Source organism: Tamandua tetradactyla, chromosome 6 (assembly GCF_023851605.1).
Source record: "Tamandua tetradactyla isolate mTamTet1 chromosome 6, mTamTet1.pri, whole genome shotgun sequence".
In the NCBI taxonomy this organism is placed as follows: Eukaryota; Metazoa; Chordata; class Mammalia; order Pilosa; family Myrmecophagidae; genus Tamandua; species Tamandua tetradactyla.
In genome coordinates this window covers 23,340,688-23,482,048 of record NC_135332.1, presented here as the reverse complement: position 1 = coordinate 23,482,048, position 141,361 = coordinate 23,340,688, and the positions used below count along the sequence as shown (strand labels likewise).

The 141,361-nt window shown below is 47.4% G+C and overlaps 5 protein-coding genes and 1 pseudogene across 24 annotated transcripts; 3 read left to right on the top strand and 3 right to left on the bottom strand.

The window, feature by feature from the left end:
* Positions 1 to 4,051: 4,051 nt before the first annotated feature.
* Positions 4,052 to 4,811, top strand: LOC143686590 (mortality factor 4-like protein 1 pseudogene; annotated as a pseudogene).
* A 38,488-nt stretch (positions 4,812 to 43,299) lies between these two features.
* Positions 43,300 to 50,895, top strand: NAGS (N-acetylglutamate synthase). The gene is made up of 7 exons (XM_077164224.1): positions 43,300 to 43,882; positions 44,398 to 44,672; positions 44,781 to 44,994; positions 45,298 to 45,478; positions 45,940 to 46,111; positions 46,197 to 46,379; positions 47,050 to 50,895. The coding sequence occupies exons 1-7, from the start codon at positions 43,457 to 43,459 to the stop codon at positions 47,201 to 47,203; spliced, it is 1,605 nt and encodes a 534-aa protein (XP_077020339.1). The 5' UTR covers positions 43,300 to 43,456; the 3' UTR covers positions 47,204 to 50,895.
* Positions 48,582 to 52,228, bottom strand: TMEM101 (transmembrane protein 101). 3 transcript variants are annotated; one of them, XM_077164226.1, is made up of 4 exons: positions 52,120 to 52,228; positions 51,520 to 51,700; positions 50,393 to 50,539; positions 48,582 to 49,617 (listed from the first exon to the last, which is right to left on the bottom strand). In XM_077164226.1, the coding sequence occupies exons 1-4, from the start codon at positions 52,143 to 52,145 to the stop codon at positions 49,309 to 49,311; spliced, it is 663 nt and encodes a 220-aa protein (XP_077020341.1). In that variant the 5' UTR covers positions 52,146 to 52,228; the 3' UTR covers positions 48,582 to 49,308. The 3 variants fall into 3 exon arrangements, with proteins under 3 accessions (XP_077020341.1, XP_077020340.1, XP_077020342.1); XM_077164225.1 differs by having other exon boundaries at positions 52,009 to 52,222; XM_077164227.1 differs by lacking the exon at positions 52,120 to 52,228 and adding an exon at positions 51,858 to 51,987.
* A 6,045-nt stretch (positions 52,229 to 58,273) lies between these two features.
* LSM12 (LSM12 homolog) lies at positions 58,274 to 81,666 on the bottom strand. Of its 3 annotated transcripts, none has more exons than XM_077164221.1 (5): positions 81,473 to 81,666; positions 79,480 to 79,613; positions 62,435 to 62,544; positions 60,742 to 60,868; positions 58,274 to 59,926 (listed from the first exon to the last, which is right to left on the bottom strand). In XM_077164221.1, the coding sequence occupies exons 1-5, from the start codon at positions 81,594 to 81,596 to the stop codon at positions 59,834 to 59,836; spliced, it is 588 nt and encodes a 195-aa protein (XP_077020336.1). In that variant the 5' UTR covers positions 81,597 to 81,666; the 3' UTR covers positions 58,274 to 59,833. The 3 variants fall into 3 exon arrangements, with proteins under 3 accessions (XP_077020336.1, XP_077020337.1, XP_077020338.1); XM_077164222.1 differs by having other exon boundaries at positions 60,754 to 60,868; XM_077164223.1 differs by lacking the exon at positions 79,480 to 79,613 and having other exon boundaries at positions 81,513 to 81,666.
* Positions 81,667 to 84,146: 2,480 nt separating this feature from the next.
* On the top strand, positions 84,147 to 89,332 carry G6PC3 (glucose-6-phosphatase catalytic subunit 3). Its single transcript, XM_077164220.1, has 6 exons — positions 84,147 to 84,526; positions 86,456 to 86,562; positions 87,657 to 87,747; positions 87,945 to 88,063; positions 88,266 to 88,407; positions 88,647 to 89,332. The coding sequence occupies exons 1-6, from the start codon at positions 84,309 to 84,311 to the stop codon at positions 89,008 to 89,010; spliced, it is 1,041 nt and encodes a 346-aa protein (XP_077020335.1). The 5' UTR covers positions 84,147 to 84,308; the 3' UTR covers positions 89,011 to 89,332.
* Positions 89,333 to 91,295: 1,963 nt separating this feature from the next.
* HDAC5 (histone deacetylase 5) lies at positions 91,296 to 125,760 on the bottom strand. 16 transcript variants are annotated; one of them, XM_077164206.1, is made up of 29 exons: positions 125,590 to 125,760; positions 119,859 to 120,072; positions 119,111 to 119,172; positions 112,929 to 113,003; positions 112,005 to 112,137; positions 102,276 to 102,535; positions 102,031 to 102,175; positions 101,819 to 101,951; positions 101,416 to 101,546; positions 101,105 to 101,251; positions 100,904 to 101,016; positions 100,429 to 100,560; positions 100,034 to 100,256; positions 98,904 to 99,115; positions 98,346 to 98,627; positions 97,429 to 97,594; positions 96,473 to 96,606; positions 95,974 to 96,094; positions 95,480 to 95,529; positions 95,254 to 95,361; positions 94,791 to 94,846; positions 94,560 to 94,647; positions 93,484 to 93,603; positions 93,145 to 93,242; positions 92,852 to 92,970; positions 92,181 to 92,314; positions 91,801 to 91,885; positions 91,507 to 91,672; positions 91,296 to 91,417 (listed from the first exon to the last, which is right to left on the bottom strand). In XM_077164206.1, the coding sequence occupies exons 2-29, from the start codon at positions 119,878 to 119,880 to the stop codon at positions 91,378 to 91,380; spliced, it is 3,555 nt and encodes a 1,184-aa protein (XP_077020321.1). In that variant the 5' UTR covers positions 119,881 to 120,072; positions 125,590 to 125,760; the 3' UTR covers positions 91,296 to 91,377. The 16 variants fall into 16 exon arrangements, with proteins under 16 accessions (XP_077020321.1, XP_077020322.1, XP_077020323.1 ...); XM_077164207.1 differs by lacking the exon at positions 112,005 to 112,137 and adding an exon at positions 103,927 to 104,020; XM_077164208.1 differs by lacking the exon at positions 119,111 to 119,172 and having other exon boundaries at positions 112,003 to 112,137.
* Positions 125,761 to 141,361: the final 15,601 nt, after the last annotated feature.

The following is a 141,361-nucleotide window of genomic DNA, read 5'->3' as shown; positions in this document are numbered from 1 at the left end:
CCCTGTGACACAGACTGCCATTTGTCCTCCAAGAAACATTCTCCTCTTCTTCTGTTATAATAGAGTTTAGCTGAGCATGTGAATTCCCAGCTAAAACATGCCTTTCCCAGTCTCTCCGGCAGCTTCGTGAGTCCTTGTGACTAACTTTGGTTCAATTATAAGAATGGCCGCTATTAAACAAACAGGAAACTACAAGTGTTTGGAAAGGATATGGAGAAATAGGAACAATTATTCCCTGCTGGTGGAAATGTAAAATGGTACAGCTGCTGTGGAAGACAGTTTGGCAGTTCCTCAAAAAGCTTAGCATGGAGATGCCCTAGGTATTGGCAATCCTGCTACTCAGTATATACCCAGAAACGCTGAAAACAGGGATGCAAACAGACATTTGCCCACCAATGTTCATAGCAGTACTATTCACAATTGCCAAAAGTTGGAAACAACCCAAGTGTCCCTCATCTGATGAATGCATAAACAAAATGTGACATATATATGCAATGGCATGTTGTTCAGCAGTAAGAAGGAATGAAGTCCTGAAGCATGTAACAACGTGGAAAAATCTTGAGGACATTATGTTGAGTGAAATAAATCAAACACAAAAGGACAAATATTGTTATGATCTCACTAATATAAATTAATTATTGTATGTAACTTCATAGACAGAGAATCTAGCATATAGGTTACCAGAAGCTAGAATGAGGCTAGAGGGCTAGAGAATGGGAAGCAGTTGCTTAAGATGTGCAGAATTTTTAACTAGGCTGAACTTAAATATTTGCAAATGGATAGTGGTGATGGTAGCATATCGTGAGTATAATTAGCAGTGCTGAACTGTATGTGAATGTGGTTGATGGGGGAAGTTTAGAGTCATATATTTCATCAGAAGAAAAGCCAAAGGTTAAAACATGGAACTGTGTAACAGTGAATCTTGTGATGGACGATGACTGTGATTAACAATACAAATATTAAAAAATTTCTTCCACGAGTTAGAACAAAAGTACATCACTATTATGAGAAGTTAATAATAGAGGGGTATATGGGGGAAAACTCACCTACTGCAAACTATGGACTATAGTTAACAGTAGGATTTTAATATTCTTTCATAAACAGTAACAAACATACCACACGGTTCTAGTTTGCTAGCTGCCAGAATGCAACATACCAGAAACGGAATGGCTTTTATAAAGGGGAATTTAATGAGTTGCTAGTTTGCAGTTCAAAGGCTGAGAAAATGTTATAACATTTTCAGTTATAACAAGTTATAACAGTTATAACAAGTCTATAGAAATGTCCAATCAAAGGCATCCTGGGAAAGATACCTTGGTTCAAGAAGGCCGATGAAGTTCAGGGTTTCTCCCTTAAGTGGAAGGGCGCATGGTGAGCACAGTCACAGTTTCTCTCTCACCTGGAAAGGCACATGGTGAACATGGTCAGGGTTCCTCTTTCATCTGGAAGGACACATGGCGAACACAGTGTCATCTGCTAACTTCTTCTCCCCTGGCTTCTGGTTTCATGAAGCTCCCCGGGAGGCGTTTTCCTTCTTCATCTCCAAAGGTCGCTGGCTCATGGACTCTCTGCTTTGTGGGGCTGCAGCATTCTCTGCTCTCTCTGAATCTCTTATTCCCCTTTTATAGGACTCCAATAAACCAATCAAGACCCACCCAAATGGGTGGAGACATGACGTCATCTAATCCAGTTTAACAACCACTCTTGACTAAATCACATCATCCAGGGAGATGATCTGATTACAGTTTCAAACATACAGTATTGAATAGGGATTATTCTACCTTTATGAAAAGGGATTTTGATTAAAACATGGCTTTTCTAGGGGGCATATATCCTTTCAAACCAGCACACAAACCAATACTAGGTTTCAATGATAGAGGCGGACAAGGGATGTTATGTGGTCTCTCTCTCTCTCTTTTGAGTAGTGAAATTGTTCTAAAATTGATTGTGGTGAAGAATATACAACTATGTGATGATACTGTGATTGTATATTTTGTGTGGATTGTATGGTGTGTGAATATATCTCAATAAAATTGCATTTTAAAAAATCACTGCAGAAAACGTGGGGAAAAAGAGAAATAGAAATCATTACCCTCTCCTCTACATGGAACATGACATCCAGGGCTGTGAGTCTCCCTGGCAACATGAGACATGACTCTCAGGGATGAGCCTGGCCCTGGCACCATCGGATGGACAACACCATCCTGACCAAAAGAAGGAAAAGAAATGTAACAAAATAAGGCATCAGCAGCTAAGAGAGTTCAAATAGAGTTGAAAAGCTTAAACTGGAGGCTACTCTTATGCAAGCTTCAGCAAGATATTGCTAATTGCTAAGGTTTGCCAAACCCTAACTAACATCATTCCTGTTAATCCCAAAGAACACCCAGGGCTCTATCTGAGATCCTACAAAATTGCACACACTGTTTACTTTTCAGAAACCTAAAACTTTCAATTGGATGCTAGGCCACGTAAGTCCTAAAACCCAGAGGTACCAGTCTCTTAAAGAGCATGAACCAGTTCCCTCCCCTATCCCATATTGTTGGCACCCCTTTTCAACATGAAAAAAGTTAGAATGGGCATAATGCAAATATTCCTAAAGATTAGGAAAAGGATCAAAGGGGAAGGAAGTATTATAACAGAGAGGTTAGGATTTAACAAATGAGTATGACTACTAAATCATTATATTGACATTTCTTTTTAGTCTCAAGTGTCCTGGAGCAGCTAGAAGGAAAAACCTGAAACTGTGGAATTGTAACCCATTCCAAACTTTGAAATCTGTTTTATAACTAATTGTTAAAATGTACTTTGAAATGTATTGTTTTTTTGTATATATGTTATATTTCACAATAAAAAATGTTTAAAAAAAAGAAATAGAAGGTGAAATGAATACATTTTTAGACAAAAAAGAAATGAAGAAAATGAGGTAAAAATCAGTGGAGAGGTGACAAATATGAAAACAGGCAAAGGAGAGCCAACATATAGATAATAGGAGTTCTTGAAGAAGAAAACAAAACAAGGGAAGATAACAAATAATAAGGACTATAATTCAAGGACATTTTCCTAAAATAAAAAGATATAAATAAGTAAACATTGAAAATAAAGACATACACTAAAAAAAATTACTGGACCTAAAAGTAAAGGAGTAAAAGATCCCTTGGGCATTTAGTGAATCAAAAACATGACTTATAAAGGAAATAAAGTTAGATTATCATAAAATTTTCAACTACAATGCTTAATACTAGAAGAAAATGGAATAATATATCTGAGAGGCTCAAGAAAAGAAATTTTTTTTGTTGGGTGAACAAAGATTTTTATACCCAGCAAAACAGATTTTCAAGTATAAAGAACATAGACAAAGTATTATCGACATGCAAGAATTTAGAGACTATTATACTCACGAGCTCTTTTTGAGAAAACTATATTAGAGAACAAACTTCAGACAACCAAAAATGACTCGAAAGGCATTGGGATAAGGAAGACATAGACATAAGGGCTGGTGGAGAGCATTAAATATAGGTTTGTAGAACTAATACTAAAGGAGGATTAAAAGGAAGGAAGAATAGCAAGTAATGACTATATACTGTAACAGTATAGATAGACAGTACAGCCAGAAAAAAAATGGGGAGCAGGAAATAAGGCTATATGCAAATTTTTTTAACTGTTCTCAATAATCGTAACTGTTCAGAGGAGTGTTAGTATTGTTATTCTGTGACTACTGTGCAAATAATGTAAAAGAAAGTAAATGAGCAATTATGGGATATTCTAATTCTAGCATCCCCTGTGTTTCTGTGAACCAGAACTTACAGCATGGAAGAAAGGAGGTACAGATATAGAAGAGGTTAAATAAAAACTCTGTTTAGTCCAGGGTGGCGGGAGAAGGAGGAGGTGACTGATCACTTATAAATGGCAGCAAAGGAGAAAACAAAAGTCTAAATTCCAGGAGGGTGAGTGAGTGCTGTGCTTTATGAAGCAAAGTGTATAAAGGTTGCCATAAAGGACAAACAAATGAAGTAGTTTCTACATTACAGTAGATGGAATAAAACTGGGATGAATGAGTTCCAGGAAGCAGAGGACTCAAATACGTGGACACCAGTTTGCAGAAACAGAACTTCAAAAAAACGATCGGGAACAAAATGCAGCAGGGAAGATGAGAAGGGCTGCCCCAGGAGAGAAGACATCTGGTCTACCGTAGAAAAATGTTGGCGTGAAAACAAGAAAGAACAGCAAACACCTGGAAATGGAGATGGTGGCAGTACCAGTGAGACACCTCAGCCTCCTCAGAAGAAAAGGGCCTGAGTAGATCCTATAACTGAAAACGAGAAAACATTCATGAACAGAGTTGATGATTCCTGCAGAACTATAAACAGATTATACTTACAGGTCCATGACTGGGCCAATCATCAGGCAAAAACAGCCCTTTTATCTTCCTGCCAAGAAGAATGTGGATTACGTTACAGAGGATTATGGAAATTACAAGACATCTCAAGGAAACACAGATAATAAGGAATGTGCTGTAAATGAAGTTGTGGCCGGGATAAAAGAACACTTCACCGCAATGTTGGGCACTCAACTACTCTCCACATTTGAGAGACCACAGTAATGCTGAAATCCAGGCAGCTCACCCTGATGCACCCCTGTCCCAGGTGTGTGGAGCGCCACACCTACTGAGATGATTTGTGCAAATTGGAGCACCGTTGGCCTATGCACCTCTGGATAGGAAGAGCCTTGCTTTATTACTGAACTATCTTCATGATTTCCTAAAGTATCTGGCAGAGAATTCCATGACTTTGCTCAGGGCCGGTAGTTACTAAGCGGCTCCTCCCACGCACCATCGGAAAGCCGCGGGAGACTTCTGATACTTCTGTTCAAATCTCTGTTGACGCATTTTGTTCCTAATCCTCTTGCACAAATGAGGTACTTTGAAAATGTTAGCGTATAACAGAACTGATGTGTGTTTTTCTGTTTAATTTTAAACAGAGAAAATAAAAAAGTAGTAATGCTCCTTTTTTCCTTTTTTCTTTTTTTTTCATTTCAAAATTGCTGCCAGTGTATTCAGTGATGGATAACAGAGAGACATGCTGTAGAGTGTTTATCGTCTAATTGACAAAGCTGTGTTTGCATGCTGGTGGTTTTATCCCTTTAACTCTATGCACTTTTATAATTTGTGTTAATGCTATATAACAAAATGCTCTCATTACTGCCGAAGGTTCAATTCGGTGTATATAACTGAACACACTCATGCATTTGTGCTCTTTTCTTTCTTTTTTATGGCGCTTAAAGTAAAGAGCTCATCCTTTGCAAGTCATTCATTCATCCTTTGCAAGTCAAGATCTGTTGTTCCTTACAGATTTTCTCTTTGCTCACATTGTTGAAGAATGGTGGCTTGTCACATGCTTTTTGTAATTGTGTCTAATGCACATCTTAACATGAGAAATACAATGCATTGCATAGCTACAGTTTTCTGGAAAAGTCGATCTTTTAGGAATTGTTTTTCAGATCTTCAATAATTTTTTTCTTTCAATTTCAAAAAAACAAAAGCAAAAAACCTGTAGTCCTGAATTTTACTTTTGGCCTAGAAACAATGACAAACCCAATAGTAATGAGTATCTGTAGCACTCAGATGATGATCTTGAACTAGCATTTTCCACTAAAAGAAACTAGGACTTCTAGGAGAAGTGGTAGAGTTCAGGTCTGGGACTGGAAACAGATTAAGGTGAGACTGGAACATGTCACCTCAGCCAAAGAAGGCTAAAATCACTAGGTCATGCCAAAAGGACTAAGGAACCAACCCAAATAAGCTCCCACTGAACAAAGATGGGGAAATGTGAGCATTAATAAGGATAAGAATTGTAATGGCTGGAAAACTATTAAATAATTTAATGCTATGAATTCATAATGATTTTTTGTTATTTTGAAGATTAAGTAAATAACGAAGAAAAGCATTTCTCTTAATTATCCTCATTTCATTAGTAAATGAAAATGAAAAGATAGAATATCACCAACATTTGCAATCCTGCACTGTATTAATGGATCTATTCTTTAAGCAACAACACCTGCTATCATCAAAAAAAGTAGATAAGCAGATGTGGTGAGCCTCTTGATGAGGGACACACCACATCTGTGGTCTTGCTAAGGGATCTGACCTGAGTCAGCTCATGACACTGGATCCAGCTGTTGATTTGCAAGAAAAAGAGGAGAAAGAAACATGCTGAACCGCATCAGGAGTACGCAATAATCAAAATCCACTCTGGGAAACTTGGCAGGTCAAACAACACGTTTCTGCCACAGATAAATTGTAAAGAGAAGGATAAAGGATTAAAGGAAAGCTTTCTTCAGATTAAAAAAAAAAAACTTAAAAAAATGTATCAACTTTTTAAAAATAGGTAATACTAAACTACGGTTTATTATTGATACTAAACTACAGTTTCATATCAACTAAAGTCGATAGGGGACAAAACCATAAAGAGAGAACAAGGAGGTTATTTCTGTAAAAGATAGTAGTCACTTTTAGAGAGAGGAGGGGGCTGTGATGGGGAGTGGGATTCCATGGAGGGGATTTGAGGGGCTGAATTTACATTTGTATTCTTTGGTTTTCCATATCAATGTTGGTTTTTTTTTTAAACAACAACAAAAAAAGCATCCATCAAAAAGAAAACCAGAAAGTAATCCTTTCCTGACTTCCTCTTTTCTGCCTCTTTGACAGCAGTGCTCCCCAAGATCAGGTCTGTGGCATTCTTTTCTTTTCACTTGTCTTTTTCTTCCTGGGGCTATCATCCAACGCCAAGGCTTTAACTACCTCCTATACCAATGACTCCAAAATCTCTGTCATTTGTCCCTCTGCTGGGTTCCTGTCACTGGACATGTCCGTTTGTATGTCCCTCAGTCAACTTAAATTCAGTGTCTCCTAAATAGCAAAAAGGGTGGGTCAAGATTTCTCAGCTGCTTACACTGTGCCAGGCACTATTCCAGGTACTTTTCATGTACTAACTCAGTCTTCACAATAAGCATATAAGGTTCCATCATTAGAGCCATTTTATGGAAGATGAAACTGAGGTGGAAGGGAGGTAAAGTCAGTAGCTAAACTTGTCGAAACTTGTCGTCATAACCCCCAAATCTCCAGGGATCTCCAGCTCCATGAACAGCATCTCCATGTCTTCTGGTGCTTGAGTTGGAAATCTTGGCTTCACTCCACAATGACCTGGGTCACCTTTGGAAATTTGAAGAAAGAGTATTGCAGATCTGAGGATAGGGACTGGGTCTATGAATTTGTATGTATCCACAAGGGAATCCCTCATAAAAGGTTTAACTTTATTATGTGTTTTTTCCCTGGAATATGAGGAAGTTACATTAAATGTACAGTTTAGGAGGCATCCCTCCTTAATGTTTATATAATATTTTTATTAATAGATAGTTATAAATAGGATAAACCATATATAGTATTTTGTGGCTTGCTTTTTTCATTCAACAATATACCCTCCATTCTCTTGTGCTTGACACCCAGGCAATTCCATGATGGTAGTAATGGTGACAGTAACATCAGTGTTTGCAGGAGCTCACACTTGAAACTCCGAAGGAAGGGAATCTTCCTCTCTGATCAAAAGAGCTCTAGTCCAAAGAGGATGGTGCCTTTTCCTCTCTCCCGGTCCTCCCATAACTTGGCCCTGGACATGGGCACAGTGGCAGGTAGTGTGCAGCAGAGCAGGGTAATCAAAACCCCAGCTTTCTCGCTGGAGAATAAAAGTGGAAAGTCCCAGATAATCAGAAAGTACCAGGGAGAATATAGAAACATAGAAAATATAAACCCCGTTAAGTTGTTTATGAACTACTGGACTTACCCCTGAGCTACACTGGGGGATCTTATCCTAAATAATGTACCAAAGACTTTGAGAACTGAAATAAGGGATAGACCCACACTGACCACTGTGTATGACACATGAAGGACAGATATGAACATCACTGCAGTCTTTGAAAGCAGAACTGATGTTGCAACTATAACCCAAGGACTTGTGGCCTGAACCCAAGTAGATCAATTGCCTGCTAAAATAAAAATACATGGGAATTTATGCATAACTATGCGACAATACTATGAGCCAGTAACTGTGTACTTCAGATGGTTTGTATAGTGTATGAATATATTTCTCACTAAAATTGCATGAAAAAATAAAAATATAAACACCTTCTGTAGGATTTCAACAATATCCAGACTCTTATAATATCTTCAAATATCCAGGATACAATCTAAAATGTTTTGGCGTGCTAAAACTGAGGAAAATCCTCAACTCTCATGGAAAAAGACAATCAACGGATGCCAATGTTGAGATGACCTAGATGTTAGATTTATCTGACAAATACTGTAAAGCAATAATTTAAAACACTCCAAGAAGTAAGGTCAAACATTCTTGAAATGAATAAAAAGATAGAAAGTCTCAGCAATTAAACAGAAGGTATTTTTACAAGAACCAAATGGAAATCTTGCAACTAAAAAATAAAATAGCCAAAATTAAAAATTCACTGGATGGGCCCAACAGCAGAATGTAGATACCAGAGGAAAGAACTACTGAACTTGAAGATGAATCAATAGAAATTATCCAATCTAAAGAACAGAGAAAAAAATATTGAAAAAATAAATAAACAAAGCCTCAGTGACTGGAGGGACAATACCAAAAGGTCAAATATGCATAATATCAAAGCTTCAGAAGGAAAGGAGAAAATGTAATACAGAAAAAAAAAGTAAGAAATAATGGTTGAAAATATGAGAGGATCATATGACAAACTGTAGGATCTATCCTGTAACCACTTTTTGAAGAGTGCTTTGAAAACGATTGCTTTTATTTCTTTGCTTTGTATATGTGTTATACTATACAATAAAAAAAATTTTAAAAAAGGAAGAATGGCTGAAAACTTCCCAAGTTTGGCAAAAGACATAAATCTACATATTTATGAACTTCAGCAAACCCAAAATCAGACAAATTCAAAGAAATCCATGTCCAGACACATCATAATCAAACTGCTGACAGCTAAGGACAGAAAATCATGAACATGATGAAGGGTAAAAAAAAAAAAAAATCATGAATGCAGTAAAAAACAAACAAACAGAACCTCCAAGGTTCTACTTAAAGAGAAACAACAATACAGGTGACTACAGATTTCTCACAAGAAACTATGAATCCAGAAAAATGCGGAATAAAATTTTTTAAGTGTCAAAAGAAAATGTCAACCCAGAATTTTATATCCAGTGAAAATATCATTCAAGAATGAAGGTGAATGTGAAAACCTTGTGTCTGATGCTCCTTTTATCTACCTTGTCAACAGATGAGTAGAACATATGGAATAAAAATAAATAATAGGGGGAACAAATGTTAAAATATATTTAGTTTGAAATGCTAGTGATCAATGAAAGGGAGGGGTAAGGGGTATGGTATGTATGAATTTGGTTTTTGTTTTTGTTTTATTTCTTTTTCTGAATAGATGCAAATGTTCCATGAAATGATCATGATGATGAATATGCAACTATGTGATGATATTGTGAATTATTGATTATATATGTAGAACGGAATGATCAAAATAGGAATGTTTGCATTTGTTATGTGTTTTTTGGTATTTAAAAAAATTAAATTTAAATTTAAAAAAAGAATGAAGGTAAAGTAAAGAAATTATTAGTGAAGAAAAACTAAAGGAATTTGTTGCCAAGAGACTTGCTTTAAAAGAATTGCTTAAGGAAGCTCTTAGGCAGAGAAGAAATATACCAGAAGGAACATAAAATATCAGGAGTGAAGGAAGAGCAAAAGAAATGTATCTGGGTATATATAATAGACTACCCTTAATCTCTTGAGTTCTTTAAAATATGTTTGACAGTTGCAAATAGAGTTATAATATTGTCCGATGGGATTTTCAATTAGTGTACATGTGATACATAAGACAACTACAACATAAAGAGAAGAAAGTAGAGGAACCTGTAAGATAGCAAGGTTTCTACATTCCATTTGAAGTGACAAAATATTTATTCTAAGTGAAGTATGGAAAGTCAAGAATAAGTATGTATATTCAGTACCTAGCACAACGATTTACATAATAAAATAAATGTTTAAAAGGTATATTTAAAAACTCAATAGAAACATTAAAATGGAATATTGAAAAGTAATCAAACGAACCCAAAAAAGGTAGGAAATTAAAAGTAGGGGAATGAAAAACAGAGGGAAGAAACAGAAAACAATAATAAAATGCTAGCCCTAAATCAAAATATCAATAATTATATTAACTATAAATGGTCTAAAAGCACTAATTAAAAGAAAAAGATTGTCTGAAGAAAGTCTCTGAATAATAATCAGAACAGATTTTTTAAAGACTCAAATATATGTTGTCTATAAAACATCCATATCACATATACAGATATAGGTAAGTTAGAAGTAAAAGGATAGAAGGAAATATACCCGTAAAACTCATCAAAAGAAAGCAAGAACCATCTTTATTGCTATAATATGTTAAGCATTATATCCTAGTAGAAGCTAGTTTAATTGTTTCAGGGGTAAAGTATTCTTTGAGTTTCCATTTGAATGTTTTTGGACGAAACATATGAAAAACATCTGATGTCTGAAGAAACAGAGAGAGGAAGAAAAGAAGAGAAGGAAGAAGAATGAATGGGAGGAAGGGAGGGAGGGAGGAGGAAGGAAGGGAGGAAGGCAGGCAGGCAGGCTTTATTAATATCAAAGTAGACTTCAGGGCAGGCCACTGTGGCTCAGCAGGCAGAGTTCTCACCTGCCATGCTGGAGACCCAGGTTCAATTCCCAGCACCTGCTAATGCAAAAAAAAAAAAAAAAAAAAAAAGAAGTAGACTTCAGAGCAAAGAAACTTACCAGAGATAAAGAAGAACATTATATAATAATGAAAGAGTCAATTCATCAAGATATAACAACCCTAAACATGTATGCTTGTAAAAACAAAGCTTCCAAATACATGAATTTAAAAAACAGATAGAACTGAAGGCAAAAGTAGACAAACCACAATTCTATTTGGATACTTTGACACTCCTCTCTCAGTAGGATTTCAAAAATATCCAGACTCTTTATAATATTTTTAAATATCCAGGAGTAGAACTAGCATACAGAAAATCAGCAAGGACAGAAGAGCTGACCACAGCCATCAACCAACTAGATCTAATTGATAATTATAGAACACACCATCTAGCAATAGCAAATGCAATTCTTTTCAAGCATATAAAGAACATTCACCAGTATTAGATGATCTCCTGGTCATAACAAAAAATTTAACAAATTTTAAATTACTAAAACCATACACAGTATGTTTTATGACCATAATGGACTTAAACTAGAAATCAATATGAGATTTGGATTTTGATTTCAGTTAAACTAAAACAAGTTCTTTGAATACCTTCAAACATTGAACACTAAACAAAATACTTCTAAATAATCCATGGGTCAAAGAGAAAGTCTCATGAAAAATTGGAAAGTAATTTGAACTAAACTAAAATGAAAATATATCAAAATTTATGGGATATATCTAAAGAACCACTTAGAAGGAAATGTATAGCATTAAATAAATGGTCTAAAAGCACCAATTAAAGGACAGATTAGATTTAAAAATGGGTATTTAAATGTGTGTATTAGAAAAAAATAAAGGTCTCAAAATAATAATCAAAGCTTCCACCTTGATAAACCAAAAAAAGCACAAAATAAACCCAAAGCAAACAGAAAGAAGGGCATAAAGATAAGAAGAGAAACCTGTGAAACTGAAAATAGGGAAACAATGGAGAAAAATCAATTAAACTAAAGCTAGTTCTTTGGAAAATATTAATAAAATTGATACATCTTTAGCAAGACTGACAGAGAAAAACAGAGAGAAGACACAGATTACTAATACCAGGAATGAAAGAGGGGTTATCTCAAAAGACCCCACAAACATTAAATAGGGTAATAAAGAAATGCACAAACAACTCTATTCACAAAAATTCAACTGAGATCAAATGGACCAAATCCTCAAAAAAAACAAGGTGAAAAGGATAATTTGAATAGTCCTATAGCTAAACATTAAATTTGTAGTTCAAAGCTATAAAAAAGAGACTTCTCTAGGCTGGAATAAAGTTTAGGAGAGTGGCCGGTCAGGCAGAGCATGCTGTGATTTTGGAAGGTTATTCTCCTGGGGTACGGATCATGAGTTTTCTCGGCAGCAGAAAAGGCTCCTGGACTAATATGGGAGCAGAAGTTATTAACATCGAGTTCACCAGATCTGAAAGTACCAGAAAGAGCTGAGACTAATGTTTTACAGCTGCTTCAGATGAGATTGGCTCAAGATATTAATTGGCCTAAGCATACAAATGGGGCTCATCAGTGGATTTAGCTGCAGGGAATTTAGAAGGATAGTGGCAGAGAAAATTAATAAAGAAGATAAAAGAAAAGGTTCTTTAAATACACGCCCTTTGATCAAATGTAAAAAGAAAGTCCAGGGTGGGCCACAGTGGCTCAGCAGGCAGAGTTCTCATCTGCAGTGCTGGAGACACGGGTTCAATTCCCGGTGCACATCCATGAAAAAAAAAAAAATCCAGACAATATGCCTTAGATAGTTCATACTGTAAATTTTTACTCTGCTGGGTTTATCTACTTAATGACACATTTATTGAGCACTTTCTATACTATTGTTACTGATGTTACAGCAATAAAACGATAGACACTCCTGCACTCATGGAGCTTACAATGTAATGATGAAGGCATACAATGACTAAGAAATTTTGAGTGTGATTAATGCTATAAATGTGGTGACAGGGAGTGCTAAGATAAGATACAATGGAAGCAGTTCTGGAATCAGGTTCAGGGGAGACTTCCCTGACAAAATGATGTTGAAGCAAATCTGAAAAATGAATAGATGTTAACTGGCAAAGCATGGAGGACAGAGTGAGTAGCCAGTGCAGAGAACCAGAGGTGAAAGAGTTCGAAGTTTTCTGGAAAGAATAAGAAATCCAAATTGGCTGTGGCATCGTCTGGAGAAAGTGTATTGTTCTCTGAGGCTAGAGAGGAGGATGGCCAGGTCTCGGAAGGTCTGATAAACCCTGATAAGAAGTTAGCATTTTAATTTAAGGGCAGTGGCAAGCCTGTTAAGGTTCTTAAACAAAAGGATCACATGGTCAGATTTACGTTTTTAAAAATCTCTCTTACTGAAGTATAGATAATGAGAATTCAGGCAACTAAGATTTGAAGAGGGAAGAACGCATAGTTGACTCAATCTTCTATTCCAAAAATGACACGTAAAGACAGACAGGATGGGGAGTTTGGTGAAGAAAATAAAAGGACAGATTCAAGAGGTTTTCAAAGTTAGAATTAATAGGGCTTGCTGATTTAGTGAATATTGGAGATGAGAGAGAGGGGAGGAGACAGAATGTTTCCCAAGATGTCGGTTGAGCAACTGGGTAAATGGTGATGCCATTTGTGACTGGAAACCCTGAAAGGAGGACAGATTTGAGGAAGAGAGGATTGGTTGTTTTAAATTTGTTAAGTAGGGGGCGCTTGTCAGTTATCTAAGTAGGGAGGCGGTTGGATATGTGTATCTAGAGCTCAAGAAATTAGTGCCTGGTCTGAGAGTCCCTAGCGTTTAGAGGATAACAAAAGCCATGGGAATGGATATTAGGTAGGGATGGAATAGAGAGTGAGAAGAGACTGCAGATGAAATTCTGAGGAAAGCCAATGCTGGTAGCTGGACGAATGAGGGAAACTCAACAAAGGACACTGGGAAGGAATCACTCAAGAGGTAGGAGGACAACCAGGAGACTGTGGTGTTTTAGAAGCCTACTAGACTAGTAGAGGGAGGGGATGGTTGGCAATGATTAAGAGACGAAATTTCTGTCCAGATGAATAACAAGGCAACAGAAAGCAAAAGAGGATTGATTTATTTACACAGAAGAAGCCAGATATGTAATTGGAAATGTTCCAGGAGAAGAGCAGAACAAAATAACAGGCATTAGTTTCTTTTAGTTGAGCAGATTTTATTTACATGGCAATAGAAACAAATACATTAAAAAGTTGTGTAACTTCAATAAAGCTTTTATTTCCAAAAGTAGAAATCCTCGAAGAGAGAGAGATCTCCAGGCCCAGATGATTTCAATGGTGAATTATACCGAACATTTAAAGAAGAAATAACAACAATTTGCACAATCTCTTCCAGAAAATAGAACAAGAGGGAATACTTCCCAGTTCATTTTCTGAGACCAACATTACCCTGATACCAAAATCAGACAAAGATATTACAAGAAAAGACAGCTAAAGACCAATATTTCTGATGAACATCAGTGCAAAAAACATCAACAAAATATTAGCAAATCCAATGCAGCAATATATAAAAATAACATACTACACCAAGTGGGGCTTATCCTGGCAATGCAATAGTGATTCAATATTGAAAAATCAATTGCTGTATTCACCATATTAACAATCTAAAGTAGAAAAATCAAATGATCATATCAATAGATGAAGAAAAAGAATTTGCCAAAATTCAACATTCATTCATGCTTTTTTTTCGTGGGCAGGCACCAGGAATCGAACCCGGGTCTCTGGCATGGCAGGCAAGAACTCTGCCTGCTGAGCCACTGTGGCCCACCCCATTCATGATTTTAAAATAAAAGAACAACTAGCAAACTAGGACTAGTTTCCTCACACTGATAAACAGCATCTACAAGAAACGTAGAGCTACCATCACATTTCATAGTAAAAGATTGACTGCTTCTGCTTAATACCAGGAGCAAGGCAAGGGCATCTACTCTCACCTCTCCTATTCAACCTCATCCTGGAAGACCTAGCCAGTGCAATAAGACAAGAAAAAGTAATAAAATGCACACAATTTGGAAAGGAAGACATGAAACTGCCCCATTTGCAGATGACATGATTGACCACACAGACAATTCTGAGAAGTCTACAAAAAACACTCTTAAAACTGAGAAATTAGTTGAGTAAATTTGCTGGATACAAGGTCAACACACAAATATCAATTGAATTTCTATATACTAGCAATGAACCATTGGAAACTGAATATTTTTTAAAATATCATTTATAATAAATCCAAATAATGAAGTGCTAAAGTATAGATCTCCAACAAAACATGTACAGGATCATTATGCTGAAAACTATAAAACACTGATAACAGAAATAAATATATATATGTATTAGTTATTTATTAACTTTAATATTAAAAATATTATCTCTAAATTGCTTAAAACAATGCCTGGCACATGGTAAGCTTTTGAAAAGTGTTTGTTAGCTAAAAATAAATAACTCCCTGGACTGCAAGCCCAGGCCTATAAGAAAGCACCATGATGGCTATTTGGAGACCTTGACAGGGCCTGACATTCCTAGGGTCTGTGCTGGGTCACAGTTCTAAGTGATGTCCCCACATGCTTCTGTGCAAGCAAAAAGGAAGCAACCTCAAGATACGTGATCATCCTGCATGAACTAAGCCCTGAGCGCAGGGTGGGTAGAAAGGGGCTGGAGGTGGGGACGGACCCTTCCAGGGCGTAGCTGCATGCACCTACGGAGGGAGGCGATGCATCGTAGTTCAGAGCCCAACTACAAGAGTCAGACAAAGCCAAGTTCAAATCTCCCCCGGAGGCTCACTCTCCTCCGTGACCTGAACAAGTTATTTCACCTTTGAGCCTCGGTTTTGCTGGCTGTGAAAAGTAGGTCATAAAAGCACCCGTAAAGAGTTGTTGTGAAAATTTAATGACAAAATGCATGTGTGACACTTTAGCACCTGTGGCCAACACACGCCCACAAAATGTTATGTGTCATTAAGGATTGTTTGCTATGAAAAGCTGGGCAGGATGCCCCTGAAATGGGAACATGGGTTATCTTTTCTTTGGGGATTTTCATCCCCAACATTTCATTGTGAAAAATGTCAAAGTTTCAATAACTTGAAAAGATTGTTCAGTGAGTGTTGATGAGATTTTTTGATGCTTTTTCTTTCTTTTTGCTTATCTATAGTTTACGTATTTTTCTACGGCAGACATATATTACTTGGGTAATAAAAAATAAATACATGGCGGGGGGTGGGGGGAAAACTACAGAGGAAGGGAAAAGTATTAAGCAGAGCAAGCCCAAGGTCAGAGCCCAGTGGTTCAACCCCACAGCCTCCGTGGACAGCCTTGGCCCAGCTACCAACCTCTTTTGAGTCAGCCCCTCATCTAATTAGAATTCTTCCAACCATGAAGCTCTCACGTCATCCTGTGCCCACAAAATGTCAGGAGAGATTTTTGCCCAGCAGCTGGTTGAAGGCCAGACACAAGGAGCCTGCAGCACCACTGTTAATTCTATCAACAGAGAAAATCAGATCAACCCAGAGGAATGTTTTAGTCTCTTTTGATCATGGCTTCCCTTTCTACATACTTACAAACCCAGGAATAGTGGAAAGAACATGGATTCTAGAGGCTGGCTATCCCATGTTTAAATCCCATTTGCATTTCTTAGCTGTGTGACATTAGGAAAGTTACCTCACCTCTCTGAACCTCAGTCACTTCACTGTAAAAAGAGAATGCCATCCTTTTCACAGCCTCCTATTGACAAGTAAAATAATGGATTACCTGTCTGTGCATCTTCTTCCCCCACCAAACCATGGTTTCCTCAAGGCCAAGGCCTGGGGCTCCTATCTTTGTACCCCAATGCCTGGCACAGAGCCTGGCATGGAGCACCTAACAGATGTCAGCCCAGCCCTCCAAACCTTGCCAAGCCCTTCTCTGCCTCTCTTCATCTCTACGGCTGGCCTTTCCCAAACTCTCCTACAACTCTCCTCTCCTTTTCTCTCTGCACACACACACACACACACGCATTCTCCTTCATCTTTTTGTCCCCACACACACACCTGTCAGCCTTCCCCAGCCCTGGTGACAGGTCCTGTGCCCCATTCCCCACCCCATGTGCCCAGTGTCCACAAGCCTCTGTGCAGACTGCTCAGAGGCCCTGAGAGGAGAGCTACGGGGGGTGCTGGTGGGGTGGGGAGTGTTTTGAAGTGGTGTCAACTCATTTGCTCAGTCACTCGTTAGCAGCTTCATTAGTTCCGCAGGCCCCGTGAAAAGCCATTAGTTGTGACTCAGTCTATGCCATCCATCAGGGCGGGGGGTTGGAGGGTGACAGCAAGGACAGGAGAAAACAAGAAATAACGCAACGCCAGCCCTCCTGCCGCCTCCCAGGGAGCACAAGGCCCCACCCAGCTAGAGGGAAACTAGGGCTGCAGGGGCTTCTCCTCAGTATCCCCTTGTACCCTCACATCTTGCAGGACCCAGGGACCGGTGCCCCCCAGCCCAGGGACGCTGGCCTGAAGCCTGTCCCAGCGTCCACCCAACTCTCACCACTGGTGCCTCCACCCTGCCCATTCCTTGGCACAAAGTATTTGTAGCTCTCTCTGCTTCCCTCCACCTTCGCCCCTCTGTCCACTTTCTCCTGCCTCCCCTCACCCCGCTCTGCTCTGTCTCCCCCAACCAGAGCTGGGATTCTTGAAACTGCAGCCCAGACTCACTGCTATTGCTGCCACTGCCCCAGGAATCTTTCTGTTTAAAGTCTCTCCTCCAGAGTTGGGACTATTCTGGGAAATCTCTTGAAACTGCCATCCCAGAGTCTGGGGCCTCCTGGAAACCACCACTAGCTGAGATGAGGATTTTCTCTACAAGTCCTTCAGTGGGCTTTGGAGGTCTCTGAACCCCTTGACATTGCAGGGCAAAGCTTGTGTGAAAATACAGCTTTCTGGGGAAGAGGGTCTACGACTCCCATCAACACTCAAAGCTCCCAACACCCTCTCCCCTAGATCCCCTCACCTGCTAGTGGGGCCCAGCGGCATGGGGAAGTTCCCCCTCACCACCCAATTTGGGTCTGGGACTTGGAGGGAAAAGCCACAAACCGCTCCAGTACTTTGCAGTTTGTATATCACAACCATTATTTTATTTAATCCTCACAACACCAGTAAAGGTGAGCCGGACTTGTTCTTTGTAGAGGTCACCCCACCCCACCCCCTGGATGCTTCGGGGGCCCTTCCCTGTGCTCCTCCCAGCACCAGCCTCAACACCATGCATCAGAAGGGCCGAGGTGTTTGTCCCATCTGCCCCCCACTCCATCCCTGGCCTATGGCTGCCTCATGGGTTGGGCCTTTGGCTTATTCCCCAGCTCCAGCACAGCACCCGGCCAGGGAAAGGGCTCGGTAAGTGTGTACTGGATAAAGACTTAAAAGTCCTCATTTCACAGAAAGGAAATGAAATGCAGAGAGCTAAAGTGACTTCTCTTGCCTGATAAATGTCGCCTGATCTTTACCTGCTGGGCTAGGGCTGGGCCTCTGGGCACAGGGCTGGCTCCCTGACTCTGGACAGATGGGATGCAGTTAGGGGTGCTATCTGCCTCCTCCTGGTCATCCCCAATATCTGTTCTTCTTTCTTTCCTTATTTGATAAGCTCTGACTTAGCTGGATACCTGGTTGTCCAGAATAGAGACTCATACTTCCCCCTCCCTTGCAGTCAGTTATGTTTAGGTGACTAAATTCTGGTCAATGAATTACAAGTGGAAGTGGTGTTTATAATTTCTGGGAAGTGTCCATAAAGGTAAGGAGTATGCTCTTCTTCTGCTCCTTGTTCCTTCCTGCTTGCTGGAGTGAAGGCCTAATGGCTGGAGCTCAAGCAGCCATCTTGGACCAGGAAGCAAAGGATACACCCTAGGGATACCAGAGCAAAGCCCTGGGCTGCCAACCTCCGGACTTTTTACATGAGAGAATAAAACCTTACGTGTTTATGACAGTTCTCCTCAAAGTGGGGGTCTCTGACCAACAGCATTGGTGTCACCTGGGCACCTGTTAGAAGCATACTTTCTTGGGCCCTACCCTAGATCTATTAAACGAGAATTTCTGGGGGTGGGACCCAGCAAGCTGTGTCTTAATGAGCCTTCCAGATGACTCTGGTGCATGCTCCAGTTTGAGAACCATTGGTTTAAGGCATTGTAAATTTGAGTTCGCCTTCACTCATAGCTGAAGCTTATCCCAACTGATAAAGCATCAAAGGGGAGACAGTGCTTCCAGGCAGGGCTGCACCAGCCTCCAGCATACTTGTGAGCATTTTTTAAGGGCTCCTTCCTCTAACCAAATAATTTGATACTAGAAAATAATGGCACAACTTGAGCAACCAGAAGCAAGACAACCTGGGAAATGGGAACACGGGCAGCTAAAGGAGGCTCAGAAATAAAAGAGGAGGAGGGGAGGGACAATCAGGCAGGGGGAGTTTAATTAGTGGAATCCAGCTTACATTCATCCAAATGGTAGCTCCACAAATGTTCAAAACATTATCAACTTTTGACAATGGTTGAAGAAAGCACCATGCAGGGAGGTGCACAGATTGTAAATGTTCAGCTTGATGAATTTTCTCAAACCAAACACATCGTTGTAGCCAGCACACAGCCTGGGAAAACTTGAGGAAAACCATTTAACCTCACTCCTAACATGTCCATGGAATCACACAGTGTGTATTTTTTTGTGTGTCCAGGTTCTTTCACTCAATGTTATGTTTGTGGAATTCATCCATATTGTGGGTAGTTATAGTTTGTTCATTCTTATCTCTGTAAAATATTCCATTGTGTGACTATATTGCAATTTGCTTACCCATTCTACTGTTGATGGGCATTTGGATAGTTTCAAGTTTGGGGCTATTCTGGATACTGCAGCTACGAACATCCTTGGAGGTGTCTTCTGGTGAGCATGTATCCACACTTCTGTTGAGTGTATATCTAAGTGTGGGATTGCTGCGTCATAGGGCAAACATATGTTAAGCTTTAGGAGATATGTAGGGCGGGCCATGGTGGCTCAGTGGCACAGTTCTCACCTGCCAGGCAGAAGACCCAAGTTCAATTCCCAGTGCCTGCCCATGCAAAAGGAAAAAGAAAAGAAAAATAAGCCTTAGGAGATAGGGCCAAACCCCAAGTGATTGTATCAATTCACACTCCCATGAGGTCTAGGAGAGTTCTGGTCCTTCCATATCCTGGCTGACACTTGGTCAGCCTTTTTCATTTAGCCATTCTGATGGGTATGAAATGGGTCTCCTTGTGGTTTTAATTTGTATTTTCCTGGTGACTCATCAAGTTGAGCATCTTTTCATAAGTTTATTGACCATTTGAATTCCTCTTTTGTGAATTGCCTTTTCAAGCCTTTTGCCCATTTTGCTTTGAATTATGTACCTTTTTCTTATTGATTTGTAGAAGTTCTTTGTATATTTCGGATCTGAGTCCTTTACTAATGTTTTCTTCCACAATGTGTTTGTCTTTCCACCCTCTTAATGGTATAGTCAATATAGCCCAATGTGTCCATTTCCATTAACATTTTCAATCAGTAGACCCGCATGTGTGCAAGCCCACACACTCTCACAGCCTTCCCACACTCGCACACACTCATGTACACGCCAACAACCCCACAGGCTCGTTCGCACATACAGCTCACACGCGCACACCACGCACCGACTTCCTCATACCTCCCCCCCACCCCGCACTGTGCCAGCGTGGCGGGTGACCGCCACTGTCGCCCCCTCCACCCACCGCAAGCCTCTCCCACCCCGTCCCGGGTGGGGTCAGGCCCTCGGTCCAGCGCCGTGCCGTGGAGACGCATCTCCGGTGCCAGCCCGGGACTGAATGTCTTGAGGCGAGCAGGCGTGTGTTTGCGCAGCTAAGTGGCGTGGGCGTCTGTGTACAGAGCGGCCCCGGAGCGGCCCGGCCGCCCTTATCTCGCGCAAACACCGCGCCCGGAACCGCCGAAACCTCCCGCTGCGTGGTCGCCTCCCCGGCCTCCATTAGCGCGCCAGCGACCGGAACCCTAACCCCAGCCTCGCTCATCCGCCCATCACTGATAAGCGCTGGAGCGAGAAGGAGACAGCCACTCCCCAGTACATCCCCCAGCCCCCACCTCGTGTCATCCTTCGGATCCAGGGAAATGATGGGCCACTGTTAGGGGGGGTCCCCAGCCCCGGGGAACCTGGGAGCCTTCCCAGACCCCTCCCCGGCTGCTCCCCACCCTTTCTGTAGCCCTCTCCCGTCCTCTCCCCATGGCCCAAGCGTGTGGTCATCAGCCCTGGCTGACCCGTGTACACCCTTTTGTCCCAGTCTCCTTCCCCTGGTCACCGTTGCCACACCCAGGGACCCAGCTCTTGGCCTGAATTCATTCCTAGTGGGTGCAAGCCAGAGGTTTGTCAAGAATTCCTGATCACTATTCTGCTATTATCACTACTGCTGCTGCTCTTCATCTTAACAGGAACAATAACAATTATATTGAACTTGACTGAGGCCTAACTGGGTAAGAAGCATAACTATTGTCTGATTCTGTCTTGCCAACAACTGAGTGAGGAAGGCAATATCATCCCCATTTTACAGACATGTAAACCGCTCACTTAGGCTGAAACTGGTAGGACATGCAGCACGTAAGTGACAGGGTGGGGATTTGAACCAGCTGAACCTAGAGCCAGCACCTGCCTTCTCCTCCTAAGAGACCACACTGCTAGTCTGGCCTCCTCATTTTAGAAGGAGAGACTGAGTCACAGAGCCTGGGAGGCAGAGCCCAGGCAGTCCACTGCGCAGATGGTTCTGTGCCTTCTTGTATCTGGTTGTCAGGCACAGAGTCAGCTCAGAGGTTACTTAAAATGACTTGTCTAAACCAGGGCCCAGCGGCCTCATTAAATCTTCATTTTGCTCTTAATTAAGTCCATCTGGTTGCATGAGATGTGAAACTGGGGGTGATTTTGCTTGTTTCTCTTCCAAGCTTTTAGAAAACTAGTTATATGACTTTTATAATAAAAAAGAAGAGGCCCTTCTAAATATACAACAGACAAAAGGAACATAAAGGAAATTTTTAAATAAATTTGACTAATGAAAATTTAATCTCCATATAATTTAAAGAATTAAAAGGCAAGCTTCAAAGTTAAGGAAACATATTCACAATATATAATGACCAAAGAAATATTCAGATCTCGAATATATATATGGAGAGTACCTACAAATAAATAAGAAAATGACAGATCCCCGATTTTTAAAAAATGAGGAAGGACGATACACAAATGATTAATAAATGTAAAAATATTTATTCACTCTCTCTGATAATCAAAGAAATGCAAAATAAAACAAAGCTGCATTTTTTTTCAATTATAAGATTTTGGACAAATATTGTTTTAAATGACAGTGCTCAGTGGTTGGTCCCTTAAGTGCACCCCAGGTAAGCCTATAACCAGCTGGAGGCTGGTTTAGGGTAACATGTTTGTGGTTTTTTTTTTTTTGGCACAGACAGGCTCCGGGAACCGAACCCCGGTCTCTGTCATGGCAGGTGAGAATTCTGCCACTGAGCCGCCGTTTCACCGCCCACATGTATACCCTTTAATGCAGTGTTTCCAGCTTTTTAAGTGTAGCCAGTGAATACATCCAGAGATATGTACAAGGATGTTCCTCATGGCAGTTATTTACAATAGCACACACAACAAAGTAAAACAACACAAATTCCCAAAATGTTCAATAGCAGGTAAATTACAGTAGAAGTTATAATATTTTAATGGAGCCATTTAAAATCATACTTTAGAAAATATGTTAAATGGCATGGAAATATTTATGACATGGTTACTCAGGGTGGGGAAAGCGAGTGTAATCAATAGCACATATAGAGTAATCCCAATTTTGTAAAAAATATGTATCTATACATAGAAACCAATACTGTAAGTATATTCTATTTATGAAAATGTTAAGAACAGTTATCTCTTGGGATGGGGGATTTTTTCTTTATATTTTTCTGTAGTTTTCATACCGTTTACAATGAACATTACTTTTACAATCAAAAAAATTTTAATTGAAAAAAGAATAAAAACAAGCCAAAGCAACTGCAACCAAAAAACGCATAACCCACGATGCGTGCCTCTATACCACCTCACCGAAATGGTATTCTTTTAAGCAAATTCACAGAGACAGAAAGTAGATTCGAGATTACCTGGGACTGGGGGGAGGGGCAATGGGAAATTCTTGCTTAATGGGTACAGAGTTTCATATGAAGTGATGAAAAAGTTTGATAATAGATGTAGGCGATGATAGCATAACATTGTGAAAGCAATTAGTGCCACTGAGTTGTACACCTAAAAATGGTTAAAATGGCCAATTTCATGTTATATGTATGTTCCCACAGCACAATTAAAACCTGAAAAAGAACAACAAAAAAGTAGAATCCACAAAGCATTTGTTTCTGCTGTCTTATCGGCAAGAGAATCCAAGCCAAGAGGACCTAAGGAAGGACCGGCACCCAGGAGGGACTGTGACGCAGGCGAGGTAGGCAGAAGCCAGGCCTGATGCCTGGGAGAGAGGGCAGGAGCCGAGACCCAGCTCTCCCTGGGCAGGGCGGCTATCCCTGTCCCATAGAGAGAAGTATGTGCGGGACCTTCCCCGCCCCAGACACGTTTGTACATCCAGGAGGGATGGCGCTAGGGGGTGTCCGAGGAGGAGGCCACGTGCCCCGTCATTCCCCACGGCTCACGTCAGGAAATGATCACAGGAAGGGAACAGGTAGAAGGCTGAGGCCTGGGCTAGAATCCCAGAGCTATAACCCACTGACTCCTAACAAGCCACTTTGACTGTGTGAGCCTCAGTTTCCTATAAAATAATAAGATCCTTGCAGGGTCATTGTGAGGTCCACAGATAAGAGAGGGAAAATCACAGAGGAGGGAACCATTAGGCCACACCCGAGGCTGCTATGGCTTCTCCAGGACTCAAACCCATGGGCCACTGTCCTGCGAGCTGCAGGGTCCTGGCCTCCAGCCCATTTGTCAGCTCACTGGTGATTCCCATGCCCATCTACCATGAACTTTTTTTGAATGTTTGTTGAATGCTGGGCACATTGCTAAGTACTTGACATTTAATTCCTGTAATACTCCTATGAGGCTGGTATTAGCTCCATTTTACTGAGAAGGAAACTGAGGCTCAGAGAGGTTAAGCAACCTGCCCAAGGTCCCACAATAAATAAATGATAAAACCAGGATCCAAGCTCAGGTCAGTCTGGCCCCAGCCCAAGAGCTTCTCTCTGCCTCAGGATGCCTCACGAAGCCAGATGCCAGAACATTCTTTGGGTCCCTTTGGCCACCCCTCCTCTGTGGTCAGCGTGGACATGGGGCGCCGTGGCCCTGCGCTGTCTCTATTATGGATATTTCTGGCCGGGCACAGCCCTCCGCTCCCCTCCTTTTCGCCCTTATTAACTGCACTGAGAGTCCCCCGAGTAACAGGGCCTCCCTTCCTCCCCCACCCCCCTGCCCGCCCTTGTTCTTTGGCTTAATTACTTCTTCTCCTGGTTGTAATGAATGTCTCTGGGCCCCTGAGACAGGAAACTTCATCAGGAGCAGCCGCCTCCATGAGTCCCGCCCTGCCTCCCCCAGGCCTGTCCCTTCCCACCCAGATCATCTGGCTAGGGGCCCCTGTGCTCGGGGCCGCACACCCTGGGACCAGACCTTGATGGGGACTGCTCCAGTTTGGGCGGCCCAGATCCTTAGGGCCCCATGAAGGCACCTGCACTGGAGTCCCTTTGGCTTCCCACACGCCTGCAGCCCTGCAGGACCAGCACAAGAGGCCCTTTCTTCTCTTTGTTCCCTCAACCAGTATTCAGTGAGCACCTCCTCTGTGTCAGTCCCTGCTCCAGGCACTGGAAATAAAACAGGGAGCAAGACTGACACAGCGTGTGCCTTCTAGAAGCTTATAGTCTAGCAGGAAACACAACCCTAAAGAAGCAAACAAACATAAATTTATTCACAAGGAAGAGAAAAATGGAAGCTGAAATAGTGATAAAGCAGGATCAGCAGGAAGAGATGACACTTCCCCCGCCCCGCCCCCCTGGACCCCAGTCGTCCCAGCCCATCTCTGTCCTGGAAGTCCTTACAGCTGTCTGCACCATATGCGTTATACTTCAAGGCTGACCGGGTCTCAGTAAACTATCCTCTCCATCACCTGGGATCGCGCACACACCTACCCCACCCCTCACCTAAAACAACCACAAGGAGGAGAGAGGGTGAACCCTGAGAGCCCCCCCGGCCCCCCAGAGGGACCACATGAAGGGGGGGGACACAGGGTCCCCTGCAGCTGCCCAACCTCCCATTTCTGCCTCTTCGCCCTTCCACCAGGTTCTCCTATCCCCCGCCACCCCTAGGAAAAAATTTCCAGGTATATTAAAGAACTAAATGTAAAAATAAATTGAATCATAGAAAAACAGGAAGAAAAAGAACTACCAGACCTCTTGAGGGAAGAGATCTTTATGAGCCTAAAAGCAGCAGGAGAAATCACAAAGGGAAAGGTCAACAGCCATGTCCACTTAAGCGTCAAACGTGTATATGTCATAAAAGTGGAGCAGGCATTACAAACCAGACCGCCCCTCCTTGCCAGGCTACCTCCCAATTAGTCCGAGGTTCAGCTCCCCGGGGAACCCTCCCTGACCACCGCTGTGCCTCCCCTTGCCTTCTCTGGGTTGCCTGTCACCCCTGAGTGCTCCGCGGCAGCCTGGCTGCATCAGCCTCTGCAGAGATGAAAGCACAGATGAAACTGGGTTGTGACTGTCCTCCCCCACGGGTCATGGACTCCTTGAGGTCTTATTGTCTTTATAATCTCCACGCCCAGCACGCAGATACTTAGCACAGAGGACAGCTCAAGATCTATTTTTTTAAATGAAGGGGACAACAAACTAAGAAAAATCCAGATGGCAGATATGACAAAGAGTTAATATCATTTATATGTAAAGTGAATATACATATCTCTAAGTAAAACACGGGGTTCCCCAAAAGATATCAGACAATTCCAAAAAAAGGAAAAGCAACTAGAAAACCATCAAAGGAACAAATAGTCGGTATCATTGGTAATCAATGCTCCTACCTGGTGGAATTTTAAAATTAAAAAATAATAAAATAAAATTCACTTCTGATAAGAATGCAAAGAAACAGACATGCCCCTGCCCTCAGGATTTGTAAGAGTATATGATGGTACAACTCTTTGAAAAGCAACTTTCTAAACATAAGAGCATTAAAAATATTCATGTACTTTCCCCAGAAATTCAGCATCTGTGCACTTTCTGAAATAAACTTTATTCAGAAATGTATGCACAAAAGTGTGTGGCACAGTTTATTTATGGTGGTAAAAAAACAGAGTAGAAACATCACAGTGTCTAATAACAACCTAAGTGATACTAAATTACAAAACATTCCTACAGTGTCACATTATGTGGCCAACAAAAAGATGATCATAAAGTTTATGGGATGGGAAACTACTTAGGATCTAATGTTAAGTAGAAAAGGCAGGATGTCAATGTGACCTGCAGTAAGACCTCATCTGGGTAAAAGAATATTGAATAAAAATGGATGGTGCCTGCCCATAAAAAAAAAAAAAAAAAAAAAGGATGGGCAGGCAAATACCCCTAAAGAGTGGGAGAAAGATCAAAGGTGATGGTGGAATTATACAGAGAAGGTAGGAATTAACACACAAATACGATTGCTGAATTATTAAATTGATATTTCGTTTAGTCTCAAGTATCTTAGAGCAGCTAGAAGTAAGAATCTAAAATTGTGGAATTGTAACCTGTGGCAAACTCTGAAATCTGTTCTACAACTAATTGTTGTACTGTGCTTTGAAATTTACTGCTTTTTTGTATATATGTTATTTTCCACAAAAAAGAGAAAAAAAGTCTATCGTGATGATAAAAATATATATATTTATTCCTTCTGGCCTCCTATGCTCAGGAGAAGCTAGAAGTAAAAATCTGAGATGATGGTATGGTAGCCCATGAAAAACTCGGGGATCTGTCCTGTAACTACGTGTTGAAGAGTGCTTTGAAAACTATTGCTTTTTTTTTTTCTTTGCTTTGTATATATGTTATATTATACAATAAAAAGGGTTTTTAAAAAATGGATGGGCAGAGTGGTGGAAGTTATTTCTGGCTGATGGGCCTGTGGGTAATTCTTTTTTTTCTTTCATTTGCTTTCCTAAGCTTCCTCTCCCCACCCTGTGTCTCTCCTCAAACTAATAGTCCATATTCCTTCTTTTGAATATTTATCTTTATGAAATCATTGAACAATATGAGGAGAAGCTTTATGCATAAAGGTGTGAATTATAGAATTGTTTATGATCATACAAAATTAGATGCATATCAAGCATTTATAATAGGAAATTGAGCAAATAAAGGAGGGAATTTTACCCTTGATGAAATCTTAGTCACTAAAAAGCACAGTTAGGAAGTAACATGAAAGAATTATGAAAACTTATGACATCCTGATAAGCAAAACATCAGGAAAACTGATTATAGGTATACAATAAAACAACCATGTAAAAAAAATAGACTTGGGTGCATGAGCGATTCAATGGTAGAAAGCTTGCCTGCCAGGTAGGAGACCAACTTTTGATTCCTGGCTTATGCCCGCCTGCCCGTGGAAAAAAAGCACACTAAATGCAAGCAATGACACATTTGTAGACCAGAGAGGATTTGTTTATCCAATTTCAACATTTTCAGTAATCTTTCTAAGTTATTTCTACAATGGAAAAAAAAACCCCAACATTTTCTGAAAAAAATAAAAGTATACTGTAATTTTAAGGACCAGTCCCTTCTCTCCATTCCCACTGCCGCTCCCCTGATCTCTCTGCTTTAAATTTCTCCCCCTGCAATCCATTCCTTATCTCCCAATTTATCTTCTTAGAGCCCGGCAGAGATCGGGTCACTAAGCTACAACAATCCTATAAGGTACAGACCAAAGCGAGCTTGCTCTCTACGGAGAAGAAACGGAGGGTCCCCACAGCGGGAGTAAAAGTCTTGGTCAAGGTCAACCCGAGGCCAGTAAATGAGGCTGGAATTGCTGGGACTCGCGTATTCTGACCCTAGGGCAAAGCGCGGTTTGCGCCCTTTCCGTGCGCGCGCCCAGCACCCTGCTGTGAGCGCTCCAGCAGCGCGCCGGGACCACGGCTCCCTCCTCCGCGGCTCGGAGCCGGAGGGGAGAGCTCCCCAAATAAAACCTTCCACTCCTCTCAACTCTTTTGCCCCTGACGCCCCCTTAGGCTCCTCCCACATCCTCCACCCCGAGCTGGCTTTTCGCGGAAGAGGGGTCTCGGCATCAGAGGGCCCTGCCTGGGGGCGGGGGGGTGCTGGGGTGAGCCCAGGTGGGTGGTCCAGAGCTATGGGACAGCGTGAGCTGGAGGTGGGAGGTGGTCAGAGCCCAGGGTGAGGGAGGTCAGGCTCGGCCCGAGGGGACTTGTCCGGGGACTCGGCCCCCAAACTCTCGGTCCCGGGCGGTTCCCGCTACGTGGATCCCGGGCGCCGCCCGCCGCCCGACGCGACCAGCGGGGAATCGCCCGGACCTGGTACCGCCGTGGCCCAGCCGGCATTGCCCTCTAGCGTCCATAACTGTAATTACAACCTGACCGCGCCAAGCGGCGTCCTCATCTTCTATTCACCGAGGACAGGAGGGGTAGTTTGGGGTGTAGACTTGCACCCTGAGTCCCCTGAGTCCAGGAGCCCGAGTAGTCAGCTTGAAGACAGTTTCCCGAGTCCCGAAACCCCATAATACCCTCCACACACGTAAACCTCATCTTGGGAAATACACATATTAGGTTGAACCATATGAAATTTCCCTACAAAAACAGCAACTTTGTATGGTTTAATCTAATACATATGCACACACAGACCTCATATGGCTTCATCTCCAACGCATCAACCCAAGGAACATACAACATTCCACGCACACACCTCTCTAATGGCAGACGCCCCTAAATCCACCTCACCTGCACACACGCCAGCACCCTCACACTCGCGGCAACTCCCCGGGGCAACACGGAGATGGGCGCCCTTCAGCAAGATTTCAGTCATGGACACAGAAGTGCCACCTGTCACTGCACCTTAACCGTGAGTCCTGCACACCCCAACCCACACACAGCCAAAAGCTCCCCGGCACCACCCCATGAGGATCTCACTCCCCCAGCAGCCCTGCCTGTCCCAGCTTCTTCACGGTTCCCTCTCCACCCACTCCTCCCCTCAAACTCTCTGTCAGCCCATACTGAAAGCCCCCTCTGTCCATTTCAGACTTTAAGTGCACATGCCAATACCCAGAGGACCTCGTTAAAATGCAGATCGTAATCTAGTAGGCCTAGTATAGCAAACATTCTGCATTTCTAACCAGCTCCCAGCTGGTACCACGGACCTCACTTTGAGCAACCAGACTCTGCTTCCTTCTCCAGCCACCATTTCTCCAGGACTTCCATGCTCAGAGCCTTATCTCTGACCCTTCCCTACCTGGTTTCTCCTCCCTCCCTTCCCACCATCCCACCAAACTGAAGACGTCACAGTCACGTCTTTGGCCTGCTGCTCTCTTCTTGAAACATGCCCCTCATGACTTTTGGGTAACTCCTGGTGGGCCCCCTACCTCTCAGCGCCACCGCCCCAACCTCTCTATTAAGGAGCCCCTTTTTCTACAGTCCCTCCTTGGCAGCTCATGCCCACATTCAGGGGCTTCACCCATTGCCTCTCTAAGATCTCTCTCCTGAGCTCCAGGCTCCTTCTTCACTTGTCTGCTAGGAAGCTCCACTTGAACCGCCAAAGCCCCTTAACCTCCACTGGTCTAAACTTGCCTCCTGGGAGCTCAGTGATAACGGAAACACCTTCTCCATGGCTTTATGGTGAGGATTAAATAAATCAATACAGGCCACATGCTTAGAACGGTGCCAGGGAAGAGTTTGGTATTGTTATCTTCAAGGAGACAGTAGCCTTTCCTTTTCCAGGTGCGCCCCTCCCCGCCACCGCCGACGCGGCCCGGGGCCCTCGGATGCAGCTCAGCGGCCCCTCAGCCCCCGCCCTATGGCCGAGCGCAGGCCGCCCGCCCTGGGCTGTTCCTTGAGCACCTGACGGTCGTGGTCTTCTTGCCGCATTTGGCATTTCCTGTGTTACAGCTGGAAGCAAATGTCACTCTTATGTGGTTGGGCAGTCGTCCTAGCATCATCTTGAGCCTTGCTGGAAACTAACTGGGTATTCTCAGGAAATCTATGTTGATCCAGAGAGAGAGATTCATGAGAGATTGGGAATAAAAAGAGGTGAAGAAATTGCCTCCTCAAGGCAGAGCCCCATGTAAAGTCAAATATCCTCTCAGGAGGCATTGGGAGCCTGGGCCGGGGCGGGCCCACTTTTTGATTTTCAAATGGATCCGGCTCAGCCAGGCAAAGTCCTCATCTGGAATAGGTCCAGGTAATATTCATTTCATCCCTCCCACCCCCCATGGAACTAGATGGTGTGCTGGTTTGAAAGGAAGTATGTCCCCTAAAAAAAGCCAAGTTTTAATATAAATCCCATTTCATAAAGGTAGAATAATCCCTATTCAATACTGTATGTTTGAAACTGTAATCAGATCATGTCCCTGGATGATGTGATTTGGTCAAGAGTAGTTGTTAAACTGGATTAGGGGACGACATGTCTCCACCCATTTGGGTGGGTCTTGATTGGTTTATTGGAGTCCTATAAAAGGGGAATAAGTGCTTCAGAGAGAGCAGAGAATGCTGCAGCACCACAAAGCAGGGAGTCCACCAGCCAGCGACCTTTGGAGATGAAGAAGGAAAACGCCTCCCAGCGAGTTTCATGAAACCAGAACCCCAGAGAGAAAACTAGCAGATGACGACGCCATGTTTGCCATGTGCCCTTCCAGCTGAGAGAGAAGCCCTGACTGTGTTCGCCATGAGTCTTCTCATTTGAGAGAGAGACCCTGAACTTCATCGGCCTTCTTGAACCAAGGTATCTTTCCCTGGATGCCTTTGATTGGACATTTCCATAGACTTGTTTTAATTGGGACATTTTCTCAGCCTTGGAACTGTAAACTAGCAACTCATTAAATTCCCCCTTTTAAAAGCCATTCCGTTTCTGGTAATGCATTCCGGCAGCTAGCAGACTAGAACAGAGGGATCACAAACCCTTCAGCTCTCGTCTACAGCGTGTCCGAACTCTACAGGTGAACTTTGTAAGCAGACCTTCAGTTTTCCATGTGTGTCTCAGCACAGAATTTCTCGCTTTCAGCTGGATCCTAGGGAATAGGACCTTAAATATTTGGGGTATAGTATACTTATATCACCTGCTGACCCTTCCAGTCTTGGAGGAGTTGTGAGGAGTTACGAAAGCATACAGAGAGAATATGACAGTTGAATTGCATGTTGCAAAGCTGTAAAGCTATATAAAGCTATAAAATTTTAAATATTGTTCTCAACATTTGTTTACATGAAGGTATATCCATTCAATAAAAAAACATTTTGCTATTAAAGTCATCAGTTTTTATGAAGACTATTAAGGGCAAAGAAAAGCAACTCAAGTCAATTTTATTCTGTGAAAAAAGCAGGATGTGAAGTTGTATAAACATAAAATCCTATTTTATGCGTGCTAGTTTGAAAGTATTACGTATCCCGGAAAAGCCATGTTTTAATCCTGATCCAATCTTGTGGGAGCAGCTCTTTCTTTTAATCCTAATTCAATACCGTAGGCTGGAAATTTTTGATTAGATCATCTCCACGAAGATGTGACACGCCCAATTGTGGTTGTGACTTTTGATTAAGTGGAGATGCGAATCCACCCATCCCAGGTGGGTCTTGATTAGTTTACTGGAATCTTTTAAAAGAGGAAACATTTTGGAGAGAAATTCCAGAGCTGACAGAAACTTCAGAGCAGAGCTGACACAGATGTCGACGCTTAGAAAACAGAGACACAGATGTTTGGAGATGCCTGGAGCCCAGCAGACATTGCCAGATGTTAACCAAACCAGAACCTGGAGAGAGCCAAGGGAAGCCAAGAGACTAAAGCCAGACCTGGAGAAGCAAAGTGAGAAACCCCCATAGGAACAGAGGCTGAAAGCAATGGAGGCCAGAAATAAGCGACTAGCAGATGCTGGCCACTTGACTACCCAGCTGACAGAGGTGTCCCTGACCCATCGGCCTTCCTTGAATTAAGGTATCTTTTTCTGGAAGCCTTAGTTTGGACATATTTACAGGCTTAGAACTATAAACTTGTAACTTATTAAACTCCCCCTTTTAAAAAGTCATTCCAGTTCTGGTATATCACATTCCTGCAGCATTTAAGAAACTAAAATAATATGTTTATATTTTTGTGTGCTTAGGAAAAAGAAACAGGAAATAAACACACTAGAATATTGCCAGAGAGGTGTCTCTATATGGTAGGATTACAGGGTTTTTATTTTCTTCTCTATACATTTCTGTATTTTGCAACTGCTCTATAATAAGCATAATTAGTTTTTAGGCCAGGAAAAGACTGTTAAAATTATATGAAGAACACGTTCCTACATAACAACTTCCACAAAATTGCAAATTAAATAGGCTGCAGTCCATATGTTTTCATCCTGATTGTTTTACTAGGAAAAAAATGTTGCAAATCAAATACCTTTCAAATAGCTCGTATTTAAAGCATCTTGTCACCCCACACCTGCTATTGATTTCACTAGAATTTTTTTTTTGTAAGGGAAAAAATATCTGTTTTAGGTATTTAAAATACATATTTAAAACATGATCAGTATGCTTTGGGGGTGGGGGGGACAGTGCATGGTGCAGGAACAGTATACTTTTTGAAAGGAAATTTTAAAAACTTGTTTAAACTAGAAAATCTTTCTAACTTGAATGTACATTGTGTTTTGGTTATATATTACCAGACAGCTATGTCACCTCCAAATTGCTTTTATTTAGAGGATTATTGTGATTGTTTATTTTTCTAGAATCTTAATATGTTTTAATGTTGGACGTGTTCCAGAAATTCTGATGAAAAGGACAGCAAAATGAAAGTATTGGTAATTATTAACATAATACTATTATATTATATTATATTATATTATGTTATTATATTATAACATAATATAATAACATTATATTATTAACATAAATATAATATATGTGAACATAATACTTTTATATATAACCGATGAATTCACATAGAAAATATATATGTAATGTATGCAAATATTTGAATGTTGTTTTCATGTATATGTACATGGACAAATATGCTTTTAATAATAAAAGTATAATTTCTCATTAAAAAAAGATAGTAGCCTTTCCCACCTAGTCCCAACCCTCAGAAATTTTTTCACCCATGAACATGTTATAAACTGAGGAAAGACCCTTCCTGTCAAAGGATTATTAAAAAAGTCTTTCTCCCCACACTGGCTGCCTCCGTTTTGTTTGTTTGTTTTTTAAAGTTTTTTTAAATTGTGAAATATAACATATATACAAAAAAGCAATAAATTTCCGAGTAAATTTTAACAAGTACTTATAGAACAGATTTTAAAGTTTGGTATGGGTTACAGTTCCACGATTTTTCATTTTTTCTTCTAGCTGCTCCAAGACACTGGAGACCAACAGAAATATCAATATAATGATCCAGCAGTCATACTCATTTGTTAAACCCCATCTTCTCTGTATAACTCCACCATCACCTTTGATCTTTCTCTCACTCATTAGGGATATTTGGCTATGCCCATTCTAACTTTTTCATGTTGGAAGCAGCTGTCGATAACATGGGATAGGGGGATGGAACTAGTTGATGTTCTGGAGAGGCTGGCCCCTCTGCATTTCAGGACTTATCTGGCCCAGGGACCCATCTGGAGGTTGTAAGTTTCTGGCAAGTTGCCCTAGTGCATGGAATCTTTGCAGAATCTTATATAATGCCTTAGGTGTTCTTTAGGATTGACAGGAATGCTCTCTCTGTTTTTGTTATATTTTCTAATCATCACAGACAGAAGTCCTCTTCCAGATGCTAACCTTTGCAACCTCTCTCTTAGGTGGCAGATAATCTCTTGGTTATAACAAGCCCCCAGGGCAGCAGCCATTGTAAAGGCCAGAGAAGGGGAGGGAGAGAGTAAGGAGCCCCCTACTGGAAGTTGAACGGAAGAGGGCTCCATCTTTGGGCTTCTACTATTTATAGATTAGTTAGTATTTCACATGTTTATGCCTTGGAGGAAAACTATGCCTGGAAGAAGGAAAGTAGCATTCACTGAGTGTTTACATGTCAGGCTGGGCACTCCCACGTATATGGGAACTCACTGAATCTTTTTTACTTTTTTTTTTTTTTAATATTCAATCATGTATAAAAGTCGAGAGATAGTCCAATGAGCCCCACATAGTCATCACCAGTTTCAACAAGTGTCAACCCTTAATGGCTGGCCGGTTTTCATTCATCAGTTCTCCCACCTATTATGAAGCAAATTCAAAGCATCTTATCATGTATTACATATATTTGTTTGTATAATATTTTTAAGGTTTGTTTGAATCCAAATCCAAATTAGGATTAAAAGAAAATTTTAAAATATCTATATTTTAAACAATTTTTAAAAATCTATATGTTCACCCTTCCCTCTACCCTGTCCCTTGCCATTTATTTGTGGGAGAAAGCAAGTTCATTTTATAGAGTTTCTCACGGTCTGGATTTTGTCAACTGCATGTCCACGGGGGACTTTTAATCTTTGCTACAGTGCAATGAGATTTATTCTGTTGCCCCCATTTTACAGGTAACAAACTGAAGCTCAGAGAAGTTAAATAACTTGCCTGAGCTTCTTCAGTCCAGGAAGTGGCAGAGCGAGATAGTGAATCCAGAACTCTGACTTCTGGTCAGGAAAAATGGAACTGCACACTCAGAGCACCCTGTTCAGTGCCTGGCACATGGGACATGCTCACAGATTTGCTTGTGGTTGACTAAGAAGGCCCATGTGCACACAGCATCCACATGCAGTGCCCAGACAGTTCCCTCTGGGCTCTGCCTCCTCACAGATGGGGAGGGCGGCCTTGGGGCTGAACAGGGCTGTCCCAGGGCCAACCCCAGGAACAGGGTTCCACAGAGCCCATAAGCCACAGAGCCAGACCACTCTCTCTGCCTGTTCTACTTCTCTCTGTGCTCTCTTCATGAATTCATTCAATAACTACTTCTTGAGAACCTCCTATGTGCCAAGCAGCATTCTGGAAGTTTGGGAGAGAGCAGTGGACAGAACTGAAAAAGATCCCCGCCCTGATGGATTCTCGCTATATTCTAGAGGGGACCAGCAGGAGAGGGGTCATGCTATAAACAATTCTGACAGTTTGCATTTTCCACAGATGGCTGTTAACGATAACTCCATCCCATGTGCCCTTCTACCTGATGACTTTAACCCACGTTCCATCAAGAAACGGGGCCCCTGGATGCCCCCCTTGAATCTGGGTGGGCCTGTGACTTACTTGTAACCAGCAGGATGTGGCAAAAGTGATACTGTAGGATGACCACGACTGGACCAAGGTAAGGGGCACCAGGAAGGCTAGGGTGAGGGGTGTTACACTTTTAAGCAAGGTGGTCATATAAGGCCTCATCGGGAGGTGACACTGAGCACATCTTGAAGAAGATTTCCATGGGGGATTGCTGAGGCAAGAGTGTGTCCCAGGCAGAGGACACAGTTAGCTCTAGGGCAAAAGCAATTGAGCCTGACCTGTCTGAGGAACATGAAAAGGCCCGTGTGGCTGGAGAAGGGGGAGCTGGCCAGTGGTGGTGGCAGCCGAGGCAGCGGGAGGTGAGGACGGAGAAGTAACTGGCCACCACGAGGAGTTTAGCTTTTACTCTGAGAACAAGACACACTCCATTGTTCAGAGCAGAGGCGTGATGTGATCAGACTTACCTTTCAAAACGTCACCAAGCGTAGGCAAGTAGAATGGTGCAGCCCCTCTGGAGGGCAGTGGTTTCACAGGGGGCTAAGTATAGGCCACATTATCCTGCAACCCCGTTATGAGACAAAGACTTGGAAGAACTGAAAGCAGGGACACAAATAGGCATTGGCACACTGATGTTTATGGCTGCATTGTTCATAATTTGCAATGGATGGAGGTGGCCTAAGTGTACATTGACTGATAAAGAGAAGGGCGAAATGTGGTGTATACATAGGACGGAATTAATGAGCAGCTGCAGGAAGGAATGAAGTCATGTGGCATGCAACTAGGAGAATGAACCTTGTAGGCATTTTGTTGAGTGAAATAAGCCAGAAAAACAAATGGACAAATAATGTATGGTCTCACTAATAGAAACTTACTATAATGAGCAAACTCTGAGAATTGACTATGAGTACATAGGTTATCAGGGGGTAGAAAGTGGGCAGAGATTGGGCAACTGATGACTAAAGGGCACAGAATGTTCAAATAAGTTTCATTGTAAAGGTCCCTAGATTGTAAGCTCTTGCAGCAGTCATGTCTATTCTTGAGTTTTTTTGCTTTTTTCTTTTTACATGGGCAGGCACCGGGAATCGAACCCGGGTCCTCTGGCATGGCAGGCAAGGATTCTTGCCTGCTGAGCCACCGTGGCCCTATTCTTGGGTCTTAACTGTTATTTCTAAATTCTGAAAGACTCTGCTGTGTATATATAGCGTGGTAGTTCCTGGGAACACTGGCTGTCTGTATGAGTTCTGCAGCTCTGAAAGTCAGCATTACCCCATACAGCAACTGGTAAAGAAGGTGAAAAAGAAATCAGACTCCAATTAGAGATGTGAATGAAATGGACCCAGTTAGAGCTAAGGTCATCAGAATATAGTGTAAAGGATGATACTGTCTGTATTTTAAAACTTCAAAGGAAGAGATGTATACTTGGCCCCAAATTTAAATTTTCTGTAGCACACTATTTAATTTAACTCATCTGGTCTTTTTAACAACCCAATTACATGGAACCTAGAATAGGGATTTGGATCTTATTATTCTGTATAGATTAATGTAATACCAGATACATTCCAGCGAATTGGGGGCAGAAAATAAAAACACATATGCACAGTCACCTTGAGAGACTGGAGTTAAAGGTGGAACTATTATACTACACCACCTGGGGAACTCCTGTACTCTCTTGGGCTTTAGGGACTCCCAATTTAGTAAGCCAAGCCCTCGATCTTGGGCTTGCCCTTATGAATCTTGAAACTTGCTCTTAGGAAACTTATTTCTGCAATGGTGAAGCTAGTCCTGCATGTAATTACGCCTAAGAGTCACCCCAAGAGAGCCTCTTTTGTTACTGAGATGCGGCATCTCTCTTTAAGCCAACTCTGCAAATAAATTCACTACCTTTCTGCCTACGTGGGACATGATTTCCAGGGAAGAGTCTGGCCCTGGTATCGTGGGATTAAGAATGAGAATGAACAAAAGGGGGAAAAGAAATGCAACAAAGGAAAGTTTCAGTGGCCAAGAGATTTCAATTAGAGTTGCGAGGTCATTCTGGAAGTTACTCTTATGCAAGCTTTAGCCAGATATTTCAAACACCACAATAGGCCATGCCCCAACAGTATTCCTGAAAACCGTACGGTGCTCACGGCTCTATCCAAGTCTCTATAAAAGTTTTTCTTCATAAATTTATTTTCCCAGAAACTTAAGGCCTCCTGATTGAGCCAAGGCCAGGTAAGTCCTGAAACCCAGAGGTCCCAGTCTCTCCAAGAACAACCAGGTTCATTCCCTACCCTAGAAGGTCAACACCCATTTCCAGCACAAAGAAGTTAAAATGGTCACTGCCCAGATATCCCTAAAGATTGAGAGGAAAATTGTGTTAGTTAGATTCAGTTGTCAACTTGGCCAGGTGAGCATACCTAGTTTTGTTGCTGCGGACACAAGCCAATGGTACGTGAATCTCATCTGTTGCTAATTACATCTGCAGTTGGCTAGGAGGCATGTCTGCTGCAATGAGTGACGTTTGACTTAATTGGCTGGTGCTTAAATGAGAGATCGCAACGTAGCACAGCTAAGCAGCTCAGCATTCCTCATCTCAGCACTAGCAGCTCAGCCCAGGCCTTTGGAGATGCAGAAAGAAGTCACCCCGGGGAAAGTTGTTGGAACCCAGGGGCCTGGAGAGAAGACCAGCAGAGACCATCTTGTGCCTTCCACGTAAGAGAGAACCTCAGTGGAAAGTTAGCTGCCTTTCCTCTGAGGAACCAACAAAATAAATCACCTTTTATTAAAAGCCAATTCATCTCTGGTGAGATGCATTCCAGCAGCTAGCAAACTAGAACAAAAATCAAATGAGAGGGTGGAGGTGTAACTGAAAAATTAGGATTTAAAAATGACTGTGGCTACTGACTTAGTATATAGACATTACTTTTTAGAGTCTAGTGTTTTAGGATAGCCAAAAGGAAATATTTGAAGTTGATTGTAGAACTATATTGCAAAAAAAAAAGTCAGTTGCCTTTGTATTGATCTACTTCCGGATGTTTCGTTTTGTTCACAGATATATATCTGTCAATACTACACTGTCTTAGTTAACTACCTCTACTGTAAGTCTTAAAATTGGGTAGAGCGCAATATTAGTGATCAGTGAGGAGGGATAAGGGATATGGAATGTTTGGGGGTTTTCTTTGTCTTTTTATTTCTTTTTGTGGAGTAATGCAAATGTTCTAAAAATGATTATAATGATGACTATACAGCCATGTGATGATATTGTGAACCATTGATTGTATGCTTTGCACGGATTGTAAGGTGTGTGGAGATATCCCAATAAAAATACGTAAAAATTTAAAAACACACACATCACTGAGGCTGCTGTGTTGAGAAGAGACTCTAGGAGCTGTCTTGGTTTTCTAGGGCCGCTGTAACAAAGGACCCCAGATGGCTTAAAACAGAAACCTATTTATTGTCTCACAGTTCTAGAGACTAGAAATTTAAAACCGAAGTGTTGGCAGGTCCATGTTCCCTTTAACCTCTCTAGGGAAGGGTCTATTCCACGCCTCTCTCCTGAATTCTGGTGTTTGTGGCTTGCAGATGTGTCATTCTGCCTCTATCTTCACGCGGCCATCTTCTTTCTGTGTCTGTCTGTCTCCTGTGTCTGTCTTCTAAGGACAACAGTCATACTGGAGTAAGAGCTCACATACTCCACCGTGACCTCATTTTAACTTGCCTCGTTCCACCTGCAATGACCCTATTTCCAAATCAGGTCACATTCCAAGATACTAGGGATTAGGATTTCAGCATATCTTCTTGGGGACTATAATTCAATTTATAACAAGGGGCAAAAGTAGAAGCTGAGAGACCACTTAGGAAGCTATTTCTGTAAAGCAGGTTGGCAGCCTGGAGGAGGTGAAAAGCAATTGATATATTTTACAAATAGAGTCAACAGGATTTGCTGGTAGATTGAATGTAGGTTGTGAAAAGAGAGAGAGAGAGAGAGAGAGAGAGAGAGAGCGAGGGGAGTCAGGATAACTATAAACTTTGGGGCCAGAGCAAACAGGAAAGATTGAGTTGCTAGCAACTGAGATGGGGAAACTGAGTTGGAGGGTGGAGGTCCAGTCAAGATCCATTGGATTTGAAACCATCTGTTCGTCTATTATAGAGCCAAAAGGTCAAGTAGGCAGTTAGAGACACGAATCTGGAGTTCAGAAGAAAGTTCTGGGCTGAAATTACAAGGTGGGAGTCATCAACCTAGAGACAGTATTTAAGTCATGAAATTAGACAGGATCCAGGGAGAGAAAAAATAGAGAAGTGGGTCCCACCTGAGCCCTGAGAGCTCCCAACAGTAAGAGGTCAGGGGAAAGACAAGGAATAGAAAGGGAGCATGGGAAGGAGCAGCCAGGCAGGAAGGAGGAAAACCAGGAGGGTCCTGGGAGCCAAGTGAAGGAAGCGCTTCAAGGAGAAGGGAGGGAGCCAAAGGGGATGAGGACAGCCTGGGCAGAGAGAGGGTCTAAGAGAGACCGGGATGAGGGAACTGGAGGTCTTTGCTCCTGGTAAGGAACAAACTGGCAAGTTTGTTCAACTATTTCCAGAAGCTTTGAAGCAAAAGGAACAAAGAAATGAACCGTGGTTAGTTGACCTGAGAGTGGAGTAGTGGGGCTAAAGGGAATGGGGTCAAGAGGCTTTGTTAGAAGGGAGAAATAACTGCTACTGGGGGCGAGTCACGAAAGAGGGAACAGCAAAGGGGGAAAGCGTGGGAGCATTGCCCTTGAGGAGAGAGGGGACAGGGTTCTGGACACCGGTGGAGGGAATGGCTTCAGATGGCAGCACCGGCAGCTCATCTGTATAACAGGTAGAAAGCACACGGGCGCAGATGCTGGGGTGGCTGGGAAACAGGAAGCTGTGGCTGATGGGATGAGGTGCTAGGAGCTGGAGGAGAGAAGAGAAGGTGAGAAATCATTGTTCAGAAGAGAAAATGAACAGATTCTGGCCAGCAGCATTGGGTGTGTGGTTCTGTGCTTGCCAGTTTTAAATGATGTGTCTTTTTCAGCTGTCAGCCATGTTCAGCTGTGTGGTGCAGGCATGAAATGAATGTGAGACAAAGTAAGCAGACTGCCTTGCCTTTGCCTTTGCCTTTGGCTACCCCTGAGTGTACCTGTCCGTGTCCCCATGGAAAAGTGCAGAGGGCACTCAGGAGAAGCCTATGCTCTGCTGGGTGTGTCTTGAATTATATTCTAATGCTCTCAATTATTGTATGACTGTATCAGTGTTTGTGTGTATATATCTGAACACGTGAAGGAGTGTAGACGCTTGTCACTCTGCATATGGTCTCAGGTGTGTACGTCTGCCTCTAACTCTGCATATACATGTGTGTGTACCGTGTGTGTGTGCATGTGTGTACACTGGTCCATGTATTTTCATGTTTTCAGGTCTCAGTGTCTCTGCAGTTGTCAGTGACTGTAGGTGGGTGTATTTCCACGTGTTCTCACTGTCTTTCCACGGAGGTATGTGTGTTCCTATGTATAACACGTTTGCAGCCAGAGCATCTGTAAGTGTACATGATTCTGCTTGCAAATGTGTGTGTATATGTGTGTGTGAGTGGACCTGTACCCCTGCACACCTGTGAGTCGACATGCACGTATCTCTCCGTGTGTATGCATGTCTATGTGCCTCTCTATGGATGTTGTGGGTCTCCAAGTTTGTGTTCTCTGCGTATGTCTGTACACCTGTGTGCCTCTACATCTAGGCACCTGTGGAAATCTCTATGGATGGGGTGGGTCTCTAAACGTGTGACTTCTGTGTAGCTTTGTGCACGTCTCCTGTCAGGTGTGGCAATGTGGGAATGTCAGTTGTCAACCCCAGTCCCTCCCCACGCCCAGGACCCATCACCTCTGTGCCGACCCGTAGGGGGTTGTCACCAAGCAGGGCCTTCATGGTAGGGAAAGCCTTGGTCCCTCAAACCAGCCCCTGGGCTCAGGGCTGAGGCCCCTTTGGGAGGAAGGTATCTGGAGGAGCTGGAGGATTGTGTCTCTATTCCCGGAATCGCCCCAAGACTTAAGGCCTGATGAGACGCTGTGACCCCAAGTCTAGGCACACTGACCACAGGCTCTGGTCTAGAAAACAAAACTAAACAGCAGCCAACTTGGGAGAGGACGGAAAGCCAATCTGAGCTGGAACCCTGTACTGACAGTGACCCTGTAGGCCTCACTAGCCTTTAGTTCAGATGGGCAGGGTCAGTTGGGGACTGACCATACATTCATACTCAGTGCCTCCTGAAAGCAGGGTTAGCTCCCTGCCCAGGGCCTGGCCTTCCCCTAGGAAGAGGCAGGAGGGATATAGTGGCCCCAGGGTCACCAGACCAGGAGTTAATCATCCACTTGGGGTATCCCTGTGCCCCATTGGCTGCCTGGGACACGGCCCTCTGGGCTGAAGCCCAAGGGAGTTGGAAGCAACCTCCCAGCCAATATCTGCCCCACTGGCTAGCCCTTACTGAGACAGGTAGGCTCCAGTCTGAAGAGGGAGACACCAGCCCTATCCTAAGGGAGCCCCAATCTGAGGAGAGAGGCAATTCTTACCCTCATAGGGGTCCTGGCATGGCAGGAAGCAGGATTCGGCCTTGACTGGGGAGAAAAGATTTGGAAGGGGAAAGTGTATGGGTAGGAAGGAATGGGGAGAGCCCAGGACAGGGGCAGAAAACCAGAGCACCGAAGGATGGAGATATGGCAGGTGGGGTGGATGCTCCGGTGAAGAGCTTGGATGGACACCCTAGAAGGGAAAGCCCCATTTGAAGCTGGGGGCTTTGTGGCGGGGGGCAGGAGCTGGGGGAGGAAAGCCAGCATGCCCCCAGGGACTAGGAATCCCTCTTCTGAAGGATTCTGGGGAGCATGGATGGGAGCACTGCAGTAAGAGGGAAAAGAAATCAGGCCCTGAAGGTCCCACTAGGGGCCCAAGAAAATGGGAAAGTCAATGGAGATCATGAAGTTTGGGTGCCCCTCCCCGTTCTGTGGCATCTCCTGCCTGGGACAGCGCGTTTATATCTATGTCTGTGTCTGAGTAGGGGGGAGATCCCAGCAAAGGGTCAGTGTACTCACCAGCATCCTCATGGATACTCAGGAGAGAAGCCCTAGCCACTGCCCCCAGCTTAGGCAGAACCCAGGGGGCCTGACTCCCAGCACAGGGCATGCAGGAAGGAAAGAACAGGGGTTAGCGGTGGGTTCTTAGGATGCCTGGGGTCTCTGGCGGTGACACTGGTGAGCTGTTTGGCTTTAGCCAAGTCGGCTCCACTCTGCAGTTGCTTCCCCTCCTCCAAAACCACAGAGGGTTTGCTTAAAGCAGAGCCCCAGGGGAGGGAATGTGTACAAGTGACAGCGCATGGGGTGGTTTGGGGCAGCACGTGTACTCGGTGCTAATAGCATTGAATCACACCCTGTGGAAGTCTTCGAGACTTTCAAGTCCTTTGCGAATCCTTGCTTAAGAGCTCAGACTCTGGAGCTCAATTACTTTGGTTCTAATCCCAGCTCCAGTACTTATTAGCAGGGTGACCTTGGGCCTCACTTGTCTCTATGCAATTTCCTCACCTGTCAAATAGGGTTAATCGGAATACTTATCCTGGGGTTGTCCCGAGGGTTAAATGAGTTAGTGCCGGTGAAGAGTTAGCACAATGTGTGGGGGTGGGGGGTGGGGGGTTAGGGTTGGGGGTGCTCCTTGCCTGTCAGCTACTATTCTACCAAGAGGAAAGCCTCGGGTGACACAGTGGCGCTGGAAAGCCTGACACCTGCTTAACCTTCCGTGTTACCAAGCAGGCGGCTTTGTCTTGTTGGGAATGACTAACATTGTTTTGTTCTCACTTTATTCTTAAGACTTTTTCCTGTTTTTGGTAAGTGATACTGGTCTTCTAGTTACAGCCCTAATATGGATAAAATCAACTTTGAAAAGTTTGAAGAACAACTTTAATACTAGTAAGGGATGATGTAAGTACAAGACAAAATTCTTCAAGGTGATACCCAACGGCAGCCACCAGGGGTCTGCTGCGCTCTCCCTGGAAGCGGCCTTGGCAGTAGATTAAAGACGCCCCGCCACCTTTTATCTCGGCCTCGTGACCCCCGCGAGCCGGTACCATCCTTCTCAGGGGCGGGATCCTGGCAGCCCCACCCTCTGACCCCTGCCCTGAACCTCCTCTAAAGCGCGCAGAGGCGACTCCGGGTCCCCAGTCCCGGCCCCGCCCAGCCCCGCGATAAGTTAAGAGCCCCCTAGAGCTGGGCACTCCCCTCAGTCACCTATGGGGGGTTGAGCAGGTTGATTTCATGGCAACGGCGCGGGTGGCCAGAGCCCTACGGGCCGCCGCTGTGAGCAGAAGGCTGCGTGACCCTGGAGGCACTTGGGGTGTCCGGAGGCTCGGCAGCAGCGCGTGGAGGCGGGCGGCGGGGAGCGCCAGCCCGGGCCGCCGGCTCAGCACGGCCCAAGCGCCCGCCCAGCCGCCGCTGGAGGAAGCCGAGGGCACCGAGGACTATGCCCAGCCTCCCGCCTCCAAGGAGCAGTTGCGGACGCTGTTCCCCATGCCGTCTGTGCTCCCCGAGTCCCTCGAAACCCGGACCGGCCGCTCGCTGGTGCAGCGGGACATCCAGGCCTTCCTGAACCAGTGCGGGGCCAGCCCCGGGGAGGCGCGCCACTGGCTCACGCAATTCCAGACATACCACTGTTCAGCCGACAAGCCCTTCGCGGTCATTGAGGTAAGCTGAGCTCTCGGAGTTGGCTGTGTCCTATCGAAAGGATGGGGGTTATGTGGCCACATGTCGCCAAGCATGGCAGGTCTGACCTCAGATCCTGCTCAGTGAAACCAGAAAGGGGCACGGTAGAGCCCAGAGGAGTGTCCAGCAGCGGTGAGGAGCCTGGGGACACTGTCCCTTCCAAGGGAGCAGTCAGGGGTCCCGAAGGCTAGTGCGAAACCTGGACAGGAGCCACCTGCATCACCCCTCCCCCAAGGTGTCCCAGAGTCCAAGGTAGCAGGGAGGAGTGGAGGGAGGAACACTGTTGTGAGATAAGAAGGTGGCAGGGCCCAAAGGGACAAAGGGCAGAATAAGTGGACACCAGTGGCCAAAAGTGGGGGCTGACAGCTCTTGGCAGGGTGGGGGCTTGGCGAGATCCCAGAGGGACAGTGCCAGGCTGTAGGAGCACATGTCTTTGTAGGAAGTATCCATCCAGGCTCAGGGCCAGAGTTGCCCCCCTGAACACCCCTCCTCCCCAGGTGGATGAAGAGGTGCTCAAGTGCAGGCAGGCCGTGTCCAGCCTGGCGTTCGCCCTGGCCTTCCTGCAGCGCATGGACATGAAGCCGCTGGTGGTGCTGGGGCTGCCTACCCCCACGGCACCCTCAGGCTGTCTCTCCTTCTGGGAGGCCAAGGCCCAGCTTGCCCAGAGCTGCAAAGTGCTGGTGGACGCCCTGCGACACAATGCCGCCACAGCCGTGCCTTTCTTTGGTGGCGGGTCGGTGCTGGGCGCCGCCGAGCCAGCCCCCCATGCCAGGTCAGTGCTGGCCCTGCCCGCCCCGGCGTCCTTAGAGTGCGGTCTTCGGCCCGCCTGCGCCACCTGGCCTGGCCAGGGCCCTCTCCAGCACCACTATCTGGTCCACAGCTATGGCGGCATCGTTTCGGTGGAGACGGACTTACTGCAGTGGTGCCTGGAGTCTGGTAGCATCCCCATCCTGTGCCCCATCGGGGAGACTGCCGCACGCCGCTCCGTGCTTCTCGATTCCCTGGAGGTGACCGCGGCGCTCGCCAAGGCGCTACAGCCCACCAAAATCCTCTTCCTCAATGCCACAGGCGGCCTGCGAGACACCAGCCACAAGGTGTGCCTTCCTCCTGTCATGCCTCCCCCTCCTCGTCCTCGACTCAGGGCCTAGGTGAGCCCCTCTCCTGCGCCCCCGGTGTGCCTCTCTGACGAGCCCAAGTCATCCTCAAGGCGGATGGGGCAAGAGGCTTAATGGAGTGTCAGAGGAGCGCTCCACCTCTGCCCACATTTGAGCCCTCCCTTGTCCGGGAGGAGGGACGGTAAAGGGGTCGGTGAGGAGGAGCCTGTGGAGCAGGGGCGCAGCTGGGAGCAGGCGTGGCGGGCTGTGTGCCGGAGGCTTACCCCTTCCCCCCGGAGGCAGGTCCTGAGTAACGTGAACCTGCCCGCCGACCTGGACCTGGTGACCAGCGCCGAGTGGGTGAGCACCAAAGAACGGCAGCAGATACGGCTCATCGTGGACGTTCTCAGCCGCCTGCCCCACCACGCCTCGGCGGTCATCACGGCCGCCAGCACGCTGCTCACCGAGCTCTTCAGCAACAAGGGTGAGAGCGGCGGGCGGGGACTGGGCTCCGGCCTGGGGGGAGGGGGGCGGAGACGCTGAAGCCATAGGGGACGCCACAGCGCGGGCTACCTGCCCTCACCAGAACTTGGGGGAGGTGGGCAAGGAGTTGGACCCGACTTGGAACTCCGGTGGAACTGGATGGATGGGCGAGTGGGCGGGACCAAGTGGGGAAGGCTGCACTAGGAGGGATGGGTGGGACCAGGGGCGGGGAAGTGGGTGGGACTACAGCCAATGGGTGAGATCTGGGGACAAACTGCCCGGGAAAATCATCTCCTAGAGAGAAAATCATATACAAATCTGTGCGTGTGAACCAGATCATTTCATTGTGTAGATCCCTCAGAAAAGAGAACTGTCCTGCCGGCCCTTGCCCTTCCCGACCACAAAAACCCAGGAGTGGGTGGGACTGGGCTAAAGTAAGCCTCCCTCTCCGTCTCCCGCTAGGGTCGGGAACTCTGTTCAAGAACGCCGAGCGGATGCTGAGAGTACGGAGCCTGGACAGCCTGGAGCAGGGCCGCCTTGTGGCCCTGGTCAATGCCAGCTTCGGCAAGAAGCTCCGGGAGGATTACCTGGCCTCGCTGCGGCCGCGGCTGCACTCCATCTACGTCTCTGAGGGGTAAGACGGCGGGCCCAGGGGGCAGGGATTGAAGGCCAGGGCAGGGGCTGCCCAGTTCCAGCCTGCCTCTCCCCTACTGCGCCAGGTACAACGCGGCCGCCATTCTGACCATGGAGCCTGTGCTGGGGGGCACCCCGTACCTGGACAAGTTCGTGGTGAGCTCCAGCCGCCAGGGCCAGGGCTCCGGGCAGATGCTGTGGGAGTGCCTGCGGCGGGACCTGCAGACGCTTTTCTGGCGCTCGCGTGTTACCAACCCCATCAACCCTTGGTAGGTCCCACCCTCCCTTTCCTCTCCAGCTTTTGCCAGCCACCTCCTGGGCTCCATAGGCCTGGAAGGCAGCCCATCCCATCCCACCCCTTTCAGTACCCTCCCTTCCCCGGGCCCCACATACAATCCCCAGCAGCAGAGCACCAACAACCCTGCTCTGTCCTGCTTTGGTGCATTCTTTGAAGCTTGTGTCGGCCTGTATGCAGCACCTCTCGCAGGGTCCCAGGAAGTCCTGGCCCTTTGGGCTCTATTTCAGGCCCAGTTGCCAAGCCCCTAAGCCCAGGCCTGCTGCACCTCAGTGGAACTGCTTCTCTCCTTCCTTCAGCAATTACTGCCTCATCCCCCAATCTCTCTGACATCAGGAGATACACAAACCCCTTCTCATCGTGGTAAAGCCAAAGCTGTGTGGAAAGAACAAGGGACATGCTCTTGTATCTTCCTAGCTGTGTAACCCTGAGCCCTGACTTCTCTGAGCCTTAGCTGCTCCTCTGTGAAATGAGCATAACAATACTAAGCTCAGGACAAAATCAGATAGACTGCAAGTACTAACAGGGTGAACAGCACATAGCAGGTCCTCAATAAATGCTCTTTGAAAACAGAACCAGTGAGTGAGCACTGGTCATGAACTAAAAGCTACCTGCCTCTCCCCTCCCCACACCATCCACCCCAGGTACTTCAAGCACTGTGATGGCAGCTTCTCCAACAAGCAGTGGATCTTCTTCTGGTTCGGCCTGGCTGATATCCGGGACTCCTATGAGCTGGTCAACCATGCCAAGGGGCTGCCAGATTCCTTCTGCAAGCCAGCTTCTGACCCAGGCAGCTGACCCTCATATAGACCCTAGAAGCCCAGGGACAGCCGGGGTGGACAAAAAGCTATGCCTGCTGGGGAAGGTCCTAGGCAGCCACAGGCAGGAACTGGCTTGCCGGCTGAGTGCAGAAGAGGAAGCGCACTTGACTCAACTCTACCCAGGTGGGGACGCCGAAGGGACAATGGAACAAGAAGGACCGGCCTAAGACCCCTACTTGACCACGAGCCACAAACAGATGACCTTCAATTTTCAGCCTAGAGATTGGGGGGTGGTTGGGAGGTTACCTCAAGTTCTCTACAGAGGGCTCATCTTAAGGGTGGACCAGTTTCTGTGACCTCAGTGCTGTGTTTTGAGGCCCCCTTGCCCAATATATCACCCCCACCTACCTGATGTTCCGCCACTCAGTTAAATTCCTTTGGGTTTTACAGTTTTTCAGGAGGGCTTTATTAAAACGCAAATATTTGTCTGAGAGTTAGCTCACACTTTAAAGGAAAATAGCAGTGAAACTCTGGGAGCAAACTCTTGATGGCTGGGGAACCAAGGGATCCTAGAGGGATTAGGGAGCTACATGAGATGAAGGGCCATAAGGATGAACACTCCACCCATCCCCCTCCCTATCCCCTAAGTTAGGAAACACCCTCCGTTCCACAGAGCAGGACAACAGCAGCCCCAGCTCTCTTTACCAGTGGGTACTCCCACCCACGGCTCCCTTCCAGGCTGGGCTCAGAGCCAAACCCAGAAAGCAGTGGCTCATTTTTTACCTAGAGGTCTAGGAGAGAAACTATGACAAGATGGTTTTGGTTGAAAAGCCCATACTTATCCCCTAGGCTCCACTGGAAGTTGTGTCTCAGTCTCTGCAGGACCAGAGTACCTCAGACAGGCACGAGTCCAAAGCCCAGAGGTTTCATCTGGCATTTTTTGAGTCCCACGTTGTGCATGTTGAGTACACATCAGGGCTTGGGCATTAGACAGACCTGACCTGGAATCTAGTCACCAATTTGCTCTGTAGTTTTAGGCAAGCTGCTTACCTTCTCCAAGCCTCCATTTCTGTAATGGGAATACTACTTGACCTCCCAGTGGATACCTAATGTTCGTTCTTCCCCTCTAACTGTCTTCAGTTGAAGATTTCTTAAGAGCTGACACCAAATAGGGAGAAAAAAGACAGACTACATCAAGAAGGACTAAGGTCAGATATCAAAAGCAGATATTGCAGGAAGGATTATGAGATTCTTAAAAAGAGAGCCAGAGGACTGAGGGAACTCTCAGAAGAGGGGAAAGATTATTGAAAGACTGAAGTGGGGTTTAACTAGATATAGTCTTTCAAGAATGTCAGGATCAATCCCAGCCAATGGCAAACTGACTCATGGGGAGAACAGAGAAGCAAAGCCAAATGTCTATATAAAATGTTTATTTTTGGAGAGCTATGTGGTCTGGTGTTTGGGAAGGCACTTTACTTCCACCAGGCCAACCACACAGCTGGAAAGAGACAGCAGGAGGTGGGAAGCTGGCCATTACTCACCCCTCCCTTGCACACTCCAGAGAAAACGGGCCTGCTCTGTTCTCAAAGTGGGTGGTAGAAAGCTGGTACTGTCTTTGCCCCTAGTGTACTGTGAGAACCCATGTGTCTTCTCTGGTGCCCAGCTTCTCTGTTTCTCCTGGGCCTGATACACATGGATCAACCCACACACTCCCTCTCAGTCTCCAAAACTAGTGAAGAGCCAGGCTGACTCCACCAGGTTCAAAAAGGAATTTTTCACATTTGTTCTCATCCAGTTCTCTGTCTTCCTTACTCTAACTCCACTTATCAATGCTCCCACTCCAGCCCCACCTTACTCTCTTCTCAGGGGCAGGAGGCCTGGAGAGCAGCTGGCCCTCGGTTCAACTTCCAGCAAACAGGGACAAACCTGTGAGGCAACAGCTTCAGGGCTCCCACCCTCCCAAGGGCCAAGCCCAGGAATTTGGGGAAGAGACCTGTCTCCTACTAAATCCAAAAAAAAAATATCAAAGTATCAAACAAACAGACCAAAAAACATAAATAAACAGCAACTGGGCCAGCAAGGAAGAAGGGAGAACAGCCCTCAATGGCTCCCTACACCCATCTCAGCATGTCGCCTTGCAACTCAGCCATCAGTGGCCAGGATGACAGCAGCCCCGAAGATGCCCACACTCTCTCCAAGGAGCTTCATCTGGTTCCAGAACTCAACGCGCCGTGTGTTGTGCCAGTAGGCAACATTGCCATCAATGAGCAGTATGACCGGGGGCAGCAGCACTGCCAGGATCTGGGCAGCCAAGGTCACGTAGTAGCCTGACAGGAAGGCCAAGGCCAGGACGCCATACAGTACGAAGAACAACTGGATCATCAGCTCCCCTCCTGGGAGGTGGTTCAAATATGCCAGCCGATCCTCCTTGCTGTGCTGCAGCGAGTATGCCTGGAGACACACCACCCTCTCAAAAGACTCTCCAGTAGACTGAGAAGCCTGTCTGGGGAAGCCACCCCTGAGACAGTGCATGCACGTCAGCCCTTTCAAGGTGGCTTTTTTATTTTATTCTCAGAGTTGAGGATCTCTGAAAATAGGCCCTTTGTCTCCCCCTCAAACTAAGGAGCTCCATGAGGTCAGAGCCTGTCTCTCTGACACTGGGGACTCTGAAGAGCAAAGGTGTGTTTCCAATATCTGAATATTCCATAGGAGCCCATACTGAGCTCTCCACATAAGATATGCTGCCATAACTAAGATAGGGCCAAGAAGCCTGGGGCCTGTCCATGTCCCCATCCAGGCTGACCTCCCTTAGCACCAGGGGGGACCATAACCAGCTACCCTGGGCTGCTCCATCAGCTCTGATGGCAAAATCCCATTTGGAGTCTGAACCCCACAAACCTCTCCTTTGCCCCCTAATCCAGTTATCTAGAGGCTAGAGCCATGACAGGAATATACTATCTTGTTCTCTTGGCTCTCTTGGCAGGGACTGAATAGCCAATCCAGTGTCTTCTTTCTTTGGTAACAATGTTGGAATAAGGGTCTCCCAGCCAGGCTGCAGGCATTTGGAGGGCTCTGAGGCCCAGAAGATGGCTGGAGCAGGCCTGGAGATCAGGCCATCAGGGACTGCATGCAAGGCCTTATTCTGCCTATCTCCCAAGTTCTACTAGGCTTGGGCTCACATTTCATTCCCAGCCAGACTCCTCTAGCCATTGGTTCCCCAACCTACCATGCAGATGAGGTAGATGCCCAGGAACACCTGGCCAGTGGATTGCAAGGAGCGACTTCGGGGTTTCCGGCGGTACAGCTCCCCAGCACCGCTGGCCAGCACGAGAAAACCGCCAATGATGGCAACTGTGCGCGAGTACATACGGACCTAGGCCAGGGCGATAGGACCCATCAGGAAATTCAACCATCACACTCATTTCTCCCAAAGGGCAGAAATGCCCATCTACACAGCCCATTCCATCTGACAAACCCTCTTACCATCTCCAAGTGTGTGAGCAAGTACAACAGAGATAGATAATTCTTTTTACAGAAGTGGAAACTAGCCCGAAGGGGTTAAGATCCAAAGTTCTACAGAAAGTAAGTGGTAGGCCCCAGATACCACATATTGTTCCCCAGCCCACCCCAAGTAGGTAGTCTGAAGAGACTAATCCCGATGTTCCTTTCTTTCTGTAATAATCAATACCATTAAAAACCTCACTGATTGACAGTCCTGTAACTAGTTGTTAACCCTCCTACCTTCCCTCCTAGACTGAGTTTATTCCCTGAGGGCAGTTCCTCTGTTCAGGCTTACCTCCAAGTCTGTAGTACCTGGCTCAAGTACTGGCATTTTCAGGCTTAAATGCTGCACTAATATTAATTACATTTCATGAAATCAGATGGTTGGACCAGGGTCCCTTTCACTCTATAAATTGGGATTACTAAATTAACAATATAAAAGCTTCTGGGAAGGATGCACGGGTAATTCAGTGGTTAGAATGCCTGCCTTTCATGCGGGAGACCAGGTTCGATTCCCCAACCATGTACCCCCCCTCCCCCCCAAAAAAAACAAGCTTCTGGAAACCTGATTACCTGGGTTATGGTCCCATCTGTTATGCTAACTTGTGTGTGATTTTGGGAAAGTTCCCTTCCCATCTCTGGGTCTCAGTTTTCAGACTTTTAAAGGGAAGTGTGTGTGATCTCTGAGGTCCTTCCAGTCTCAGTGCTCTGTAATAATCTCCATAAAGTGAGGGCTGCACCCTCCAATCTTAGGGCTGTGCACCTGGCTAACCCCATGCACTCCCCACCAACTGTCCGGGACACTGGCCTCCCTCACTCTTGCCAAGCTCCCTCCAAGGCCGAGGCGCTCACCTTTAGCCAATCTCCGTAATGGACGTAGCCTCCGATGTAGGCGGCATAGGTGCTAATGGCCAGCTGGAGCGCGGACCCCAGCGCGAACCAGCGCCGCTTCACCCCGAAGGACATGAAACTAGCGCACAGCACCGCCGCCCCCATGTCGAAGTACAGGTAGGGCACTGGGATGTCAGGCTTTCTGCGAGGCAGGAACGGGTAAACGAAGAGGACAGCATGAGCGGGGAAGAGGGCTTTGAAATACCTTAAGGCCCGCAAGCGCCACTAAACCCAAACCCGAAGCCATCCCCCGAAGCCCTACCACGCGACAAGGAACCTGCACTATGGTCGATGCCCACCTCGCTCCAGACCAGAGCCCATCCCCAGAAGTCCGAGGTCCCAGTTTCTCTCAGTCCAGGGGGTCCCATCTTCTTCCCCACCCACAGTACCAAGTTCCCGGACGGGCGTACTGCCCCCCACCGAGTTCTGCGACTGGGTGGGCCCGCTCACCGGCGCGCCTCTGCCCTCTCAGCGTACAGCATGAGCTGGCTGAAGCAGCCCCAAAAGGGACAGCGTGTGAGCAACACAGAACCCAACTGCATGATCAGCTGAAGCGCCCACCGTCGCGAACCCATCTTCGACGCCATTTTGGGGAAGGGCAGTCCGCTGCGGCCTCACCCCCGGCAAGGAGGCCGGTGGGGATTGGACACGCCACTTCCGGTTCTCGCGCTTCTCTCTCCGTCAGGGAGCAAGGCTTTCTCTTCCTAGTTCCGGCCCGAAGGAGGTCCTTTACAGCTGCGGAGTTTAGCCTTTCCTTGTGCGGGTTGCGGGTTTAAGGCCCCTTCCTTGTAGATGCAAAACCAAAAACCTTACTAGAGAAACGAACAGCGAGTTCAGGCGATCGGAAGCCCTAGACCGTAGCTTAATGTATTGAAGTGAATGTGTCTTTGAATGCCTCACCTTTGGAGCCAGACCTGGGCTCCAATCCTAGTTCCAACTCGGAAAGTAGCCTAAAATTTCCGAGACTCACCTGTGAAATGGGGATAATGTTATCTTGTGAGATTCTCGTGAGGCTTAAATGTGACATAGCAGGGGTGCAATAAGTGGTATACACACACACACCACAGGAAATCCTCATGCTTCTGCTTAAATTTCAAGTAAGGGGTTCTGGCTAAGAGAAGTCACCTGTAGATAACTTTGGTCTCAGTTTGCCTTTCATCTGTCCTCTCAAAGAGGGAGAGATGATGTGGACCTATGGAACACCTACTTTAAATCAGCCTACTTTCTCCAGCTCCAGTGCTCCCACTCTAGCCCATAATCTTTTGTCGGTTTAACCACGGCAGCCTTTGCACCGGTCTCCACCATTTCCCCTCTGACCCCCTCCATCTTCAGCTCCCCTGTTATGTTCTCATAACATAGGTACCCTTCCTTTGAAATACTTAGCACAGTGACGATTATATGTTGTGATTCTTTTATCAATGACTGTGAACTGTATAAAGGCAAGGATCGTGTTTGATTTCTATTTACCTTACAGGAGGCACTCAGGAAAAATGTGCTGGATAAACGAACATGCCTATATCAATAGCAGGTGCTCTGTAAATACTTACCAAATAAATAAATAGGCAAACATTCCTGACAGTACAAAGTTGCCAGCAGAGTTCCCCCCACCTACCTTCCTGCATACTCCCCTGACCCAAGGTATGAATGTATCTTCTAGTACTGAATTTAAGATCCTGCAAGCACCCCAAGTAGGCCACTTAATAAGGGAGCGCTGTTTCCAGTTCCCTGGGGAGCCGGAAGGGAGTTCATATCCAAACAGCATCTTGACACTGAATTATAAATTTCCAGTCAGCTAGTTGAAAGATGGAACAACAAAACATCATCTTCTCATTTTCTAACAGTCACTAGCATACAGTCTGGGTGTATCAGAAAGAACGAAAGAATTAGGGAATGGGAGTAAGTATATGCTGAATGTGGGGAGATCTCCAGGCAAGGGGAATGAAAGAAACCCTGGCTTCACCCTCTTCTTCCTGCCAAATCTACAGACTTACCTGCAACTGTATCATCTTCCTTCTTCCTTCCTTTTATAATGGAGAAAGTGCCTATCTGAGGCCAATCCATCCACTGAGGCCATGGATCCAGCCACCCTTCTTAAGAGTTCGTGACAAGAGAACTACTCCTGAAAGCCCATCTCCAGCCTATCCTCTCCTCTGAACTCCAGGCTCATTATCCACCTGCCCACTTGCCTTATACTCTTCAGTGTTTCATAGGCAAGACAAATTTACAAAGCACATCGGAACTTTCTCCCCAACAATTCATCATCTCAGTAAACAGCACCACCCCCCACCTAGAAGTCATGCTTAATGCCTCCATTTCCCTCACCACCTTGCCTTCACAGCCAATCCTACCAGTTCTGAAATCACTTCTCTGCCACTATCATCTCTTGCTTAGACTTCTGAAACAGCCTCACAAGAGACTGCTTCCACTGTTGCTGTCTTTCCATCCACTACCACAATGTGGTAAACAAACAAGAAACAACAACAACAAAAAACAGACCAGTTCCCTGAACTGCTCAAACCTCCTTAATAACTTCCCATTATGCCAAGATCAGAATTCAGCCTCTTTACCATAGGTACAAGGCCTTGTTCTGGCTCCTGCCTGTTTCTCCAAACACCTTGCATACTAGGCTTCAGCCACCTGTCTTCCCAAACACCTCAAACTTGTTAGCCTCAAGATCTTAGACCTTGCTGTTCATTTTTAGTATATGGACGTTACATCAATGTTAAATTTCTTGAGCACTGTTCGATGGCTGGCACCTTGTTCTTCCTATTTCAGCTTAAATCACATAAATTTCTTGAGCACTGTTCGATGGCTGGCACCTTGTTCTTCCTATTTCAGCTTAAATCACATCTCCTTAGAGGCAAATATTGTATTTAGAATGGTATCATCACTTCCTCCATTAAGCACAAACCAACAACCTTAAGCTAGGAGACAGACCAATAAAGGAGGCCAGATTAGAAAAAAAATTTCCCACTTGTTCACCCCTCTGCCAAAGACCCACGTAAGGTCCTGACTAATATGTTGGTGCCAGCCCCAGGATTAGTTGGGGAAAGGGAGAGGTTGTTGAGATGTCACCAGTAAAATACCTTGCCCTCACTTCACCTCAACAGTTCAGAAAAAAACTTCATCTCTCTTTGGACTTCTCAACAAAACTTTAAAGGAAAATGGGGAAGGAGGGAGGCCACAACCTGACCATACTTGGTCCAAGCTGCCTTAAATCTGCCCTGGAGAAACCTGGGTGAGATTTGTGCCACTTCCCAACCAGGCATGCCTTTCTCTCTCCCTTCCCATGTCCTTTACTGGGTCCCTTGTCCACTTTCTAAACTTGAACTTCAAAGCTATTCTCAAAACCCAGTCCTAAATCATTTTTTATCTCAGCTTCAGCAACTCATCTGCTTATTATAATGCCTTTCAAAACTCTATTTTCAGTTTTATCTCAACAGCTGAATGCTACAGAATTAAGAATAAGTCATTTTTGGTATATGGATGGTAAATCAATGTTTAATTTCTTCCGTTTGATAGCTGTACTTCAGGTGCTTCTCAGGAAAGGTACCTGGGAGTGTTAAATGTTAGAGGAACATGCATGCAACCTACTCTCAAATGCTTAACTAATACAGACAGACAGAATGATATAACAAATGTCAAAAAATGCTCTGAGTTGGTAAATCTGGGTATCTGGTGAGGGTATTTTGGACTTCTGTTATTGTTTTTGTATTATTTTTGCAACTTTCCTAAAAGTTTGAAGTTATTTCAAGATATTAAGTTCAAAAAAAAGTAAAATCATCATCCTAGTCTTAAGCCTCAGAACTCCCATTAGCTCACTAAAGATAAACCTAAACATAAGAACAATGCAAGTCATATATGCCATGACACAAGTGATATAAGCAAACTTTTAGACTGTCTCCCATTCTAATTTTCAAGTATCCTCAAAAATAGCTTTGAAGCAGGGCATTGTAGGATAATTTATAGAAGAGATTGATGAGGTTGCAAGCAATCTAAGAGATCACCCAGCCCTGTACCTTTTACTTACATCAATTCTAAGATGCCAAGAAATCATAGTATATCATTGATAAATCTAATAACTTTTAGGGCTGGGGATGAGGGAACCAATTGGCAACTGTAGAGTGTATAACATTTTCAGAAATGCAAGGGGCAGAGAGAAGTGTCTCAGAACTTAGGAAATATGATTTGTATAGAAAAAGATCTGAAAGGTTATAAAAGGTATTTATTTACAATGGTTTGGGAGGTGGTAAATGGGAAAATGTTTGCCTTATTTTCTAGTTTTTCTGTATTAAGACATGTAAAATGTGAAGTATTTATAATATAAAAAGAGCAAACATGGCAGAATAGACAATGAACGACTTACAACTACACGCAACAACATGCAAATATACGATTAATGAAATAAATTTTCATTAAAAAAAAAAAAAAAGAGCAAACATGGGCCACGGTGGCTCAGCAGGTAAGAGTGCTTGCCTGCCATGCCTGAGGACCCGGGTTTGTTTCCCGGTGCCTGCCCATGTGAGAAAAAAAAAAAAAAAGAGCAAACATGTTTTGAAATTTTATTAACTAGCAGTAGTCTATCCTAGTGAATGGCAGCCCAACAGCATCCCTTCTTCACTGTAAGGTACTTACTTCATGCTGTGTTTATCTGATTATTGGATTATGCTTCTGAAATTTAGACAGTACATGCTGATGATTTCAAGTTTCTTAAAGGGAAATCTTTTGGCACCAGTGGCCTCCAGCAATGATAGGAGAGCAAATCCACATGCAAACACACCCATCTTCCAACCCAAATGGTCATCTCCGGCTCCCAAAACTCTTGTCCCCTCCACTGACCCACCACTCATCCTGTGCAGTTCAGCTTCCAGCATTATGCATTCTCACGCCACAGTATCCTGGGCTGTGTCCTCATTAACCAGTAGGAGAGTGAATTCAATTGATTCTATCTGTGATTGAAATCCCTTTACTCTTTCCTTTACCAGGATTTTATGGGAAAACAGATGTTTACACACACCTTTGCTTCAAGAGAGTCAAAGAGCTTTTACCATGAATTAGTGGCCCCCAGGCTGGAGCCCCTTAACTAATAATATTTAAATGGTTGAGCAATTTTCAAAATTTCAAAACTCCAAACAGAAATTAGAAATAATCTGCTTGGACTTAACATAGCACAGACTCAATATAACCCACCATGGTAAGGGTCTTTAATCCATATTGACTGGATGCCCTGAATAGCCCAAAGGCGCAGATGTACACCACTCGGTGGATATACAAGTGCTGGGGTATTGAGGTGTGTGTGTGTATGTATGTATATTTGGGAAGGAAGGAGAAAGCCCCAAAGCCAAGGAAACATTACAAAATTACCTGTACATGTTCCATCATACATGCAAGCCCTCTACACCACTTAAATGGTTCAATATTCTTTCAACCTAAAGGAGCAATCTGACACACTCAGCATAGCAAGTGTTTTGTCTTAAACCTGGAAAATAAAATGTTATTAATACAAATGCCATTGAGTTTTGGAAAGGCACAAGAGCAGCATCATGAGCCCATAAGTGGGTAAAAGATCTGGGTTCTTGTTCTAGCTCTGCCACCACCACAGACAGGTGTGCTGCTCTGGACAAGTCATTTGGCCTGGGTGGAACTCACTCTCGTTGATAAAATGAGTTGTTTTCAAATTATGATCAAAAACATTCCCAGGAATGCCAGAGAAAAGGAAGAGGTATTATCTGTGAGAGACTGAGAAGGAGGGGCTCTGAGACCTCTACCCCTGCCAGAACCAGATCTTAATGTTTTATACATTAGTCTCACTAAAATTTCACCTAAACAAAGGCTTCTAAACCAATCTCATCTCCAGATTTAGTCATCCCAGGAAAGAAGCTAATATTTCTATCATCATTTATGAAGCATCTTCTAAATGTTAGGCATTTAAAATATCTTATTTAAACCTTCACACCAATCCTAGAAGGAGGTATAATTTTCATTTTTACTGCCAGGGAAACTAAGGCTCAGAAAGGTGAAATGACATACCAGTAGTCACAATGAAAGGGGATGGAAGTGTGAGGATTTGAACCCATCCATTTGCCTCCATAGTTCTTGTTCTTTCTATTACCTCACTGCCCTCCTTTCTAATCACATTAACACCACCTCTTGAACCCTTTAGAGCAAATATCCTCCATATCACTTTAGGAACTAAAACTAGAATCAGAAGTGCTTCCAGCCAAAACCAGCTGGTACCTACTTTACCGCATTCACAGACCTAGAGACTAATGGGAGGGGCGTTGATGATGTGGAACGCACGACACAAGAGCATCCTCCCATCCTGCAAAGGCCTCTCCTTTTACCATCTCCAAAAATCTACTTTCCATGCAGACTAAATCAAGGCTCTAACTTTTAATTAAGTTCAGACCAATGGCAGGTAGATTTAGAAGTTTACTTCTCAGCCCTTCTGTGACTTGTACCTCCAAACACAATCCCATAACAAACTGTCTTATGCAGTTACCCTTTTCTTCCTCTACTCCATTTATACGCAACTCTGGGCCCTGGATCCCTCCTTACAATTACACATTTTGTGCTGTATTTCTGGATAAATTTGAAAGGAGAGAGTAAAGAATAAGCAGCAGAGAATCTAAAGGGAAAGGTCAAACCAAACACACATATCTTGGATGACCCCTGCCTCTTGGCCTACAAAGTATGCACAAACCTGAGACATAAATGATGGTTAAAAAAATTTGGGTTTTATTGTTTTTGCTAAACAATACTAAAAAAAAAAATTCATTTTGAAGGCAGGGCTTGAATTATTTAATTTTGATCCATTTATTTAATTAAAAAAAAAAAAAGGAGAAAGAGACCATGGCCAAAAAAATAATTAACCCCCCAGCCCCACCCCATGCCCAGAGCTCTAGCCAGTCATATGAGCATCACCCATATCCCATTCAGTGCTTGATATTCAGCTGGTGGCACACAGTACTCCATGTGACCACCTGAAGGCACAGGGGCAATGGGTGCCAGTTTTAGCTTTCAGTAGCTTAGTCAAAGCCAGACAAACTGATGGGCTAAAGTCCAGAAACTCTTTCCAGGTTTTCTGCCCATTGGCTGAGAGTACATACAAACTGTCATGAGCTTGTAAAATTTAAGGGGGGGGGGATGTCGGCGCACAGGAGCAGGAGGTTGACTGGAGAAGAGAAACTATAGGTCACCCTAGCTTTTTCCTAGGCTAGTGGCTCAATATAAAGAGAGGTCAGATGGGTGAACTCCAGGTTTCTTATAAGAGAAAGTCATCCCTCACGGAGGAGCTGAGATGTGCCATGTAAAACAGTTCTTCCTGCAGAGGGCACAGGAAAAAGGGCAGCTGACTCTCTCATCTAGGAGAGTGGTGAGGAGGTTCTTCTAGTACCATGAAATAAGATAAAAGGCAGAGGGAGAATCCTGAGGTTTTAGCCAAATGTGAGACTGGTACACACACACAGTTAAAGACTAAAAAGCCATCAAGAACCCTCAAACCCCAAATCCTATCTGTACACACTGGCTCTACAAAGTGCTGCAGGAGATTCTTGCTGTGAACTAAGTCAAGTTAGTTGCCTGGCTATGAATGGTGAGAGGGCAATACGTTTTTATTTTTGGAGGGATGAGGTGGGAAAAATGGCCATGATCTAGTAAAAAGAGGCCTGCAAGAAGCAGAAAATATTTAGAGAACATTTTAATATATATTTTCATATATATATTTAAAGTTAAGAAAAATAAAACTAATTCAAGCCATGCCCTGTGCAAAAAAAAAAAAAAGGAAAAAAAATTTTTAATTGAGACCATCTGCTGCTCTGGTCTCAATTTAAGTATCACAGTCAGCTTGTTACTTTTATTTTAGAAGAGAAGTTTCTTTCAATCACTCAGAAGGCAAGTGTAACCACTTATAAAAACAGAATGGCAGGGAACAGGGAAGAAAAGGAAAGATAGAGGTAAAAAGAAAGAACAGGGAAGGAAGAGAATTTTCAAAAATAAAATTAACAAGGTGACTGCTCCAGAAGAGGGCTTTGAAAAGGACATGGGTGGACCGAAGTCTGTTAGTCAAGTAATGATTCAACTTTTAAATTATTCTCTTGTTCTTTTTTGTTGGGTGTTTTGTTTGTTCAAGTCTAAGATCTGGAAATGCTGACCCTTTGTTAACAAGAGTCAACAAGAAATAAAGGATCCCTTCCCTCCCCCGGTCTGCCTCCGCTGAAGCCATCGTCGCCTCCTTGGCTGGATGTTGGAAGAATCCTCCATGTATATGATGGACTCAGGATGACAGGGCAGCCTCCTTCTGTGGTTGCTGGGCTTGTGAACGCTGCAGTATCTTTTGGCTTTCCACGTCTCTAAAATGTTTTTCAACCTAAAAGAAACCAAGCAAGTGTGGTCAAAAATGGAGGATAGGCAAACAAGGTCTCCCAAACAGTCCACCAGGCTTCAATAGCCCTGAACTGGCCGTCCAGCCCTGGACTTTTCTGGCACCTTCGTCCTTGCTATCTGTTGGCCTTCCAATCACAAGGTGGGCAAGGATCTCTTGTTGCAGACACATTTTTAGCAGCTTCAGCTAAGATTAGCTAGAAGTTGAATCTATAAGCTAAAATATAAAATAAAATGAGGGGAGACTGTTTTGACACAAACTCCCTCTCCTCTTCACTGCAGATTGAAAAGCTAGTGGGGAATTACTATCTTACTAAGCTTTTACAGTTATGATGATGGTCTCTTAATGTTCCTCAGAGGAAAAAAAAAAGAGTAAGAGTGTTTGGGTTTGTTTTTACAAATGTTCTAACTCAATTTAAAGTCAGATAATATATATATATAGGGTCACAGAGATTCCAACGACAACTGATTTATACCAATCATCCCTTCCTAAAAGACCTCTGTGGCTGAGGAGAACCCAACCAAGCCCAATACCATGGAACGGTCTAATTCCAAAAAGTCATGCTGCAGAGGACATGGGCTTGACTGCTTGTTTTATTCCACAATGCCCAGTCGTCTCATCCTCAGAGGAGTACCCAAGCTATAGCTGCAGAGCCCCACAAGCCTGAAGGTATGAAGGTTAGACAGTGCTGCTAGCAGGTCAGCTTTGTCACAGGAGAAAGGGACTGGAGCATCATGTCATAGAGTAGTGAAGGCTAAGGAATCATTTTCTCCCTAAAGTCTTATGATTCCTTTACTTACTATTTTGCGTACATGGCTCAGTGCACTTCCCTCTTTGCCTTTACAGTTTTCCACTTGATATGGGGGTGTAATAACAACTTCTTCCATGACTACAATGTTTTTTTCTTGCCATTTACAGTCTTTAATGCTGGAAGAAGAGAGGTAAAATATTACTTCTTACATCCACACACCTCCTGCCACATGAATAAATAACTCGAGAAAGCTGCCCCAAGTTCCCCACTCCACTCATTCAACTAGTTGCCAGCAGCCACTTAGAGAGGAGTAGCCAAGAAAGATTGCCTGGGCAACAGTGGCTATGAAAAACAATGACACTGATGCACATTTATTCCAAGGAGGATCCAAAAAGTAACTCTGAAGTGTTAGGGACTGGAGAACTATAGAAAACTTGGTGACAGCCTCAGAATCTAAACCAAACTGAGTCACAAATAAACCACTAGGCTCAGGTTACTAGATTCAACTTATATAGCAGCCCAGGGCAGAGGTGAGCAAACTTTTTCTACAAAGGCCAGACAGTATATATTTTATGTTTTGTGGGCCATATAGTCTCTGTCAACAGCTGAACACTGATGTAAAAAAGCAACCACAGACAATATACATAAGCAAATGAGCATGGTTACATTTCAATAAAACTTTATTTACAAAAATAGGCAGCAAACAAGAGCTGGCCTACTGACCATAGTTTACCAATCCTTAGCCTGGGAGGAAATGGCACCTTTAGAAAGCAGAACAACACACTATTCATCTTACTGTGATCTGTACTCTGCCCCTACCACTGGCAACGTAAGTGCTCCACTAACTGGCCTCTCTCAATTATCAGACAGTTGGGCGTTTGCCAGACTCGGAAAACTCATTCCAGTTCACACTAGGAGAAACCCAGAGCAGCTGATGCTACTAGGAAAGTTCCTCTACATACCTGTAAATGTTCAGATACTCACACCATGGCCTCAAACAGTTCTGATACCAGCTGCCATCTGTTCACCAGACTCAGGAGGTTAAATACGGTAACAGAAGGCAGCGGGGGAGGGGGAGACTGTCAAATGTTTCAGTTTTTCAGCAGTTAGAGAAGCCAACAGAGAGTCAAAATGACTTCTGCTGTGACAAAATGTCTGTTAGGAGGTGGTAAGAAGGTGGCCTTCTACTCTCTCGAGCTCCCTATGTTCATCCAAATGTACAACTGGAAAGAGTGAGACAGCTGTAACTTTCCCTTAATAAAACTATATTAGTTTTTGGAGAAAGGTACAACAACAACAAAATAATAGAAAGAGACGGATAGTTCTAAATTATGGAATACTAGGTCTGGAGGCGACTATAATGAAAATCTAATCCAAAACTATGTTTTACAGACAAACTAAAGCCCTACACTGTAAATATAATTAACACCACCAAACAGTACACTTAAAATAGCAGATTTTATATGTTACCAAAATAAAATTAGAAAAGAAAGATAAAAATAACTGAAGCCCAAAGAAGAAAGACTACTTGTCCATGGTGACACCATTCTTCTGTGTGGAAAAGCAGCAAGCACCCACATCTCTGTATGCCCAGAATATTGCCAATACTCTATCCAGCTTCCCTGCTAGACTTTCAGGAATACAACCATAATCACCTGAAAGTCTGCCACCAGACAACACAACCAGGAAGCATCATCCCCAGAACAAGGGAACCTTGTGCACCCCCCTTCCCCCTGACTCACGTCTTGTGAATGGTCTGGAAGAGTTGCTGGCCCTCTAGGGAGACACCAGCGCTGATTGCATAGGCCTGGCTCAGCTTCTCCTCCTTCTCTGTCCGTGCTTTGCTGGCAAGCTAGGGTGGGGGAGAGGAAAGAAATTCAGAAAACCATTCGCCTTCATTCTTTCCAATAGTGAGGACCTAAGCTGAAGAAGGAAGCCAGAAAAGGCTGGTTTGGTGGATTCAGTTTTCTCACAGGGCAAAAATGAAATTTAAAACAAACAACCCCCCCCCCCCCCAACTACTTCTATTTCTGGCAAACATTCCTTTCTTCCAAAATTATTGAGTGTCTATCTTGTGACAGACATTCACTGTGCCAGACAGGAGATACAGCATTGAAAAGAGGAACCAAAAGGGAAAGGAGAAGAAAAGACAATGAATAAGTAAAAAACATAAATAAGATAACTTCAGACAATGGTGGTAGGAAGGAAATAAAGTAGGATAATGTGATAGAGTGTGATTGGGGGACTAGTTTATATGAGATGGTCAAAGACAAAAGGTATTAATGCACATACTTCTATCTGAAGGAGAAAATTAAGAATTTTTATAGCTACTGTGCTGATAGATTTCATATCTTCATAGATTTTGCAGCTTATTCTCTTTCCAGCACCGTTACCTGTGCACACATGAGAAGCCAAAACTCAAATAAAATTAACCATGGATACAGTCCACCTTTACTTGAGCTAAAGGCAATACTGTCCTGCCCTTCAGTAAAAGGAAAAGTCTGATTATATCTCATGTCTATTCCTTGACTGCCCTCTGGTGGAACAACTATAAACTGACCAAAAGAAAAGGATTTCAAGTAAATCCCTCCCAAGAGAGTTGAGTATGCTGTCAATCCCTATCAACTGCCACCTTCCCACCCCCACCCCAAACACATTTCTGGTCCCCACCACACACTACTGGTTGCTACAGACTACAGGAAGTACAAATTTACTTGAGTGTAAGACAAAACAAATCTGCTGGACAAGATGGTTAAGACAAACAAAAGACAAATAATGTATTTTAAAGTCAGACACATGATTGGGAAATTTTCAGACCCTACTTTCCTCCATCAACATGAACAGCAGACTGATACTGCATTTCACACACTCAAACATACATGTGCGAACGCATAATTTGTCCCCAACAGCAGCTCCTTAAATACAAAGAGGTATTACACCTCCAACATGTTCCAAAAATCTTTGGAATCCTTAAAGATTTATAATTCCTGTTTTTATTGTGATCCTTCAAGCTATAAAGCAAGCATAGTTCTTCACAGGGGAAAGCAAGCAAAGTGTTTAATTCTTTGTTGGTAAAATGAAGCACTTTATTAAGGCTTGGGTTTGACTATGAAGAAGAGAAATGGAGACCTTCAATTGTGTTATATTATACTATAACAATTATGGGGCATGGATAGTCTCATCCCTGTCTCTAAGACTGTCTACTCCAAATAAGTAGAGGGGAGGGAGGGGCGTGAGTGCAGAAGACCTAGCTAATACGTGTTGTCATTTCAATCTCTCAAGGTAAAAGAGGGAAGGCCAAACTCTGCAGTGATTTGAAGCCAGAGCTACTTTTTCATAGGGTTCCTAGACCTGGACTGCAGAGAGAAGATGTAACAGTAGTAAATAAATAATGGTTCAAGCCTGATCCTGCCATTCTGGCCCCATCAGGCTACAACTTCACAGAGAAATAAATGCACAGGGATAACAGCATTCCCCTGAGCCTTGGCAATTCCAACTGCAGCAAGAAAGCCTCATGGCTTGAAAGCACACAATTTGTATGGAGAACTGCTGGTGGTATATTTTCAGCAGCAACTAACAAACCTTACTCAGTCACCAAGAAAAAACTGATTACAAAGTGCACTTTCCTTTAGTCTCACTTCCCAGACAACCCCTTAGAATCTGAAGTCTCCGAGAAAAGAAGGAATAAACTGGAGTACCAGAATTCCCTTGGATTAACCAAGCTCCTGCAGAGCTCCTGGGAAGCAGCTCATGAGAAATGGTCAACAGATGTTTAGCAAGCAGGAGAGTGTCACTTTGAAGTTTCAATCCCTTTGAAAAATGTTTTTTCCCTGAAAATCAAAACCATCTCCGATGTTAGATCGGACAAAGCTGCTTCAATAAAGCTTATGCTGACTAGATAAGCTGAGTGCTCAAAGAGTAAAATATCCTTGTCACCTATATAGTGGGTTAAAAACATAACATCATCCTGTTCAATGAGAGAAGAGTTAGCTCAGGGAACTAGGCACCTTTGCAGTATGTTTAAGAATGGAACTAACAAATTAGGCTAGATGAGGGAGAAAAGCTGGGAGAGGAGCCACTTTTGGATTTTATCAGAGGCAGAGTAGAATGAATACAAATCTCAGCCAAAAGTGATTATTACATTGGACAGCCTGAGTAACAGTGACACACTGGTTATGGAATAATTATTTCAAAATATACTCCTTGCCGCCACCCCACCCCCCACCCTCACCTCCCAATATCAATTGTACAATCTCCTCTAAAGGTTCTAAAAGCAAAGCAGTGGACTAAATGGTTCTCCACTTCAATTCCAGTGCACCACTGCAATTCTAGTGCAAACAGATAAAAATGCTAAATGATATAAGGGGGAGCCATGGGAAAAGAAGAAATGAGTCCAACTTGACTGTGTTTCAATTCATCCCTAATATCCTCAACTCCCTACCTATAGCTGCAGCAGTTGTGATTTGGAGATGTGGATTCACCACAGACCCTGAAACTTCAGCTCTCAGTTTACAGATTGTATTTTCAAGGCACGAATGTGACACTCAGCTACGTTCTCTTCTACAGGATCTGTTTTCACCAGGAAGTTGTACAAGTGGGGCAAATTTCTCCCAGAGAAGAGCCACCAATTAGGCATAAGGGAGAATGACCTCACAAAAAGAATCCAAGAGTTCCTCTGCTCAAACTTGAGAGATACTTTGCTTTTTTTTTTTTTTTTTTTTTTGGCATGTCCTGGAAAACTAATATTGCAGAACTTGCATTTTTGTACACTATTATAATAAGCATCCTTTTGTAAAGTAAGTGTGCCAGTTTGAAAGGATATATGTACCCTAGAAAAGCCATGTTTTAATCCTAATTCCACTTTGTAAAGGCAGCTGTTTCTTCTAATCCCTATTCAGTACTGCATATTTGAAACTATAATTAGATCATCTCCCTGGAGCTGTGACTCGATCAAGACTGGTTGTTAAACTGGATTTGGTGGGTCTTGATTAGCTTACTAGAATCCTATAAAAGAGGAAACATTTTGGAGAATGTGAGAGATTCTGAGAGAGCAGAATGATGTAGCCACGAGAAAAAGAGAGTCCACCAGCCAGCAACCTCTGGAGATGAAGAAGGAAAATGCCTCACGGGCAGCTTCATGAAACAGGAAGCTAGGAGAGAAAGCTAGCAGATGACACCATGTTCTCAACATGCCTTTCCATATGAGCGAGAAACCCGGACCATGTTTGCCATGTGCCTTCTCACTTGAGAGAGAAACCCTGAACTTCATCGGCCTTCTTGAACCAAGGTATCTTTTCCTAGATGCCTTTGATTGGACATTTCTATAGACTTGTTTTAACTGGGACATTTTCTCGGCCTTAGAGCTATAAACTAGCAACTTATTACATTCCCCCTTTTAAAAGCCATTCCGTTTCTGATATATTGCATTCCGGCAGCTGGCAAACTAGAACAGATTTTAGTACCAGGAGTGGGGTGCTGCTGCAGTTTGCAAATAGCAAAGATGTTGGAACGGCTTTTTGAATGGATAAGGGGAAGATTTTGGAGGAGTTGTGAGGAGCTTGATAGAGAAGGCCTAGAATGCTTTGAAGAGACTGGTGGTAGAAATGGGGACTGTAAAGATACCTGTGATGAAACTCTAGACAGAAATGAGGCACATGTTATTACAAACTGGAAGGAAGGAGATCCTTGGTTTTAAAATAGCAGATAATCTGGCAAAATTGACAAGTGGCTTTGGCTGGAAGGCAGATTTTAAAAGCCATGAACTTGGATATTTAGCAGAAGAGATTTCCAAATTAAATGTGGAAAGCACAGCCTGGTTTCTCCTCGCAGCTTATAGTGAAATGTGACAGAAAAGAGATAAGCTGAGAACTGAATTCTTGGATACTAAGAAAGCAGAAACTGATGTTCTGGAAAATTCTGGACTTCCAGGAGGGGAGACCCCAAAGAATGCTGTCCCACGTGAGGATGTGACCAGATGTGGAACCACCCAGTCATTTCAGAGGAAGCTAGGATTGGATATGGAGTCATCCAGGAAGGATTTGTTAAAACTCCTTATGTCTGATGGGCATGATCCAAGGCTACTGCACAGAAAGCCAATGAAAGTGCCGTGGGACCTGTATAAACAGAGCTGCTGCCAGTCTGGACTAGGGGGTTCAGAGAAGGGACACACTGGAGGAAAAATAACTTCAGAAGCAAAACTATGGAGGCTGGGGTCTAAAGTCAAGAAGCCTTGGGCCAGGAGAATAGATCCACCTAAGCCTGTGGAGAGGGTGAGTTTGCCCCAAAGGCAGAGGATGGGCCTTCCACCTCATTGCAGTGTCATGATGCTTCAGGCGTTGGAGAGGGTCAAGCACATTCCTTGGGGTTTGGAGAGAGCCTGGCCACCACCACATGGAGTGGTTGAGCGTGTGCCCTAGAGATGGCAGAGAGCCTGGGTGCAGCCCGATCCTTGGAGAGGGTGGAGCCAATAAAAAGGTGGTCTCCCCAATATACCCCAAGGTTACATTTGGAGAGGGGCAGGCCTCTGCACAGGCCTTTGGAAAGGGTGGGACTGCTGCTTTCTAAAACCCCGAAGACAAATGACTCTCAGATTTCAAAATCTAATGGACTTTGCCCTGCGGGTTTTTGAAACTGCTTGGGTCCTGTGACCCCTGTGTTCCTTCTTCCCTATGGAAATGGGTATATATATCCTATGAATGTTCCTTCTTTATATGTTGGCAGCAAATAACTTGTTCTGAGTTTCCCAAGTCCAGAGCCAGAGGATAACTTTGCTTTAGGACAGACCATGCCTGTAACTAACTTTGAGATTTTGTACTGGTTTTAACCTTGTATTTTATTTGTATTGTTATTGAAGTGGTTTAAGGTTCTCTGATATTGCTATGGATGAACGTATTTTGTATATGGGAAAAACATATCTTTTTAGGGTCCAGAGGGTGGAACGTGCTGGTTTGAAAGGATGTATGTACCCTAGAAAAGCCATGTTTTAATCCTAATCCCATTTTGTAAAAGGCAGCTGTTTCTTCTAATCCCTATTCAGTATTGCATATTTGAAACTGTAATTAGATCATCTCCCTGGAGATGTGATTCAATCAAGACGTGTTAACCTGGATTAGGTGGAGACATGTCTCCACCCATTTGGATCGGTCTTGATTAGTTTACTGGAATTCTATAAAAGAGGAAACATTTTGGAGAATGCGAGAGACTCTGAGAGAGCAGAATGATGTAGCCATGAGAAGCAGAGTCCACCAGCTAGCGACCTTTGGAGATGAAGAAGGAAAATGCCTCGCGGGCAGCTTCATGAAACAGGAAGTCAGGAGAGAAACTAGCAGATGACACCTTGTTTTCCACATGCCTTTCCAGACGAGCGAGAAACCCTGACCATGTTCGCCATGTGCCTTTTCACTTGAGAAAGAAACCCTGAACGTCATCAGCCTTCTTGAACCAAGATATATTACCCCGGATGCCTTAGATTGGACATTTCTATAGACTTGTTTTAACTGGGACATTTTCTCGGCCTTAGAACTATAAACTAGCAACTTATTACATTCCCTTTTAAAAGCCATTTCGTTTCTGGTATATTGCGTTCCAGCAGCTAGCAAACTAGAACAGCAAGTGACAGCAATCTACCCCAATTTAGCTGTTGAACAAATCTAATTTTTTCCAAATCATATTTTTGTAAATGGATGATACCCATAAGTGACTGTTTCTCTAAGTTAAGTTTATGGTTATTATCAAAGCACCAGAGGGAACCAATAAAGCAAAGTAAAGAAGGTGTAGAGTGTGCCTTTTAGGCTTGGGAGGATCATGAGGATTGGATTTTTGAAAATTCAATGACTCACCCTTTCTACACCCATTTTCGATGCCAATCTGCCAGCTGAAGGCCTCTACCAAATCAATACTGAAGAACTCACTGGTTAGTATCTCGAAGAATAAAAGGTACCAACTTGGAGAACACATCATTTGAAGGAGCACAAAGCAATAAATATTTGTTACTAATACGCATGTGGCTTAAGTGAATACCTGCCTTTCCTTTCATTTTGTATTATTCCCAGTGAAAGCAAAGAGTCATTCCTAGTCTACTACCCAGCACTTTGTCCTGCGGCCATTTTACATGTAGCCCCCTTGATGTGGGCAAAGGAGAAAAGTGTGCAAACTTGCTACCAAATAATTTCAATTTTAAAGATTCTAACTATGCCTGAGTAAGCCTTCAGTGAGTGAATTAATAAACACCTCTCTCTTACTACACTCGATGTGGAGGGGAAAAGGAAACACCCATAACAACAAAAAAAAACCTAAGCAATATGCACTTCATCTTGTTATCTAGTCACCAGCTGGGCCATCTTGTTTCCACACACCCAGCTCAGGAAAGCACAGGTGCTGTGGGGAATCCTGAGGGATTCCTACTCCAAGTATTTAACAAGCCGAGACAGCTGATACAAGGGAAGCAGAGTCCACAGAGGAACCTGCTGGGTGTGACCTACTGACTCCAATGAGCCACTCTCAGTTTGTCCTCTCTGTGGATTAGGGTCTTCCAACCAGCTGCCCTCAGAGAAGAGTTAGGAAGGACTGCAGCTGCTACCCTGGAACTGCTTATTGCAGATACTAGAGTGGTGAAGAACAACTACAACCATAAGAGTCCATGCTTACTCTTGCTCTTTCAATTTTGAGGTAGATTCTTGGAAAGCTCATTCTTAACTAGCAACAGTCTCTCAAAAATACTCCAAGACCAATATCCCCAAGTCTCCCTGTTTCCTAGCTGGAAACTCCTACCTGAAAGTTTCTAATATAATATTATTCGTTACTGGGCAGGTCACGGTGGCTCAGCAGGCAAGAATGCTTGCCTGCCATGCCAGAGGACCCAGGTTCGATTCCCCGTGCCTGCCCATGTAAAAAATATATATATATTTGTTACTACTTCAGATAGTAGGGAACTCAGAAAATACAGTAAGCCACTTGAAGTTGTGTCCTAGAATACCTAAAGATGAACGAAAACACTGAATCCAAACAGACAAAAGGGATAGCTGAAGAGGTCTGGCAGTGAACACTACAATCCTAAGAAAAGCTAACTTTTGTTGAATGAGAACTTACTCTACGATAGTTACCAAGTTATACAATCTACAAGTATTAAACATTTCATCTTCACAACAACCCTATGAAATAGGGCAACTCCCATTTGATAGATGGAGAAATTAAGACACAACTGTTAAGAAACCTGCCCATGTTTACCAAGCCACAAGTTGGAGTCTGTATTTGAAACCAGACAGCCTGATTCCAGAGCTTGTGGTCTTTTTAATCAGTGTACTACACCATTAAATAGTTCCACCTAAAAGAACTAAGTCTATACTGTTAAAATATAGTTACAAATTTGAATGCAAAATAAAATTATTAAAAAGGAAAAATATTTTAAGACTCAGCCGCTATCTTACTTTCTACTAGAGCACTTTGGCCATTTCTACCAGACAATGTGCCCAATACAGAGTACACAACTGTCTGCCTTGTCGCTTTTCCAAAAAGCAGCTCTGGTCTCATCCTAAACTCAAGAACATCCTTCATTTCTTTTGTTAAAGGAAGTTCACAGGGATGCTTTGAAGAGATTAGATTCTATGTGAGAAAGCCTTTCATGCCAATAATGAAATAGATATTCCTTGGATCCTTCATCTTCTCATGCATCAAGACTAGGAGAAGGTCAACCAAGCCTCTGCACAGGAGAGATCTGAGTCAGAAAAAGCCAACTAGTTCATGTTTTCATCTGAATCACAGAAGTATATGTATGCTGGGCTACAGAAATGGTCTTAGAACAAACAAGATAGGTTTCTGGACTTTAGAAAGAAAATTCTCCCATCCCTGGATGTCATATCCACAAATGTCAAACAGATAAATCAGATGGTTTAGCAATTATTAAATCCACCATGAGATTCTCCATGCAGCTCGATAGTGGGGCAACAGGATAAAGAATGAGGAAATCTTTTGAACCTCAGGGCAATTCTGTCTGGGAGACCCTGAAGAGATTTCTTAACTTCTGTGGGTCTCAATTTTTCTATTTATGAAATGAATTTATCCAACCTCTATTTACTTTCCAAGAACGTTAAAATAATATGAATACTTCAGTGCTTTGAGCTATGATGAAAAACACCTTGCAAATCCAAAGTAGTGATATTCTCACTTCAATCTCTAAATTTCTACATTTAAAAACAACCATATTGCTGCCATATAATATAGGACCAGATTAAAAACAAAGCCAATATACATTATAGGTACAGTTTTATCTTCTTACCTAGTTTAAAACAAAAACTAGATGTCAGCAGTCAATAAGTTTTGTTAGTTATTTATGATTATGTCACAAAACACTATTCATAGCTACAATAGATAACCAAACCTCCCAGTTACTAACAGGCTAATTTCCAAGTCTTGAGACCCTGAAATGAAGTCTGTTCTGCTATCTACCATGTGGCTCTGCCAATGAGAAACTAGCTGGGATGCAAGCTGGAACCTGACCTCAACAACCTAACTCTGAGAGTTATGCTCAGAGGAGCCTCCTGAGCCATAAGGATTAAGGGAGACAATGCAGGTGAAAAACACTAGGTGAGCTATTAAAGCACTATACAAATGTTAGCTATTACAGACAAGGTGGCCTGTGGGTCATTTCAGAAAAATCCAATAATCCAAGCTTTACCTATAGCCAATGAGCTAGGTGCTTTCTCCCAGCTGTTTTCTATAAAGAAATGCTAGTGAGGACTTACATCTTAAAGAGAATGTCTCCAAAGATAAAGCTGGAATAATATACTGAAATGCCTTTAACTTTATTTGCCAAAATGGGGGGGCTCCACTTGCCAAATAAAAGAGTTGACTTTATTCAATAACAATGAAAAAGGAGCTGCAATGCTGTTTCCTTGGCTCATACCTCCATTAAAACCAATCTTGCCATATTATCACTAAGTTAAATGTTACTGTTCCTCAATACTACCAACAAAAATGAGATTCTTGGGCAAGAGGGCTGTCTTAATTACCCTGATGAAGGAGGGAGGAAGGGGAAAGAGGGAAGGTGGATAAAATGAGAAGAAACCATGATGACTACTAGAGGTTCACAGACTCAAATATAGAACTAACTAACAGTTTGCAGAGGTTAAGTGACCAACACACAGCCACACAGTTCATTAGCAGACCAGCTGTAAAAAGAATGCAGTTCTTCAAACTCCCAGCATTCTACCATAACACACTGTTAGCTTTTGGTATAATGTGTATAACCTTTATTTTCCAGTTCAGATCCAACTTGCTTCACTCTGCAGGGCAGTTTCCAGGCAGTTGAGCTAGACTCAAAATTCCAGTGCTTGCTTTATTTCCTAATACTTGTTCTCTGCCAGGAAAATTACACCAGTTAGAATGCCCTTTCTAAACACTGGCGGAGATGCTACAAATGACCCACCAGGAGGATCTTTACTGAGAAATGTCTCTAGGGTGTGGAGGTGGCTGAAATGACACAGCGATGGCACAACTCTGCCAGAGTCACTTGGGCTCAGCAAGCAGCTTGTCTTTTCAAGTGGACAGTGATGCCCTATACACCCCCACGATGCCAAGAAAGCCCTCTGGGAATCAAACTCTTGACCTAATGGCAGCCCCACTGAATGAGTCAGCCAATATGCAGTACACAGCCTGAAGTCAGGAACCCCAGCCCTAATCTCAGGCACTGCACTCTCCACCATGGTTCTGTCAGGTTGACTCCAAAATTTGAATGCCACTAAATCTGACTTACTTCAAAAGGCCAGTGATTTTTAAAATGCCAATCACTTCCTCTTTAATCTCATGTGCCCACCACTTCCTATCTAATATGTCCCCTGCCACTCAACGGTGATGATCTCTTCCTCCCCCCACCCCACATTTGCACTTTCAAGACACACCTGTAAAGGAACAGTGTCTGCTAAGAGCCAGGTGCAAAACTTAACTGGCGGACTCTGACCTAGGACTGAGCCCTTGACAACATATTTTAACAAGTGAGCCAAGTAGATTATAGCCTCTAGGAGCCAGGAAAATTACATTTGTTTAACAAAAAAAAACTTGCTTGCCCTAGGCAACCAGTTATTTCCCTTCCCATGACCACACACAATATGAACACTTTCCACCCCCTACCAAAATACACACACCTAAACAGACAGTTGCCAGGCGACCTATGACCCTACTTGGTAGAACTCTGTACCTCAACACATTAGGGTCAAAATATGATCAACTAGTATGCCAAGTGCCTTGCTAACACTAGGTCCATGAACATAAAATCACAATACAACAGCTATAAACTACACCAGGAATTTACTCATACTTGGGGATTAACCTTCAAATAACCAGAATTCCATAAGGTTATGGTGAAGTTCAGCTCAAAACAAAACAAGGTAAAAAAATGGACTGAAGAACTTAAGCAGAAATTTTTTCAAAGAGAATATACAAATGGCCAATAAATACATGAAAACATAATCAGCATCCTTAGCCATTATGGAAATGCAATTCAAACCACAATAAGATACTCTTTCATACACACAAGGATGGCTATTAAAAAATAATAACAAGTGTTGGAGAGGATGCAGAGAAGCTGGAAATCAAGTGCACCGTTTGGTGGGAATATAAAATGGCGCAGCCACTATGGAAAACAATATGACAGTTTCTCAAAAAGTGAAATACGGATTTACCATATGATCCAGCAAGTCCATGTATAGGCATATATACCCAAAGAGAGTGAAAACAGGATCTCAGATACTTGTACACCAACGTTTTCAGCAGCATTATTCACAATGGTTAAATGGTAGAAACATCCAAGATTTCATCAACAAATAAACAGATAAACAAACATATACACAATGTAATATTATTCAGCCATGAGAAAGAATGAAGCTATGAGACATGTTGCAACATGAACGAACCTTGAAAACATTACGTTCAGCGAGGCAAACAAGGAACCTAAGGACAAAATTTATATGGTATTACTTTATAAGAGGACTGGTAATAGCATATTCACAGATTAGAGGCTGGGAACGGGAGTGTTTTTAAAAATAAAAAATAACAACAAACAAAAACCAGGTTATTCAACTAAAGCAAAAAACAAAACAAAAGACCCAGAGAAAATCCCTCTTTCATGAGGTATGCAGAACAGTGTAGGTAGGAAACACAAAAAACAAATAAGGTCAAAAAAGGATAACTATGGTAAAGAACACTAAAGTAGGCTAGGGGATAGTGTCTAGGTAAAGGGATACTTTTTTTTAGTAGAATGATTAAGGAAGACCCCTCTCAAAAGGTACTTTTGAGTAGAGAACTGAGATAAGAAACTCAGCTTTGCTGACACCTGGAGCAAAAAATCCAAATAAAAATATAACTTTAGGGATTCTAAAAGAGATGGGGGGGGCAGTTCTTCCCTCAGTATTACATATAAACAAAGGTAAGCATGTCAGTTCCTCCCCCCCACCCCCCCCCCCACCCCCGTGCGAAGGGGTGAAGAGGGGAGGTGGGTGGTTCCAGGTGGCCTGGGGCTGAGGGATAGGCCTCTTCAGTCTCTTTTGAAAGTGAACTTTGTGACACTTCCATCTTAGAGGCCTTACCCCCAGGCCAATCAATAAATACCATTTTTACTCAAAGACAGCCAACTCATTCTCTACTACCAGGGTAGAGAGCAAATGATAAGCTCTTTGAATCTCTTCATGATTCCATCTGATCACTCACTTACTAGTTATGGATAAATGGATAAAAGAGGCTAACTTATCAGGCAGTGGTTTGGTAAGGAAGGTGAATGCCTAAATTCTGTATTACCTTTTCTAGCTCTGTTTCTTCTCTTTCCCCACTCCACTACCGGCCACCCCACCGGTATCTCTTCCAGAAAGTATCTTCCAACTCAGCAAAGTATAAGACTTACATCTTATGCAATGCAGTGGTTATGCATTTATCTAAATAAATAAATACAAACTGGCGTTGGCTGTGTCAACAAATCCTTTAACAAGAACCTTAGAGGCAGAAAGCATAGGCTCCTAAATACTGTGACCACTCATTCTAGTCTCGGGTAACTTGCCACCTGGTGACAATGCCTTGGAAGTTTAAGTAAATTCTGCTCACCAACAAGAGGTCTCTTAAAAACATCTTTCAACTTTTAAATAAAAAATATTACATACTAGTAATATCTAATACAATTTTGTTTTTTCCCAATCTTGAGGTGACAAGTTCTGCTCTCTGAATGAATGTCAGCTCCAAAGCCAGGAAGACTGACACAGTAATAATATCGATGTTCCTGGCTGCCTTCTCTCTGTTATACTGCCCACCCCACCCCCACCATCCTGCAATTCAAGAAACATCAGTTGGCTACACACAGCTAATGCAGAAGAAGAGAACTGACTTCTGCTGACTCAAGCCAACTTCAGGTAATCCTTAGAACCCTACGAGCTAGGCACTAACATTAACCCCTTTTTATAGCTGAGGATATGGATACTCAGTAAGGTTAAGAGATGGAAAGATGATATTGTGAGCCATGGATTGTATACTTTAGATGGACTATATGGTGTATGAAGACATCTCAATAAAACTACTAAAAAAACAAAAGAGGTAGAGAAGTGACTTCTGGTCAGATCTGCTCAGCTCATTCCTAGGTTCTTCCATAGGACCAAACCCCTTACTGTAACAGCAAATGTTCCACACAACATACATGCTTCTCTTTACTCAGAAACATTACCTAGCATTACAGATATTTGGGTACGCATTTCACTTTGCCAAACTATTTTATAAATGCCTTGGACAGACAGGGTGAGCAGTGGTGGCTCAGTGGCAGAGTTCTTGCCTGCCATGCCGGAGACCCAGGTTCTTTTCCCAGTGCCTGACCATGTTAAAAAAAAAAGCTTTGGACACAAAAGTAGAAAAAAACATGGGACTTGGCATTAAAATACCAAACCTGAGTTCAAAACTTACTCACTGTGTATCACTTAAAACTCACTGTGTGTCACTTTACAGCTGTATGACCTAAAGCCAGCGACTCATCTACTTTGAGCCTTGGTTTACTCATCTGTAAAATGGTGATGGTACACACACCATAACAACTGTTGCAAGGGTTAAATGAGATAACTACTGATGGCTAAGTCCAAGCATGGCACATAACAAATATTAATTTCCACACTAATAGCCACGTAACTTTGAACAAATCTTTTGAATTGATAAGCTTATTTTCTCACTGTTAAACTTAAAAGGAAAATAAACAAGCAAACAAAAAAAAATCCTCCAAAGACCATACAGGGTAGTTGTGAGGATGAAATGAGATATGTCCTTATCTCTTTGTAAACCCTAAGGCCCTAGAAAAATATAAGATATGGATTCCAAAGATTATCACGATGCTTCACACAAATCAGATTTTCTATAAATGTTTGATAAACGCTACATAAAGGAGTATCTTATTAATGCTCTTATGTCCCAAATCATCTCCTGAGACCACTACTAACCCACCGGCAATCTTTACCCCTAGAGAACAGGATGCATCAAGTAAAAAAAAACAATTTAAGAATACTCTGCCTTCACCCTATCAGGAGGCTCCTAGGGCTCTCATCCTCAAGCAAAAATAAGTCTTCCTCTGTGATACAGTAAATTAAGAATAAGCCACAACAGTGAATAAACTGAACATCATTTATGGTTGGCTTTGGTACGCTTTTGTATTTTATTTGATTGCTTCTGTTTTATAGGCAAGAAATTCAGAACACTTTAACTGGGTTACAATGTTACTTGGGAGAAGATAAAACTCCCTCCTTCTGTAACCTCCCTGTCCTCCCCAAAGCCGCTTCTATCCCAATGCTATGGATAGATAGGACAGCCTGTAGCAAACTGCCAAAAGAAAGCCAAACAGGCTCATCTCCAGGCAGTTGCTGTTTATACCTTCTCTAATGGGCTGGAATTAAGAATTTCCCTTAAAAGGCCCTCTCTTCCATTTCTTGCTGGGTCAAAGTAAATAACTACCCAGTTTATATTAACAGGTTTAATTAAACAGAGGGCTTACTCTGTTAGCAAGGTGAGCTGACACGCGATGGCTGTCTTCCCCTGGATGCTATCAGTGCCCAGACAATGCTCCCCACGACCGTTAGCATCTGACGCTCTATGCGCTTCAGGTATTTTCCCAGAGACTGGAGAGTAATTTAGTTTCCTCCTGTATGCTCCATCTTCAGAAAACCCCACGTCCATGCTTGTAAATGAGATGAACTTTTTGTATCATTCATCATGCACCTATAGCTGCCCAGGCTAGCTGTTGTCAGTAACAGCCCGGCAGACTCCCTTTACTTCTAAATTAATCAAAGGAGGAATCACAAAGCATTCTAAAAGGTTGGTTTCGAGGGAAAACAAATATAGATTACTCATAAACATCTCTGCAAAAGGAAGAATGATTAAATAAAATCCAAAGATAACCCTCCAACCTAATTTTAGTTTTTAGCTTCTGCCTCCTGCTCCCAGCAAACCTTTTTTGAGAATTGGTAAAAGGGCTACAAAATAAGAAAAGTCATAATTTCTGGTATTCCCCAACCTATTGCTTTCCCATTGCTCTTTTGAATGAGTGGGTAAACAATTATAACAATGCTAGCAAACAACTAAAATGTGTCCAACAGAAAGCAAAACCCAAAGACAAAGATAATCCACAAACTAAATAACCAAGAACTTTTTAACAGCTCCCAATTAACAGTCCCAGTGGCACCACTCCACCCCTCTCTAAGAAATGATGGCACTAGTTGGTCACAAAAGCAGAAACCTATTATCTTTTAAATCTGATAAAATCAACCTGCTTTCAGATAATCCTCTCCCTACTATTCATTAAAGGTCCAATTATATAGGGACAGAGTTCTCATATACTATAAATTTGGCAATGATAATTCAGAGCTTATTTTTTTCTTAGCATACTAGGATTCAAATTATTTACTCAGATCTTTAAAATCTCTGGCTAATTCAAGCCCAATCAAAGAACATCTACATTCTAGAAGAGATATCTGACTAGCCAGGGTTTCAAAAACCTATAGATTTCTCAAAAAACAAGAACAAAATCTATAGGCTTCTAAGAACAGGATATCCTGTATGCAACAACAGACTTTAATAAGAAACTCGAGACCCTTCTGAATCTGTCCTCAGCCATCACTAAAGAACGTGTGGCATTTTAAAGGAATCTAGCAAGAAAAGGGTTCCAGATCTGGGGTAACTATATTCTGCTAGCCTCAGTTATCCTCTATTGCTTCAACTGCTTAAGGGCTTCCTTGCTTTGTTGAATTGTAGAGAGGATGCCACATTCCCAAGAGAGGTAAGAGAATATACGGTATTACAAGACTCTTCTAGAGGGGAAAAACTTACACTATACTAATTCAAGAGACTTAATGTCTGCTACTAAAATAGAATATTCAACAAATATTTATTAAGCACTTACTCTGTACAAGGCTCCATATGCTCAGTGAACAAAACAGTTCTCATCTGTACAGAACATAACTTGGTGAGGACAAACATCAGACAAGTAAACAAAAGTCTTTATAATTATGAAAAGGCTATGAACAGGGTGATCTTAGATCCCAATTTCCCCAGGACACGCTGATCTACACCTTCTATCCCAGTGTAAAACAAAAGCACCCCCCTTTACTCACAAAAATACCCCAGTTTTAGCCTGGATGACCAGGGAAGACTTCTTGAAACAGATGCCATTTAAGTTGAGTAAGATGATTAAGACTCCAGTCATTCTGGAAGGAAGAGTGTTTCAAGTACAGGGGACAGTACAGGATACAACAGGGCTTAGGATATTATTACTCAACACGAACTTTGGTTGAGTGAACTGAAGAGTCAAAAAAGTGATCTGGGGTTCCGAGAGATCATAATTTGTACATCCAAGATTAAAATACTCAAAATATCTAACTTTGTTAGACCTTAAAATTCAAACACAGACACAAATGCTATGTGATGATACTGTGAGGGACTGACTATATTCTTTCGAAGAATGTATGTGTGAATATATTTCAATTAAAGTGCATTTTTAAAAAGTGGTATCAGGTCACAATAAAAAGCAGCACCAATAACACAACTAATTTCACAATTATCTAAAGCAGCTGGTGACTGACTCTGAAGTATGGATGACTGAAATAAAGGGTTAATATACTATGTAAACCTGCATCCACCAAATTAAAAAAATATACTTGATCTCTTAAAAAAAAAAAAAAAAAGACAACTGAAACTCTAAAGCAGAGGTTTTCAAAGTTCCATAGGGGGTGGGCTACGGTGGCTCAGCAGGCAGAATTCTCGCCTACCAGGCCAGAGACCCACACGCAGAGTCCTTGCCTGCCATGCTACAGACTTGGGTTCGATTTCTGGCGCCTGCCTATGCAAAAAACAAAACAAACAAACAAACAGAAAACTTCTGTAGGTCATGAATCCTTCTGAGAATGTGAATTCTCCACATCCCCACCCAGGAAACACATATTCATGTGTGCATACACCCGCATATACACTATTTTCGGAGGGCCACAGGCAATACCCCACCTCTATCAGAAGTTCATGCATGGTTCAGCTTAAAAAAAAAAGCTCTCTTTCACACAGGACTAAAGCAAGCTCTCAACTCTATTTGGCCATAAAATGTTTCTTAAAATCTGCTGAAGATATCCAGAAATAAAGAGAAAAGCCAAGCAATATTTTCAAACAAAAAAGATATCAAAACAAGCAATCGTAAGTCAATGAATAAAACGAAAACACCCAAAAATGTACATGAGTCAACAAGACTCATCTTTCCCACCATTTTGGTGAGGCAGACCTGTCCTCCAGTCCTTACCTTACTAACATTGAGTGAAGCTAGGGGAGGAGGGGTTTCTGTTCGGTCATTAATTATTTCCACTTCTGAAACATACTGTAAGTTTATGAGCAAGATGTCTGCATGGTTGGGCTTTCCACTGGAAGAGGGACATTCTGGTGAGAAAATAAAGTTAAGGAAAACGGGCAAGCAGAAGCACAGAGGCACAGATACATCTCAAAAGGGCCTTGGAAAACACGATTCACGCAAAGCTTGTGTTAAAGGTGTGCTATGACCAAAAGGCTCATGTAAAAGGCATGCCACAAGCAAGAGGAAGAAATCTCACAAGAATCACAGTTCTCCTCAGGATATCTCTGCCTCTCTTTCTTCCCACCCATCTCCATAATCAAAGGATTTCAAGCTTTATAAACCCAAATGTGACCAAAAATTGGACGCCTCAAAAGGGTTTCTGTCACCTTCTCTCTACCTGTTTCACAAAGAGAGGCACAATTAAGTTTTAAAGCCTTAAGTATAATATTTGTTTTGGACCTTTAACCACACAACAACAGAGTCAATATTTTCTGTTTGTGGCATTATACTCCATGCATCTGTATAGTGCTCTTTCCATTTTTTAGGATTTGAGGTTTCCCATTTTGCAGAGGACAGACTAGAGTCCTGGAAAGGAAATGCACCCAAAATGACCCAGCTAGTTAATCCTTTCATTCATTTATTCACTCACTCTCCATTTACCAAATACCTACTACATACCAATAAAAAAGAAGTAATTCCTCATTTCAAAGACCCTTCCAATGAAACCATTAATGTAAAAGATTTTATTAGGTCCAGGTATATCCTCTTGCTTAAAAAAGAAAAAAAGTGGTTGTTATTGCTGTAATTAGTTTCAGAGGACAGCTTCCTAAAATAGAAATCTACAACTAGTGGGTAAATGAATTAGAACAGTTGCTACTCAATGGCAGCAGACACAATAGGCAACTTCATTTTGAAAGATGCCACAAGGGATTACTGCCCCTCCCCTCAAAATATATCCAAATAAATCCAACTGTAGCTCAAATAAAAGAGGAGGGATGGCACATTTATTCCAGCCAGGAACTGTTTTATTCCCAAGCTGAGTTTCCTGGAGTAATTCACAAATCACTTTTACCCCCAATAAATAGGCCACTTTTTCTCACTCAGTTTAACACTGTGACTTTCAAAAGGGGAGGCTACTACACTACTAGTCAGAATTCTATGTGCTGGGCTAAGCAAGAGAAGTTGAGAACTTACTTTTTCACCTGTAACTCATACATCCCTCCATAAGTCTCAGAGAAACGTAACAAGCCCTTTCTAGACCAGGTTTTCAATGTGCACATTCCCAAAATAGCAATTTCCAAATGACAGAGAAGTCTAAAAGTCAGCAAACCCCCCCCCCCCCCACTCCCGGTGGTACCAGGCATACACATACACCAGCAAATTAAGCCACTGTCCAAGTTGGGATAGTAACTCTTGTTACTCTCTCCCCAAACAGGGAAGACCCATTTGGTCACTACCCCGCCGCCCCTTCTCAGACCAAAATCCCATCAGTACTCAACCTCCTCCTAAACTCAGGGCCATATCCTTACCCTACTAGCAGTTCCTTAGACTACACGCCCCCTCCCCACATGGTTTTACCCGGCCCCCTTCCATCCGGGCTCCAATCCACCAGCTCTCTCCCACTACCACCCTCTCCCCTGATCACGGTATACCCTCTCAGCGTTCCCCCGAAAAGCCATCCGCGTGTCAAGACGCCCTCCACCCACCGACCCTCCCTCGGAACCCAGCTCCCGCATGTGGTGAGAGACAGGGTCCCCAAAGCAAACGGAGGGCCCCGCGAGAGGGGGAGGGGAGCTCAGGGCCTTGCGCATGCGCCCGGGGCTCGGCGGTGGCCGGTCGCCCCTAGGCCCGGAGAGGGCCCCAGCCGCCGCTGTCGTCCCCCACCCCTCCCCCCCACCACACATACACGCCGGCCCGGCCTCGGGCTCCGCTCAGGGAAGGATACTTAAAGCGAGCATTTTGGACTGGTAGTCGAAGGCTACCACCTCGCCCTGCAGCCGCTGCTCCTGGCACGTCCGGCACGACACCTGGCTCCCAACGCTGAAGTACTCGCCCGGAGGAGCCGCCATCTTGGGAGAGCAGCCGCGGCCGGCGGCGGCGGCGGCAGCAGCGGGCGAAAGCCGGGCCCCCAGTGAGCGCCGCGCCGCGACGCAAAGGGCGTGCTGACGTTACGCGTCAGGGCGTGGCCTGGCGTTGGGTGGGGCGGGAGCCTAGGTGGAAGAGGAAATGAAGGGGAGTCAGAGTAAGGTTTGTGCAGTGGCGCCTGTTTTGTAAAGAGTCATAGGGACCGTTGTAGAAGTTAAAGATAAATTTAAATGAACTGCATTAAATGAAAAGCGGGAGGAAGAAGGAGCTTCAGGCTCGATTATGTGCACACCTTGCCCATGACAAGAGTTTAATGAATGAACTCTATGGAGTAATATGTACTAACTCCATTTTACATATAAAGAATCCTGGACCCAGAGGACTTATCGAAACGCGTGCAAAATGATTATACCTATTTACAAAAGTGGTAGCGAAAGAATAAGGGCTATGGAGTTAAACTGGAATCAGAATCATAGGTTTGCAAATTATTATTATGTGACCTTGAGCAAATTACTAAACCCATATGAACCTGCCCATTTGCCTCTATATTATCATTTATTGAACATCCAACAGCCTTTTGAGGTAGGAATCAATAGTCCCATTTTATAGATGGGAAGAAATCAAGTCAGACTAAAATTGTCCAAGTTCACACAAATAGCAAGTGGCAGAACTTAGTCTGCCTGTTTCTAAAGATGGTGCCACTTATTGCTACACTATATTTGATAATAATAATACCTACCTCATAGAATAGGTAAGAGGTTTAAATGGGATAATGTGTATAAATGCATGGCACATATTAAGTCTTTAATAAATGTTACTCCATGATCATCCATTGCTCTTGAAAGTCAAGATGCTTCCCTATCTCTCTCCATGCCCTCTTTCTCAGCAAGTCAGGTAAAGCATGGGAGTGAGAAGCAGTGAAAGCAACAAGAAGGGACTTAGGCAGACCCACCCCACTTCAATTACGTAAGTTTCTGTACAGGTGCATTTTTACGCCCCAACACCAACTAGTGCCATCCCTAACCCACCCATCCTCCAATATAGAAATTCTGGAGCCTCATTTATAAGCAACAACAGGTTGACCTTTCTCTAGTCCAAAGGGAAGCAGAGAGTCAGATTTGTCACCACTTAACCTGAGCAAAATTCAAACATTTTTCCTCGCCCTGCAGGAGGCATCACCTTCCCAGTGAGGGACATGTTGGAAAAATCATTCTAATTGGAATATTGTGTTCAGGAAGCTTTCGTGTCTTTCATCCTTGCTCTCTGGCCCCCATGGCAAGTCATAGGTAACAGTCATTCTACATTTCACATGGTGTTGTGATTATAGATTTTCATATATGTCTTCTAGGCTCGTTAGAACAAGCTTCCTGGAGAAAGTGAAAAATCTAAGCTGAGACCTGAAGGATGAGCAGAAAAAGAAGGAAGCTCAATTCAGAAGAAACTGAATGTGCTGAGAGCCCTGAGAGGAGAACTTGCCAATTTCAAGGGACCAAAAGCAGCTCAGAAATATTATGAAGGGGGCATGAGCTGATGAAGACTGAGGCGACCAGACCAAATTTTCAAAGACATTGCAAAAAATTTAGGTTTTCTCCCGGGGGCAACTGAAAAACATTTACTAAGGAAGTGATATGATTCATAACCAACCTCCCTTCCCATCTTTTTAGTGAAAAGAACAACCCAGATTTACATTCTCATTTTCAGCCACCCATCAGAAAACTCCAAGAACAAAAATTGCTTGAGGTAGGAAGGAACTGAGGTGCCACTTCAAGTCTCCTCCCATCCACACCTCTCCCTCTAGGCAGGACCTCACTGAGAATAGTTGAAATTTCTATTTTGTGTGTTTCTTGCAGGATTATTCATGGGTGTGTGCTCCTTCCCTCCCCATATTAACTGTTACTATCTCATGGTTCACCTGCCCAGTTGAATTTTGCCTAGCAGAAGATATATAATGGAAGGAGGGGCAAGAGAAGGTTATAACTGCAACGTGTGACTTTGTGGTTACATGTAAGAATTAGTAGTTTTTAGTGATGAAGACGTCTCAAATTCTAGAGACTTTTCTATCAGCCTCCAAGCCAATAGCCTTGGAATTAGTGCCGTGACGTTTTGGGCTGGGGTAGAAAGCCTTGGGCTAATTAACTATATGTACAAATTTAGGGTCCAGCCTCAGGGCCAACCGGGGATGTCTATCTCCCTGGGGGAGGAGGTGTCGGTAGTCCTCTCTACAAGAGAGCTTTTTTCTGGAAGGAATCCTGGCCTGGGGATTACACATCCACCTTCGCGGCAGAAGAGCAGGGACACTGGGCACTTCGCCCAGGCCGCGGGTTAGCTGGCGCCCTAACCCGGAACAGCAGCGGTGCTGCCAGTGCGCCCGCTGCCCACGTGCCGGCAACAGCGGCCACGTGGGGTCCTGCGGAAACGCCTTCGCAAAGATTTGTCCCCTGCGTTGCCCAGTAGAGAGAAGGCCCAGGAAAGAGCTTAGCAGGAAACGGTACCGGATAGGGGCCGGGCTAGTGCTAACCTGGGATTGCTGGAGGCGGGGAAGTGGGCGGGGCCTGGGCGCGGCGGCCGGAGAGAAGGGCGGGGTCTGAGGCTCAAACGGTGGGCTTTGGCGGACAGCGGGTAAGCAAACCTTATCTCTGGGCCTCTTCTGCTTCTACCCCATAGCAAACCCCGGCCCGGCCGGCCCCAGGGTCGCCATGGAGTCGACGCTGGGCGCGGGCATCGCGGTGGCCGAGGCACTGCAGAACCATCTTCCCTGGTTGGAAAACCTATGGCTCTGGGTCACCTTTCTGGGTGATCCCAAGATCCTCTTCCTGTGCTTCTTCCCCGCGGCCTACTACGCCTCTCGCCGCGTGGGCATCGCGGTTCTGTGGATCAGCCTCATCACCGAGTGGCTCAACCTCGTCTTCAAGTGGTGAGACAGCGAAGCCCTCCGGTGACCTAGCCCCCCACCCTGTCCTGAATTCTGTGCAAGCTCTGACATTTCTCAGCAGGTGTCCCAAAGTCTGGACCGCCCCCTAGAGTGAACCCATGGCTTTAACACCCCCATCCCACCCCTACAAGGCATTTCCCCTTTGAGCTTCTTTGTGCATCTTGGACTCAGACCTCAGGGTCCACCCATCCCATTCATTAGACCAGTGTTCCTCAAACTGGCCTAATCAGAAAAATCACCTAAGGAGCCTGTTATGAATGCAAATACCCTATCCCCACTTCAGTACAACTTATTTAGAACTCTAGGGAAGGGGTTGGGAGTTGGTATTTTAACAAGCTTCTATGGTTAATTTTAGGAAGTGGTAAAGTCCTGCTTCTCAACTCATTTATTCATCTACTTGTTCATTTATTTGACAGTTTAAAAAAATTTTTTTATTGAGATATCTTTACACACAGTCCATCCAAAGTGACAGTTTTTTTTTTTTAAAGAAGCAGGCTTTGTGCTATTCATCATACTAGCTGCTATGAAGACAGAGAAGGCTAGAGCCCTGCAAATCAAGGTGTGGTGCCCAGACTATGCCCAACAGCACAAGTAGTACTTGAGGGCTTGCTACAAATGCAGAATCTCAGGTCCCAACCCAGACTCAGTGAATCAGAATGTGCGTTCTCATAAGATTCCCAGAGGAGTGCACACCAGTTTGAAAAGCATTGGCTATAACATTGCCTCCCAGGGCCCATTTTTTCCCTCTTCATTCACTAGTAAGCTCTGCACACTGAACCCAGAAGCCAAAATCCCAGGCAAGTTGGTGGAAGCCTGTGGCCCTTGGGGCTTATCTCTTTGTGCAATCTGTTCCCCCACCCCAGTCCCACCGGACTTGTGGCCACCACCTCTGTTCCCAGATCTCCAGCCTAGGGGAGGGAAGGGAAGTTCATAGAAGACACTTGAATGGGCTGGAATGACTTGCTGAAAGGACAAAAGATGAGTTATCTTCCTTTTTACACTTCTCTTCAAGGGCTTGGTCTGTACTGTAAGCGGAAAAGCAGTTGTCTAATTATTTCCTTCTTGCCTAATTGCCCTTGTTTTGTGTTCTCTTCTCTCTTAGTGTCTGTTTAAGCCTCCCTCTCTCATCCAGTTCCCCCAAGCATCAACCCCCCTCCCCCACTCAGTAAACAGTCTTAATACTTCCACCCACCCATGACAAATCCCCTGTTCATTCTCTATGTATGTACTGGGCACATAATGTGTGAACCAAGGTTAGTTTTTTATGAGAGGCAAGGTGCCTCTTATATCTCACTCCCCATCACAGGGCTTCTTGCCACCATCATTTTTTCTTTCTGTCTACAGCAAAGCTCTTCAGTGTGTGGTTTCTGAGGGCCTAGCCAAGGACCTCCTAGGCCAGGGAATTTGGAACTTTTTGTCCTCCTTATTCTTTCTCAGACTCCTTTGTCCATTTCCTACTCCCATTTTCAGACATGAGGGGCTCACCTAAATAATTCAGGTGTGTGGAGAGGGGAATATGGCAAGAGAAACAAGAAGCAGGAGGGTCGTTGAAGGTCCAGAAGGGAGGGAGGGAGCCAGCTCCTGAGCACTCTGGATGGGAAGAAAAGAGCTGATCCTATAGTGAGAGGGGTAAAAATGAAACCTGAAAGCATCTCAGAGCATTCACGTGTGCACACACGCGCACATACACACACACTAATCTTTGACCTACTTATAGCTTTTTAAAAAATGGTGTGCTTTTTTTTTTTTCCTGTTTTAAGGAAGAAAACCATGACAGGGTAAAGGTATAGAATCGGAGTCCCCATTCTGACTATCTCTTGGGCCATCCTCCAGAGTACTCCCAGATATCCCCCACCTCCCTGCTCCCCAGGCAGGCAGGCATAATGTCATCCTTCCTCTGTTCTCTTCCAGGCTCCTGTTTGGAGACAGGCCCTTCTGGTGGATCCATGAATCTGGGTATTACAATCAAGCCCCAGCCCAGGTTCACCAGTTCCCTTCTTCTTGTGAAACTGGTCCAGGTGGGAAACTTCAAATCTCTTCCATTTTCCAGTGTGGTTAGGGTTTGGGTGAGCATTTCAGAATACTTTTCAGCCAGGGTGTTTTTTTTTTTTTTTTTGCTTAAGCTGCCAGAATGCAACATGCTAGAAATGGATTGGGTTTTTTGGTTTGTTTTTTTGTTTTTTTTTATTTTACATGGGCCACCAGAAATCAAACCCGGGTCCTCTGGTATGGCAGGCAAGCATTCTTGCCTGCTGAGCCACCATGGCCCACCCAGAAATGGATTGATTTTTATAAAGGGAATTTATTGTTACAAGTTTAAATTTCTAAGGCCAAAAAATGTCCAAAGTAAGGCATCCAGAGAAAGACACTTTGAATCTGAAGTAAGACTGATGGCACCTGGGGTTTCTCTGTCACATGGGAAGGCACATGGTAAATGTTTGCTGTCTTTCTCTCCTGGCTTCTGGTTTCAAACAGCTCTCTTAGCTCCTGTTTCTAGTGGCTTTCTCTCTAAGCATCTGTGGGTCCTCACTTAGCTTCTTCGGGGCAGACTCTGGGTTTCTTCTCTTAGCTAAGCATCTCCAAACATCTCTGTGTCTTGGTTTCATCTCTGCTGTCTGTGTTGGCTCTAAGTTCTCTCTCATAAAGGGCTCCAGGAAAGGATTAAGACCCACCTTGAATGGGTGGGGTCACATCTCCATAGAAACAATCTAATCAAAAGGTCCCACCCACAGTTGGGTGGGTCACATTTCCAGGGAAATAACGTAATCAACCAACAATTGATCTGCCCCCACAAAACTCAAAAGAAAATGGCTTTTATGGGGTACATAACAGCTTCAAACCAGCACACAAGGTAACCCAACTAGAGGCCCATCCTCTTAGCTACTTGCCCAGGCAATAAAGACAGTCCAGAAAAACTGATTGAATTGTAGCAGTTGATCCAAGAGACACAGGCTGACAGAAGCAGTGGTTAAAAAAAAGCCCTCAGGACAGAGGGAGCTGTGGACTAGTACGAGGGGAAATGTTCTTAGCAAGGGAGAGGCACCTATACTGAAATATCACCAAGGGCACCGCCCCCCAATCCTCTCATCGCAAGCTTCTGATTTCTTGGCAGGCAGCCCTTCTGGACACTGCATGATCACAGGAGCAGCCCTGTGGCCCATAATGACAGCCATCTCCTCCCAGGTGGCCACTCGGACCCGCAGGTACACCCTGGTATAGCCCACCATTGGGAGCAAGGATAATGGCACCCTGGCCCCAAAGACCCAACAGCTGGGTAGCCTGGGAGCTGGAGTTCTGGGGACCCTGGAGTATTTGGTCAAACCACGAAGTACCTGAGTGCTGAGGGAAGCCGGGCTATGTGTGATCACCATATGAACCATTTGCCTCTCTTTTTTTCTAGCCGCTGGGTGAGGGTAATGCCTAGCCTGGCTTATTGCACCTTCCTACTGGCCGTCGGCCTGTCCCGGGTCTTCATCTTAGCACATTTTCCCCACCAGGTGTTGGCTGGCCTAATTGCTGGTGAGCAACTAGGGAGATGCAGGTTGGGCTGAGAAGATGCCTTTGGTAGTGGGAGGGCCAGTCTAGGATCTTCCCATCTTCCTGGACTTCTACAGAACCAACCCTAAGGTCCCCCTTGGTCCTCAGTATGTTCTCCTCCAAGTCACAGCTCTGGGGTCTTGTCCCCAAACTCCTTGAAGCTGCCGTTATCCTATTCCCCCAGGTGCTGTGCTGGGCTGGGTCATGGCTCCCCGGGTCCCAATGGAGAAGGAGCTAAGCTTCTACGGCTTGACTGCACTGGCCCTCTTGCTGGGTGCCAGCCTCATCTACTGGACCCTTTTTACACTGGGCCTGGATCTTTCTTGGTAAGTCCCATTTTGAAGCCTTGACAGGCTGGGCCCTCTCTTACTTTACCCGAATCTAGCCTAATGGGTCCCTAGTTCACTGTAGCTGAAAAAATAACACATTTCTTGTTCAAAAGATAGACCCTCCAGGGGTCACAGCAGAATGTGGAAGTGGGTCCCAAAGGGCAGATGGCTAAGAGTCGAGGGTGTTCTAGGTTCCAGCGGAACATCTCTCTGGCAAAGATTCTTCCTCACCACAGGTCCATCAGCCTAGCCTCCAAGTGGTGTGAGCGACCCGAGTGGCTACATGTGGATAGCCGGCCCTTCGCCTCCCTGAGCCGCGACTCAGGAGCTGCCCTGGGTCTGGGCATTGCCTTGCACTCTCCATGCTATGCCCAGGTACGGCGTGCACACCTGGGTAATGGCCAAAGGATAGCCTGCCTCGTGCTGGCCTTGGGACTGCTGGGCCCTCTGGACTGGTTGGGCCACCCCCCTCAGATCAGCCTCTTCTACATCTTCAATTTCCTCAAGTTCACCCTCTGGCCTTGCCTGGTCCTTGCCCTTGTGCCATGGGTTGTACACATGTTCAGTGGTCAGGAAGCACCACCCACCCGCTCCTCCTGATTTCAAGTGCCTCCCTCCACCACTCTCCTTCCCTCACACAAACCCAAAACTCCTGGACCTCCACATGCTCGGAGGCAGCCCATTCCCTCCCAGGTATCCATCTCCCAGGAAGCCCTAATCATCTTGAAGTTCCCCTGCTTCTCCTACCACCCTGTCTTAGCCCCAAGGAAGGGCCTACTCTCTCTCAGAGGAGCTGGACCTCCTCCTGCCTTCCCTCCCAAGTCTCTAAAGAGCAGAGGTGACAGCAAGGCCAGCAGGTTCCTGCATCATTGTGAGGGGCATCTCAAACTGTCCCCAATAAAGCCCTTAAACACTCTCAGTATCCTTTTATGCCTGTGTGTGCCTCTCTATTGAACTTGACTGCAGGTGCAAAGTGGGACCCTTGTACACAAATGGGGCCATTTGCTCAGCTCCCGCTCTATTTCTGCAGAGGCAGAGTCAAAGGGAAAAGGAGAGCTATAGGCTCAGTTGAGACCTCTCAGTCCTGAACACCCTCCCCACTCATCCCCACCTAGGCCACACAAGAGGTCCCATGAGATGCTGTGACTATATTCAGTGGAACAATGTCTTTCACCTATGGGATAGAAATATCCCCCCACCCTATCCCACCCCAGCCTCTTGTTTCCTAAATTGGCTGCTGGTCAAGGGCTGGAGAAAAGAGCAGGTATTTTTTGACCAGGGGGTTAGAGAACTTCTACTCCATATGGGAGCCCAAAGAACAGAGACATTGGTCAGAAGGCTGCTGCCAGAAACAAGTTTATTTACACAGGACACACAATGTAACAGGTTACAAAATACTTAACTGAAATCCATATCTAGGGAGACAAAGCAAGGGGTGGGTTTACATTAGAAACAGACCAGCAACAGGGCGAGGGAGGGTGAGGGACATGGAGCCTGGGGCTCAGCATGGGGAGGCCTGGTAGACTCGGCCTAGCCACATCCCCATCCCCCAGGAGGATCCAGAACACACAACACATAAGACACACAAGCACACAGTGAACCAAAGGTGGAATGGTTCCTGCTCCTCCCCTGGCTCCCTCAACCCTGCTCAGGCCCCCATCAGGCTAATAAATATGTAAACAGACTAGTGGAGCCCTGGAATGGGAGGAAACAAAGTATATGTGGTGTTTGGGAGGAGAAGGGAGGAAGACTCAGCCCCCTAGGAGCCACTTCCCATCTTTGGTTTCCTACCGGCTGGAAAGCATTTCCTGGGAGCTTTGTGGGCACCTGAGCTCCAGGAAACAGAGGGCCCTGGCAGGTCTCCTGGGGTTGAAGGGTCAGCACCCAGCCCCCTCCTGGTCTTAGCTTCTTTTGGCTAAGAAGGGAGTCCACAAGAAAGGGAAGCTCCAGCAGAAGACAGACTCCTGGGTTTCTGGGTTCTGGCCCGACCCCTCCTCGAACCCCCTCTCACCATCCCCAGGATTCAAAGCAGAGGTGAAGGAAAGAGGTAGCCCGGTGACCACCCAGTTGTACCTGGATGGCTGGGGGAAAGCTGGTCCTGAGCAGCAGGGGGGTTCTCACCAGCCTGGAGCCCCCCTGCAGGGACCATCTCCCCATCCCCAGGCTGTGCCAGCAGAGGGGCAAGGAAGCCAAAGGGTAAGGTGGAAAGCAGGGCTGGCCCCTGGGAACCCAGGAGTCTGCCCCATCCCTTCCTACACATTCTCCCCCATTTCAATCACTGGGAAGGGGAAAAAGGCCCTGAGGAGCATGAAGCAAGACTGCCCTGCCCGCAGCCCTCAGGCCCACATCCTAGGGCACGGGAGCTCCCCTGGGTGCTGAGGTTGGGGGAAAGGAGGAGGCGAAAGAGCAGTCTATGTCAAGATGGTGAGGGCAGCTCGGGGGGGGGAAAAGGGTGGAGAACCGCAGGGTGGGAGCCCACCTCTCCTCCACTGTACACCGTAAGACTGTAGAGGGGCCCTCCAGTTCCTCCCCTGAGGCTGGAAAGGGGAGGAGGGTCACAGTAAGGCATTTCCCTCCTAAATTGGCTGAAGCCAAGGCACCAAACTTAGTGCTCCCTCCTCTCTCAAGGAGACCGCAGAACCTGAGGATACTATCCCGGCCCCCAGGCCCACCTTGAGCTGGCCCAGGCTCCAAGGGGGGAAAAGACAGAATGCAGGAAAGTAAGTGTAGGCTACAGTGGGGGGAGGGGGGCTGGAAAGTGTACCCCACCCCCTACAGAAGGAGCAAACTTCCAGAGCTGAGATGTGAGCCACAGGAGAGTGGGGCCTGAAACAGCCTAGAAAAGCAGGAGGGGCAAGGCTGAGAGACCCACACGGCACACGTGGTTGAATGTGTGACTTTTTGTTTTTAATAGAAAAAATAAACAAAATCACAATGATGAAGCCCAGAGGGATGGGGGCCAGGGCATCACAGGACAGGCTCTTGCTCCATGGGCTCCTCTGCTGGCCTGTGGGGATAAGCACAGCAAGGGGCATTAAGTAGGGGGATAGGGGGGCACCAGCTATGGGCAAAGACAGAGTTAGGCAGGGGCCTTACCTGGGGCTGTGCTCCCGGACTGCAGCAGCCTGGGCCTGCTCGGCCCCCACTGACAGCAAAGCCATGGCACTCACAGTCTCGGCCTCCTCCGATTCTCCAGCCTGGGCTTCCCGCAAGGAGCGGCCCAGACCGGTGGCAAACCTCTGCACGCAGTTCCAGTGTTTGCCTGTGGAAGGGGGGCCAGGGTCAGGGAGGGTAGACAACCCATTCAGACATCCCCAGCCGAGGGGCCCCCAAGAGCTCTGCCCCCTGGGCAGGCTGAGGCCTGAGCCCCCTCTGCTCATCCCCACGCACCCTGGATCTCGATGACTTTCTCTAGCGTGGCCACTGCATTGATGTTGGGTTTTTGCTGCAAGACTGCCTCGTCCAAGGGCTGCAACTGGGAAGGGAAGAAGAGAAGGCTTAGGGTGGGCAGTGGGTAGGGACACAGGTCCCTTGAACTGCCCCCATCCAGTCCTAGAATTTCTCATGGCAGGTGTCAAAGCACAGCCTTTCAGAAGTAGTTCCTTCTCAGAAACTCCTCCCTGGCCACCAGCTGTCTCTAGGATCCAGGAAAACCTTTCCCTAGGTGCCCTCCCTCCCTATTGCTTGACCCAGGGAAGAGGACATCCTTTGTTGGCGCCTCCCCTCCTTGGCTGTTATCCCACCTCCCCTGACCCCTCTGCAGCAATCACCTCCACGCTGAGCAGAGCCGAGACGCAGGCCTCAGAGGCATCACAGATGGCGGTCAAGTCATGGCCCCCCTCTAGGGCCAGCACCACCCGGCCCCCTGCCAGTGTCATCAGCTGCCTGGTCAAGTGGCCAAAACCTTTGGGGATGGGTGGAGGGAGGAGGATGGAATGGTGAAAAACAAAAAATTCAAAACAAGGCAAGAAAGGCGAGGGCAGGGGGCGGGTCAACAACAACATGAGGTGGGACAAATAACACAGAATAAGATGGTGGATTTTAAAGCCAAATATACCTGTAATAAAATTTAATGCCAATAGACTATTTCATTAAAGACAAAATGTAACAGACTGGCCAAAAAAAAAAAAATAATAATCCAATTACATGCTGCCTTCTAAGTAGCACTACTAAAACATCTCGTATCACCAAGCTCCATTCTAAGACTCCAGCAGGAGATTCCCCTGGTGCTACTCACACCAGTGAGTTCCCCAAAGCTGAGATTGTCAGGGGGAGTGTGGGGGTGGCTAAGGGATAATCCAAGTCCTAAGTCGGCCCAGCTCGCCTTACCCCACCCTCTGCAATACACGCTCAGCCATTCCCTGCCTCACATCCTTGCTCAAGCCCATCCTCACAGTTCCATCACGCCCCCACCTCCACCCCAGTCCCGCAGCAGTCTCACATCTGGCGGTGACAGAGTAGCCACCCAGTGGAGACAGATGTCCCTCGACAGCATCAAACCCGGCGGAGACCAGGACCACGTCAGGGGAGAACTCATGGGCAATGGGCATCACCACTGTCCTGCAAAGGGATGGCCCAAGCTGAGCCCACAGATGGCTGGGCCCGGCTCCACCCCCACCCTGTCCTCTTTCCAGACACAACCCCCCTCCATCCATGCAAAGTGAGTGTCTTCTGCCCCTCCCATTGCAGGGCAGGGGGGCCCACTCCTCCTCCCGTGGCCCTTCTCAGCCCCACCTGAAGGCCGTCAGGTACTCCACGTCTCCGATGGGGGGGTCCACACCTCCCGTCCATGCCACGTTCACATTGTACCCCACGCCCGGCCCTCCGCCAACCTGGCACCAGAGTGGGGGAGGGGATTATTCTCACTGCCTGGGTTTCCCAAGCATTGTCCCCATCCCCACCCCTGCCTTCTGTTCTCAGTCCACTGACCTCTGCTCTGCCCAGAGGTCTGCCAGGGCCCTGGTCCTCCCACTAGGAGCCTGGGCTCCCCTGTACCAGCAGCACCAGCACAGGCTTCTGGGCTCCCTGCCAAGTACCACTCTACTGCCTCCCTGAGGGCCTCAGGGGCTGTACCTCTTCAGGAGCCCCACTGCCTGGAAAGAAGTTCCCGTTGTCATAGCGATGCAGCGAGACATAGAGCACAGAAGGGTCGTGGTAGAAGGCTTGCTGGGTGCCATTGCCGTGGTGGATGTCCTAAAGGCAGGTGGGGAGGCGTCAGAAAGGTCCAGGCTCTGACCCAAAGGTTAAAATCCCACTGATCTTCCCCATCATGGTGAACTCTAGGGGCCTGGCCCACCACGCACTAGAGGGCATTTGTGTTCCTTTCACAGTATCACCCCCACACTTCTCTAACCAGGATTTGTGGGTACAGACAGGGCACCAAGCAGGGGACAGGAAAAGCTGAGGGATAAACACAGTCTAGCTCTCTGCAGGATCAATTCTATTTAACGGTTTGGAGGGAAACCTTAAGGTGAATTAATTAGTAAGGAATTCAAAACAAACAGGTACATTTTGAAGAAGACAACATTTGCAGGGATTTTTAAGTCAAAGTTGGACTTCAAAGAGATTTCCCCCTCGCTGAGGATTGCTCTAGGCTCCTTCCCCAGCTCACAGGAAGTGTTGGGCCTTTCCCTCTGCCATCAGAAGCAGGGTTTGTGAAGCCTCATGTAGTAGCAAGAGCGGAAGTTTCGAGGGTCAAAAGGCCTGGTCAGAAACCCAGTGCCAGCATGTCAAGCTAAGAGCTGTTGGGTAAGTCACCCGACATCTCAGTGTTCATTTACAGAAACATGCACTGCAATTTACAGCATGTGGGGTGGCTGTCGGTATGTGTCAGTGCTGCCGGGGCTCCTGACACACCCCCCTCACTCAGGAGTGGCGGCCTGCAGTGCCCACCGCTGTCCCTCCCCTTCATGGAATGAAATCCCTTTGGTTGCTTCCAACTACAAGGTAGGGGAGGGGCTAAAACCAGCTCGAGTCCCTCGCTGTGAGGAGGGAGGCCCACCAGTATGCACGAGGGCTGGGCTGATGCTCCAGCAGGTGTGTCATCAGGACAAGAGACCAGGGCCTAGAGGCCAAGCCCCAGGAGGAGTGGGCAGCCTGGGGGCGCCACCGGGGCAGGGATTCTCGCCGCCCCCACAGCCTGCGCCTACCCAGTCCACGATGAGGACCTTGCCCACGTTCAGCTTCTGCTGCAGGAGTTTAGCTGTGATGGCTACAGAGTTGAAGAAGCAGAATCCCCTGAGGGGTGTGGGAGGGGGGAAAAGGGTAGCGAGGTCAGCTCCAGTGACCTCTGTTCCAGGAGCAAAGGATATCGGTTTTGTCTGAAAGGGAGAGGGGTGAGGGGTGGGGAGAGGCCTCTGCAGGGGTGGGGCAGCACTCACATGGCTGTTGATTCCTCAGCGTGGTGTCCCGGGGGCCGAATGATAGCAAATCCATTCTGATGAGGTGGCGGAAGGAGGGACCGACAAGAACAGAGCCAAGAGACAGACAGGAAGGCAGGGTGGCCACACAGAGATAGCAAAGCCAAGCAGAGAAGACAACACAGATCAGAAAAACATAATTCAACTTACTACTGTGAATGCTAACCACCGGCCTCCAGGGCAGGCAGGTGCCATCTCTGCCCTCGAACCATCCATGAGAAAACCAGACATTGGTGTCTCTTTTTGGTCCCTCCTTACCCCCCCCCCCCGCCAGCCGTCCCTGGAGCCATCACCTCCTCCTCACCCTGGTACCTGAGGGTTGAGGTTCCAGACAACAGTGTAAAGGAGGGAGGCTGCTGCCATCCTCCGCTCCTGAGGATGCAGGACCAAGCCAAGGGGTACCTAAGCCACAGGTCACACTCACCTTGAGCTCTCCCGCAGCCACCTTGAAGGCCAGCTCCACCAGGCAGCCCACCGCCATGCGCACGGCACTGGAGGAATGCATCTCATTCCACACGGTGTCACTGTCCACCTGCAGGGGGATGGCAAGCATGGGGGTAGGCCCAGGAGTAAGACAGCAGCCACGGTGGCAGGGGGGTAGGGGAAAGCTGAGAGAGCCGCCCACCCTCACTGGTGGGCATCCTACTCACCCCAATGCCCCCACAAGGCAGCATGGCATACATCTTCTGGCTGATGGGGCCTGCAGAGAAGAGGGACAAAGCTACTCTGCAAGTCGCCTCAATTGCCAGGGCTGCAGGATGGAGTCAGCCAGTGAGCTCAGCCACAGAAAAAGCAGGCCCAGACCTAAGCACGGTCAGACCTCTGCAGCCCACGTCAGTTAGGAGCAGGCTGTGCCCCTGCTCTGGGCAGGGGCACCCCATTTCTGGAGGTACAGTTCTCTCCCATCACCGAGATGGACCCACCACCTTTGATCCTCCTGCTTTGCACACCACCAGTTTGCTCTGTTCATGTCACCTTCTCTGTGAATGGTGCCCCCAGAACTGGGCAACATGGGACCCATGCCAACTCTGCCAAAGGGGCTGGCCAGGGCCCTTGGCATCCACCTGCCTACCCTGGCCAAGCAGCCTTCCTGACAGCCCCCTATGCCCTGGCCCAAGCCCTAGCCACCAACCAGCTAGCTCACCGAGCAGTTTCTTGCTGTCCAGCTTCTGCCGGTTGAGGGGGCTGGTCCCGTAGAGTAGGGTATGGTACTCAGAGTGCACAGTCTGGATCTCATCCAGCGTGGCCTTGCGGCCCCGGATCCGCTGCCAGCGGAGGGCGGGAGGAGGAGCCAGTGAGCAGGGTCCTGTGCAGGCCCAGATCTCCCTGATCCCCAGACCTTCTCTGTCTTCCCCAGCTTGGGGCAGGTGGAGCCGCTTTCTGACTCCGAGAGAACCAAAGATCTTTGAGAAAGTATGCTCTGGCCCCCCAGAACCCTTCTTCAGGACCCTCCTCCATTCAGCTGGGGACCATGGGGGAAAACAGGATGCAAAGGATGGAACTCAGGGTGGCTGGGGGACAGGCCCCGGATCAGGGGTTGAAGAGAGGCTGAGAAAGAGACATGGAGAGAGGCTTCACTGAGAGGGGAGAGACAAAGGCCTCCACTGGATTTGAGTCGGGGGCTGGAAGGGGGCTTCCCTTACCTCACACTTGCTAAGCAGGCCGGTCTCCTGCAGCCGGGACCAGATGCTCTGGATGCGGCCGGCATGCTCGGGGTGCACGTGGGTGTTTCCGCACATGCACTGGTGCTTTAGCATGAACGTGTCATAGACCACACCTGGGGCCGAGGCACGCGTGTCGGCCGGCACCGCTCGGGCTCAGGGTCACCGCATGGCCACTGCCGTGACCCTCAGGACCCTTAGCAGGGCGCACCAAGCTCTCCCAGCCACTGCCAGCCCCAATACCTCCCCAAGGCCACCCTCCCACACTCCTGTCCTTTCTGGCTTCTGCCCCCTGTGTTCGCTCCTAAAATTCCTTTCTTCTATTACTGTCTGTTGAAAGCATCCCTGCTTTTTAAGCCCCAACAAAGCTGTTCCTGCTACCCACAGCACAGCACACCCCCAGCTGCCCCATGGCTGTCTTCCTTTCCCGCCTCCTGGTGCAGCCCTGCCTGCCCACTTCTCCCCACACACACCACTCCCCATTCTCGGGCACATCTGTGCCCCCTCAGAGCCCAGCATGTGGCAGCTGCCTGGGGAAGGGCTTTCTGGAACAGATTGTATCTTCATTCTAGACCTCACAGGGAGAGGGAAGGGAAGCTAGTAGTGCAGACCCAACTGAGACAGTGGGCTCTCTGCACTCAGGGCTCTGAGGATTGGGGTTGGTGACCGGAAGTCCGGCGGTGGGTGGGAGGGGTAGGGCTCTCACCCCCCTCCTAGCTAGGGCCGAGGCTGCCACCGGCTACCATGGCAGCTATGGCACACAGGGAGAAGAGGGAGGCCTAAGGTCCTCTCACCCTCCAGGTTGCTGTGAGGGGGCTTGGCAAACCCTTCAGGATCGGGGCTGCACCTCTGCACACTGCCCTTCCCTGGCTCAGGGCAAAAAAATCTAACAGACACTGGCACACAGGGGTGGGGGTAGAGGGTGGGTGGGCACTCACCTGTAGTGAAGAGGTGCTTGGTGGGCGGGTCTGGGGGACTCTTCCTGCCCCCGGGGGCAGCAGGTGAGGACTGGGTGCGGCCCAGGGCCTGGTGGGGCACGGTGACCAGGCTGAGGGGTGCCTGGTATACCTGCAGCGGCTGCAGCTGCTGGGCCTCGGAGAACACCTGGGAGGTGAGAGGGAGGGAGCCTGGGTGAGGCCTAGCCCAAGACGCAAGTGAGGGCAGGCGCCTTCCAGGGCATCCAAGGATCCAGTCCCTCTCTTCCAAGCCTCCTTCTTCCCCCACCTCCTCCCGCTTTCTCCCTCCAGGCACAGGAGACACTCTAGCCTGCAGGAGATGGTGAGGGATGGGGTGGGGTGGGGGGGATGAGATGAGTCACGCAAAAAGAGTAACATTGAGGTAAGAGGCTGGGACGGGCGGGGGCGCTGTGAGGGGGAGGGATGAGTCAGGCCCAGAGGGCTCGGCTGTGTCCGCGATGAATGGAGTTGGGCGCAAGGCAGACTGTAGTAACCGCGGGGGAGTGTGTGTACACACGCACACGGGGACCAGCGCACAGCACAGGCCGCCCTACCCAGGCAGAAACGCAGATACACACAGGCCACGTGTACACACACACACACACACACACACACACACACACACACACGCAAGCACACACGCACATGCAGGCATGCACATGCGCACACGAGCAGAGAGGCAGGGCAGTTGGAGGTGCTCAGAGAGGGCGCTGGTGCACTGAGACACAGACGCAGCTCCAGGCTTCCGTCCAGTCAGCCCCTTGCCCTTCCTGTTCAGAAGGAAGCCCTGCACAGCCCGGCAGCTACACAGGCTGGGAAGAGGGAGAGGAAAGAGTGGGAAATGGGAGCAGAAGGCCGGAGGGATGGGGACTGAGGGCTGGCCCAGGAGGGGCGGGCACCTTTTTGTAACCAGCACTGGACTCCTCCAAGTCGGGCCCTTCCTCAGCACCACTCTCGTCCTCCACGTCCCTGACTTGGATGCAATCTTCCTCCTCCTCCTCCTCCTCTTCCTCTTCCTCCTCCAGCTCTTCCTGTGTGCTCTCACTCTCTGTGGAGCCTTCCCGGGGCATGGTCAGGGCTCCCTCCCCCAGCAACACCTCCTGCTGCTCTGTCAGCTCCTCCTCTGTCTCCTCGGGGTGGGTGGTGGGCTGCCGTGGCAGCTCCCCAGTCTTGGTAAGGATCTGGGAGCACAGCAGGGAGGAGCATATTAGCTGGGGAGGGGAAGCCACCCTGCCGCCCATGGCCTAGGATGGCAGATCCTTTTCTCCCCTTTCCCAAGTGGCTGCCACCAGCCCAGAAGGCACCTCTATGTGGATTAGAAAAAGGCTAGGGCACAACTCAGAGCAAACACAGCCCGGGAACTGGTCCCGGTCTCAGCCTCCCACCTCCTGCCAGCCTGGCATCCCCATGGGCCCTGTCCCCAGCACAGCCCAGGATACTGGCTTCTCCGGACTCACTTTGCCCAGCTGCAGCTGCTGCTGCTTCTGCTTCTCCAGGAACTGCTGGTGCTGCTGCTGCATGACCAGCTGCTGCAGGGCCTGGGGACTCTGGGGCAGTGGTGAGGACTGTGTGCGGCTCAGGGGTCGGTGTCGCGGGAGCTTGCCCACTGTCCGCATGCTGGTGGCCACACGTTCACCCGTCACCAGCGGAGACTGCCCATGGAGTGGCACTGTGGAGTGGAGGGGAGGACCATTAGGGTACCAGGTGCTCCAACCTACCCCAGGACTCTTCCCCCTTCTAAAACACATCCACTTGCACACTCAGGAAAAATTATCAAGGGGCCTGGAGCATCCCATCATCAAATCTGAGCCAGTTTTCCTCCTCCCTACTACATAGTTCAGAGCCACCATCTCCAGAAAGCCTTCCTGGAATTACCATTCTTTTGCTTAATCAACTGTCGTGTAGTCTCAGGACCTCCTTGTGAGCAATGACTAGTTCTCTCCAAATGAAACAAGACTCCCTCTGGATCCCAATGAGCTGGGAGGCATGACCCCTTCTGATGCCAGCATGTATTTAAAAACTGACTGTCTAAAGCTGTGCTGTCCAATCCCACAGCTACAAGCCACTTGTGACTATTAAGCATTTGAAACGTGGCTAGTCTGAATTGAGATGTGCTGTTGTGAAATATACAGAAGATTTTAGAGACTTAGTATAAAAAAAAAAGGAAAACATCTCATTGGTAATTCTTTATATTGATCATATGCTAAAATGATATCTTGCCTATACTGGGCTAAATAGATGTTCCTAAAATCAATTTTCTGTTTATTTTTACATTTCTAAAATTTGTTTATTAGAAAATTTTAAATTAAATACATGTTTTGCATTATATTTCTTTTAGCCAGCATTGCTCTGGAATGGGGGCTCCCTGACAGCAGCAGATTTTGTTGAGAAGCATGCTGGGCACACTGTAGGTATTTAATAAATATTTGTAGAAGGTGGAAGAAGCCAATGATGCTGTTGCAGGGAGCTGTCACAGAGCTGGAAAGTATCCCTAGCTGCTCTTCCCTGATGGCTGGTCCTGCCTTTGATCTCCAAAAAAGGGGGCCCAGGTTGCCCACTCACCCTGGCACAACCGCCACCCACTCACCTGCGATGAGGGTGCTCTGTTGCCGGGCCTGCTCCAGCAATAGCACGTGCTGTAGCAGGGAGGCGTGCCCATGGGGGCTGGTGTCGCCCTCCAGGGCCACGCCCAAGAGGCAGCCAGGGATGGAGGATGTGCTCATGAACTTGCCCGTCAGCGCACTGCCCTGCCGCAGGGACTGGAGGGTCTGCCTCTCGGCCTCCTGCGGCGTTGACAGCTTCGGGGAGGCCTGGTGGTGGGGAGGGGAGGGAAATAAGGGAGGGGCTGGTACTCACCCAGTCCTGCCAGCACTCCTCATCTACCCTCTGCTCAACCCCCAGCTCTGGGTAGACCCTTCTGATCTCTCTCAGGACATCCAGGCCCAGCACTGAGGGAGTGATAGGTCTGCACGCTGTACTTACAGTGAGGTGCGAGTTGGTGACGGTGACCGTGGCCTGCAGCCCTAGGGAGATGTTGGGCAGAGAGGGGGACGTGTAGAGGCTGAACTGGTTGGGGGAGCTGTCCAGAGGGAGGGCCCGGTGCTGGGGGAGCATCTGGGGAGCAGTAGGGAGAGACAGGCATATGAGAGGAGGCAAAGGGGAGCCAGCAAGGGAGGGCAACCTGGGACTGAGGCCAAGGTCCCTGGTTCGTGCCCCTTTCCCCCAACCCTGAGCCTCAAGGGGGAGCGACTGAGAAACCAGGGCCCTGTATGGACCTGGGGGACTAATCCCCCTGCAGGACATCAAGTCCAGGCAAGGTCCCTGCAGCCTATCCACGCAGGCAGAGAGGTCTCTGCTCGGTATGCTCAGCAAGGTAGACTGGAATAAACTGCATTCTTCCAAGGCAAAGGCAGCCACCTCGTCCCCCACCCAACCCAGTCCTCTGCCAGGCCTGTACCTCGGTGGGGATGTTGGGGACCGAGCCAGTAAAGCCGTTCTCGGCGATGGTGCTGTGGGAGCTGTTGGGAGAGCTGGGGCCGGAGCCTGGCGCGCTATTACATACAGAGGACACTGCGGGAGAAGCAGCTGTCATGTGGCCTGCTTTCGGCCACCCCCCACTCCCAGGCCCTCTGACCAGGGACAGAAGGAGAGCCTTTACCCCCAGGTCCAGCACCCGTGATCTCAACAGCTCTCTTCTTAAAGGTGCTAATGACAGTTCCATCCTTGCGACGCAGGAGGGGACTGCTTCTTCGCTCAGCCACCTTCTGCTTTAGCCTTGAGCGAACTTTCAAGTTGGGTTCTGAGGCTGGGGAGAAGACAGCCGTGGCTCAGACACCCCTGTACACCTGGGCAGGTGCCTGCAGCCCAGCTTGTGGTCAGCACTGCCTCATGGTAGCAGCCCTGTCCTCTCCACACTCCCATCTCTACTTCCAGGGAGGCACACTGTTGGAGGCCAGGAGGGCCACTTACCTGTTTTGCGGAGAGGGAAGTCATCACGGCTGTCATAGGGCCCAAGCAAAGGCAGTTTGTAGGAGGGAGGCGTCCCAGGGGGACCACTCTGGGGAGGGGAACTCTGGTCCAAAGAAGCATGATGGGCTCCCCTGGAGTGAGGGGTGGAGGAGGATAAAGCAGATCTAGGTTAGAACCCATTGGCTGGACCTGTCACCTGTCAATCTCATTTATGAATATAGACAGGGATAGGAAATGGGTCCCGGAGAGGGAAACAAGGAGAGAAACCAGGGTGGGTTCTCATCTTTCAAGCGAGATCGCAGGACCTATGTATATATGGTCACAAAGCAGGAGGCCCTTGCCTTCCTGTAGCCAGGCAGTTCCTGAGCACCCTTGCCCATCCATGCCTGCCCAGCCGCATTACCAGCATTTGGGGTGCTGCGGGAGGGAATGGTTGAGGCCGCCTGGCGTGGGCTCCTTTGACTTCGACAAGAGGAATTCCTGGAGCCTCAGCTTCACCTCAGTGCTGGCGATGGCACCTGTAAGACAGGATACAGCTGACCTGGGGGCTTAGGGCCAGAACCCTAATAGAGGGGGGCAGCATCTCAGCTGGCCCCAGGAGGCCCCAGGTCTTACTCTCTTTGCTTTTCTCCTTATTTCGCAGGATGAGTAGCTGCTGCTCCAGCCGCTGCTTCTCCAGCTCCTCCTGCCGCTGCTGCTCCCGCTGCCGCTGCTGCTCCAGTTCCTGCTGCCTCTTGGCTGCCAGCATCTCCTGCTGCTGCTGCAGGGGCACAGTGGGAGGGAGGCAGTGGGTGAGCTGGGTCTGGGTAGGGGGTTCAGAGTTCTGCGTGAATCCTCCACCCTGCACCCCCCTTGCTCACCTTGAGGTGCTTCTGCAGCTGGACCTCGTGCTGCCGTGTCAGGTGGTCATGCTGTTTCTGGAACTCGGCAAACAGAAGTTGCTTCTGCAGCTGCTGCTGTTGCTTGAGTGCCAGAAGCTCCTGCTGCAGTTGCTGCTCCCTCAGAACAGGGTCCACAGGGCCTGCCAGAGCCCCCCGCAACTCCACAGGACTAGGGCTGCTTCCGCCCCCACCCCCCATGGAGCTGGGCATGGCACCTGGCAGCACCGGCTTCACCTCCACTGTGGGGAGATGAGACAGGCAGGGGTCAGAGGGCTCAGACCTGGACCCCACAAGTCCCTGACAGCCCTCAGCCTGGCACCCAGGCAGCTACCAAGCAGGACTACAAGGCCCCAAGCGAACAGAGAGAGAGGGGCCAGTTAAATCCCCCCACTCCAGGGATGACAGTCTCATTTCTCACTTAAATGAGACTGAAGCCATGAACTTCAACAAGTATGAAGTACAGAGCCCATTCGAGTATGCAACACATGATTATTACTGCCACTGAGAACTGACACTATTTTTGTGCCAGAGTTTTATGTGAATCACTCGTTTAAACCTCAACAGCCTCTTGGTTACCTATGACTTAAATGCTATTATGAACCCATTTTAGTGATAGGGAAACAGGTTTAGAGAGGTTTAAGTAACATGACAAAGACCTACAACTAGGTGATCACAGAATCAAGATGTGAATCCAACTCCTACACTTTAACCACTGTCTTAAGCCTCCTCCTTCACCTTTCAACACCACCACCTACCCACCCACCAAAGAAAAAGCCTATACCAGAAGGGAAACTGAGGCACAGAGGCTGCTTCTAGAACTGATAAGCTAGCAACCAGGGCCCTCAGTTAACCTAGGACAGGCCTGTGGAAACCTTCTGGACATCACTACCTTCTCTTCTGGCTCCTGCCCTATACCCAGCAGGGGCAGACCGAGTGGGAGGGAGGTACTGTGGGAATGAGGGGTGCGAGCAGGGGACCCAGGGAAAAGGGGTGCAGGGCTGCACCAAGCCAGGGACGGGAGGGGGGCTGGGAGTCAGACTCACTTCCTTTGCTGGATTATCTCCTTTCAACAGTTTTATTGTAATTACCCTGAAAATGCCTCTATATATAGCGTGAGCCAAACAGCAGCTGTGCTTGAGGGGGGAGGGGGGGAATGAGCGAATAGGCGGGCAGGCGGGAGGGAGGAGGTGGGAGGAGGAGACAGGAAAGGAAAGGGAATCAGACAGGAAGACGGTACTGGTACAGGGGAGGGCAGGGCTGAGGCGGAGATCTCAGCACTCCAGTCCCCGAGGAGGACCCTGGGAACGGGGAAGGTGTAGAAGAGCCTAAAGGGTCCCAAGACCCAGGGACATGGGCCTGGGCCGAGGGGCCCCAGGGAGTAGAAAAGGATCCAATGGGCTTATGGGAAAGGGTTGGGTCTTGACCTTTTGATCCCAGCACACTGTCCTCTGGCCACTGAAAGTCACTCCCCACCACTGTCCTGTGGTTGCCAAGGCAACTGGGCAAATGCCACACCAGCAGGGAGTCCCAAGCCCAGCCCACACCCCACAAAGCCTCCTAATGCCAGCAGGAAGGGGAAGGCAAGCTACCCACTGCCTGGGAAGGAGGAAATGAAAGAGGCAGGACTGACCCCATCTTGTTTCTTTTCTACTTCTTTCTCCAAAGAAAGCCCTCACTTCCCTTGCTTCAGCCCAGGGTGGCCATGGGGAGCTGGGATGACTCTCCTGTGGCAAAAAAGACCCACTCCAGGCCAGGCCCGGAGAAGGACGGATGCCCACATGCTGATGGCTGCCAGTGTCTTCCGCCCTTGTGCATAAGCCCTGCCCGGGCCCCCCGCTGCAGACTCTCATCAGGAATAGAGAGATCTGGGAGGGGGCAGAGTGGGCTAAGGGCTAAGCTAAGAGAATCCCCCTCCTCCGGTTCAGTCTATGGGCCTGGGTCTCTCCAGGGAGCCCAGTATTGAATGGGGGATCACCAACGAGGCCCAAAGGCTGAGGCCATGCCACCACATGTCTCCATGGGGCCTCTGGGACCCAGGAAAGGGAAGAGTGGGGACGTGTAGGGGGAGAGAGGGGAAGGAAAAGCCTGAGCAGGATGTCCGTGTCCCCACAGCCTCTTCTTCCCCCAGCCCTGCTAGGCACATTCCTCTGTGGTTTGTCCGCCAGCCGCACTGACGACTCTGTGGCCACGAGGCCAGAGCCACATCTGCAGGATGGCCAGATATGGCTGGGAGGGTGGAGTTACACATGCACACTCACTCCCTTTCCCTCCCAACCCATGTCCTGCTCCAGCACCAGGAGGAAGGGCCCTTGGAAACTGCAGCAGGCCTTTCTAGTCCCAATGTAGAATGCAAAGCAGGGAGGTCTCCCCAGCCCTGAGGTGCAGAGCAAGGTCCCAAGCCGGCCAGAGAATTGTCTGTTCCTAGGCAGGGCAGGCTTGGCCCAGAACACTCAGATCACTCAGCCAAGAGTGGAAAGGCTTCAGCCTGCTGCTACGGGGCAGTGCCGGGGCTGCAGGAGCCGGATGCCAGCCCGCCCGCCAGCCCAGAGAAAGGCAGGGGTCCAAGCGGTCCTGGCTCCCAACAGATAACCCTGTCTTGGGCGGGAACTGCCGCCAGCAGCGCTGGCTTCCCTCGCGGGAATCCTGAGGAAAGGGCACAGACTCAAGCAAGGGGAATCTCCCACCAGGACTCCCACTGGGAGCCATAGCTCCATTGGCATGCAGGTGGCGAGGAGGCCCGTAGGCTCCACCATGCGGCCTCGTTCCCATGCAAGCAGGAAGTGCAAGAGCTGGAGAGTATTAATCCACAGGCCCCATGGGGCCTGGGCAGCATTCAGTACCCAGAGGTCAGCCAGGTAGCAACCTGGCTCCATCCAAGAAGGAAAGGGTTGTGGCTGTAGCTGCTGCAGTCAGAGAAAGGATGGGGAGAAGGGACAAGGGGGCCTCTGAACATAGTCTGTTGGGCACAGAACCTAGAGTCTGGCTGGCCTGGCACCCCCTCGAGGATCTGTGCCCTCTACCATCTTGGCACGAGTTACCATCAGAATAAAGCACCTGGAAGGAGAAGTGATTGTGTCATGGCAAGAGGAGGCTCTTGGCCACCTCCTGGTGGACCAGAGAAGATTGAAGGATCTCTAGAAAAGGAAGAGGTCAGGAAGAGGGATACTGCTCCCTAAGGGGACCAGTTGGGAGCTCTGACTGGCAAAGAGCCTCCTGAAAGGCCAGGGGGGAGTTATGTGAGAGGTCAAGTTCCTAGGTTCTGTCCCCACCGCCCCTGCCTTACTCTGACAGAGAGGGAGGAGGCCACAGAGTCAGCACAGTGACCACCTGCGGAGGTCAGAGAGACTTCAAGGAGTCATCCGGAGGCAGGCACTAGGCCACCCTACCCTGCCTCTGCTCAATACACTCATCCATTCCTAGTGCAGGTGGCAGCTCCAGGAACAAGAGGTAACACCGTTCTGTCCTCTGAACTGACTCTGCCCTCGCGGAGAAGCCCCAGCCCAGGCCACACATTCCAGCCATCGGAGAGGCCCCGCACACACCCTTGAAATCACACCCCAGGCTGTGGCTCACAAGGGGCTGCTTGGCCAGCTCCGGGCACAACTGGGCAGTAGCAACACCTCAGTGAGACTTCCTTCCTTCCTTCCCAGCTGGGTCTCCCTCCTCTCTATGAGCCCCATCAGCTTAGGGGGTCCTCCATGGCAAATTCTTCAGTAGCACTACAAGGAATAGCCCGGCTCATATGGGGAAGATGACAAAGATATTGAGGGGGCAACTTCTTGTACCTTAGAAGAGAAGAGGATATCTATACATCGGAACACTGTCCCCAAGCACACCAGGAGCTCTGGGACATGAGGAGCAGGTTTTAGCAGTACCTTTGAGGAAAAGGGCTCAAAAGAAAAAACAGATCTAGCTGTCCAAGAGGCAGGTCAAGCCTTCCACTCTTAACACACCAAAACTTGTGCCCCACCTCTAGGCTGTCTCTTGGAGATACCACCAAGAATCCCAGAAACCCTGGCCAGCGGGTAAATGGCACCTTTAGTTCCTCCTGCAGAGGCCCTGGAGGAAGAAGGATGGGAAGGTGTAAGGACCCACCTGGCAGATGTAAACATATAGCCCCTGGCTCTGTAAAGACCTGGCTCCCAGGAACCACCAGCCACAGAAGTCTGGGGAGAGGCCCCAGCATATGCAGAGCACAAGGCAGAATATATCAAGGCTGTTTGGAATGTCTATACAGCCTGAAAGATCAGATAACCTCTGGATCTGAAGAGCTGCCCTAGAAAGGGGGACAGGGGGTAAAAGGGACCTTTGATCTCCTCTACTTCAAGCCCTTCATTACAAAGACAAAGAGACCAAGCCTAGACAGGCTGCTCTGGGGAAGATGCCTCAAGCTCAGCAGCAGCAGAGCAGGGATTGGAACCCAGGTCTTCTGACTCCCAGTGTACAAACAGGAGCAGTGTGGCTTTGGGACGGGGAGCCCCAGCTGTTCAGCACAAGCTAGCCCTGGACAACTGGCCCCTCTGAAGAGCAATGGACTGGCAGCCCGCCTTAGAGAACAATACTTTCCACCTGCACCCAAACCCTCAGGTCCTCCCTTGTCAGGCTGGAGAGTCAGCAACTCCCTTCAATGGCTAATTACCGTGTTCTGTCCCTCTGGAGACTGGGAGAGGCTCTGGTCCCTGTCCTGGCCTCGAAGGGGGTTGGAAGAAGGTAGGGAACAGTACTTCAAACTGCTTGGCTGATGACGACGGTGGCCCCTCCCCATCAAGCATGGTTTTCCCATGATCTATTTCTGTCTATTACAGGACGAGCGAGGTCAATTTAGCGCAACAGGTTCTGCCACAATTCAGACAGACATTTCCACATGTGCAAGTTGAGTATGACTCTCACCTAGCAATTTTCACGAGCCCTCATTTAACATAAGCAAACACACAGCACGTAATGGTTAAGAGCAAGGGCTCTGGAATAAGAGAACACCACGGTCCAAGCCAGGCTCTGCCGCTTACTAGGGCAATACGTTGAGCACCTCCCTGTGCTCCATTCGGGCATCTGTGAAATGGGCTAACAACAGCACCCACCTCCCAGAGTCTTTAGACTCAAAGACGATAACACATGCAGAGAAGCTTGGCACAGGGCCCAGTGAGATCCCAAGAGATGCTAGTCAAGGCTATTATTCATGTGTTGATCTCTAGAATTACTGAAAGCCTCCCTGTAGGAGGGACTCAACATTTTTTGTTTTCTGCCCCTCTCTGCAGTCTAATGAAGTCTATGGACCGCTTCTCAGAATAACATTTCTAAAAGGCACAAAGTGAAATACTGAGAATTACGTGGGGCCAAGTTCACAGACCACCTGGATTCCATCCAAGAATGCCAAGTTCCGACTCCTGCCTGAGTTAGCTTTTCATAGGTCCTAAGGTCACTCTGTGGTCCTGTCTCGATCGAAGCCCTTCCTGTGGGCCCTCCACAGCACAGGCCGGAGGCGCCAGGTCCCAATGCAGGAGGAAGCAACCTCTGGGAACAGCCCTCCTCCCCCTCAGCATTTTCCGGCTGTCGCACCTACCTTGCTACCTCCGAGAAGTGCCACTCTGTCCCTGTGCAGTTCTGCCCACAGCTGGGGGGCTCTCTCCTATCCCTCAAAAACCCACCTTAGCACAGAGACATATATTTGGCCCCTATTCTCAGGGTTCCCAGCTCCAAGCAGTCAGAAATTCTTCCGTGCGCTGTGCCCTGCTGCAGGCAATGCCTCTCTCCCCAGCACTATTCCACATCTTCCTGGGGAAAGGGCTTGGGAAACCCTATGCCCCTGTCCTCTCAAGACAGAAGGAACATGAAACTGGCTGCAGAGATGTTGGAATGTCAGTGCAGGCAGGATCCTAGAGATCATCGACTCAGCTCCCCCAGCTGACACAAGAGGAAAGTGAGGCCAGAGAAGAAAGGATCTGTCCAAGCTCGCCAGCAAAGGAGGTGGAGAAGCCAGGTTTAACCCCTGCTCTGCTGCTCCCTCTCTGCCTCCCACTGTAAAACAGAAGGGGAAACTCCCCGAGAGCTGCTTTTGAATGTAATGAGAGATGGGACAAGGAGCCAAACTCTGTATTAAGGATCTAGGGATGTAGACAAGGGTTCCTGGTTGGCCCTCCTCACAGACCCAAGTTTGAAACCCAGATGTTACTTGCTTTTTCTGTGACTTTGTACAATCCTTTTTGCCACAAGGACACCAGAACCAGGGAGTGTAGGGGAGAAGGGAGCAGAGTGGAGGGAACCCCAGTAACCTTGAAGCAGACAGTGAATCTGAAAGGATTTAAACTTAGGGGATGCAGAGCCCTGGTGGAAGGCACAAAGCATCCCTATCTGGTGACAATGGACTTAGTCGTTGACTTTGGGATGCTGTCTGGAGGTAAAGTAGATTCTTCTCCAGGCCCAGCCATTTCCAGGAAATACTTGGGCACAAAGCTAGAGGCAATTAAAAGGCACATCAACCATTCAAAGTCTGCAGCTGTTGCCGCGACTGTTCACTCCACACCTGGGGTGGAATGGTAGGGGCCCCAGAGCAGATCTGCCTCCACTCCCCAAGCACAACCCACTCCTGTGCATCCAGCAGGGCGCCCTGTCCACATGGCCTCCTGCCATAATCCCCCAGCCCAGCTGGGGTTGGGACACCTGCTCCCTGGTGTCTCAAAACATCCTCTCCAGACTCCCAAGCTGCTGGGATCTGGACTCGCCTCTAACTGGGACAAAAGCTTCCCTTCCTCTGCAGTGAGTACAATGTCTTCCCAGGAGTCCCAAGGCCCACTGGGGCCTTCCAGGGCTGCTGGCGATACCTGTTGGCAGGCTGCTGGGCCCCATGACCCCTGTCCACCCAGCCCTTATTCCAAGCATGGTATGAATCTACCCACATCAGAATCACCTGAGATGGATGTTTAAAATCCATGCTGGTTCCTTGGTCAACCCATAGAATCTAAATCTTTGAGGTCGAAGCCTGGGAATATGCACTTCAATATGCAGTCCCTTGATAATTGCGATGAAGGTTTGAGAACTACCGACTGCCCACAGTGTCCCTGGGGCTGCCGCCTGCACTCCCTTCTGCTGCTGACCTGACAGCTGTTACAGCTGTGTGTGTGGACACGGTTAATCTGATTTCCTGTCTGGCAGCTGCACAGCAGGGAAGGGACAGCTGAGGGCCTCAAAAACAAGAAAAGGGGATGAAGAAGGAGGGAATGAAGGCAGGAGGAGGCTATGTGGAAGAGGGTGTTCAACTTTGGTCCTGGGCCCACTTCTCCCCTTGGGCAGAAATCCCTGCAGAGAGGGAGCTAACTGAACAAGTGGTCCCAGGTATTTATAGAGCACAAAGCCTCCTCTCAGAAACCTCAGTAGCTAGTTGCCCAAGGCCGGGCTGGTCGCTATACTCTAGGAGCACAAACTCCGGAGACACACAGAAAGGTTGTGCGGGTTGTATACTGCACAAGGGCACCTAACTGAAGGGGCAAATTGGGGCTGAAATTGAGCCTGTGCTCCAATTGCCAAGCCATGTACTCCTGGCATGGGATGTATCCATTAAGAAGAAGGGGTACCTTTTTAAAATTTGCACAAAGGAGCTTCTGTGTGGGTTAGCAATGGCCCTCCTCACAGACCCAAGTTCGGATCCCATATGTTACTTGCTTTTCCCATGACTGTGCAAGTTTCTAACTTAAGTCTTCCCCTTTGTAAAACATGGTTATTAATAGCTTCCTAAACGAGATAAAGTAAGGAAAGCACCTGATACTCTTGTACATAATACCTTAAAATAATGTTAGTTCCCTTCCCATCCCTAAAGCTCACCCTTCCTGCCTTCCTTAGTCCCCACACAGCCAAATTTTGAATGGCCTGAAGAGCATGAATCTGAATACCCAGGAGGAATCCTGATACCAAAACTAAACTCCATGGCACTCCCCAATATCCACAGCATGCCTTCCTGGCACAAGCAGGATTTATACCCTCCCTCAATGGGGCAAGGGGATTCCCCCTCCATGCCTTCCCATAATAACCTGCCCATTGCCCAAGCCTGAGCTTTACTCAGGCCAGGGCAGAGGGGACTCTAAGGCTCAAAGAAGGAAGGGAGGGATTCCCCAGCTCTGTGTTTTTGGGAATCCCATACCAGAGTCCAAGCTCCCTGGTTACACAAGGCCTGGATGGTGGTGGTGCCCACTGGGCACCATCTGGGCACTGTTTCTCATCTGTTAAGGAGAACCTCAGACTGCTGTGGTCTGCCCCCTCCTGTGTCCCGCATCCCCCATGGGCTTTGTCTGCTATGGCTATGGCTCACCCACTGGGGTATCCCACCCATAGCTGTCTATTCACCCATAGGGCCAAGCCCCAGAACAGAACCCAGGAATTCTGCCATCGGCCCTAGACACCAGTTACCTCATGCAACATCCATTCATCCATGTGCCAGGCACAGTGCTAGAAGCAGGGGAACCAGCAGTTAACAAGGTAGCCCAGAGAACAAGGGCTGCCCCTGAAATAGGGTTCCAAAGACACGCTGCTGGAGGTGCCGGGTAGGTACCCACCCTGGAAAGCCCGTTTCCCTAACCCCTTGGGCCAGGGAGGCCCCTGCTACAGACACCACCCAAGAAAGTGTCCCTGGACACCTGCTTTTTCAGCCACAGGCCTTTGCATCCTGTCTGGAGAAGGATCAAGATTGGGGGGGAGGGGCAGGGGGAGGGAAACACCAGGCCGCCTGGGCCCTCATGGCCCTGTTTATCCAGGGTGGATTTTTTTTTTTAACCCAAAGGTTAAAGCGTTTCTATTTGAAACATCTGTTTACATTCCAGAGTCCAAAAAAAAAAGCAAGGCAGCCGAGCTCCAGGCCTATATCTGTCCCCAGTCGCGTCACAGACACAGCATCAGAGCTGCGCAGGGGGAACATTCCTTAGCCCTCTCCCTGAGCGGCTGAGGTGACTCACGCCTCCCTCCTGCCAGCATGGACCATGCCACCACTTCAAGGGCCAGGCAGTCGAGAGGAGGAGATGGGACCTGGAGAAAGGACTAGCCGGGGGTCCGGAGAGGGGTAGGTGGCCTTAGGCGAGGGATGGGCCGGGACCATCCCTGAAGGACTAACTTGAAAAGAGGAATGCGAGCAAAAGGAGGAGAAAACTTCAGGCCAACCAGTGGCTGCTGCTGGGAGGCAAGGCACAGCAGGGACAAAGCAGGACGGCCAAGAGGGGTAGAGTCGCCCCCAAACAAATGCTCTGCATGGCCAGCACTTTGCTTTCCAAGAGATCATCTTGAATTCTAGAGGCTTTGGGGTAGGGTTCAGCAGGCAGGGATTTTAGCAAGAGCCATAGACTCAACTAGACTAAGCCTGGGACCAGCCTTGTAGACTTATACCCCTTCCCTGGGCATCCCATGAGACTGCGTGGGGATCCAGCAAGACTGCTCCTAAGGATTATGCCTCTATCCCAGGAGACTATGTGGGGATCCTCTAGGTTAGGCCCCTATACTAGGGGGCTGCATGGGCATCCCTGCCTGGGCAGATGGTAGCCTTGTTCCAAGGATTTTCTAAATCTTCCAAAACCATCATCCTCTGACATATCCCAGACTGGCCACAACCTTATCCCTGGACAGCTCAGAGCCAAACCATAGTGCAGAGGCCCCCAGATCCCACCTTCCAATTCAACGCTTGGGACCCATAGGCAAAGCCCTCCCCTCCCTGCCCCTCACAGATATCCACACCCAAATGCCAAGCTGCTGCCAAGAGGGGCCGAGGAGGCATGGGTCCAGTAGGCCCCTCCCTGGAGGAAGCATCTTGTGGTGCCGGCCTGGTAAGGAAGCTGTGCCAGGAAGGCCTGATGCTGCCAACAGGTTCCTGGGAGAGAGAGAGGGAGTGGCTCAGCTCTGGACAACCCAACCTCCAGCCAAGGGCCCAAAAAAGTTCTTGCTAAGAAAGTGGCAGCAGGGTAGGTCCTCAAGCCCTTCTGAGCCAGAATAACACCCCTTCATTCTCATGAGATAGAAGTAAAACAGGGCCTAGGGGGAGCCAGGAGCTAAGGTAGCCATGGTCTCCAATAGCCCAGCTGCTAACCCTATGCCTAACTCTGCAACAGCAGGAGCCTCCTCCCCAAGTGTCTGATCCGCAGGGGACTCCTCGACTGGGGACTTGCAGAAGTTGCTGCACTCTGTCTCCTGTCTCCCAGAACCCGGTGCAGAAGCTGAGGTAGCCTTTGTTCTTGTGGACAACCAGCTATGGCTCCTTCCCCTGCCCAAACCTAGGGAGCAGGCAGCCTGGAGGCAGGTCACTGACCCACTTCCACCCCTCTGGCTGCAGTGCCAACTAGGCCAGGATTCGCTAGCAAGCCACAGCTCCCACCAGCAGATGCTGACCCTGCCAGAGGCCAAAGTGCTCACAGAGATGTAGTAGAACGCAAGGGTAGGCTAGTGAGAGGGCAGGTGCATCATCAGGTGGAGAAGCCAGACACTAAAGCCCAAACTGAAGCCATCTCTGTGGGCATGGCTCCCTGCAGCTAATATCTTTTCAACAAAGCCCTCCAGAAAGATCTAAGCGGGATCTCCTTTAGGCAAGAACCAGAGCCAGTTGCGCAGCCCCAAGGACAGGGATGCCCAGCAGCAGAGGGCAAGCGGGGACACCGAGGCACTTACCTGCCCCAGGGATGCTGTGTAGAGGAGCCCGCGGCAGGATTTCCAAGGATGGTTCCCGGCCTGACATCCCATCTGCTGAGAAACAGGATTCCGTCTCATAGATGGTCTGCAGCATCTCCACGAGCCCCTGAGCCTTAGGCACCAGCAGCATGCCAGGGAGGGGGCCGCCCGAGGCGGGGCGTCAACCAACGGGAAGGTGGTCAGGCGGGGCCCTCACTGCTCAGGGGCTCCCTCAGGCCACTGCTGCTGGGACCCGCGCTGCGGGGAGGTGCCTCATCCGGCCTGGGAGCTTCTGAGCGGGAGGAGCCGGGAGGCTCGGGAGCTGCAGGCCGAGCTCTCTTCTACAGGCGCAGGCACGGCCGCCTTTCCCCAGTTCCCTGGGAGCTGGGGTACCGCTGAATACTCCAGGGACAGGAAGGGGAGCTCAGTGGGCAGGCGGGCTCTGTGTTCCCTCCCAGCCCTGGGTGACAGCTCTGGGCCCGGCTCCCTGCTCCTCCTTCCCGAATGAGCCGCCGGCAGCTGGCAGGAGACTGAAATAGCAGTTGGGGGAGGGCCCTGTCTATAAATAGGTGGAGCATGCTCAGGGAGCCGCCGGCCGGCTGCCAGGAGCCCGGGCCTGGCGGAGGCCCCATGGGGGGAGGCGCGTTCCACCCCAGGAGGAAGCGCCAGGCGAGGGGGATAGGAACAGGGGAGGGCCTGCACTCAGGGCCAAGGCCACAGAACTGGGTGGCCAGAGACTGGGCCAGAGAAGGGCACAGCCCAGGGTACCCGTACATCTGGGAGCAGCTCCGACTACCGCTCTTGGCAGGAAGGTAGTGGACACGGAGAAGATAGACTGGATGCTCTCTCTTCCCTCTTGCCGCCCAGAGTAGTAGTAAGGCAGCTGGAAGGGCCTGGGGGAGGTTGGCAGAAAGGGCCACCTCGCACTTGCCCGGAGCCCTCTAACAGTCAGATGGGAGTTTGTTTAGCTTCTGCTCCCACTCCCTCAGAGCTGGGATGAGTCTTCCCACCCCCTCAACCAGCAGGGACACCCCAAAGTAGCAGCTAAATGACAGGTCCTTCCCACCCAATCTGGAGTGTCACTTTCAGAGGCTGCCCCAGCTTCCCTCTAGGGAGGACAGGGAGATTCTTCTTTGGCAGTCCTTAGCCCAGTCCCAGCCTAGGGAAGGGAACCTCATGGCACCTGCCCATTGTCAAAGCACAGGTAGCTCTTCCCTGGCCAGGTACAATGCTAAGACCAGCAAACATACCAACTCACTTATTCTGCATGATGATCTCAGGAGATAGGTATAGATGGGGAAACTGAGGCACAGAGCGATGAGTCACTCACCCTAGGTCACACAGCTGCTTACAAGGTAGGACTGGGATGTCTCAGGTTCAAGTCCGAGCTCTAACCACCACACTCTCCTGCCTCCCACTCAAGGGCATGCATGTATCTGCCCTAGGGTTTTTGTTGACAGGCATGGTGACCCCCAGTGCCCAAGTCGGAACAGATGAGGTTGGAGAGTCCCTCCAAGGAAGAGTCTAGAGGTATCCAGCATCCAGACCCTCCCAACCAGCCTCAGGTGTGGCAGAGTAGTGCTCCTTGGGTCCTGCTGGCCAACCTCTTCTCCTAAGGTTGTACCTCCCACTGGTGCAGAGATCCCACTTGGCCTCCTGACCTCACTGGAGCCTTTTAATAGCCTGGTTATTCCTGGGTCTGTGCCCCTGTCCCCCTTCCTGATGTGACAGTTGCTATTTCTGGAGCATCCTTCTAGCCCCTCCTTGCCCCCCTCTCCAGGCATGGAGCCAGGGACACCTGTCCTCTCCCTGGACTGGATGACCTCACCCTCCTGTCGGGAGCCCGGGAGGAGCTGGCCAACCAAGGACACGGTGGCTGTGGCTCCTGTAGTCCATCTCCCAGCTGGTTTCTGCCTACCAGGAATGGCAAAGAGGCCTCCCGCCTGCAGGCGGGGAAGCCTATCCCAGGTGCCTCGAGCTGGCAGAGACAGACTTTCCCAGGCCCTAGATGACTGCTAGGATGTGTCGGTTGTGCGGCTAGGGGGAGGGGTCTGGAGCTTCAGCTTCTCATCCAGGGCTGACCCTAGAAAGAAGGCAATGGACTAGTGCTTCCCATAGGGTCCTGGACATCTCAGGGCAGGTCTGTGGACCCTATTGCCTGCTCCCTACCCTAGCCCCTTCCTCAATTTCATCCTGGCCAAACAGGTCCTCTCAAGAGGAAGTGAAGGGAAGGTCAAGGTCCCCTCAGTAGGGTGGCAGCCCAGAAAGCCAGGGGCAGCAGCCCCTCCCAGCCCAGGACTCCACCTACCCACGCTAGGAGCAACCAGAAGGGCTGGCTAGCCTTGTCCTGGCTCTCTGTGCCTGCCCCAGGCACAGGAGAGTGAGGAGGGGGAGCCCTGTTCTGGATAGATAATTCATTAGTTACCAGGCCTTTTTAAAGCAGGGCCTTCGGAACCTGGAGCAGCCAGTAGCCTAAGGAAAGAGGGCTCCCTGCTTGGGGAAGACAGGAGCATACAGGAGACTGGGCACCCACAGGTGATCACAGCCAGGGGTTCAGGGTTAGCTTCTACCACTGATAGTGCTTCAAGTAACAGTGTGAAGTGGAAAACAAGATGTCAGACACAGCCAAACAATTCTTGGTGCAAGTCCCAGAATCCTCCAGGGGAGTATCAGAGGGGCCTAGAGTAGGGGCAGGTGTCTTTCTTTCTTCTCCTGAGATTCAGGTGATACTGTAAGATCTTCCTAATGTCTAACCTCAATCCTTCCTGCTCTAGCCCCTTTCCTCTTGGTTCATTTCTCTTCTCCAAGCCCCGCCCCCACATCCCACCCAGCTATTTCATGTGCCATTCCACAAACCCTACAGACTACTCACTAGGCATGGAGTACATGAGTCTTGTCCAGAACCAGAACCATCCTCCCCGGACCGCAGTGATCCGGTCCCCTCCCTCAGACGTTGGGCTCTGGCCTCCTAACCCTCTAACTCTGGAGGGGGAAAAGCCCAATGCTGACTCTGACTCTTCCAGGCTCTCATCTACTGGGTCCAAAGGCTGGGGCGGAGGCCCTGACTGAAAGGAGGAAAGCAAGGTCTGTTTTGTCCATAGCACAAAGAAGCCAAGGGCTGGGCCAGGATGACCCCAGATGGGCTGTGGGGTGCCAGGTCTCCTATTAGCTGCTCACTGAACCCTCTCATTTGAAACTCAATCCAGGTAAAATGTGAAAACCTACTTTGGCATCTTCTACATCCTCTCATGGCTGATCCTGCCTCCTCTGATGGTCCCACTGTAAGCCTTCCATCTCTTTGGAATGATGGTGCAGGGAGAGAGAGTGGAGAACAGACCTCAATCTGTGGTGAGTGCAGAGGTGTGCCAGGGGGGCATCTAAGCGGAGAAGGGATGCCAGGAGACCACTTTCCAGACACCCACCCCACGCCAGCACTGACCCACTTTCCCGTCCTCAGGGCTGGTTCCTGCCTTCCCTGGGCACTCGCAGGCAGAGCCCAAGGCTGGGAGGCAGGACGCCGAGGTTCCTGGCTCCACCCCACACCCATGCCCCAGTTTTTTCTTTGGTCACCCAGAAAGGAGGGGACAGCTGCCCTCCCTGCCTCCTGGGAAAGGGAAGGAGAGAAAGTGTGGAGGGTGCTGGGAGGTGCTGGGCAGGCAGGTGTTGTCATGAAGCTTGTCTCCCTCCCACGCTGAGGATAAGGAACCTTGCCGCCTCCTCCAGGCCCCACAGCCTAGATGGGCTGGCATGGCAGGCCCTCACACCTGCCCTCTCCTCTCCAAGGCCCCAGCTCCCAGGGAAGCTCCTCCAACCGGGGTGAGCCAAGCCCAGGCAGGGGGCGGATTCTGACCGTCCTTAAACTCCATTGAGGGGAATATGCAGAGAGAATCAGTTCTAGAAAAATGAAGAAAGCCTCAATCCTCCAGCACCCTTTTGCCTGAAGAGCAGCCAGAGAGCAGGGAATGACCTCCTCAGGGAAGCAGATGGCCTCTGTCCATCCCCCAGGGCTGGAAAAGTGACAAATAAGGTCAAATGCTGGCGTTCGACCCAGCCCAGAGGTAAGCAGATCAGCTCCCACTTCCCGGGACCCAAATGTAAAGTGCTAAGCTATACCTGCTGCCCCTTATCTGGAACATTCTCTTACTAACTTGTTTGCTATGAGGGCAGGAATAAACCATCTTGAGCATTTTTCCCCCCAGAGGACCAAGCCCAGGGTTTGGGATGCTAGTGATACTCAGCAAGGAATGGTGAAAAAGAAAAGCTCCTGTACTGAGAGAAATGGAGGGGAAACAGAATGAAACAGCAGAAAGTTCCCTGCCCTTTCTCCAGCCCTGCTTTTTTGTACCTCAGAAAAACAGGACCAAGAGTTCAGGGGTACAGGGAGACGGTGGGAGGTGCTCAGGGGCCAAGGCAGCCGGAACGTGGGGATTAATCCATTCCCATCATTCCCCACCTCTGCCCCTGCTGTGGCCCCACACCCTTCCTTTCTGGGGCTCTGAAAACTCTCTGTGGGGTGGCTTCAGAGGAAGTGGACCTTCACGTGCTCTGGCTACATTTCGTGGTTTCATTTTACTTCTGTGGAGTCCCAAGGCACATGGTTTCCCAGCTTCTGCCAGGCTCCACGCAACCAAAGCATCAGCCCAGATGCCACCCTGAGCTCTGGGTGTAGCAGATGCTGGGCCCCTCGGAGAAGGAGAGCAGAGCTATGGGGAGGCTAGCTGTCTGACTGGTCCAGGGCAGTGGAAAACCCACAACTAGGAGAGCCAATCTCAGAACCCCAGGAAAACGCAGTGGGAAGGACCTCTGGGAGATGCCCCCAAGCCCTGATTCCAGCCCAGAGGCCTGAACTGAGGATCCCAATACCCAACCCCCTCCCTCCCAAACAAAGAACAGACAGCACCTCCCCCTGCTGGGGGCAGCTGGAAAGCCAGCCAGAGAGGCATGAGCCCCTAGCAGGGCTCAGCAGCTGCTTCCAAGCTGCTTGCCTTTTGGCTGGTGGACATCTCCAGCTACCATCACACTCTTGCCAGCCCAGGCAGAAATGGCTACAAGGGGAACTTGGACCACCAGCATCTGGAAAGGTAACCCAGTAACCTCATCCATCCTGGGTTGATTATTTTAGCCCTTCACCACAAATGGAAGGAAGCCCCAAAGCTAGGATATATCTTTCTCAAGTCACCAATTGCTGTCTCTGGGCAGCTTCTCCTCTTGGCCAAGAGTTAGACTCTACCCCAGTGTGAAGCAGGGACTAGAGGGGGCTACTGGGCCAGTTGGCGTAGCTCAGAAGAAAGGAGCAGCTGGTACTATGCTAGGGACAAGTAGTGACCAGCTGAGATGGGCAAGGGACTGATGAGAAGCCCCTAGATCTTTCCTTTTCCTTGTGCAACCCAGCCCAAGAGGAGGAAGCAGGAAGTCAGACCTTGGCAGCCCACCCTCCAGCACAGGAATCACACAGAACTTTCCAGGCTAGGCACAAGCCCAGCCCCTACAGGTCAAATGAAGGGAGGGGTAGAGGCAAGAGAATCTGGGGGGGACTACAAACCCTACAGGAAAGGGCTTGTTTTGCAAAGCTGACATGATATAGTGGGTCTCAGGAGCTCAGCTATCCACTCCAGCTATGCTCTACTCTGTCTGCAGCCCATGCCAATGTTATGTCATACTGGAGGGGGAAAGGGGAGGGAGCACAGACTTGATCAAAATAAATGACACACAGTCATCAATCCAACCCGCCTGCAGTTTCCCTGAGTCTGCAGGGCCAGGGCCTCTTCTACCTATCACCTGTGCTGGTCTCCCCACAACAGAAGCATCAGGTCCAGCAAGCCGACGGTGGGAAACGAGTTGGGGGTGGCCTGGATTCCTTCCCGAAGCTGCTTCTTTCTGCATCATCCAGGAAGGGGGACTGATATCTCTGATCCTAGTTTCCCTATGTCTAAAAGAAGGAAAACTATTCATCCAGAAAAAAGTGGGGGGACATGATGGGCCATGGGGAGTAGCTGAAGTCAAGCAAGATCAACTCTCAGCCTTTAAAACTGTGCAAAAACAGAGAAGACAGCCAAGGAGAGAAGGCAATCATTTCTCTGACCACAATGACCCACGACGACCCCCTCCCCCATCCGGGAAACTCCCGAGAGTCCAGCTCTGGTCACTTGGACACATACTCATGAGCACACACCCAGACCTACCCATACACAGAGCTGCTTGGAGTCCCACCCGTAGACTATTTCTGGTAGTACTGGGCAGGGTCCTACAAGCAGAGAGGAATAGGAAATCTCAGAGTCAAAGACCCCAAATTAGGAATCCATCGTGTCCTGGGCCCAAGAAGAGGAGGGGTAGGTTACTTGAATTCAGAGGAGAGAGCTGAGACCCCTCCACAAACATGTCACCCCACCCCAATCCAGTGCCCCTCCCCCCCACATACACACACACACACACACACACACACACACTCACACACACACCTCAACAAAGAGGCCTAGGGCCCTGCAAACCTCCAATAAGAAAAAAATACATAGAACACAGAGGAACACTCCACCAAGAAAAGGAAGCTGGCATTCAGAATATAGTAAGGAAATTCTTCCAACATCATCGCCGACCACCCAGAGAGATTTAGGACACCCATCCTATCCTCAGGCTTATCTGTCTCAGCTGACGGGGCAGGGCTGGAATTTAAGGGCCCCAAGTGAGGTGGCAGGTATGGGGACAGAGCTCCAGAGTGCCAGGGCGAGGCTGGACTGCTGATTCACAGATCCATCTCCTGGTTAAACATCTCAAGTTTGTCTCTCTCTTTTTCTTGCAACCTTCTCCACTCCTGACCCCCTCGTTCCCTCTCAGCTCAGAGACCCTGAAGGTCAGCTGGGCTGAGCCAGAAACTCACAAGCCCATCACATCCAAGTACACCCAGGGTGCTTCCTCCAGCCGCTCAGCTCTTACCCGTCTCGTTGGGAGAGTTCATGCCGGCTCTGGGCCCGCAGGAAGCTGGCGTTGGGGGCTAGGACGGGAGGGGGTGGAGCTGCAGTGATGTCAAGAGAGACAGACGATAACAGACAGACGGACGACGGGACGGGAGCCCGGGGCCGCCGTGCCTCTAACGCCCATCCAAGGCCATCCTTCGGGGCGAGGCAGTCAGGCACTCAGAACGGCATCCCTGGGGAGAGATGGAGCAGGATTAGAGGCCCCCAACTCAGGAGTCTGAGAATTGAAGGAGACCTTGGGGAAGAGAAGGAGGAACACCTGCCCAGGAGCACAGAGGTGATCAGCAGAACTGGACCAGAAGCCTCATTTCTTCTCTTCCTAAGTGGTGAGGCTTCCAGTCCCCTGGGATGCAAGCTACACTGGCCATACGCAAACTCTTTCTCAGACGAGGGTCCAGTGTCAGGCAGGGAAACCGTATGGACTCCTAAGGGTACCCAACATGGGACTGGGTGCACACGGGAGAAGAAAGTGCAGGGAGGGTTCTGAACTTGCTTCATGGCAGTGGTAAGATGCAGGGCTGATCTGGTGTTCACAGCAGAAGGTAAGGGAGAAACTGGTATCTCAGCCCTATTAGTCTGGGCTGGGACTCCCAGGGGGAGAGTTATTTTCTCCCTGCTTTCTTATCCTTATGTCACCCCAACTTTGGAAATGTGTATGTACTTCTGTCTTGGTCTTCCCCATTCAAAAACAGGTCAGGGCAAGAGGGTAACTCCCACCACCCACTTCTACTAATAACCCACGCAGCTTCTAAGATTTTGGAAAGGCAGAAGCAGTCCATCTCAGATCCAGTACCCCATGGACTTGGGGTACAGGGCCCAAGTCCTAGGGCTACTGTGTGTGTGGTACACGTTGTGCCCCATGTAAGGAGGCCTGGCCCAGGGAAGTATGAAATCTAGCCCATTATCTGCCTGACATAGGCTGGGTTCACCTAGAACAAGGGACACTTTTTCTCCAGTTTGCACAAAAGTACCAAAAGACCCAGCAACAGTCCTTCCCATTCCAATATACAAATGGAGATGGCCCAGTATTACAGGACCGTGGGTTTGCCACCCTGTCCCCACTCTTCCAGTTCCTCAACCGCACCTCCAGCTCCATAACTAGTCTTCAAGCCTTACACACTACTCATGTTCCCCCTTAGGTCCATCCCTAAACAGCCCACGATCCACCCCAGACATGAGCTCGTTCCATTTCCTTCCAAAGGAAGGCAGGCCCTCCCATACCCAACGAATCAAGGTAGGTGGAAGTGATCAGATGCAGTTGAGATGTTTAAGCCCTAACTCTGCTCCCCAAGCCTCAAACAAGCAATCAGCTCTGCCCCCTGGATAGCCCCGCCTCCCAGCAGGATTAATTCTCAGTAAGCTTTGAATTCTCATCAAGGATTCCCAGGGGTGGGGTTCAACTGGAGCCAGAAGTCACCCATGGTGGAGAAACAAGAACACACATCCCTACATACGTGCTAGGAAGATCTCAAGGACCTAAGCCTGCTGACCCCTGCTCTCACTTACAGGGTTTGGATTCTGTAGCTGGAGGAAGGTGGCCTGGGGGAAGGGGTCCAGGATCAAAGGGGTTGGATTGCTCCCGGCAGGGAAGAGTGTGGGGTAAGAACAAAAGAGACTGCACAGGGCTGGGGCCAAGCTCAGGAATGTTGCAGGTGGGGCTACTGGTGCCCTAGCAGGGCCCTGCCCACATCAGGGCTGGCATCCAATCCTGCTCACGCCCTTTCCCGTGGGCTGGGGAACTCAGGTTCAAAAATTCCCACGATTCCCAACAGCCGGAGTAGCCCAGCCCATCTCCTTAGTGAAAGGCACTCACAAGGAGCAGAAGCCTCAATGGTACAAAACGAGCTCAAGATTGGTCCCTCCATCATCTTCACCTACCCCCCTATCTGTGGGTATTAAGAATGCTGATCCTCACCCACTGGAGAGAAGAGGAAGAGGAGGGGATCTCTGAACCCCAGTGGGTTCAGGACTCAGTTATGCTCCACTTCTCCCCACCATGCAGGACTCAGCGCAACCTCTGTGCCCCCATCCACCTGCAAAGCCCCACAGAGTGTTTGTCAACTCCCTATCAGGCCACCTGAGAGAACAGGAGCTGCCAGCCAGGGCCTCCCTGGGAAACAAAAGAGCATTCAGGGTCTGATCAGGACAGGCATAGATTCTTGTCTGGGATGGGGAGGGGAAAAAGGGCAGCCTGACAGTTAAAATGCGAGCTATTTGTTCCCTCCTCTGCCAGAGAAACACACTGACTATTGGTACGTGAGGGTCTCGGGGGGCAGCCAGGGCCCAGGAGCTATATGGCTCCTGGATGACCCAATACTTGGATGCCAAACCAGTGAGCCCCCAGCACAACTGGGGCTTCCACCTTACCAAGGCCATGTTAAGTAGGCAGACCCCAGGGTCTTGGCCCCCCGCTGCCAACTCTCTCCTCCTATAGAGTTATGACCCTACTCACTGAAGTAGGACAAACCCACCTCCCATTTTCAGCCAGGACAGCAGGTCAAGGGAGAATGAGGGGAAACCGACAACTCATGGCTAAGTCAGGGGAGGTGGGGCAGACACTCTAGCTATCCCACTCATGAGCACTGAAACCTCTGGCAGAGGGTGGGAGGAGAAAGGCAGACAAGTGAGGAAGGCATGGAACAACGTAATGCCCTGAAGGCCACCTGCTCACAAGGTTGCCCGGCAGGTATCTCCAGGTATCTCGCCCCTCAAACAGCTCCCTCCAAATCCCCGCAAACGCCTCCTGGACCTGGACGTCAGCTCGACCACGACCACGCAGTCCCCTTCTCATAGACCAGTTCTGGCCCTGCTAGAGGGAGGCCCAAGTCCTGAGGACCTAGCCGGGGGCCCCCACCCAGGTCATAAGTGCCAGGGCCTGTCCTGGGAAAGCAGCAGTCTGGTCCAAGTCCTGGGAGCCTGAGACTGCTTCACTCTGCCCCCAACAACTCCATCAAAGAGCTACAAGCCCAGACCCTCCCATCCCAAGGCACCAAGTTCCTCTCATCTTGACCCCGCCTGACCAGGCCACAGTAGCTCACTCTCCCCAGTCCCCAGGAGCTTCCCTTGCCTTATGCCTTCTCCAAACTGGCCAACAGAAGGTGAGAAGAGAAGAGTCAAGCACCGTGGCCGACTTGGATGGACAGGCCATAAATTAGGGGAAGGGGGAGGCAACAGAGGAGCTAAAAAGACACCAGGCTGACAAATTCATTTTTGCAATCGGCCCATTTCTGTTTGTCTGCTCACACGCAGCTCCAGGCATCTGCATAAGCCAGATGGAGGAGGCTGCTATTTCTAGAAAAAAAAAAGGAGGGGAGGGGGGAGGGGGAGAAGAGGGGAGGGAGGCAGCGGAGGGTAGAAGACTGGGTCTGTGTTCCCTAAAACCTCAGGCAGGACGATGATACCCCCGCCCAAGCACTACTAGTCAGGGTCCCTATCAAGATGTAAAGGGCTGGGGTGAGATAGGGGCGGGGAAAGAGAAGCAAAGAGAAAGTTTGAATAGCCTAAGTCAGCTACAATAGGCCCCCTCACAGACTGCATCAGGTTTTCATTCATGAGCAAGCGACAGTGCTCCAAAAATGCCAAGAACCGCCCCCCCTCGCTGTCTCTCCCCTACCCCCCCTCCACCAACAGGAGCGCGTCCTCTAGCAGGCTGGCTGAGCCTCATGCCGTGTTCCAGACATCCCTCCTCAAAGGGATGTGAGTAGGAAGAATTAATTATTAAAGAGCAGCTGGTACTTTGGCTCTGACTGCACTCCCTCTAGCTCCTCTCCCGACCCTCCTTGCCCCCCCTTAGCCTGAAGAAACACAAACGACCACCCCCTACTCCAGCCCCAGGCCCCATTTCTAAACACACAGCTAAAATGCTACCCCTAGGGAAGGAAACCAAATCTTTGTCTCTGCAGCTACTTTGTGGGTGGGGCATGCGATACTGCTGCTCCCTGGGCCCCCAAATTACAAGATTCAGCCAAAGAAGGAGGAAATATTGAGGAAGAAGGGGTGGCTGGCACAGAGCTAACACTTCCTCCATCCTTGCCTCAAGGAACTTGCTCCTGATACCTGGTCTCTCTGGCCCCTGGCACACATACAATCCTAGGACAGTGTAGATGCCCAGGGTGGGGGTGTGGACAGGACTCCTCTCTACCTCAGAGAGACCCTTGCCTACCTCGTCAAGGCATAGTACAAATCCAACTCCAAGGAGAGAAAAGGCAAATAGAGGACTCTAGAAAAGGGGCAGGAGGCAAACCAGGCTCCTTTCCCCAAGTCTTGTGTTTGGGGACAGGCCTGGGGGGGGGGGGGGGCTGGGGGGCATAGGCAGAGAGGAGGGAGGGAAGAGGGAAGACTGGAACGAGATGCTTACCTGCCTTCCCCAGCTCAGTTCAGCACCCCCTCGGCCAGCATGAGCTCAGGGCCCCAGTGCCCCGGAGTTGGGAAACTAAGAGTCTCCCTGTTTGCATCCTTTGAACCTAAGAGGAGGCTCAGGGCAGGATGCTGCCCCAGTCTCCAACCCTCCAGGGCAGTCTGACCAGCAGTCCCTCCAGTCAAGACTACTGGACCTCCCATCCCCTGCTTTGTTTTGTTCCTATGGTCTGGCTCCAACCCCCCCACCCGCCACCCGCCAGTTGGGACCTAAAACCTAATCACCACCACCAGCCACCCCCAATCTCCAGAGCTAATCCTAGGTCCCAGGAGCACAGTGGTCACTGCCAGAGTGGTGGGTCTCTTTAGCAATCCCCCCAAAAAGGAACTGCAGCTGCTACACTTCCTCTTAGGGACACTGCATCTCAGAAAGCTAATGCGGGGTGATGAGGTGGTCACCTCCTCCCCCAAAGGGGACCCTCCCCACCTCCTCTCTTCCAGGTCCCCAGACTCCCAGGTTAATTACTTATCACACAACCAGTTCTCATCTTCCACAGGGCCCCAGAGAAGGGTGGGGTGGAGAAGCAGACCTCCCCCCCCAGTCACCAATGCACTGGTAGTGCCCACCGCCTCCATGAGATTTAAACCCAGGATGAAAGATGACGGGCTCCCACCCCAGACAAGAAAAGGAGGGAGCTACATTTCATCTCCTGGCTCTCACCCTCTGGCTTCAGGGTGTCAGACGGGAGAAGAGGGTGGGAACAAACGTAGGAACGCCTCACGGGGGTGGGGGGGGTGAGAATAATGGGGAAGAAAAGTAGGGTGGGCTCCGCAGTGCCCCCTTCTCAAGCACCGAAGTCGAGGACATAAAATCAAGAATACGTCCATAGCTACGGTTAGAAGCGCTGTGGGGTGGCCATCGCGCCCTTCACCTCAGAATACCAAGAAAGGGGTGTCCAGCGAAGAGAGGTCTGCACCGAATCCCGGCATGCGCCGCCGGGGTGGGGACAATCAGAGAGCCCTGGTCCGTCCCCAAGCCATTTAGGGGCGCGGGTCGCGAGAAGGCAGGCCCCTCCCTTACCTGCAGGGGAGGTGCCCCTGCATGGGAGGGGCGGGGACCGGCGCGCGCAGCAAAGCCGAGGCCCCGCTCCCGGGCCCGCGATGCTCCCGCGGGACGCCGGCTGGCACCCGGGCGCCGAGAGGAAGGAAGGGGGCGCGGAGCGCGGCTGGCGCGCGGCAAGCTCACGGGCAGCGAAGGCAGGAGAATCGGGCGCAGCCTCGCGCCCCCGGGGGTCGAGGGGAGACTGGAATCCGGGGTGGTCCAGCGCGCTCACCCCCTGCGGCTCGAGCTCCGGGTTCGCGGGCGGCGGCGGCAGCAGTGGTGGCTACAGCAACGGCAGCGCCTCCTCGACGGCTCCTCCATCTTTGCGGCAGCTCCTCCGGCTCCGCTCGCCGCCGCCACCAACAACAACATTCGGAGACGTCACTCCCGTCACGTGACCTGACCCAGAGCTAAAAATAAACCCAGACCCCCCCCTTCTCGGTTTCAGCCGCCACCAACCCCTCCCCTCCTTCTCGGCCCTCCCCTCCGGGCGGGGCTAGCAGCGCCACCGCGACAGCTTCTTAAAGGGCCCACACCCAGCAGAAGGCTGGGGAGGGGGCGGCTGCGAAAGGATCGGTGCCCAGCGAGTAATGGTGGAAGGAGCTGCAGGGGGCCGGGTCTGGGGGCTGGATGCTGGGGCTCGGCCTTTGAGACGCACGGCTTTTCCTTCCCGCGCTTCCTCGACTTCCTTTTCAAACTGAAGATGGTGCAATCGTTGCCTGCCTAAGTGGCTCCCAACCCCGCCTGCCCGCGGTGGGGGAGGGGAGCCGGGGGTGGATTCCTAGCGGCTGGAGGACCGCCGAGGGAACCCCGCCTGAGGGTCCCCCGGCTGAGGGTCGGTAGCTCTGACAGGCCTCGAACTCGCCGGCTTTGACCCGCACCGCACCGACGCCAGGGAAAGAAAAGCACTGGGAAAGGCCGGTGTGGTTGTAACAGTCCAAAGGCCTTCAAAGGGACAGAACAGGCGCAGGAAAGACTTCCGGTCCCTGACTTTGGTGCCATCCTCCTCCACAACTACCCTTAGAACACAATATGGGTTATTGATGATTAAACCCAGACAGTTTGTCAATGACCCAGCAATTCCACTAAAAAAATTTATTCTAAAGGAATGAACACTGTTCAAAAATGGACGTAGAAAGAAAAAGAGATTGTTTATAATGACATGAAAAGTTGGAAACGATCTAAATACCCATAAGTAAGAGCCCGTCAAATAAACTAGAGTACATCCATTCAGTGGAAAACCATCCAGACATTACAAATGATATAGGTTTATCTTGACCTGGAACGGTCGTCATGATTTATTGTTTTCTTGAAAATCAAGACTCAAACAAGAATTAGGGACTTGTTCCATTGTTGTAAAAAAACAACAACAAAGTAGATCCATATGTCTGAGTATGTATGTGTTTAAAAAAAGCCCAGAAGAATAGATACCAAACCGTTTAGCTTGACTTTCTTCCTTTTTCTATATATCTGAAAATTTGCAATAATCGTGTATTACTTCTTTAATCAGAGGAAGTAAAAACCATGTATGTTTCTGTACTAAATGATAGCGGTTCTTTCTACAAAGTATCTCATGAATCCTCCCACTCAGTTCCATCTCCATTCCTACCCCTCAGTGTAAGTCACTCCCCCCCCACAACAGATCCCCTCCCTGCATCTGTCCCAGCCCTCTCCCAGAACCAGAGAGAGCTGCTTAGAAGACATATCTAATCAGGTGAGGGCTTACAACCTTTCTCATTTTTTCAGTTACTGTTAGGATAAAGACTGAACTCCTTAACTGGCCTAGAAAAGTGATTTTCAAACCTTGGAGTATTTACGAATCACCAGAGGAGCTTGTTAAAAATACTAATTGCTGGACCCCACTCCCAAAGCTTGTATTTCAATGGGGATGAAGCCCAGAAATCTTCGTTATTAATAAGTTCCCCAGGGATTTTGTGGTAGCTAGTCTTCTCCTCACACTTGGGGGTAGGTGGGGAGCCTCCCAGGCTCTCTATCTGATCAGGTCCCTGCTTACCTCACCTCTCCCCTTAGTGGGGGGGTACTTCAGCCACTGAGGCTTCCGTACACATCCTTGAACAGTGTGCTCCTTGCTCTTTAGGGCCTTTGCCCTGACTGATCTTTCTGGAATGCCCCTTTCCTCTGCTCAAATATCATTTCTGAAAAGAGGCCCTCCTTGATCGTCTAATCTAGGGAGGTACCCCTGTTATATATCCTCTCTTTGACCTTGATCACAATTTGTTAATATACGTCTATTTATGGCATAATAGGTTCACGTCCATTTCTCCCTCTAAACGATAAGCTTCCTGAGTGCAACAACCATGCCTCTTTTGCTTACTGCTGCTCTCCTAGCACTCAGCACAGTGTCCTGCCACAAAGAAAGACTCAGTGAATATGTGTTGAATGGAGTGAATGAGTGTTATAAGAGTAAACCAATGTGAGAACTTTCTGAATGGACATTGGACTCTTCTCTGAGCAGAAGGGCCACCCCATAGAGCCAGCCCACGTCACTTCAGTGACAAGGATCCTCCTGCCTTTTTCCCATAATGGTGGTGCCATCATTTATTGTTTACTCTTGCACAACCTTGTGATGTCTCTTGGGGGTTGGGTTGGGTTGGGATTTTGTTTATGAAGAGCTTATGTTTTGTCTCCCCAAACATTTATGAGCCATTTGAAAAAAGAGACAAGATCGCATTTCCTTTTGTCTCCCCAGCATATAGCACATCACCTGGCACACAGTAGGTGCTCAAAAAAGGCTTGGGTCAGGACCTGGCATCAAGAGATTCCAGGCCCTGGCATCAAGAGATTGAAAAAGGCTTCTTGACCAAAAAGGGGAAGAGAGAAATGAGACAAAATAAAGTTTCAGCTGGCTGAGAGATTTCCAACAGAGTCGACAGGTTATCCTGGAGGTTATTCTTATGCATTATACAGGTATCACCTTTTTTAGTTTATGGTGTATTGGAGTGGCTGGAGGGAAGTACCTGAAACTGTTGAGCTATGTTCTAAAGCCTTGATTCCTGAAGACGGTTATGTAATGATATAACGTTTACTGTGTGACTGTGTGATTGTGAGAACTTTGTATCTGATGCTCCTTATATCCAAAGTATGGACAGATGAATGAAAAATATGGATAAAAATGAATAAATAATAATAGGGGAGGAAAAGGATAAAATAAATTGGGTAGATGGAAGCACTAGTGGTCAATGAGAGGGAGGGGGGAGGTGTATGGCATGTATGAGTTTTTTTCTTTTAATTTCTTTTTCTGGAGTGATGCAAATATTTTTTAAAATGACCATGGTGATGAATACACAACTATGTGATGATATTGTGAGACACTGATTGTGTACCATGTATAGAAAGTATGGATGTGAAGATTTTTCTCAATAAAAAAATACAATTGGGGACATGGGAAGACCTTAGAATATCCTCTCTGGGGATCCGGGAACATGGGAAGACGGTCGGTGACTGTCTTAAGGTTTACCTTGGCGAGGCACTTCCCATGTCACAGGTGAGGGACCTGGAGTTCAGAGAAGCTAAGTGACTTGCTCTAAGTCACAGAGTTCATACAAGCAGAACCGGGATCCAAACTTGGGTTTATCCCCCAAACACAAGAAGCACGTGGCTGGAGGAGCAGGCCCTCTTCTCTGGAGGTCTCTGTGGTTATCACCTCTGTCCCTCAGTGACTAAGGGTCCCCGCATTCCCCAAAATTCATCATCTGGAGCCCTGAGGAGCCCTCAGGTAAGTGGGGCTTCATTCTACACACATTTCTTGAGCACCTGTGGTGAGTGCTGGGGCTGTCGAGATGATTCTGCCCTTTCAGAAAAGAGAACTGTCTTTTTGAGACTCTAGGATAGACGGAGACTCCTATCAAGGTTACTCACTATGGAAACAAGAGTCAAGAGGCTGTCTCGTTAACCACTTCCTCAGTTTCCCCAATGCAGAGCGAGACTGTAGATAGGATCTGGAAGCTGATTGCGGAACTTCTGACCCTGAGAACCAGCGGTGAATTTGGCCTCTTGTTAGAAGGAAACAAACCTTGGAGGAGAGCCAGGCATTTAACCTTTGGCCTGCTGGGATGGCAGCACCAATGAACACTGAGAAGGCAGCATTAGGTCTGGAGAGTGGAATGGGGAGTGGTGAACAGCACCATTAGGGACCCTGGGCGTTGCTGCTCCTGTCTGAATGACGAGAAATGTCCTGGCCAGTACTAGGGGCAGGAGATAGAGCAACCTTCTTCCCTACTTGGTGGGCAGTTCTGAACTGACAGCTGACACGGACACCCATCTCCCACATATTCCCTCTCACTTAGGACCTGCATCCTCTAAAAGTAAGCATTGCCTAGGGAACAGACAAGGGCACCCTAGTTCATATTTGTCCTCCTCCCCAAATTCTCACCTAACATTTCTCCCGGGCTGGGAACTTCTAGATCCATGGACTAGGGTTGCAGAGGCACAGGCCAGGGTGGTCTGGCCCACGTTCTGGTCCCTATAGAGCAACTCTGATGGTTCTACCTCCCTCCAAGAGTGTCTGGGGTGGAAATAGTCCAGTTCTCCCTAACTACTCCCTCAAGGAGCGAATAATATATAACAAGGAAGAACTGAGCTGATAAACCTAAGCAATAAGCATTTATTAGAGATTCATCAAAGGAAATGTACATTCTTTAATGCTTTTATCCATTACCAGGGTGTCTTGTACACACGGGCATCTTGTTTGCATTCCGTTCAGTAAGAAGGTATTGAACATTTTGAAAAGTTATGAGGTCAGCAAAATGCTGGGCGCTGTGGGGACTGCCAAAAAATAGAAAAACACTACGGAAGGACAGAAAATCTGGGTCCTGGGGAAAATTCCATCCTTGTGTGCTATTGGATGAGCAGCTTCCTCCAGGCCTTGGTTTCCTCATCTGTGAAACAGGACTTGGACTCCTGTGGGCCCCAATTTAGATGAGACGACGACTGTGACAGCATCCAGCTTCGTGCCCAATTTCAAAGTCTAAGCTGGACTTTCATTCCTTTCAGGAGGCTTTAAGGACCAGTCCTGCCCTCAGGCTGTTTATAAGGCACTCAGGAGCCAGAAGAAATAAGCAGGGCATGGAAGAGAGTTTATTTCATGGCAAACTATCTGTGGCAGTTAGAGTCATTTGTCAACTTGACCAGGTGAAGGTGCCTAGTTACATTGCTGTGGACATGAGCCAATGATACGTGAACCTCATCTGTTGCTCATTACATCTACAGTCGGCTAGGAGGCATGCCTGCTGCAATGAATGATGTTTGATTTAATTGGCTGGTGCTTAAATGAGAGGGGTCAACACAGCACAGCCCACACAGCTCAGCATACCTCATCTCAGCACTTGCAGCTCAGCCCAGGCCTTTGGAGATGAAGAAAGAAAACACCCAGGGGGAAAGTTGTTGGAACCCAGAGGCCTGGAGAGAAGGCCAGCAGAGATCACCCTGAGCCTTCCCACGTAAGAAAGAAACTCAGATGAAAGTTAGCTGCCTTTCCTCTGAAGAACTGATGAAATAAATCCCCTTTTATTAAAAGCCAATCTATCTCTGGTGTGTTGCATTTCGGCAGCTAGCAAACTAGAACACTATCTATGTGCTCTGTGGCACAAAACAAAGGCAAAGTCCTTGAGGACTGAGTTCTGCAGAGAGAAGTGAAAGCTGCCCAGGGAAGAGGGCACCTTGATCTTGCCCAGGCCTCCCAGTGTGACCCTGGACAAGTCCCTTCCTCTCTCTGTCTCTGGGCCTCGGTTTCTTTATCTCCAAGACTGGAGGGTGGGGCTGGATTTCCTTCCTTCCAGCTGGAGACATTTCTGGATGGTCCAATGAGGTGAGGTTGAGAAGGAAGGGTGGAAAAAAAATTCCTCTTCCCATCACCTTCTCCTCCCCGCAAAGACTTCTCTGGGGTTGGGGGGAGATGGAAACAGTTTTCAGACCAGCATCCAGCACAGAGTCAGGCTTGACTATTTACATTTTGGGGAGAGAGCACCAGACAAGGCCTTGGGCAAAGGCATCCCCTGGGCCTCAGTTCCCTCATCCTTAAAATGGCCTCATTGGATGGATGACTGCCAAGGGACTTTTCCAGCTCTGCCAGCTAACAATTTTTGAATTGTAACTAAAAAAAAAGATTCCAAAACCAAAACAAGGAAGGCCTGTGGGTGGAGGTGAGGGTCTTTCATTCTTCCTCACCTGAGAAACTTACTTGGTCTTAATACCCTCTGTTCCCTCCCAGTCTCCCCACCTCCTGCCTTCCTGGCCTGGAGCTTAGGAGTAGGTCACTGTCACTTCACTCAGCAATAACCAACCCTGGGGAAAGCCACTATTGTGGCTCCCAGGATGAGCTGTGAATTTGTTTAAAAATAAAGACTATTCTGGATACAGCTGTCACCATTTGTCATGGCGCCAAAAACTAAGATTATATAATGTGTGTGTGTGTGTGTGTGTGTGTGTGTGTGTGTGTATGGGGGCAGGGGGCAGAGAAAAGCTGCCAGTCCCTTGGTCTGTAGATTCCACATTGACCTAGAGCCTCCCTTAGCAGTCACTTACCTGCCAAAGGACAGCAGGTGACCAGAAGGCCTGGGGTAGAGTTGGGATCCCAGGACAAGCGTCTCAGGCCAGCTCTCCCCACCACCCTGGAGTGACCCATACCTAGCACTTTGATCCTCCAGCAACAAGAAGAGCAGAAGGTCCGAGGGGATGGCTGAGAAGGAAGTCTATCCTCTCCCCCTCCTTCCTCCTGGGACCTGGAACTGAGGCCCAGGTTTCCCAGGTTTCCTGGGCTGGACGGGAGTTCCAGATAGCTAAGGAGTCAAGGCCATGTGACCACAACAGTGCAAATGACAGCCGTGGCCAGTCACATCCCACATGTCTGTAGGTTCTTCAGAGTGTCTTCTCTGGGTGGAGCATGCATGTTGGGGAGGGGACAGAGGGTGCAAGCATGTCTGCCCTCTGGGGAGCTTTCCTGTGGAAACAGATATAGCCAGTCACAAGCGACCCCATGGTGCAGTGGGGAGAACAGATATGTCCTGGGAGATGTAGGGCAGCTCTGCCTGTAGGAACTCAAACCACTTCCTCTCTGTGATTGGAGGGTGTATTAGTTAGGGTTCTCTAGAGAAACAGAATCAACAGGGAACACTCGCAAATATAAAATTTATAAAAGCGTCTCACCTGACCACGGGAATGCAGAGTCCAAAATCCACAGGGCAGGCCGTGAAGCCAGTGACTCCGATGGAGGGTCTGGACGAACTCCACAAGAGAGGCTCGCCAGCCGAAGCAGGAATAGAACTGTCTCTTCTGAATCCTCCTTAAAAGGCTTCCTGTGATTAGATTAAGCATCACTGGTTGCAGAAGACACTCCCCTTTGGCTGATTACAAATGGAATTAGCTGTGGATGCAGCTGATGTGATCATGATCCAATTCTATGAAATGTCCTCATTGCAACAGACAGGCCAGCACTTGCCCAACCAGACAAACAGGTACCACAACTTGGCCAAGTTGACACATGAACTTGACCATGACAGAAGAGTATACCCTGTAATTCTGAAAGACCCTGTTGGCCCTGAGGTCTATGAAACGATAGGAAACAAGACAAGAGTGGACTTACATGCTACATGGAGTGGCATGCACTACTGGCATGCAAACTGGCCCAAGCATCTCCTTCCAGCCAACAGTCTCTGATTAACTACATACATTTTCTTCCTTCCTCCCTCCTCCCTCCTTCCCTTCCTCTCTCCCCTCTCCCCCTCCCCCTCCCTCCTTCTCTCTCTCTTTGTTCCTTCCTTCCTTTCTCTCTCTCTGTCTTTTTATCTTCCTTTGTTTCTTTTAAATTTTATTGTGGCAATGCAAATGTTGGCAAGGATGCAGAGAAATAGGAACACTTGTACGTAGTTTGTGGGAATGTCAAATGGTGCAGCCACTATAGAACAATTTGGCAGTTCCTCAAGAAGTTAAACATAGAATTACTCTATGACCTAGTGTTTTGGTTTGCTAAAGCTGCAGAAATGCAATATACCAAAAATGGGTTGGCTTTTTCAATGGGAATTTATGAACTTACAAGTTACAATTCTAAGGCCATGGAAATGTCTAAATTAAGGCAACAAGAAGAAGATACTTTCATTGAAGAAAGGTCAGTGGCATCTGGGGTTCTTCTGTCACATGGGAAGACACATGGCGATGTCTGCTTGTCCTTCTTTCTAAAATGTCTCTGGGCTTTGGTGGGTCCTTGCTTGTTTCTCCTGGGGCATTTCTGTCTCTTCTCTTTCCATGAGCTCTCTTAAAGGACTCCAGCAAAGGATTAAGACCCGCTTTGATTGGGCTGGGCCACATCTCCATGGAAACAACCTAAGCAAAAATTCCCACCCACAGTAGGTCTATACCCACAGGATGGATTAAAAGAACGGACTTTTCTGAGGTTCATAACACATTCAGACCAGCACCCTCCACCCTCTAGACCTCAAAAAGATATGTTCTTTCCATATGCAAAATACATTCATTCCATCACGATATTACAGATTTGTTAATCTGGCAACCATAGTCTGCCACTGAATTGTACATTTGAACATGGTGTGGGGACTAGAATGAACATTTGCACACTGGTGTTTCTGGCGGCAGTGTTCATGATCCACAATGGGTGGAGGTGGCCTAAGGGTACAACAACTGAGGAATGGAAGGGGGAACTATGGTGTATACATACAGTGGACGACTGAGCAGCTGCAGGAAGGGATGAAGTTGTGAGGCATGCAACTAGGGGTATGAACCTTAAGGACTATGGTGAACGAAATGTCAGCACAAAAACACAAATATCATCATGCCTCAATCATATGGACTAACTGTAATATAAAAACTTGGTGAACTGAAGTAGAGAACATGGGTTATCAGGTTGCTGCCTATTGTAAAGGGTCCTAGAGTGTAAATTCTTACAGCTGTCACATGTATTCAGGCGGTGTAACTGTAAATTCTAAATTCTGAGGTACTGAGCTGTGTGCATATAACCTGGTCATTCCCAGAAACTTTGGGTCCTTATGTGACATCTGGGACTCAGAGTTAGAGCTCTGAAGCTATGAAGGTCAGCAGCACCCTAAACAGCAATTGTTTAAAAAGCTGAAAAAGTGATCAGACTTTGAGCAGAGATCTGGATAGGACTAAGGTATATCAGAATGCAGGGTAAAGGATGATATCGTCCATATATATATAATAATTATTATTATTATTATTTTGCATGGGCAGGTACCGGGAAGTGAACCCAGGTCTCTGGCATCGCAGGCAAGAACTCTGCCTCCTGAGCCACCGTGACCCTGATATCTTCCATATTTTAAAACATCAACTTCTGTGTGAGATTAAAGGGAGAGATACTTATTTTGTACAAAATTAATATTTTGGTTGGTGCATTTCCTAATTCAACTTGTATGGCCAGTTTAGTTGAACACAATAATCTTGTGTTGGAATCTTTTTTTGATCTTTACATATTTTTTATTTAAGAAAACAAACAATATACTTAGAATCACCAACAATGGATAGCTTAGTTAGCTTAGTCATAGGCATATTTAAATAAAGTATCCATATAATCATTATAAAGCCTGTATTTGCGCAGTAAGTTTCACAAACCAATTTAAAAATAAGACAAGGGAAAAAATCCACATATTCAGATAGCAAAGTTCTTAAATTCTAAGTATTAAAAACTTAGATACCATTTGATCAGCATCAAAACTGTGAATGTTCTCAATATATCAAGTAGAAAGTTCTTTAAAATATCTGCATCACTATAGTAATGACCTATGTTACTAAGTATTTTCCTTATTTCAGGAAAATATAAAGACAAAAATATTTTTACAATTAACATATAGAAATCTTAACCACCTAAAATTGATATCTTAGTTAGCTTATCCATAGGCATATTAAAATATGTTTCATAAACCAATTTAAAATTAAAGCTAGGAAGGAAAAAATCTATAAATACAGATATCAGTATTACTTGAATTCTAAATATTAAATAGTATCTTAAATAACATTTGGTTAACTACCAAAACTGTGTGCACTCTCAAAATATCAAGTAAAAAGTTATTACAAATATCAACTTTGCTATGGTAGGGAATTTATTTTATCTAACATTACTATAACAGCCTATAGTTGTTTTTTTTAACCGTTTTTTAGTTGTAAAATATAACATATATATACAAGGAAAAGAAAAAAAAAGCAAGAATTTTCAAAGCACACTTCAACAAGCAGCTACAGAACAGTTCCCAGAAGTACATGAAATCTTGAACAGGGTGAGATTTTGTTGGCTTTGTCCAGGTTAGGGTGATACTCCAATATATCCCAAAGTGATTTGAGCAATGAATAAAGAAGTACTTACAAAGTCCCCTTGGGGGACTAGGGACAAAGGAGGAAATATTCAACTTCCCCATTTGGAGAATTTCTGATATACTTGCAACTAGTGGGGACAACCAAATCAATAAGCCATGTCCTCAACCTTGGGTTTCGCCCCTATGAAATTTATTCCTGCAAAGGATAAGCTAACATACTTAAAATTAGGCCTAAAAGTCACCCCAGAGAACCTCTTTCGTTACTCAGATGTGGCCTCTCTCTAAGCCAACTCAGCAGGTGAGCTCACTACCCTCCCCCTGATGTGGGACATGACTCCCAAGGGTATAAATCTCCCTGGCAACATGGGACTGAACTCCTGGATTGAGAAAGCCTTCTTGACCAAAAGGGGGAAGAGAGAAATGAGACAAAGTTTCAGTGACTGAGAGATTTCAGAGTGGAGAGGTTATCCTGAAGATTATCCTTATGCATTATATAGATATCCCTTTTTTAATTTATGGTGTATTGGAGTGGTTGGAGGGAAGTACCTGAAACTGTTGAGCTGTGTTCCAGTAGCCTTGATTCTTCAAACATAAAGGTATAATGTTTACAATGTGACTGTGGGATTGTGAAAACCTTGTGTCTGTTGCTCCTTTTATCCAGGGTAAGGACAAATGAGTAAAACTATATGGATAAAGAATAAATAAATAATAGGGGGGACAAAGGGTATAATTAATTAATTTTTTTCTCCTTTTTATTTCTTTTTCTGGAGTGATGCAAATGTTTTAAAAACAGGCCATTGTGATGAATACAGAACTACGTGATGATATTGTGAGCCATGGATTCTACACCATGTATGGAATGTATGCATATGAAGATTTATCAGTACAAATATATTTTTAAAAAAGATGTGTACTGGCACCTCATAAAAAAATGGACAGCAAACTTGCTAAGCTATTTGAGTTCAGATGTAGAAAGAAAACAACCCATATGTTAATTCTTGAACACATTAATAATTTGCCTTGAGTTCAAGGCCCATGGTTTTCTATTAGCCTGAATCGAATCACTTTGGACTGCTGCTTCTTTCAAATTCTTGAATCTCTTAATTTTAGGCTTCATATTTTGTGTTACTTACAGGATTAATTTTTATCAGATTTCGTATTCTTCTTCAGTTGTTGTTGTTAGTATTATATTCCAAAACCCCTTGTATTGGCTAGTGTTCTCTTGAGAAACAGAATCAGCAGGAGATATCCATAGGTATAAAATGTATAAAAGTGTCTCATGTAACCGTGGGAATGTAGAGTCCAAGGTTTGCAGGGCAGGCTGCAAGCTGGTGACTCCAATGAAGGTCCTCAACGAACTCTAAGGAGAGACCGGCCAGGCAACCATGGAAATGTAAGGGTTCAGGGTCCGTAGGGCAGGCTGTGAAGCTGGCAACTCCAATGAAGGGTCTGGACGAACTCCACAGGAGAGGCTGGCTGGCTGAAGCAGGAAGAGTGACTGTCTCTTCTGAATCTTCCTTAAAAGCCTTCCAGTGATTAGATTAAGTGTCATGCATGGCAGAAGACACTCCCCTTAGTTGACTACAAATACAATCAGCTGTGGGTGCAGAAAACGTAATCATGATTTAAGTCCATGAAATGTCCTCATAGCCACAGACAGGCCAGCACTTGCCTGACCAGATGACTGGGCACCACTGCTTAGCCAAGTTGGCACATGAACCTGACCATGAACCCTCTAGTATGAAAGCTCCATGAAGAGGGAACTTTCCTGTATTTTTTACTTCTGTATCCATAGCACTGGTATGTGCTACTAACACATAGTAGAGTCCCATAAAATATTATTGAATGATTTCTTGAAATAACAAATAAATGCATAAAAATTTTTAAAAAGTGATAGGCTCTTATTGTAGAAATTCAGGGGAAAAAAACATAGAGCATGAAGAACAAAATCAAATCACTCCTAAATCCATAATCCAGTGGGACTATTCTTAATAATTGGCAAATACTTTTCTTTTTTTTCTCTATGCTCACATATTTTAATAAAAATGAAAACATTGCCATGGCATGAAATTTTCCACACATCATTTTTAGTGGTTGTATAGTATTCTATTGTGTTGTTTTTTTTCCCCATAGCTTTGTTTCTTCTTTCAAACCACCCTTTTAAAAAATTCAATCCCTTTTTGGTGGACATTTGGGTTGTTTCAATTCTTCATGTTCTAAATACTGCTGTGATGCACGTTTTTATGGCTAAATGTTTGCATGCATCATTTGCTATTTTCCTAGGTTAAATTCTTAGACGTGACGCTGCTTTGTCAAAGCGTTTAGACCTTTTGTTTAAAGCTTTTTAATGATATTTTCTGATACAGCCAGGGACACCACCATCAGACCCAGGCGTCCAAGACAAAAACCTCAAGAAATATTTGGTCCAAAAGAAAAAGGCTGACTGATGCCAGAGGGGGTGGGAGTGGGGGGCAGAGGAGAAGCCACCATGTCCTACAGATATTTTGTGGGACTTCCCTGGAAGCCAGAGGAATCTTCTTGCCCATCCCCATCCCTCCTCACCATCAGCTACAGGTGCTCCATGCAGCCCTCTTTCCTGCCACCTCCATGTTTGTCTAGATGCTGTTCCATGAAGCTGATAGTAGCTCTCTGGGATCCAGCAAGCTGCAACCTGCTCTGCCCTTGCCCCACCCCTGACAACCCCAAGTGGGTCAGGCTGGCTTCCAAAAGCCCGACTCTGACATCCCACCAGGAGGTTCAGCCTCCCTACCCCGAACCCCCAGGTCTGGAGGAGAATGGACTGGGATAGGCTTGGCAAGGCGGGTGTTGAACTGGGGGCGTTGAGTTGCTGGCTGTCTCCGTCCTCTGGGAGATCGGGGAGGGGGGGGGATGACTCACTAGCCACCGAGGGAAGAGAGGGCTGGGGGATGAATGGATTGCAAACGAGAGGGAGGGGCTGAGCAGAGGAGCTCGCGCGCCTTGATTCGCTGGTGTCAGTTTCTTCAACAACATCTGCAGTGCGTGGGGTTGAGCGAGCCCACTGGGGGGCTGGGGGCTGGGAGCTGACGTTTGCTTCCCGCCCGCTGGGCCGGCCAGGAGCAGTTCACGAATGACTCATCTCATTGTGGGGCTGATTCACAGCTCCGCTGGGGACCTGGGGAGGGGGAGGGGGCGACGGCAGCAGCCCCCTATGTACGTCTCACCCGCGCACACACACGCATACACGCGCACGCGGGGCTCCAGCGAGTCTATTTACATCCCGAGGTCGGGACCTGCTGGGGAGGCTTTCCGTGGTCAAGAGGGACGGGGATTCACGCCGCCTGATGTGGGGAGAGCAAGTTTGAAGTGTCTTTCTAAAGTGTACCTGTGGCTATTTAAATTTAAATTGTTTAGATAACATTAAAACTTTACTTCCTTAGTCGCTCTAGCCACATTTTAACTGCTCAGTAGCCCCATGTGGCTGGAGGCTACTCTGTTGGACAGTACAAATATAGAATATTTACAACAACGCAGTTTTACTGGACAACGTTGGTCTACACACTTGCTGGCTACGCGATAACTCAAACTCCACCGCCTTTGCCCCCCCCAGGCACACGCAAATCCACACCTACAGACCCGGCCCCGCCCCCGCCCCCAAAGACACCGTCCTCCCCACCCCTGCATTCAGGACACAACACACATTTAATTCCACACGTGTTACTTATACTCACCCCACATACAACACACACCCACCAACACAGACACTAAGACTCACAGTGTGTGTACACACTTCCTATCCAAAATGCCACAGTCCATACCAAGACAAATGTAAATATAAACACACAAACACATCGTCATGCCAATTCACATACAACTGTTCCTACGATTAAAAGAAATACAAATTAGGGCAAAATGCATTTGCAAATATGCTGAAAAAGAGACAAGTCGGAGCCATGTGATTCCCATAACAAATCCCAGCACATTTGTAAACTCAAGCAGGGGGGAAGGGAACCCACATTTGTTGAGTCCCTGCCAAGGTGCCAGGCACAGAGTTAGCCATTTCAATGCATTAATTCATTTAATCTCACAGCAACCCTGTGAGGAAGATATGCCATTCCATTTTCATAGCTGAGGCAACTAAGGTTCAGAGAGGTAAAGCAACTAACTCCAAGTCACACAGCTAGTTATCAGGAGGGTCAAATATGAACCAAGATTTGTCTAACCACAAAGCCAATGTACTATCACAGCATGCTGATTCCAAACACAAACGCTGTAACACACACAAACACTCCAGGTGATGTGCTTTCTTCATTGAAGAAGCTAAGGCCCCCCCCCCCCCCACAACACACACACACTCCGGAGCAACTGTAGGTATTTGCAAAAATGAGCATGGAGTTGCCCAGACTCATTCACACTACCTCCTGACAAGTGGCGCTGTCATGCAACAAACACTTGCTAAATGTTTTCTATAGGCCAGGCCCTGTGCCAGATCCTGGAACCCAAAGATGGAAAGCCAGACTTGTTGTCTTGAAAGAGTTCAGAGTCCAGTAGGGCAGTGTAAGGGGGACCTGTAGATAACAAAGGGCACATAATAGACATGTGCTATAATAGAGCTAGAGTCCAAAATGCAGGGAATCATGGAGAACAAAACCTGGGGCTACCCCGGCCAGTTAAGGAAGGCTTCTTGGAGGAAGCAGTCTGTGAACTGGGGCTTGAAGAATGAAAGGGGTTGGTATTCCCTGAGATGAGACTGTGGGCCCTGGTGACTTTTTATGTCACCATCTGATGACTAACAGGGATTGAAAGATTTTTACAGTGGAAAATAGGAGCCAATTTGCATGTTAGAAAGAGTGGACAGCAGGGAGGAGAGCTTGGACCAAGGAGGCCATGCAGAAGAGTGTATGGTAAGACTTGACATGGGAGTAGAAGGCATGTGGACAAGATGGGCAAGATGAGGGGCAGGAGGGTGCAGCCAGGCCCTGAGAGAGAGAGAGAGAGAGACAACTGGCTTCTGACCCATATGAATCCTTTCTCATAAGAAGGTGTATGTGCCTAGGCATAGGACATTTTGCATGTAATTACAAGGGTTTATACTCCCCAAAGCCCCAGATTAAGAACCTAGTTCACTGGAATTCTATAAGACAAAACAATACAGTGCTTAAACCTGCAGATTAAGATGCTGGAGCCAAACAGTCTGGTTCACAACCTCAGCTCCACCACCAACTAGCTATGTGACCTGGGGCAAAACATTGAATCTTCCCTTCTTAGTAAAGCAGAAGTGATCCTAGCACCCAAATTAAGGGTTGTTATGATGATCAAGAGAGATAATATGGGTAAAGAGCTTCTAATGGTACCTGACACCCAGAAAGCACTCAGGAAGTACTGGCTGTTATTATTATTGGGTTAAAATAAACTTAAGTGCTATCAAAACCTCCTCACTACATCTATTCCCTCTTATACTCCGCTGCATAGCAGAGCTCGTGTATCCCCTGCATTGGGCCCTCTTGCCCAAAGACCCAGAACCCACTTTTCCGTTTCTCTCAATCCACCCCTTCCTCTTGGGTCTGAGTCTCCATTATCCTCAAATCTGGCTATTAAAGAGTTAAGCATACTAACCCTCTTCTGAGAGGAGGAAGAAGAGGATCTAGACCCCCTTCACCATGGAGACCCTCTCTTTTCCTTCGCCTTAAGAAAGTGCTAGGAAGAAGACAATTGATTTGGTGGGTC

Bases quoted from the DNA above. Each gene is read 5' to 3' on its own strand.
- G6PC3 (XM_077164220.1), top strand. From the start codon at position 84,309: ATGGAGTCGACGCTGGGCGCGGGCATCGCGGTGGCCGAGGCACTGCAG. The intron at 86,563-87,656 runs GTGGGAAACTTC...ATTTCTTGGCAG, and splicing joins TTCTTGTGAAACTGGTCCAG to GCAGCCCTTCTGGACACTGC. The intron at 88,064-88,265 runs GTGAGCAACTAG...CTATTCCCCCAG, and splicing joins GTTGGCTGGCCTAATTGCTG to GTGCTGTGCTGGGCTGGGTC.
- LSM12 (XM_077164221.1), bottom strand. From the start codon at position 81,596: ATGGCGGCTCCTCCGGGCGAGTACTTCAGCGTTGGGAGCCAGGTGTCG. The intron at 62,545-79,479 runs GTAAGGACTGGA...CCCCCACCCTAG, and splicing joins CTTCACTCAATGTTAGTAAG to CTTGCCAGCAAAGCACGGAC. The intron at 60,869-62,434 runs GTGAGTCAGGGG...CTCTTCTTCCAG, and splicing joins TTCCAGACCATTCACAAGAC to CATTAAAGACTGTAAATGGC.
- TMEM101 (XM_077164225.1), bottom strand. From the start codon at position 52,145: ATGGCGTCGAAGATGGGTTCGCGACGGTGGGCGCTTCAGCTGATCATG. The intron at 50,540-51,519 runs GTGAGCGCCTCG...GCCCTGGCCTAG, and splicing joins ATTACGGAGATTGGCTAAAG to GTCCGTATGTACTCGCGCAC. The intron at 49,618-50,392 runs GTAGGTTGGGGA...GTGTGTCTCCAG, and splicing joins GCATCTACCTCATCTGCATG to GCATACTCGCTGCAGCACAG.
- HDAC5 (XM_077164203.1), bottom strand. From the start codon at position 116,598: ATGACAACACCTGCCTGCCCAGCACCTCCCAGCACCCTCCACACTTTC. The intron at 99,116-100,033 runs GTGAGTGGGTGG...TCCACTCCACAG, and splicing joins ACAGAGCACCCTCATCGCAG to TGCCACTCCATGGGCAGTCT. The intron at 96,607-97,428 runs GTGAGTGCCCAC...CCTCGGCCCCAG, and splicing joins CAAGCACCTCTTCACTACAG to GTGTGGTCTATGACACGTTC.
- NAGS (XM_077164224.1), top strand. From the start codon at position 43,457: ATGGCAACGGCGCGGGTGGCCAGAGCCCTACGGGCCGCCGCTGTGAGC. The intron at 45,479-45,939 runs GTGAGAGCGGCG...GTCTCCCGCTAG, and splicing joins CGAGCTCTTCAGCAACAAGG to GGTCGGGAACTCTGTTCAAG. The intron at 46,112-46,196 runs GTAAGACGGCGG...CTACTGCGCCAG, and splicing joins TCCATCTACGTCTCTGAGGG to GTACAACGCGGCCGCCATTC.